The sequence below is a fragment of the Dermacentor andersoni genome, chromosome 7 (assembly GCF_023375885.2).
Source record: "Dermacentor andersoni chromosome 7, qqDerAnde1_hic_scaffold, whole genome shotgun sequence".
Taxonomy (NCBI): Eukaryota; Metazoa; Arthropoda; class Arachnida; order Ixodida; family Ixodidae; genus Dermacentor; species Dermacentor andersoni.
The window spans coordinates 11,092,853-11,228,886 of record NC_092820.1 but is presented as its reverse complement, the minus strand read 5'-3'; the positions used below and the strand labels follow the sequence as shown (position 1 = coordinate 11,228,886).

General features: G+C 46.2%; 5 long non-coding RNA genes and 1 pseudogene across 7 annotated transcripts; 4 read left to right on the top strand and 2 right to left on the bottom strand.

Moving 5' to 3' along the window:
- Window positions 1–28,689: 28,689 nt before the first annotated feature.
- Window positions 28,690–33,904, bottom strand: LOC129386010 (uncharacterized). The gene is made up of 3 exons (XR_008613492.2): window positions 33,739–33,904; window positions 32,235–32,391; window positions 28,690–28,788 (listed from the first exon to the last, which is right to left on the bottom strand). It is a non-coding gene; the product is annotated as an uncharacterized lncRNA (long non-coding RNA).
- A 115-nt stretch (window positions 33,905–34,019) lies between these two features.
- Window positions 34,020–42,995, top strand: LOC126535576 (uncharacterized). The gene is made up of 3 exons (XR_007600525.3): window positions 34,020–34,267; window positions 40,901–41,012; window positions 42,394–42,995. It is a non-coding gene; the product is annotated as an uncharacterized lncRNA (long non-coding RNA).
- Window positions 42,130–50,872, bottom strand: LOC140219380 (uncharacterized). 2 transcript variants are annotated; one of them, XR_011895605.1, is made up of 4 exons: window positions 50,766–50,872; window positions 49,137–49,292; window positions 46,687–46,823; window positions 42,130–42,330 (listed from the first exon to the last, which is right to left on the bottom strand). It is a non-coding gene; the product is annotated as an uncharacterized lncRNA (long non-coding RNA). The 2 variants fall into 2 exon arrangements; XR_011895604.1 differs by lacking the exon at window positions 49,137–49,292.
- Window positions 50,873–51,203: 331 nt separating this feature from the next.
- On the top strand, window positions 51,204–58,993 carry LOC129385987 (uncharacterized; annotated as a pseudogene).
- LOC129385969 (uncharacterized) lies at window positions 52,294–55,319 on the top strand. Of its 2 annotated transcripts, XR_008613443.1 has the most exons (3): window positions 52,294–52,365; window positions 52,997–53,059; window positions 55,088–55,319. It is a non-coding gene; the product is annotated as an uncharacterized lncRNA (long non-coding RNA). The 2 variants fall into 2 exon arrangements; XR_008613442.2 differs by lacking the exon at window positions 52,294–52,365 and having other exon boundaries at window positions 52,636–53,059.
- A 4,237-nt stretch (window positions 58,994–63,230) lies between the features above and the next one.
- On the top strand, window positions 63,231–94,014 carry LOC126535573 (uncharacterized). Its single transcript, XR_008613444.2, has 3 exons — window positions 63,231–63,422; window positions 63,493–63,539; window positions 93,913–94,014. It is a non-coding gene; the product is annotated as an uncharacterized lncRNA (long non-coding RNA).
- The last annotated feature ends 42,020 nt before the right edge of the window (window positions 94,015–136,034 follow it).

Below are 136,034 nucleotides of genomic sequence, written 5' to 3'. Positions count from 1 at the left end.
AGAAGACACATGTACTGTATGTGGTAAATCTGTAGAAACAATAGAACACCTCATACTAAAATATCGTATCCATCCCGATGCCTATGCGGGCACAGTCACGCTTCCTGAGGCTCTAGGGTTCAGAGGTAACAATAGTCATGTAAATAAATAGGCGGTCGAAATAGCAAAACGCGATTGCAGGATTCATGGCTCAAAAGCAGAGAGGTGACATAAGGTTAAAAGTGTAGGAAGACGTATTTAAATAAAATGGCGAATTTTAATGAGAGAGAGTGGTGCATCGCACGGCTCCCCAGACGATCCCACACAGTATCGACTGCAACGCACGGAAGTGACGCCACTAAAAGACAACGTCGCATGCATGTGTATTTCCGGTTTTTCAATGGACGCGTGGTTTGATAGGCAGTATTTCTGAATGGAATAAGTTGCCAGTTGAAGTTGTGAGTGCTCCTCGGGATGCATTTTTAAGACTAATCAATGATTTGTAATTGCGATCTTTTTCCAAACCAATGACTGCAGGCTGAATGAACTTTTTTTCTTGTACTGTTATTCATGTACTTTTTTCATGTACTTTTCTTTATCTTGATGCATTGCTCCTTTGTCATCCCTCCCTTTTGTGTGATTATATTCTCGTGCTAGTCACTTCATGTTGTACCCACTCCCCTGCTATCCCCGCAGGGGCGTCGGCGTCAGCAGACGTTTGGTGTGTTGCGACACCACGGACCCGAGCACACGAGGGTTGGACCCTCCCGCGTGTAGCCGTGCGCGGCTCAGCCGTGTCCGGGGAAAGGGGTATCCTGGGGGTTGAGCCGATGCCGGGTGTTTGGACCTTTAAGGCCCCCCGGCGGAGGCAACACACCTCTTTGGCCTCTGCTTCACGTAGACGGCACCCCCGGACTGACCCACCCGGGGGAAATCGGCAGTCGCCTTTTCCTGTCCTCCTCTCCAATCTTCGTCTTTCTCTCTCGCCTTTTTCATCTTTCCTGTCTTCTCATCATTTCTCCTCACTTCCTAGTTTCCCGGCGGCAAGGGTTAACCTTGTGTAGCTAGCCAGCCTTGGTTATGCTGTATTTGGTTATAGCAGCGATGTACGGCTGGCGTTGGCAGAGTTTCTCCAGCAGGAACTTCTGTCACGTCCCCCTGTTGGGCTCCATGGTGGGTGGTCGGCATCGCGGCCGAAAACCTAACTGTACCTATGGAAAACGCGTTTCCTAAGCTACCTGATCGCCCTCAGAAACGAGGGCGCACCGAAGAAGTATTTCAGTTTTTCGGACGCCAACTCCACAATTTTCCTCGTTTTCATGTGATCCACACAGAAAAACCAGCTAAACAAGTCCGAACAATCTCCCCCTTCCTTGTATCTAAGACCCTTACCGAAGTTTTTGGCCCTGGCTATAAGGCGTCGAGGATGGCTAGCGGTGACCTCCTCTTGGAGCTCCGCGATCTGAAACAATTTGAGAAACTGCCAAAACTAGTAACATTTGGGGAGACCCAAGTAGTAGTAACCCCGCACCGCACGATGAATACCACCCGCGGCGTTGTCTCGGACGATGATTTGCTGGAGCTCACTGAGGCTGAACTCTTGGAGGGCTTCAGTGAACAAAATGTCATAAATGTCAAAAGAATCAAGATAAGGCGCGAGGGTAAAGAAATTGCGACCAAGCACCTAATTCTCACTTTCAATTCAAGTGTCCTGCCCGAATCAATCGAGGCCGGGTACATCAAGCTCCGTGTAAGACCGTATGTGCCAAATCCCTTGAGATGTTTCAAATGCCAACGTTTTGGCCACAGCTCGCAGAGCTGCCGAGGCCGCCAAACATGTGCGAAATGCAGTGCCCTTGAACACGCAACTGAAGAATGTAAGAACTCTCTACACTGTGTAAACTGTGATGGGGATCACGCCGCGTACTCACGGTCGTGCCCCTCCTGGAAGAAGGAAAAAGAAATTGTAACCATAAAAGTAAAAGAGAATATAACGTTCAAAGAGGCACGAAGGCGGGTAGCATACCTGCCAAAGAAAAGCTTTGCCGAAGTGGCGCGCCAGGGGGCAGCGTCACAACGGCCTCCGGCGGCTGTCCGACCCAAAAGCAGTGAGTCGGCAGTCACGCCATCTGCCCCCGCGACGGTTGCAGCTAGCGCTGCTCCGTCAACCGAGGAGAAGGAACCATCGACCCCGAAGGAGGGCGCAGCCGAGGCTGCCTCAACTTCCGAGGTTCCTTCCTGCGCTGGCAACGGCCGGCGTAGCCAAATCCCTCTGGGAGCCCCATCGACCTCCGGGCTGGTGGGCGCAGGGGTCTTGCCCTCCAAGGCGGGACTCCCTCTGAAAGCTTCCCGCTCGCAAGAGCGCGTGTCCGGCGCCTCACAAGAGGCAATGGACACTACACCCATCCTCAAGGCGCAGCGCCTAAGGAGCGGCGAGGCTCCCTCGAACGCTCCAGAAAGAACAAAACCCCTGTTACAGGGCCTCGAAAGGGTTCTGTAATCTAAGGCATCCCGTCCGTTTCCGTAAACACAGCACCAATTTATTTTGAATATGGATACACAAATCATTCAATGGAACATTAGAGGTCTCCTTACAAACCTTGATGATTTGCAAGAACTCATCCACAAACATAATCCAAAAGTGCTGTGTTTACAGGAAACACATTTAAAATCCAGACACGCAAACTTTCTCCGTACGTATGTTACGTTTCGTAAAGATCGCGATGATGCCATCGCATCATCGGGTGGTGTTGCGATTCTCACACATAAAAGTATAGCATGTCAACCTTTACAGCTTCGAACGCCCCTTGAAGCAGTGGCGGTGCGAGTTGTTCTGCTAAACAAACTCATCACTATTTGCTCGCTCTATATACCCCCACATTACAAATTAACTAAACATGAATTTCAGTCCTTTATAGATGAATTGCCAGAACCCTATGTTGTTCTTGGCGACTTCAATGCGCACAGCTCCCTGTGGGGCGACTCTCGTATAGATGCGCGAGGTCGTCTTGTTGAACAGTTCCTCTTCTCTTCTGGTGCATGCCTGCTGAATAAGAAGGCACCCACATATTATTCTCTCGCCAACAGAACATTTTCATCAATTGACCTCAGCCTAGTTTCCCCGTGTATACTGCCTGAACTCGAATGGGAAGTTATGAACAATCCTTACGGGAGCGACCACTTCCCCATACTGATAAGAACATCTAAAGAAAACGAATGTCCTCCACAAGCTCCTAGGTGGAAGATAGACACAGCCGACTGGGAGAAATTTCGAACTCTCACTAACATCTCATGGGCCGACATGTCTTCTCTAGAAATTGATGCTGCTGTAGAGTATCTTACATCAGTCATAATAGATGCCGCATCAAAATGCATATCCGAAGCGAGTGGTCTGGCATGCAAACGACGTGTACCGTGGTGGAACAGCGAATGTAGGATCGCCCGTAAGAATCAGAACAAGGCGTGGGGGTTGCTACGCGCTTCTCCCACTGCAGAGAATCTGATGAACTTTAAAAAAATAAAGTCCCAAGGCAGGCGAACCCGCCGACAGGCCAGAAGAGAAAGCTGGCACAAATTTTTATCGAGTATTAACTCGTTTAGGGATGAGGCCAAAGCCTGGAACAGACTTAATAGGATTAGAGGGCGGCAAACACATTCACTCCCCCTGGTGAACACACAGGGCGATACACTACAAGACCAGGCGGACTCACTTGGGGAGCATTTTGAGAACGTGTCAAGTTCAACAAATTATTCACAATCCTTTCTCAAACACAAACAAACAGAAGAATGCAAGATTCTAATCAGAAAATGTCATCAGAATGAACCATACAACCGTCCTTTTAGTATTGCAGAGTTGAGAGCTGCCTTGAACGCATGCAAGAGCTCTGCGCCAGGATCGGACAGAATAATGTATGAAATGATTAAAAACGTACACAGTGACACGCAAGTTACAATACTTGCACTTTTTAACACTATTTGGGCTGTGGGGTACCTTCCGACCGCATGGAAACAAGCCATTGTTGTCCCTGTTTTGAAACAAGGCAAAGACCCTTCCTCAGTGGCAAGTTACCGCCCGATAGCCCTCACAAGCTGCCTTTGTAAGGTATTTGAAAAGATGATTAATCGACGACTAATTCACTTCCTTGAACTGAAGAAAGTGCTAGATCCCTGTCAGTGTGGCTTTAGAGAAGGGCGGTCCACAACCGATCATCTTGTACGTATTGAAGGATATATTCGCGACGCTTTCGTCCACAAACAGTTTTTCCTATCAGTATTTCTGGATATGGAGAAGGCGTACGACACAACGTGGCGGTACGGAATCTTGCGAGACTTGTCGAGAATGGGCATCCATGGCAATATGCTAAAACTGATAGAAAGTTACCTGTCCAACCGTACCTTCCGCGTGAAAGTCGGGAATGTACTATCACGTCCATTTATACAGGAGACTGATGTACCCCAGGGAGGTGTGCTCAGCTGCACGCTCTTTATAGTTAAAATGAACACACTCCGCGCTTCATTACCACCAGCTATATTTTATTCCGTGTACGTAGGTGACATACAAATAGGTTTTAAATCATGTAACCTTGCAGTGTGCGAAAGACAAGTACAGCAGAGTTTGAACAAGATATCAAAGTGGGCAGACGAAAATGGATTTAATGTCAACCCCCACAAAAGTTCATGTGTTCTCTTTACAAGAAAGAGAGGCCTGGTTCCAGACCCGTGCATGGAGCTGGGTGGACAACAAATACCTGTCAACAAAGAACAGAAATTTCTAGGTGTAATACTTGACTCTAAGCTTACTTTCATCTCGCACATAAAATATCTCAAAACTAAATGTCTAAAAACTATGAACTTACTAAAGACGCTATCACACACAACATGGGGTAGCGACAGGAAATGTATAATGAATATTTATAAGAGCCTTATTCAATCTCGGTTAGACTATGGCGCCATAGTGTAGAGCTCTGCCGCCCCGAGTGCACTAAAGATGCTGGATCCCATCCACCACCTGGGTATCCGTCTGGCCACAGGCGCATTCAGAACTAGCCCCATTCAAAGCTTGTATGTAGAATCGAATCAGTGGCCACTCCATCTGCAAAGATCTTACATAAGCTGCACATACTTCCTTAAAGTGCACTCCAATAATGAACATCCATGTTTCAACACTGTTAACGATATGACCTGCAGTACACTTTTCCATAATGGCCCCTCTGTAAGAAAGCCTTTCTCGCTTCGAGTGAGGGAGCTTAGTGATGAGATACATGTCCCACTCCTCGAGCTTCGCCTAATGCATCCAACCAAGGTGTTACCACCTTGGGAGTGGCAGCTGATTGAATGTGACATATCCTTTTTAGAAGTAACAAAACACGCACCAGAGATAGAAATCCGAATGCATTTTCTTGAACTCCAGCACAAGCACTCCTGCGCAGAGTTCTACACAGACGCTTCGAAGTCAAATGCCGGGGTGTCTTATGCTGCCTTCGGCCCATCCTTCTCAGAATCTGGTGTACTGCATCCGGAAACAAGTATCTTTACGGCCGAGGCCTACGCAGTACTGTCTTCTGTAAATCACATAAGAAAATCGAAACTTCAAAAATCAGCGATATATACAGACTCCCTAAGCGTCGTGAAGGCCTTGATGTCACCCTATAGACACAAAAATCCAGTACTTAATAAACTATATTCCGTCTTGTGTAAAGCGTACATATCTAACCAGCATATCATTATATGCTGGGTGCCTGGCCATAGGAGCATCGAGGGCAACGTACTGGCGGACGAGATGACTACGTCTATAGCATCGCAAGCCGTTAACCCTACCGCTGAGGTGCCTGTCACAGATCTGAGGCCTTTCTTGCGAAGGCGGCTGCGTGCCCACTGGCAACGCATGTGGGACGCGGAAAAAGATAATAAGCTCCACCTAATAAAGCCACAGTTAGGACTCTGGCCTTCCGTAACAAAATCACGCCGGACAGATGTCCTATTCTGTCGTCTAAGAATAGGACACACATTTGGCACACATAACTTTTTACTCACCGCAAACGAGCCTCCAACCTGTGGTAGATGCGGGGAGAGGCTGACCGTCCTCCACGTCCTTCTGGAGTGTCGGGCAGCCGAATCTGAAAGAAAGAAACATTTTCCCTTAGCATACCGCCAGCACATCCCCCTTCATCCAGTAATGTTACTCGGCCCAGAACCGCTGTTTGACTCCAGCGCAGTCCTGGGCTTCCTGAAAGATGTTGTCTTGCATGTTCTTAGCCCCACATGTTCGTAGCGGGTCCTCTCTTCAGAGGATACCGCTGTGATAGCTCTTTCGTGTAGCACGCGCCTCTAGGCCCTTGTGTTTCAAGGGCTCTGGCGAGGCAGCAGTGCTCCAAGTAATTTTACTATCTTATACATTTTCCACTTTGCATCATTCTCCTACGATGGATTTTAATGGTCATAGTTTTCTTCATAAATCATCGCCATAATTTTATAGCACGTAGATTTTACGCAGTTTACAGCGACTATTTTTAGGCCACTTTACAGCCAAGTCACATCTTCCATAATAAATCAACATTAACACTTGTCATGGCGCTCTTTGGCCAAACCTGGCCCTTGCGCCACTAAACACAACACATCATCATCCCCTGCTATAATGCTTCGGCGCTGCAGGGTGTACTGTAAATAAGATTCCGTGTTTGCATGTGACATTCAGTACGCATCCCGTCAGCCGCGCTTGCGGGTCCTGCTTTTCTGCTGCCGCTGGTCCCATGGCCTGGTTCTGCTGCACCTTCGCAAGCCTTTAACATCATCCTTTTATATGCGCGAAAGCTGCTTTGCAGGGTTATTTTATATTTGCTAGCGTTATTTATATCTATTCTAATAAGTATTTTGATCGTATTTTGATTGTGTTTGTCACGTATTTGCCGATCTTGCTGTCCTTGTTCGTGACCGATTGCTTTATTCAACCCTAGCGCGGATTTCTCGGATTCGACATATATAGTGCTGTCTAGAAGGCAGCCTCCTTTCGTTTGTTAAAAAGCTCAGATTTATTCTCTCGCACTCTTTTTTTCTCTTCTATGTGTCATTTTAGATTACACTCCTTGCAACATGACACGTGTTTTGGTTGTCGGCGACTCGGTGGTGAAATACGCGGACCAGTATTTCCCATCGCAATTTAGTTTGTCAGTCAGTGTTGTCGCGCATAGAGTAGTAAGGATTGAGCATTTGCTGTCAATGATTGCTGACCAGCTAGCTGGTTTTCATCTCATTGTGCACGTTGGCACTAACAACACTCTTGACAATGTTGACAGTGTGCATGGACAAGTATCGCCAGCTCACTCAGGGGATCATTGAAAGAAATCCCATGGTGCATGTAGCTTTTTCTGCCATTCTTCCTCGGGGGCAGAATCAGTAGAGCTCATGGGAATCTCAGTCCTCTTGGTTGGATGACCTGAATGATAACTACATAAAGGTTAACACTGCCCTGATGCAGTACTACCACGAGTGCGGCTTCGCATTCCTGGGTGGTCTCGTGGACAACTGACCTAGTTGCCTGACCAGAGATGGTGTCCACCCGAGCCGCTTTGGTAACAAGGTGCTGGCAGACTTCCTGTACCAGGGGGCCTGCACCCTGTACATCCATCTGGAAAGAAGCCGCATCCAGCAGTCCTACAAAAAGAGCCAGGTACCTTCTTCATGAACCGGTTGGACTCGGCAGGCCAGCATCCCTGCCATCTCCGAGGCTGACTTTCTCCTGCTTTGTTTGCATATTTTCATCTCAAGCAGCAAGTGAACCTTCCACAGCACCAGCTCCTGCCTGGAAAGTCAGCGCTGCTCCCTTGCAGATGCACGGCACCAACCAGAACCCTTCAGGGTGCTGGATTTTCACTTGTTGGCGGTGTCCGCTGCAAGGGAAGCAAGGTTTGGTTCACCTGGGACAGCCTGCCTTCCCCCATTTTCAATGACACAAGTGTACCAAGCAGGGGAAAAGCCGAGGGGATATCTGCTGAGCCAATGATCCCTGGTCGAGGTGCAAGCACCACTTATGTCAGGAGAACTAGGAGAGCCACACAAAAGCGTGAGTGCTCCTGTTGTGTGCTCACCTGTGGGGGAAGGAGGCCACTGCTCGAGAAGCAGCTGTGCCAGAGGCTGTTGTGAACGTTCGGGAGGCCGGGAACAAAGTGTGTTTATTATCAGACAAGGGGCTGCTTAAATAAGGACAGGTACAAATATGAGCTAGCGCACTTCGTACAGTAAGGGGCCGTGTTAACGTGACAGTGCGCATACTTATATCTTCCTTCTTTTCGAAGAGAAAAGAAAAAGGAAAAAAAATTAGAAATTCGCATGTCAGGGACCTAATTCTGTGGTCTCTCTGGCAGGGGGTAACGTTGTGGCGGTCTACGCAGACGGTAACTTCTACGAAGGAAGTCCTCAGGTTGTAGCTCCGCCATCTGGTTAGGCTGGGATACCGACTCCGCAGAAACTGTAACTTCAGGGTCCGACGTAGGTTGCATTTCTTTGGAACTGAGATGCTCCCTGGTGCGTCGCAGCTTTTGTCCACTGTCTGTAAGTAGGGTGTACGACCGAGATGTGCCTGCAGGACCTACAACCATAGCTGGCGACCAGGTTCTGCGTACGGTGTCGTACACCGATACTGGAAACTCGCTGCGAAGATGGGGTAGACGCTTGGCCGTCCGGTTGTAGAAGACCCGCTGCTTTTCTCTTATTTCCTGGAGGCGATTGCGAACGGCTTTTGGTGGCACAGTCTGCGGTTCGAGTTGCTGGGGGAGAACCGGCAACTGCGTCCTTGTTTGGCGGCCCATCAACCTTTCAACGGGCGACTACATTTGCTCGTTCCTTGGCATGTTTCGCCACTCCAGCAGGGCGCTGTGAAATTCCAGGGTTGCGAAAGGACACTTCGTTAGCAGTTTTTTCGTCTCTTGCACTGCACGCTCCGCCATGCCGTTACCACGAGGATAGTACAGGCTTGAAGTTACGTGGGCGATTTCGAGCTTCGCAGCAAAAAAGCGGAAGCACGCGCTGTTGAAAGGTGGGCCGCTATTACTGCACAGCTTTGCCGGGATTCCATGAGTCGCGAAGACGAGCATGCGAGCATTGTTTACCGCTGTCGCTGTTGTCTGACGTAGCTTTTGAACCTCGAAAAAGAACGAGTAGAAATCCACGAGGATTAGGTAGGACTGGTCATCGTGGTGGAAAATATCAAGCCATACTACTTGCCATGGCAGACCTGGTATCTCGTGGCTCAGCATAGGCAGTCTAGTGTTCCTGCGCTTGTACTTTTCGCACGCTGCGCATGACTTAGCTAGAGCCGAGATGTCTGCGTTCATGCCGGGCCAGAATATTACTTCTCTGGCTCTCATCTTCATTTTTTCTTCGCCTCCATGTGCGGTGTGTAGCAAGCGCCGAATTTCCGGTCGCTTGGCAGGTGGAATGACTATTTTGTTGGTTCTGAGTAGCAGGCCTTCCTCAACATGCAGCTCATTGCGGTAACACCAGTATGGACGCAGTCCATGCGGCACATGGTTCTTCGTTTCCGGCCATTCTGTGCTCGAGTATCGGCGCAGTTCAGCCATACTGGCGTCTTTGTTAGTTTCGTGCCGAATACTCTCGAGCTGCTGGTCAGACACAGGAAGCGAAGAAACAACGCTGACTCGAAAGTGTTCTGTCTCGTCGGCTAGTTCCGTAGCACTCGGGAAGCGAGAAAGCGCATCAGCTATAAACAACTACTTTCCTGGTTTGAATGTTACCTTGATTGGGAATCTTTGCAAAACAACCCTCATGCGCTGCAATGGTAGCGGGCATTCACAAAGTGGCTTCTTGAATGCAGATTCCAGAGGCCTGTGATCCGACTCGACGGTAACCTCTGACTGCCCGAAAAGATAATCTTGAAATTTCGTGCAACCATGAACAATTGGTAATGTTTCCTTCTCGATCTGCGCGTACGTAGCGCTGCGTTAGCGAACGGGATGAGTAGGCAAATGGCTGCCCATCCTGTAGAAGAACGGCTCCTACGCCAAGCTGACTGGCGTCTACTGACAAGATCAATGGTTTTTCTTGGTTAAAATAGGCAAGGACAGGCGCCTTTGTGAGTGTCGCTCGAAGCGGACGAAAGCTGTTGCTAGTCTGTCCACACCCACGCCACGTCCTTTTTCAACGGCTCGCGAAGCGGCGCTGACAACGTGGATATGTTAGGGACAATCACGCCGAGGAAAACTTGCAGTTCCTTACGGTTTTGTGGTGGCGGGACTTGCATAATGTCTTCGACTCTGCTCGGGTCCAGGCACAGCCCCTCTGGAGTCAGAATGTGGCCCATGTAGCGGACTCTGGGCTAGAGGAAATTGCACTTCTTATTCAGTGCTTCAGGTTGTGTTCTCTACACCAGTACAGCAAAGCTACTAAATTTCTGTCGTGTTGCTCTGGCGACTGTCCCCAAACCAATATGTCGTCCATAACGATGGCAACGCCCCTCAAGCGCTCTAGTACCTGGTGCATCACCCACTGAAAAATTTCCGGCGCGGAAGTGATGCCGAACGGCATGCGCAGGAATCTGTATCGCCCGTAGGGCGTGCTCATAGTGCATAAGCGGGAGCTCGGCTCGTCCAACTTAATGTGCCAGAATCCTGACGATGCATTCAGAGTAGAAAAGAATTTCGCTCCATGCAGCCGTGGTAGGATATCTTCTAACGTCGGCATGTGGTAGTGCTCTCTCAGAACTGCCTTATTTAAGCCGTATAAGCTCAAGCATATGCGTACTTTTTCTTTCTTTACTACCGCAACCATGTGACTAGACCAGGAAGTCGGTTCTGTTACCTTAGTAATGACGCCGTCGTGCTTCATCCGGTCCAGCTCAGCTCGGACGCGCTCCTGAAGGGCGATGGCGATTCGCTGCGCTGGCTTGACGACGCCTCGAGCTTCAGGTGTCAGCTCCATGTGGTAGGCTACATCTTTGATTTCTCCCAGCCCCTGGAAAACATCTCGAAATCTTTCTACTATTTCCTTAGTTTCCAAGGCGTCCACGGTGTTTATGCGGCCAATCAGCCCTAAGCATTCAGCCACTTTGCCACTCAGTGCAACAGGAACAGCTTGTTTCACGATAAAGAATAGCGCCGTGGTAGACTGCGCGCTGTACTGGCGACCTGAAGCTCGATCTTTTTCGTCGCCTTTTCTATGTGCCCGAAAAACGACCGTAGCTTAGAGCAGCAGTCTTGTGCTAGCTTCGTAGTTATGTTTCCGAGTGTCACTTCGGGCATGACGCAACAGTTGGCTCCGGTATCAATTTTGCAGTTTATGGCGGAACCTGCGATGTCGACAGTCGCTGACCAGCGGTCGTGGCCATGAATTGCATTGACTTCGAGGGTTTGAAGCAAATAGTCCTCGTCCTCTGCCATTTCGACCTGTTTTATCTTGCACGCTTGGCCCCTCGATCTCGTTTCTGGTTGACGCCACCCACGTGCGAAGTGGTTTCGGCCGCCACACTTGTTACAGCGCTTGCCTTGCGCAGGGCACTTGCTTTTCCGTGTGTGTAAGAGCAGTTTGAGTAAATTCTGAGGCTAACTTCTGATTTCACAGCATGTACGGTGGCCTCATCGGTTGCGCTTACTTCTGCCTCCCTGATCTCGCTAAAGTGCTCCTTCGCTTGTTTCCTTGCTCGGCATATTTCCACTGTTTTGGCATACGACGGATTTTCAGAAGTTCCTGCTGCAGGTCCTTGTCTGTAACTCATAGAATTATTCGACTGCGCAGTAATCTGTCCTCTAGCTCTACGAATTCGCACAAGCGAGCAAGAGTTCGGATATCGATCAGCCACTCGTTAAAAGATTCGCCCTCACGTTGATCTCGGAAGCCGAAACGAAACTCGTTGAACGTTAAGTTCTTCGCTGGTTTGTAGTGGGCCTCAAATTTTTCAATCAGCTTATCGAGGTCTTGCTTTTCGTCCTCATTTGCGAATTTGAAGGTATAGAACACCAGCCTTGCTCCTTCACCAATTGTCACAAGAAGTGTTGGTGCCTGAACTTCTTTAGGCTGCTTCCTTAGTCCGGTCACCGTAGAAAACAGTAAACTCACTTTTCCAGATAATCCAGTTCTGGTAAGTGTCACCCGTGCTTTCCGATGACTTTGGCGGTGGTAGAACCGTCGATGCCATACTTTTTTCCCTGGAGTGTACTAGGGGTGCAGCTGGACGAGGGTGCGGGGAAGAACAGCGCGGTGAGCGCGGCTTGTGAAACGCGTCGCCACCCCACTTCTGACACCATGTGAACGGTCGGCAGGTAGCGAACAAAGTGTGTTTATTATCAGACAAGGGGCTGCTTATACAAGGACACGTACAAGTATGAGCATGCGCACTTCGTACCGTAAGGGCACGTGTTAAAGGGACACAAAAGGTTACTACGAAGTTAAGTTAAAGTGATAAAGCAATGCTCTAGAACGTCTAAGGCGACAATATAATCGCGAACAGAGCTTTAGTAACCGAGAAATTGAGGCAAATGCATGACACGATTTGAGACGCCCCAGCGACATTCTGGTACTTGCCCAATGACGAAGGCACACCTCATTATAATTTAGGTCGCTAGTACTGAACTACTCGTATTAAAAATATCATTTCAGGTTATATCAGGTTATAAGACGGAAGAAAATGCTTCTTGTCGATTCGAAGAAAAAAATAATATTTTGACGTTACCCTTCAGTAGGGGCGAAAGTTTCGTTTTCGCTCGACTCTGCGCGCTCGACTCTGCGCCGCGCGCGCTTTGGAGTTTAAGTTGTTTCGTTATCGCGTCGTGCTGCGCTGGTTGTGCAGGCTCGCGAGCTTGGCCAAGGGCTGTTGCAGCGGCGAATCCAACGTTACTTTTCACTGTGTGCCAATGAGTGAACCTCTCCGTTCGAAGTGGTTAAGTGCCGTACCTCTGCCACAGCGCGTTGGCAAAGAGCTGAAAAATCGCATAGTGTGCTCGCTGCACTTTCGTCCAGAGTTTTACGAGTTCAACGTCGACTTACTGAAGTCGTGTGGAGTGCCTTTCAAAGCAATGCTTTCCCGTAGCGCTGTTCCGTCGGTCTTGCCTGCATTCTCCGAAGCGCAAGAACTGCAGGTCGAAAACGGGGCACAGTGCGGAATTTAGTTGTCGTGAAGGAAGAGCTGCAAATGTGCGAATATGTACAGCCATGACATACAGTTCCGTCGTAGTAGTACGCAACGACGCCGGCAGCGCGAGCCCTCAGCGGCAGGTCACGTTCATCAGTGCTTAAATCGCTGAAGTCGAGCCCAGCATCGCGAGCCAATGTGTCGTTGTCAGGGTCGTCCATCAATTGCAACGAGCGTCATAGTTGGCGCCATAAAATAAAGAACCAGCTTATCGTCGCGCGCTTTCCCATCCGCTAGCCCCAATAGTTCACGAGCACATCGAAATTGGATTTCACCGCTCTTTCTGCGCACGCGCGAGGAGCAGTGGTTGCGGCGTGCGTCTATTTGTCGTACAAAAATCCCTCACGTGACCTAATCCTAGGTGCCTAGGGACAGCATCGTTTAGGGATTTTTGAGAAGGCGCGATGCTTGCGCCGAGCCGCCAAGCGGAGCCGTGGCGTGTTCGACCTCGGCGTGATCGTTCTCTGGACCGCGCGTTCATGGCGCGTTGTTCAACATTGCTCATGTGATTGTGCGTGCGTTGCTTGTGTGTTGGTTGTAGGTTCTGTGTTACTTGGCGGAAAGCCGTGAGTAGTGGCGGTGCGGCAGTGCGTCTTTCGCCTCGGTGAGTTCTGGCAGTACAGAATCTGCGTTGTGTGACCCGTCCTTTCTTGAGAACCCGGCGGTGGTGGCAATTGAAATATCGAAGTGGCCTAGCGCCTCGGCAGCAAACTTCTGCGAACCGCGATGTGGCGTCGCCATGTCCGACTTTGCTTAACGGACATCGATGGATGTGCTGCTCGCTGCAAGTCATGTAAATGCAACTGCGTCGACCGCCCACTGTTCAGCGCTGAATGTGTGTTTGGTGTGCTGTGCTTGAAACGAGTGGTGCAGCCGTGCAGCGGAGGAGCAGAGTGGCTTAGGGGCTCCGTTTGCGCGTTCACAGACATGTGCTCTCGTCTTGGTCTCATTAGCGGCTGTCGCGGGATTGTGGTTTGCTAGCTCCTTGCCTAGTATGAAGTTTACGACGCTAACACACAGCATGTTCACGTTTTTCGGCGCTATATGTTATCTGCATTACGGCCGAGTTGAAAACGAGACGTATGTCTGTGTTATTTGCGTTTTGTGTGTTGTAAATTACTTCCTAATGTGGAAGTTCTGGGAGTCTTATTACGCAAGGAGTGCGAACGTAAACATAAACACGTGTGTCTGAAATTTTGAATTACCCATAATACCCTTTACGACTGATAAGTGGGCTACACGGCCTGTGTGAATCAGCTACCGTACGTTGCGACGCTCTTCCGTGCGGTAGACGGATGCATGGTGTGCGTTTATTTCTGTACTGTTGTAAAAACCATTTGTTTATTCACTCAACACAAATGTACGGCTTCTTCGCCGCAGTACATTTTAGTTAGGCGGTGATGCATACTAAAAGTGGGAGGGGCCGCTATCAGCCAGCATAGTATGTCCACTTAGGCGACCTGAGAGGCGGCATGTGAGCGAGTGTATAATTAAAGAACTCTTATTATGTCCAGTGACAGTGGCCCCTTTTCACTTTTAGTATGCTTCACCGCAGTACATCGCTTAGGCTTCACCGCGAAATATTAGTGTTTTGCGAGAAAGATAATCGTAAAAAGCCTGATTAGGCAACGTGTCTTTTGTAGCTTGCTACACCGCAATACAGGGGTGTGAATAAGCATCGTGCAGTAAAGCATACTGAGAGTGGAAAGGGCACATAGGTTTACACTGTGCTCATTATTTTGAATTGTGACATAATTTGCAAGTGCATCTGTACTCGCGGTAAGCTTCATTGACAATTCTTTGTACATTACAAATTCATATTGCAGGGAAGCTTACTAAAGCTCATTCGCCATTATGGTACATGTTATTCACCTTCAATGCAGGAGCACAATGCGGATTCTTGCCCCTGCTTTTGGCTGGACTGCACATGCTCTTAGAGAATTGATTCATTTCATTGATTCGTTCTTTGATTAAGCGCGAGACCTAGCAATGGGTAGCCCAAATACAGATTTGAGAAAACCAAAACTAATTCAGCAGTAAGGAGCTAAAGGGTTGTTTTGGTGTAGACCAGTGGCCAAGTCCGGATATGAAAGAGGAGGAAGAAAAGCCGAGTCTTTCCACTTCAACACTGGGAGGCACAACTCCTACAAATAATTACGACTCTTACTTATTTGACTTTTTTAAGGAGATTACCGACTTGCATTGGCAAGTGTTTACTTCAACAAACACTGCATTAAGCAAGCTTCCCGTGCATATTTCACCAGCTACTGCATCATTGTTTCACATTATGAGTGAAACTGCAATTTTCCTTATGCCACAACTTGCCCAATATTGTGTTTTGCAGTAGGATGTTAGCAGTGATATTAAGGCACTTAAATACTTATGAATAGCAGTAGCGAGAAAAAAAATAAAAGTAAGAAAGCAGTGGCTTTTTGTGTGTAGACTATGCATACACCTGGTGTTCTTATGGTCATTTTTGCCCTATCTGCTAAACCATTCTAAACAAGAAAAGTTTATACACAATTATTTTATACACAGACTACAACTAAACCACAGGTATCGTTGGTAAGCAAAGTATACTTATTCGGTGACATTTTCTGCAGCCCTGCTATTGGGCTTTCCTTCCTTCCTTTTCAGCTGTGCAGGTTCATTAAGAAGTGATGAGACAGTTTGACAATTTTAATCGTTGAAAGACTTCGCAAAACCTTCTTCGGGTTTTTCTTATTTTCAGAATCTGCACATTGCATTTTAAGGCGTGTTTTCTGTGTTTGTTGCTTTTTCTTTATGGGTAGGGCATGTCAACATTTTTTACACCATGTCAAGTATGTGGTGCCATAGATTGTTCTTAGACGGAGTCTTGCCCTTTCATTCTGTACAATATGATGTCGGTTTTTTGTGTCCAAGGCTGTTTTACATTTGAGTGTGATTGTAGCATTTTGCTGTTTTGCCTCTGTCACCCAAGCTTGAAAGATTGCTACCCACTGGTGGTGGCATGACACATGTGACATTTGCAATATATGGCCACCATAAATATAATAAATAGAAGTTAATTCAAGAATAGTGCCTTTGCATGGTGGTGCAGCCATAAATTGTGGCTATAAGGTACCTGCGGTGCAGGTATCACTGCTTGTGCAGAATAAAGTGCAACTCTACTACTTTCAAACATCATTGTTATCTGCATTTGTATAGCTCCAGTTCTTGAGAACAACACACACCTGGTGGGAGAGTAGCTTGCATCTGCAGTTGGGGCCAATGAATAGCCAAATTTCTGCCTGTTTTCATGTTATTAGCATGTTAGTAAAGGCAGTCGTTTTTATAGTGACCTGTTTGTCCACTGTAGAAGCTGCTGCAGGGTGTCAGGATCTTGTACACATCTTCAGCTTTGCAGGGGACACAGCATCTGGCACATAGTTTGTCACAGGCCATGTCTTTGGGGCAAGTTGAGTTGACCCACTTGCAGAGGGAGAACCAAGCTTGTTGGATATGATGATGATGTAAACCGCCTGTACACTCAGTGCCCTTCTTTCATTTTGTGTGACATATGTGGTTATAGCAACCCTTGTTTTATGCACTTCTTGTCCGGCAGCAGTCTTTTGCATTTGAAACACTCGGCATAGCTTTCAGCAGATTGGACAGGAATAACACTGAAAAACCAGCAGATGTTAATCATTGCACTTATCATGCGAAGCTTCGTACAGTATGATGAGGGCGTAAATAAATGAGGGTGTTCCTCAAGGCCTTGTAGCATACGTCACGAGTTTGGAGCAACATGATGTATAGCACTTTTTTGATCGCATGCTATAGGTTTAGCAGGTGTGGCCATGGTTGAAGTGCAGTGCAAGGTCAAGAAAACAGATATCTATGAGCAGCATCCTGGTAAAGGAGACTCTGGGAAAACTAGTGGGAAGCCTGTTGAACATATGGTTGACCCACTTGCTGGCTCCATCAGCCAAAGTATGATAAAGAGAAGTCATCAACACATCAGAAGGTTTTTACATATAAACACTGTGCTAAGGTCATAACATGCCAACAAGTCTTAGTGCGCAGGCTGTGCACGACCAACCACATATGCCTTCTGTGCGGACATTGCTTATTGCATTGCTTATTGTAACTAACCAGGATGGAGTGGACAAAAAAAGAACAGCAGCTCCATTAATTTGGTTTCACTGGTATCGACAGTGTTTTGTAAGTGTACATTGCCATACTCCCCAATGCCTTCTTGGGTGACATTAGCAAGGACCAGCTTGAGGCAAGGGGTAATAGACGTCTTTACAAGCTAAAAATGCATGCATGGAGAGCACATTGTGTCCAAAAAGTAGGCACTTCACAGGGGCACTGGAGAAGGAACAGATTATTAACAGTGGACAAAGACAAGCTACTAACACTAAACACTCTTGCCATGTAATGACCTCTGAAACAATCCCTCTTAAAGAGGAAATCATCTTTGTGTACCGTAAAGAGGGCAGATGGGCAAAGCCCCTTCAGCAATGCTGCCAGCTTCAAAAGCCCACTTTGCACGTCCTGAATACTTCCTTCTTACGACTTTGCTTGGTGCAAGCATTCTACTGTCCAAAAGCTGTCATTGAGAGCACTGTTGATTTGGTGGCAATATAGTTCAGAAGCAATTGCAACAAACCCTTCCTAGTCGGCCTGGATGCTCACGGTGCTTATGAAGCAGCACCACGAGGCAAGCAAGGTGAACGGATGCGTCCAAGCCCTTGTTCCTTTATCGCACTGTTCTGTTAGTAAAAACCATGAGACTTGAACCAACATGCTCAAGTTCGGCACTCACGTGGTTACTGCAGAGGATCTATAAAAAGCACAAAAACAGAAAACTCAAGGGAAGGGATAAAGCACCATTTAACACTTAGTATTGCTGCAGCCCGCCCCCTTCTTTTATTTTGTCTGGTCATGCTACATCCTTTTACTATAGATAGGCATGAACTTGGGCGATGTCCCCAATCAGTGTCCAATTTTTATATATACACTATGTACTGGTTCAAAGAGGCTTGAAACACTGCAATGGAAGCTTTTAGTAGAAAAGGTGCCTGGAAGAAAAAAAAAAGATGTGCTGCAACCATCTCGGCAACATCTTGTCCCCTTAATAAAAATTGTGCTTCCATATCAACTTGAGCCCTCCAGTTTACAGTAAAGTACCAGTGCACTTATGAACAACTAATCAATTCTCAAAGAGCATGTGCAGTCGAGCCAAATCGTGGGCATGAAACCACATTGTGCTCCTCCATTGAAGGTGAATAATGTTACAAAATGGTGAATGTGCTTTAGTAAGCTACCCTGCAATATGAATTTGTAATGTACAAAGAATTGTCAATGAAGCTTACCACAAGTACAGATGCGTTTGCAAATTATGTCACAATTGAAAATAATGAGCACAGTGTAAACCTATGTGCCCTTTCCACTCTTAGTATGCTTTACTGCACGACTCTTATTTACACCCCTGTATTGCGGTGTAGCAAGCTACGAAAGAAACGTTGCATAATAAGGCTTTTTACGATTATCTTTCTCGCAAAACACGTAATATTTCGCGGTGAAGCGTACTAAAAGTGAAAAGGGGCCACTGTCACTGGACATAATAAGAGTTCTTTAATTATACACTCGCGCACCCGCCGCCTCTCAGGTCGCCTAAGTGGACATACTATGCTGGCTGATAACAGCCCCCTCCCACTTTTAGTATACTTCACCGCCTAACTAAAATGTACTGCGGCGAAGAAGCCGTACATTTGTATTCAGTCAATAAACAAATGGTTTTTACAACAGTACAGAAATAAACGCACACCATGCATCCGTCTACCGCACGGAAGAGCGTCGCAACGTACGGTAGCGGATTCACACAGGCCGTGTAGCCCACTTATCAGTCGTAAAGGGTATTATGGGTAATTCAAAATTTCAGACACACGTGTTTATGTTTACGTTCGCACTCCTTGCGTAATAAGACTCCCAGAACTTTCACAGCACAAAACAATTTACAACACATAAACACAAAGAACACAGGCATATGTATTGCTTTGAACTCGGCCGTCATGCAAATGACATAGCGCGGGAAAACGTGAACATGCTGTGTTAGCGTCGTAAACTTCATACGTAAACTTCATACTAGGCAAGGAGCTAGCACAACACAATCCCGCGACAGCCGCTAATGAGACCAAGATGGGAGCACATGTCTGTGAACGCGCAAGCGGAGCCCCTAAGCCACTCTGCTCCTCCGCTGCACGGCTGCACCACTCGTTTCAAGCACAGCACACCAAACACACATTCAGCGCTGAACAGTGGGCGGTCGACGCATTTACATGACTTGCAGCGAGCAGCACAGCACACCCCTCGATGTCCGTTAAGCAAAGTCGGACACGGCGACGCCACATCGCGGTTCGCAGAACTTTGCTGCCGTAGCGCTAGGCCACTTCGATATTTCAATTGTCACCACCGCCGGGTTCTCAAGAAAGGACGGGTCACACAACGCAGATTCTGTACTGCCAGAACTCACCGAGGCGAAAGACGCACTGCCGCACCGCCACTACTCACGGCTTTCCGCCAAGTAACACACAACCTACAACCAACACACAAGCAACGCACGTACAATCACATGAGCAATTTTCAACAACGCGCGGTTGAGAGAACGATCACGCTGAGGTCGAACACGCCAAGGCGTCGCTCGGCGCCAGCATCGCGCCTTCTCAAAAATCCCTAAACGATGCTGTCCCTAGGCACCTAGGATCAGGTCACGTGAGGGATTTTTGTACGACAAATAGACGCACGCGTGGTTGCGAGAGAGAAATGTGGGGACTTTAGGTGCTCAAAATTTCTCGTCGTTTAGGTACTATGGGGAAGAAAACCGTTTGCTCCGTTTGTCCCTAGCCGAGCTTGCAGCACAGAATCGACAGGATGCGTGGCCGGCAAGGCGAAAAAGCCGCGTCCGAGGTGAGTTTGTTGCTATTTTGTTAAGACGGTAGCATATTAAATTTTATAGTCGCAAGAGGATACGTTTGGAAGTGAGGTGTCTTCTCGGATGACTTTAGTGGCAAAGCATTACGTCGTGCCGATGCATTGTTCATTAGTGTCGTTGATCAAGGTCAGCATACCACACACTTCAGGGGAATCGCGGGAACGAAAACAGTTTATGAATTAACTGCCGTGCCGATGCACTAGTTCTTAATGTAACTGAGAATACAGCACACTTGGAGGTTCGTGGGAATGGAAATCTTGTACTCTGTATGTGTAAGTACTAAAACTTGCGTCGCCATGCAATCTGAGCCGTAGTTCGTTGTGAGAGCTGTACAGCCACACTGGCAAAACACTACCCCTGCGGATGAATACGGAAGAAATGTATGCTAAAGAAAAATGATCGTCATGAAAGTTCATAGCAGTAGACCTTTGTGAAAGCTGTACAGTAACACTGATATTGGCTAGTTAATAATCCCGGCTGTTACACTGTCTAGCTCATATAAGGGCGCTCTATGTGAGCAAAACAAGGGCTCAGGTCGCTACAACCGCATGCGAAATAGCTCTGAATGCCTGCCAGTACACTTGTTCGGCGTCTCCGTGCTTGTACTGCGACAGGAGACGTGACGGCAAGTGGGCACGTATATCACAGTGGCCGCTTTCCACTATTGGTATACTTTGCCGCAATACAATGCGCATGCTTCTTTGCGCGACACTGTTGCCCTGCAGCGAAGCTGGCTTTAGGCAAACGGCATTATGCAACGCTCGAGCCATGTTGTCTGTCACTGCGGATAGAAAACGCATACACGTTCAAGCTATTTGAGCTGCATCATTTTGTCGATGTTTAACCCTCTGTACTAAATGAAGAGGATAACGTACGCCTGTGTGGGTGATTTAAAACATTGATAAAAAGCCTGGTAACATGTGCAGTCAGTAAAAAAAAATGCAATTCAGTGATGACCCTCTGGAGGTGGATCCGCACCTATATAAGCACAGCCGGCTCATCAGTCACAAAGTAGGAGCTGAAGAGAAATTTTTAATGCTCATTACACGACATTGACAGCGATTCATTTGTGGTCAGCCAGTGACAAACGCATCGCACGATACAGTGAGACTTCGTTTAATCTGCAATGCTTATGTGGCGAACAGGAGAGCAAAAGGTGAAAACAATGTTTTCATAGAAGGCAAGTCATCCATGTAGTGAAATTGCATTTATCGTTGGTGTAGTGTTGATGCACTTTCTGAAGTCCAACATTTAATGCAGCTTAGTTTCCGTTGGTGCAAGTGTTTCTACTTGAAACATCCAAAATATGATTTATCAAATCAGGTTGCCGTCTTGTAATTTTTGAAATTTTCCTCTGGTCTTAAGTCTTTTCTGAATCTGAAAGAGCTGGCTGATTGTACATTTAATCTCGAGATAGTTCACACACTTCCAGCAGCACAGGTTACCACACTTTGTTGAGTGCAGATGAGCACTGCAAATTCAATCATTTTGATGAGGCACCGATCTAATGCCGCTCACGCTTGCCACAACACTTTTTCAACTTGTACTGTACTTGTTTCTTCCACCTTCCATTTACAGCACCAGGGCTAAGGCACAACAGCAAAAACATTTCTAGCGGAAAATGCTTGCTCCTTGGCATCTGATCTCCCCATTCATTTGCTACTTTCTTCAAATTTTTCTTTTTATTTGATGCTCTTGCCTTCACACACTGTCAGACTTCTCCTTCATGCGTTTCCTTAATACTCCTTCTGTCTGCTTCTTGCTCGACATACCGTGCATGCCTTCAGTCATGTCCAATTGATCGATGCAGTCTTGTCCTTTTGTCTCTCTCCTCCAGACCTGCAGCTTTCGACCACTCCCCAGCATTATTTTGCTTCTTTTTGTGATAGTGCCTGGCTATCTGTTGCTGATGCCACACATTCACTTTGCAATGGTTTATTAGACCACATACATAAATTAGTAGCTGTATAAAACCTCGACCCTCCAGCACTACCACAAAATTCATGCAGAAGTGGAAACACAGATTACACTTCATTCCTCACCACAGCTTACTATGTCTGCATCAAAGCTTGATATTACCTACACGTCTGCACTGTCTTTGTGTCTTCCTTTGTAGCTGTAGGTCACTGCATGAGCAGAAAAAGATTTTGTTACTTAAATGTTCATGTGTTTAAGTAGGCAATGTAGTGTACTTGATTTTCACAATGCTTAACTCAATTGGAGGTGTGCCTGCACTATAACATGCACCAACTGAACAGCATATTCAAGCAAGAAAATTGCTAGCCTATCACAGTTAGGTTGAGTCATTTGAATGAAAGTTGGGACAGTTTTTGTATGGGATGGCTGATGGCATTCAGGCTCATCATGTCAACCTCAAAGTGGAAGCAAAAACGCAGTACATGTATAAAAGATGAGCAGTTTTATTGGATTGTGGTGCCTTACATGCACCTCACTTCAAGCACAATGATGTCGTTGCGTGTCACCTGTGTCGATATGAAGCCACTGCAGCTGGTGAGCAATGTGCTTGCAGATGGCACTGGCTACATTCCTTTGGAAAGGCATCCTCATGTTGCACAATGTAGTGAAGATGAAGGCTTTTAAATTAATGTGTACTTTATTTTTATTTACTTCGCACCTACTGTTGCCAACACAAATAATGTCTCCTGGTAAGCAGAATGCCTGTGAACATTGCAAGGCACAGTGTCAGACAACCGTTCATAATCTTCAGCATAATACTGTAGAAGGCGGCCTTCTGGTTTGTATACATGAAAGCACCAGGAAAGCAAGCTAGATAGACTAAAGACTAGCTGACTTGACAGCTCTGTACAGCCTGTACTGCTTACAGAAAGCAAGTAACACTGGTTATGGGACCTATAGCAGCGGCATGCAAATAGAGGTTTGTATTGCCTGTAGTACGTATACATAGCCTTTCTTTGAAAAATATGTTTGGTCACTTTTCACTAACTTTACCTAGTCAGGACATGCATTATCACTTAAACTGCTTGGTCTTCAAATAAAACGAGCATTTTCTGCATAGTAACTTTTACTTACATGAAATATGTGGTGGTGTTGACCTGTAGAAGTGTACAGAATAGAATACATAAAGTCTTGAAGCACTTAAGCAGAATTTATAAACAGTGCTAAATTTAGGTGGACTGACAAACTGGACTGTACAACACAGATAATATAGGGCACTTGCAAGACAGTTTCTTGATGGCCTAGTTCCTAGAAGGTATTTAGAACGAAAACAGCGTCAACTGATTGGAAAAGGAAAGGGGACTGACACAGTGCTCACTTATGACTCAAGGTTTTCGTGTGTGTGTGCAGTAATATATACGAGGTGGGTTCAAAAAGAGACCGAACTTTTGAAATAGCATGCCAATCAGCAGAGGGAGCGCGCTGCGGCTACTGAGCGCATGTAGCGGCAGGTTTAGACAACAAACTGCCATTTGCCGCATTTCGCTCTGACCGTTAGTTGGCGAGCTACAGCCGCTGAAGTGAGCACATGAACAAGCTGCTCTTCGGATTGGTGCCAAAGTGACAATGAAGGAATTGGAAGAACAGTGTGTGTGTGTGAAGTTCTGCTACAAACTTGGGAAAACATTCAGAGACATTTCAGTTGCTTAGCCAAGCATACGGGGAGGACTATATGAGTAGCACGCAGTGCTAAGATTGGTTCTAGCGTTTTGAAGAGGGAAGAATGTTGGTCGGTGACGATCCCAAGCCTGGACAACCTTCCACATCCACAGATGATGACCACATCGAGAGAGTTCGAACTGTGATTCATGGAAATGGTTGTTTGACTGTTCGAGAAGTCGCTGATGAAGTGGGTATCAGCATAGGATCATGTCATGAAATTTTGAGTGACAAACTTGGGATGCGTAGTGTCAGTGCAAAATTTGTGCCACGTTTGTTGTCTGGTGCACAGAAGCAGACCCATGTTAAAATCAGCCAGGAAATGCTTGCCGCTGCCAATGACGATGAAAACTTTCTTAAGAACATCATAAGAGGCGATGAGACATGGGCTTATGCCTACAATGTTGAAACGAAAGTGCAGTCGTCGCAGTGGGTGGCCAAAGGTTCTCCTCATCCAAAAAAAAGCACGCATGAGTCGGTCAAAAATGAAGGTGATGTTGGTTGTGTTTTTTGACTGCAAAGGCATTGCCCATCAGGAATTTGTGCCACATGGTTAGATGGTAAACAAATAAGTTTGCCAGGGAACCCTAGCATGTTTGAGAGATTCTGTGTGCAGTAAGAGGCCTGAATTGTGGGAAAATCAGGCTTGAATGTTGCATCATGACAATGCCCTGGCTCACATGTCGCTCCTTGTTCGCAGCTACTTAGCGAAACACCACACTCCTTTTGTGCCCCACCCACCATATTCTCCGGACCTAGACCCTTTCCAAATCGTAGAGGAGATCCAGGACAATGCGAGAACAGACCTGCATGCCATTCCAGAAATTGCATTCCAGGAGGCTTTCCAAAAATGGAAGAAAAGATGGCAAGAGTGTATTGCCAGTAGAGGGGACTACTTTGAAGGGGACAGTACTTAAGATGTTGTACCATATGCAGCAAAGCTGTTATAGCAAAAGTTCGGTTTCTTTTTCAACACACCTCGTATGCACGGAAAGGATGAGGTTCAAGGCAGGTACAAGAACACACAATGTGAGGTCGAATGTAGAGTTTAATGTCCAAACCACAGCAGTAAGCTGGTAACCTTTAAATGGTAAGCAGAACAGTAATGCTACGGGAACTGTCATGCCCTTCATAATTGTAACAACTGTCGGAATGTTGAAGTGTCTTTTCAATGTCCCATTAATTTCCACTATTCTGATTCTAAATGGGCAAATGCACCTCCATTCGTTTACCATAATACATGTCAAGAGATCAACCCCACTAATGCGAGTTCTTTCTAGGTAGCTGAAGCAAAATTGCATTTCGTTCAGTCAGTATTGATGCAAGTTTTCAAACACACCTATCATGAAATAGCTCAGTTGTCCATCTTGAGCAAGACAGTTATTAGCTGGTATAATGTCAGAATTTGTTTATCATTTACTGGTAGACCTGCTGATGATAATGTAAGCAGAATGCTGCTGAGACCAATGAGAAAGTGTGAAAAAGAAAATAATTATTACATTGTTCCAGCCATCATTCCCTAAGGTGTCCACCCTGCCCCATCGTAAGCAATCACTTCACATCCCAGCATGCATATCTTGTGCATTTCTTTATTTCACTCTTTCTCTATTGTGTAGGACTGGCCATATTAGCTTAAAGCACTAGAAATCAATAACAATGACATCAGCATTGCCGCTGAGGAAAGACTGCAGTTAAAGAAAACAGAACAAGATCATACAAGGAAAGTAAGGAACACACACGAGCACCTATTCACAACTGGAAGTTTATTGGTGAAAAAGCAGGTACAACCCAAATTGATAAGGGAAAAAAATGTTCACGGAAAAACTGTACATGTGTAACAGAACCTTGTCGGTGCATAAAGAAAAAAAGACTAAATGTTAACCTCATCACCCAAAGGGTCCCTGAAACTATTTTAGTTGTGTGTTACCTACACGTACACAGTATCTCTTCTCGAATGGTTTCTCAAAAAAGCTTCATGTCACCATGCTATATAAAGAGCTGCAAATGGTTAAAAATTACCCTCTTCTAAAGCCTTTCCTCTCCAATGTCACTTTTATTCTATGTGGCCTTGGCTATGTCCTGCCTCATTGGACACGACATTGTACAGTGACAGTAGTGTTGGCTACTTGCAGTTTACTTGAACCTAGTGTGTCCCTGTGTCACTTAGAGATGCAGCTTTTTTTTGTTATTGTGGTGATGATGGCCTCAAAACGAAGTTTACATAGAGCGCTTATGTTTTGTACAGTGTGCAGTCGCGGTAACTTACTCTCTGCACTCACCTGCAGTACAAGAATATAGGTGCAATAGGTACAGTGCAAGTTTCTGCCACCACATGTACCCCTCTGCTGCTTTGCTTTGGTTGCTGTCGTCACTGTGCTATTGTTAAACATTATTGCATTCTTTTTCGCTCTTTGCCTGCACATCTACAGCCTGGCACATCTATAGCAAAGCCCTGCTTTTTTGGAGAAACTCTCTAATTCATACCTTCCCTACCACACACATACAAATGTACTATCGACCCAAAAAGTTAACGAATGAAGGGATCTCACAAAAAGCTGAATATCTCCGCAGCCTCAAAACGAAGCCTGGTATTCCCATTTCCAGCCTTTACTAGTATATGCGAACATTGTGATGTACGGTTTTACTGGCTACTTTTAAAGGCTGTTCGGATATTTAGCGTTTTCTGAGATCCCGTGGTCCGTAAACTTTTTTAGTCGATAGTATGTGTGTAGACAACAGTGGCAGACAATCTGCTATCTCAGGCAAGTCTACCACTGGACTCAAGAAACATCTACATGTCTTACATTAGTGTGTTTACTTTTACAGGTACATCAATTACTATGCCTTCATATCCTACTAAAAATAAGCTTAATGAGGAGGCTTGCTTTGTGTATTCTTAATGATGTGATGTGGGAAGCCAATACACTTCATGAAAAAAGATCACTTGTTCGTTCTACTAGAGGTGGCTCAAAACCTCGGGAGTGGTGCCTCTGTGACATCTAGCAATGGTGATGTTTAATACCTAATAATTACGCAATTGATGCAGAATACCTAAATTTTATTTCATCATTCATCATTAGTACAGAAGGAGGTCCCGAAGTTACAAAAACTGTCAGTGGGACCTATTAGTAGTTTAACAATATAGTAATTAATACATTATGGCAACATAGCAGTGATACACATCAGAATACATGAAGTTAATGAAGCAAGTAATCAAATACAAGGAAGGTGCTTACAAATACAAGCAAATGAAATAGATGCTGCGTATAAATAAATAAAAATGTAGTAATTAGCATGTTATGGAAACATAGGGATGATACATATCAAAGAACACAAGGTTAATGTACGAGATAATTAGAAACAAAAATATGCTTACAATATGCAAAGTACAAGTGAAATATATACTGTGCGACAAAAAACTTCAAATTTCTAAAAATAAGGAAGGAAAAAATAAAGACAATGGGATATGGAGAATAAAAGCGATACATTAGGCAAATACAGAAGCACTGGAAGTGGTAAAATAAATTTGTATATAATATATGTTCATAGTAATGAGTCTGTAGCCAGTAGTGTCGATAGTAAATATTTCTTCATATCTCTCTTGAATGTCAATGTTGCGCGGCAGGCTTTAAATGAGGTGGTTTAATTTAGTGTTTAATCGCCATAAAAGAGCAGTAAACATTGACAATTAGTGTTTATTTGAGGAAGGAAAGAATTGTTAGAGGAATATCTCGTATTGTTAGTGTTGGTAAGAGCAGATATATTAAATGCTGAACCCTTGATCATCACCAGTAGGTGCGCTACTGATGGTGCACTTGCACAAAACTCAAAATAATTTCAGAGCCCTGGAAACGAAGCTTTTTTTTTCCCTACTCGTCAGGTGTTTCACAATCTGCACTGATGGCGTTCTTCTCGAGTATGGCTGGAGTACGTATTTGTGCTGTGCAAATGTTCAAAATGTCAAATGTAAATCAAATAGTTGTTGACCATTTGACTTGTATTCAATTGGAGAACACGCAATTAGAAGTGATCAAATCTTCCTTTCTGTCAATAATTACACATACTGGAATCTTTAGGGAGAAAGTCAGGTGCATGTGGTGACCATTCTCAAAGGGAACTGCAGTTCCTGAGCGGACATATACAGCAGGTAGTTTTTTGCTTTGCTTAGTAATTTCTAGTCGCGCAGTAAGGATGCCTCACCTTTAGGCAGCCAACGGATTTGTTTTCTCAATTGAGGCTGTAAAAATTATCATTTGGACAATGTGAACATGTGATGTCATCTTGGTGCGGCAGATACTATCACCTTTCAGTCACTCTCATTTACAAACTTATCAGTTGGCCAGAAGCCTGGTTTGACTGGCATTACATGTGTCAAACAATCTAAAGAACATCTCTTCTAAAGCTTTCCGCGGTTTCTTTTCCACCTCTCGAGTTTCAAAACCCGCCATAATGCCTTTGGAATTGTGTGCTGCTAATCCCAAGGGCGCGGAATCAAATTCCGACTGCAGCAGCTGCATTTCCACGGGGAAGAAATGCAAGAACACCTGTTTACCATGCATTGAGTGCACATTGAAGAATTCCAGGTGGTCAAAATTAATCCGGAGTCCCCCACTATGGTGCGTCTCATAATCATGTCGTGGTTTTGCACATAAGACCCCAGACTCACCTCTTGTGTTCCCTGTAAGTAGCATTGGTTACACGCATTTAAGGCCATACTGCTCCACTCAAGGCCCATATGTAGTAGGGGTTTTCATATTCTGATATTTCTGGATAGAATTAAATATGGATACTTGACGAAACTGACCTATTGATTATTGAATAACAAATATGTTCACATTTCAGAGAAGTGTGGAGTATTTTTGAAAAAAGAAAGAAACTTTACATAGCAAGGGTGGACTTTTAACATTGTTGGTACAACATTTTTTTAGTGCTTAGCGTAGACAAGACAAGACAGACGAGAGAAGAGACACACAATTGGTACTTTCAACGATTTATTGGAAGTTGGATCACGGGTTTATACATGCAAGCATTTGCTAGCATTCTTGATAAACCTGGCCAGATTGATGTTATATTCCTGTATTGCCGACAGAAAAGCATTTGAGCTTGTTTGACACTCTAAACTAATTGAGAAGCTCGAAATCACAAATCTTTTGCCATACTTAATTGGCTGAATCTCTGCATACTTAACTAAGCACAAACAATTCGTCAGCATAAGCGATTGCCCTTCCCATGAAGTGCCAGTTACTTCCAGTGTTCCTCAAAGCAGCATGCTTGGCCTCTTATCATATTTAATATATATTAATGATATAGAAGTAGTCAGTCACCCCTTTTAAATAAAGTTGTTTGCTGATGATTGTTTTTTATTTAATGAAATACATTTCTGTGAGCCCAAACTTCTGTTATTTCAATCTCAAAATTGGCCTTCGTCAGGTAATTCGAACCTCACTGGTCAGATTCGCCCAAATACAGCTGTGTTATGCGCTGAAGCATATGCAACTTACTGTGGTGAAGCATACCAAGAATGGAAAAGGGCCACTGTCACAGGACATAGCACGTGTTCCTTGATTATACAGTCATGCAGTCTTCTGTCACAGTAGGAGCACCTAGCCACCTAATAAGCATACTGGCAGCCATTCAGAGCTGCTTCTTACGTTTCAGTGGTGATTTGAGTCCTTTTTTCACCTTCCATGCATGTCTCGTATATGAGACCATTAATGAAGCCTAGTACATGTTCTTTAAGTAAATGTGCCATGCACAGAGAAGTGGAAAACAATCGTGTTTTGGGAAAGCTAGCAAAAAGGAAGGCAGTAAGTTGAAAAAACTGCGATAAGCCGAGGAGATGTTAAAAGCCAACAAAAGAGGGTGAATATATCAAACTCTGAAGGCCTGCCCATACACCTATTAGGCGTCTTGGTGCTCATACTGTGACTGGAGACTGCACATGTGCATGTACGTAAATTAGGGAACACGTGCTGTCTTGCAACAATGGCACCTTTCCCTGCTTCGTATGGTTCTATGCATAACATGCCTGTATTGCAGTGAAGCTAACATTAAGAAAAATAGTAAACTGGGCGAGTTGGTAGCTGTTGATCGTTGCAGGTGTAGTGCTAAACTGAAATGCGACCAAAGTTAATTTTAATAGCAAATACTGCAAAGTGAAGCAATGGCATGTTTCAATGTTTTTTATACCTTTTGTTTAATTCGACCAGTCTCAATGGTCCCGTCAGGATCGAATTAACGGGCATGCCTCATTATCAGAACTGGTTTTGGCAAGTAAAACCCCAGAAAGATGATCAAATTAATGGAAGTCGACTGTATATATGGCTCATGAGTAGAGCCACACTGTCTAAAACAGGTACAACAAGAAAACACCAAGAAACCTAAATGATCCATTGCAAATGCAGTCAACTTTCATGGCATGCGCAAATAATCTAACTTTCTCACGGACAATGGTAGTGATAGTTTGCTGATACATTGGTCAGCGGCCGAGAGGATTTGCCCAGTTTATACTATTAATGTTACACACTTATGCTTATCCCTGTATATAACAGCGGTGTCATTTAGAAGAGGGCGACATGGACATGTATTGCAATGCAAAGCAAGAAAATCGTCACCTGATACACTATATTTCTGTGCTCTCTTAAGTGCTCATTAATGCATCTTCCGGTTTGGGCTATGTAGCATCTACCGCATGACAGTGGAATATGATAGACCACTCCTACAGCGCATCCGACGAACTCATCTTTGCGATTCTACCACAAACCGGCTTTTTCGTCCTTATTGGGTTAGTGGTTTTACACAAGGTGCTTAGCTTATTTGGAGCTGAAAAAACACCCGAACGTTACCTTGGCTTCCTATCTTTTTCAGGCTATGTGATATCTGGTGCATATACGGAATCACAGCGGTTTTCACCTGGTCACAGCTGCTAGCTCTTGCATTTGCACGGAGGCATCGTCTCGAACGTTCCTGTTTCAGCAGCCTTTCTGCCACCGACACCAACACGTGGTTAGGATAACCAGCCTCCTTAAGACTTGCAGCCTGTTGCTGGAAACTGGTTTTCATTAGGACGTTCTTGAAACACGTTAGTTACGAAGGGTGTAAGATTGGGTTTGTTGATAAATTATGCTTCAAAGTCAGGTTAACAGCGCAAAGCCACCAGAAGGGATAGAAGAGAGAACGGAGCGCTGACCTGTTTATTTTCTTTTCAGAAAGCATCGCTATTTATACAGTTACACAATAGCCCACCAACCATACTTAGAATGCCACGACGAAGCCACACAAAATTCAACATGGTGATAGCCCGAGGTGTCTGATCTCCTTGTCAGTGAGAGCGATAGAGGGGTGCTGATGCAACCATCCTTTAAACATAGAATTTCTCCCACTTTGATTATCTCACGTGTAACACGGTCTCCGTGTTTTGCAACGATAAAACATTTTTTGAATTTCGGCCTACATCCACATGCGCAGTAGTGGGCAGAAAGCCATCCCTATTAGTTAGTTATGCCCCTCTTCACCAAATTCAAATGGGCTGAATGAAATTGCAGAAGGGGTTTCTTAGCTCATGGACTGTAAGCCCAGCAAGTCCTACTATCAGTAAAGATGAACTGAAAGTCAAGAAACTGAAACGTATTGCACTTCAAAAGTCACTTCAAGAGGTCTCAAACACTCGCAAGAAATCTTAGACATCAGGACATTTTTCTAGAAAACTATTACTAGGGAAATCCAGAAACACTAAAAAATTGTGGACAAATCTAAAAGCTCGCTGAAAAACTGTTACTCCCGTGAGGTGGTCATATATGTGCCTATCTAATTGTGCTAAATACAGGTTGCTAAAGACGGGAGCCAGACACAACCCTATGCAAATGCCTTTCTTCTGCAGATTCAGCCTATTGTTCCACTGTGCGAAGGTTGACGACATGTAAAAACACCATAATTCTAAATACCCTTCTACTGAAACAACCTGCTTCCTGTGAAAACCTTACAGCGCCATATTTGTCAATACAATCCTCGACATATTGGATAAGGTCATTGAGCAGGATAGAATAATATAATTCTTTGACCTTAGCTGAGAAGGCCTTGAAGCCCTTTTTGCCGTGAAACCTAACAAAATCAAGGATTCGTCAGAACCTTTTACAAGAAACTGGTCATCAATCTCTTTAACGTTCAGCTTTGAAACCAGGTACAGGGCAGCTTGCTTCTGCCAGGTACCCCTTTCGGAAATTATGACCCGAAAAGGAACATCCTCCTTGTGCACTTACTAAAAATTACATCTCTGAGCTTTTCCTTAGTTTATCGAGATTCAACTTTCTGTAAATTTCACTTGGTTTTGCTGCTACTTTCATAAGTGATACATCCTTGCGCTCATTGAACACTGCAGAAATTGCTTGACTGGCTTTTTCCAAGAAACATTTAAAGGAAAAAACTGCAAAACCACCCTCTTTGTCAGCTGGTATGACACAATGAATTACTCTTCAGGTAAGACTACACATTTTACAGGTAACTTAGAAGGTTGGGGATTACATCATAACAGGGCATCTAAACCTTCCGAGTTCATCCTCACACCATCTTCTTGCGGGGCTCTTCTGGACACTTTACTTATGACGGACAGGGAAGTTCCGGTTTAGTCCAGCTGGTAGCTTGGGCAAATTTTGGACCGAGGCCAAGAACTTTGCACACACTGTTGGGAAGGATGAAACCTTCAGAAACGTAGACATCACTTGTTGCTTTCTGTCAATCCTTGTTCACGTGAGCCCGTAGTAGTCTTATTTGAGGTTGTGAAAGGAACTTGGTGACCTGATCAGCTAAGTGCAGGTGCCTCCACAGAAGATTCCTTGCAACGTACAGCTCATACTGATCAAACGTCTGCACGCTGAGATAATCTCTGTGGAGACACGCCTGCTGAAGTCGTTTAGCACATACAATCTTCAAAATTCTTTTTCCGTGACCGACATCCGAATGGTGCGAAACCAGTAAACAACGATTTTATATCTTGTGGAAGCTTCTTGTTATGAATACAGAACCTTAGGACACACGTGCTGCTAGCAGCCGTGGCAATGAGGGCAACAGTATGCCCAGAATCCCGAGGAACATATTGAAAAAAGCCTGTTGTACTAGAAATGAAATCGACAAGGGTGGCAATATGGGCTTGTTGGTCGGTCATCATGGAATGGTATCTGGGTAGTGCAGCAAAACACGGACACAATAAACGAAAGCTAGAACTACCTGTGAGGACATATGTATGCACAAGTGCATGGTTGAATAAACTCTCAGGTGTTTAATTTGTTTTCTTCTGTTGCTACTTTTTCTTGCATTTTGGTTGCTACATATATTGTAATTCCCGCAAAAAGCATCAGCTGGTAGTCAGCACTGTATTTTGCTATGCAATTTGTATTTTGTTATGCAATCTTAGCATCTCAGCGCGCGCCTGAAGGCGACATTGTTGCCTAGGCAAACTATCGCCGAAGTGGAACGTTTCAGAATACGTCCCCAAGTATGTGCACAAATACTTCACTGAAAAACATTTCAGGCGTATCTTTGCTTTGTTTTTACTCAAATTTCGCAGCAACACAGCATTTCTTTACTCCAAGTTATTTATGAATCACTAGATGTCATTATCTACGTCGTTCATACGTACTTTAGGCAGTCAAAACGGCACACCCACCTGCGAGCTTCTCCGATACCGACGTGTCTGTTATAAGGCGATGATATATATATTATTCTGGACAAATCGGGCGAAGCCAACATGCTAAGCATATAATGAACGATGAGTACCAACTAATGGTATCTTGTTTTGAAATCGAACTAGAACTGAAGCAAACGAAAACGCAGGTTAAGATTACGGTAGATTACGGTAGAGATTACGGTTACGGTAGTACTCATGTAGTGATTTCAATACCACTTTTCATCAGGCCTATAAGAAAGTGGCGGTCAGATGCAGCTGTATACCGATAAAGCATGTAGTTAAATTACAAATATTGCCCTTGCAACGAAGGTCGGCGCAAGCTGGCTGAGAGGGTTTGCTTACCTCCAGAGATGGCGCGTATACAAAGACACACACGCATCGATGCAGGACTTTCTAGAGGCTCCACAAATACTCACAGCATCTATTCAATGACATTGCGTTATGCATAACGGCACACGAAAGCTTCGAGACTCAGCTGCGTTAGTTAAGCCAACTTCGAAAAGTAAACAGGAAGCTGCCATGGCACTTTTTGCAGGAAGCAGGTGGCGCTTCGTGCATCAGAAACCGAAACAGAAACTAGCAAAGCCTATCTTTTTTTTTTTTTGTAAGTGTTAATCTCGTTCTCAGCGCTCGGAAGTTATTCTATTAGTTTGTTGCAGGGCGTCAGTGTCATTGAAAGATTCAGTCCCAGTTTAAATGGTTTTAATTCTTCAAACAGTTTGTATTTTTTGCACCGCCAGTACACAGAAGCGTTTTATAACGATCTTTATTGATAAATCGATATGTGGCCATTGTTTATTGCGTTTTGAAGAGCACTCGCTTCGTCTTTCCAACAAGACGCGTAGGTTCGGCGCTCCGATTTGCATTTAAGGTGACCTTTTTATAGCCTTGCTTTATACATTTACGCGCTGTAGATGCGTTGTGACGCCTTTCAGTAGTTTGCGACGACGCAGAGTATAACAGCGGAGTCTGGCTGTTTACCTTTAACATGATAAATGAAGCAAAACCTCGGTAGTGCATCGTAAATTTTTTCTAAACGCAATGCAGGCATCACTCGTACCGTTAAAGCATGACTGTTAAGAAGCATTTGTAGTAGCTCATTTGTCACTACGTTGGAGCGACAATATTGCTCATCTGCCGCTTTACCTTTCTTTACTGCTCCGTATTTTTGTGTATCCGGATATTTTAATTTTATGCAAACCACCCCTTCCGTGTGAAAAAGAAAGGAATTTAAGGAAAGGAAGATGCAACAGTTGCAAGTAAGGTGCAACAGTTGTGCGAAATAAATAGTGCTTTACCAACATCTGTAGTGACCTGGTGATCGTGCGCCTTGGGCGAATTCATTTTGTGTAAAAATGTGTTCCGGCTACTTAAAAAGTAAGCGTGACGTGGCATCAACTGCTATCTCTCTTGTTGAATGAATTTTTGACAATACGTCATTGTCATGGTGCCGAGGCAAAACACAACTGAAAGTCACCTTGCAACCAAAACGTTGCCTTTCAACATACGACAGGAACACATAAACAAAACATTAGTGTATGCTTCAGTATACCTTATTTTTACAGCTATATTGAGCTATAAAGCATAGGTAGTTGTGAAAATGAGAGGCAGCTGTGATGGATATAGAAGAGCATAGTATGCTTGCAATATCTAGAAATTTTTTAAGGATGAAATTTCAGTACTTGAAAACAGTGCATAAAAGTAGAGCACTGCATGGACACTTTTCCCTGGCCTGACCCGAGCCAGTACCATGCACTGGTCCACCCTTGTCTAGCTCGGCTAGGTTTGTCCAGTTAGCCCTTGAGCCTCAGTGTAGCATGATCCACCTCTCTTTTATGAAGATGCCAACTGCACACATATTTGCTAGATACAAATCTTGCTAAGCTGTTTTCCACTTGCGTTGTTGCCGACAAGTGGAAAACAAAAAAAAATTGATTTTTGGCACCAGTGAATAATTTGCCGCCTTGTATTACTTTAGCTGTGGTCATAGTAATGCAAGCACAAAAAAAATTTAGAAAATTCCTCAGAGCAATGAAATTAACTGACATGGAAGGAAATAAATTATGGATATACATTCACCAATTATGTTGCACGTTAAGGTGCAGTCCAACCGACTAATGGTTTCCATTTAATTTCTTTATTCATTGTTCAAGCAAGTTGAATGAAGTTCTGTAATTCATTGCATAATTACATCAGCATGAATGAATTCTTGATTGAAAGCTTTCTTCAATAAATACTTGAAGGGGGGCTGCTGCGAAATTTCTCATTGGTAAAGGGGATTTGGAAAACAGAAAAAAATGTAATGTCTCACCACAATGTCGATGGGATCGGTGGATGAACAGGCGACCAGAGTGCGGTGGCTCCGGTTTGAAGAGGGAAGGCAGGCGGCGGAAGATGGTGGTGGCGTTCTGGCCAGGCAGCTGGGCGTAGAACTCGGGCCCATAGCCCGACTGCTCTCGTTCTGCCCACGGGTGCAGAAACTCGCCGGTTTCGAGCAGCAGTTCACGATCGGGTAGAGTGGCAAAGCCCAGGCACGGGTTGGCAGGAGGTCCCGGTTGGGTAAGTCCTGGTGCCTCGGGTCCGCAACCTGCCAACTGTCTTGAACTCCCGGTCCGGTGGCCGACCTTCTCTTGGCGTCGCTTCTTGAAACTCTCCCTTCTTCTGCCAGCACACCTCGCTTTTCTGCCGCTCTGGTCGATTTGTCCTTTCCTGATTGGCCCCTGGAAGCTCCGTGTTTTCTTCTGATTGGATGCCTTTTCCTTTTATTTTTTTCATCTTGTGCTGCGTGCTCACGTGCTGGATGCTCTTCAACGTTGTCTTCCATCCAGTACAGAATTCGCCTCTGCGCGCACACTCTTTCTCGTCTGCTTCTTGTCTCTCTCCATCTTCCACACCGTGTCACGCACTACACACCACACTATATAGTACAGACATTCATATTATTACAATCTCATCGAGAGATGCTCAAAAGGCAAGCCGCCGCGAGGAAGAGATGAAGTGTGTCTGGGCTTATGGCGTGAGCGAGTGTCGGGCTGGCTTTCTGGCTCCAGTGTAAATAGCCTCTTTCATCTGTGTATTTCGTCTGTGTCTGTGCAACATTCTAGTGGAGGTTAGCGATCCCCGTCCTCGTCATGGCACTCCGAAGTGGTCAGTACATCGAGCTTGTCACCATACCTCCCGGTGACGAGACCGCATCTGCAACGGCTTCAGCTTGTCCGACTGCTCTTATCGTCATGGTTGCCCAACATCGTGACCCTGGTCTCTTCTGTGGCCTGGAGGGACAGGACGTTGATGAATGGCTCAAGCTCTAGGAATGCGCCAGTGCTAATAACAGGTGGAATCCAACAATTATGCTTGCTAATGTAATCTTTTATCTCGGCGGCACCCCACGCGTGTGACTCCAAACGCATGACGAGATAACGAGCTGGGACAGTTTCAAAGTAAAGCTACGAGAGCTGTTCAGCGACCCCTTTGGGCGCAAGGTTGCCGCGAGAAAGGCTTTTGCGCCTCGTGTCCAGACACCTACAGAGCCATACATTTGATACATCCTAGACGTCTTGGCTCTTTGCCACAAAGCCCACGATACTATGTCTGAAGCAGATAAGGTGGCTAAAAGGCATCGCCGACGACGCTTTCAATTTTCTTGTTTTCGGCGACGTCTTTCCTATCGGCGCCATGATAAATAAATGCCGTCGCCTTGAACAAGCTAAGAGCCGCCGTATCACACACCACATCACGCAGCTACCCAACACTGCTGCTACGTCGACATGTGAGGGTCGAGCACATCAGACGACCACCTGTGATGACCTAACCCGTATTGTTTGCCGCCAGCTCGAGGCCACCTGTTGGCCAGCCTTCTCCGCGACACCTTCCAACCCGCCAGCAACCACAATTGCCAGGATTCAGGCCCTCGTCAGACAGGAATTTGAGAACATGGGTCTGAACTCTGTGTTCAACGACTCAACCCAGCGTTCCCCCGTTCTCTAGCGGCCCTCCTCGTCCCCGGCATTCCTTTTCTGCCACATATCGCAACTCGTCCAAATGGCGTACCCCTGATGACAAGCCGATCTGCTTCCACTGCTGTCGCATCGACCACATCGCTCGTCACTGCCGCAACCAATGGCCACCACCTCCTCGGCCATACACCTCCGCTTATTCCTGCACCTTTGGACCTACTGTTCCCTATGCCACCCGCCTAGAACCCACTGCCGCTGTTGCCCCACCTCCGAACCTTCGCTACAGCCACTCGCCCTCACCTCAACGCCATCAGTCTTGTTCGCGCCAGGCCCGTCGCTTCTCCTCCCCGCCTATTGCCTCCTGGATGCAGCCAAAAAACTAGGCATTACAGCTTCTGGAGGTGAAGCTGTGTTGTCGACCCTGCCCTCAAATTCTCTGCTCATGTTACCTATGAACCAAAACTTTCTTGACGTTGACGGGTATCCTGTGTTAGGTTCGACCAGCGGGGGCTGGCGATCTTCGAGGAAGGGACCGAGGGAAAGGCGCCACCAGGTCTGCTGTGACGACTCGCTTTGAAAGGGCGACCAGACATCAGTCCCCAGCCCATCGGCGCCACCACGGCTGTGGCGGCGACTGGTTTTGTTAGGAGGACAATGCGCCGCGTCCCCAATGGAAGTGCGCCGAGATGGCTAGACACAGTGGGCGGAGCAAGTATTGTTAGCGTGTACACCGTCAAGGTCTGCTTGGAGCAGGGGAGCTCCTGGAAGATATTTTGCGGTGCCGTCTCATGCAGCTTAAAACCCGTTTGACGCGTCAGTCAATAGACAGATGCGGCGGCCACTGACTGCACGGTCAACTTTGGGATAAAGAGGCGCCTGCTCGGGTCAAGCACAGTGTCTGCGAAAACAGTCTCACCTTGGTGTGGTCAGTGCAACCTGTGCAGAAGTGAGTGCGTAAACCCTCCCCCTCAAAGGCGGGTTGGTTACGATGACTTTGGACGCTCCGAATTGGTCGGCGAACTGTAGTTTTCCCTCACCTAGGTATTTCGGGAGGACAGTGTATTTAAGGAGCCGTTGGCGGCTCCTCAGGGTGCATTCCTTTTTCAGTCATGTTAGACTGATGAACTGTAACATTCTCATGCAGATACTGTAAATAAATCCCAGATTCCTCGTTCTTGATGAGAACAAGTCTCTCCCTTCAACAACGTCCTCAGTGTGGATAAGTTCGATGACCGCATGGGCCAGCTACCATCTATTTCATGCCCGACTCCAACCATTACACCTGTCACTGCACTCATCGATGCAGGAGCACATCTTTCTATTATGAGTGCTGCCTTCCGACGACGACTGAAAAAGCACTTCACCCCAGCGTCGGCACGCGTTGGTCGCGTTGCGGATGGCGGTACTGTGCCTATCATCAGCATATGTACGGCATGTGTGAGCGTCGCCGGCTGCCACACTCCTGTCCTCTTCACCGTGATTGCTCATTGCCCCATGACCTAATTCTCGGACTCGATTTTCTCTCTGCGCATTCTGCTCTTATTGACTGCTCTGCCAGTACCCTTTGCCTTGAGTTGCCTATTCTCGTAGAACCTTCTAACGCACCCCAGTGCCGCTTACGCCCCACCTGCTTTATTTGCCTGCCACCGAAGTCAATAGCCTATATTGAACTGTTGTGTTGCCCACCTGTTCCTGATGGCGAGTACCTCATCACTCCGCTGCCCAACATTCCACTACAGTATGACATCACCGTGCCTCACAGCATTCTGACTGTTACTGCCAACTGTACTCGCATGCCTATCTTTAACTTTGGATTGGGAAAGCAAATCCTACTGCAACGTATTTGCCTTGTCAACGTTGATTGTCTCGGCGACCATCACGTAGCAGCTTTATCAACCGATGGTTCTTCTGAGCTTAGCAGGCCCCTCGCACCAGCCTCGGGCACCGATGCCAACATAAAGAAAATGGTTGCGGTGGACCTATTCTCTGCACAGGCTGACAACCTTTGCCAAGTATATCGTCCTACCGAGATATTTTTTACTTCAAACGATCGCCCTTTAGGCCAGACGCTCGCGGTCCAGCATCGGATTTCTACTGGCGATGCTACGCCTATTCACCGATGACCGTATCAAGTTTCTGCATCGGAACACCGAGTAATTCTAAGTGAAGTGAACAAAATGCTAGATAAAAACATCATTAAGCTTTCTTCGAGTCCCTGGCCGTCGCCTGTGGTTTTGGTTAAGAAGGGCGGCACGTGGAGCTTCTGTGTGGACTACCGTCATCTGAACAAAATTACTAAGAAGGACGTCTACCCGCTCCCAAATATAGACGATACCCTTCACTGCCTCCACGGTTCCAGCTATTTCTCTTCTGTTGATCTTCGTTTTGGATACTGGCAGATTGCTGTTGGCGATACGGACAGAAAAAATATGCTCATTCAGCTTAGTAAGTTTAAAAAAGTAGGGTACGCTGTTCACTCCATAGAGAAATGTTTTGCGTTCCTGGTTCATTGGCCTTGAGACGAAATTGCCCTCGCTGTACAGAACTATGACATGGTTGAACTTCAAAAGTTCCTCCCATGAGAATGCAAAGAAGCTCTCCAGTAGGACGGGTGCACTTGTCCAATGTGGCTATCACTAATATTACCCACAGTCAAGATTCTATGGCACATATGTTTCTTTGATTAACAAGGCCAACGTAAAAGCAAGATGTGTGTTTTTACACCATAGATAAGCAGCACATAAGCTCCACCTTAAATGTGATTGTTCACCTAAATCTGCCTGCATTTGGAAAGTTAGTGCAAACCTTAAAATTAAATTAGATTGTGGGGTTTTACGTGCCAAAACCACTTTCTGATTATGAGGCATGCCGTAGTGGAGGACTTTCGAAATTTCGACCACCTGGGGTTCTTTAACGTGCACCTAAATCTGAGTACACGGGTGTTTTCGCATTTCGCCCCCATCGAAATGCGGCCGCCGTGGCCGGGATTCGATCCCACTACCTCGTGCTCAGCAGCTTAACACTATAGCCACTGAGCAACCACGGCGGGTAGTGCGAACCTTCTGTGCTGTTGGCACCCAATTTCAAAGTGTTTGCCCAGCCCTGTGCACTGTAACTTGATGGTTCCAAATTGCTGGTTTTTAGGCCCCCGCCCAACTGGTTTGTTGAAATAGATGTTAAAACGAATGACAGCTACAGTTGCCTGGACACTTATGAGATTCCACTGTAATTTCAGTGGTGTTCACGGCAACAACAGATTTGGTGAAGTGAGGGACAGGCGGAGTGTTAAAGAGGACTGTGAAATCCATCAAACAGTTGTGTTGAGCTAACAATGTGGACCGATTGTATAAGGCGAGCAAGCTGCCAAGAATTGCTAAGCTTGATGTGCAGACTTCATTTCTTAGGCAAATAAACTGTGCAATGTCTTGTTTTATTATTGATGACTGCTCTGCCAGTCTGCCTGAGTTGTCATTTTTTTGTATTTATCATAAAGCAGGCACTTTCATGTTTTTGTAGTTGTGTGATACAGAGTCATTTGTTTCTTACAGCTGTCATCTTCTCGGAAGCAGGCGCTCATGCTTGGAGACCTGCAGAGCACGAACTGCAGCATGTATGCCGAAATAAACAGCTATTGCCTATTTAAAATAGAACCAATGTAAGGCAAAGCCCCTTTTTTGCTGTACTGTGCTTGCGAATTGCAAAGCAATGATAAGACACAATGTAGAAAGAAACATTTTCTTTTATTTGGCGGACATTAGAGTGGCATCAAAAAAAAAAAGACTATTGAGCAGCCCCAAGTCAGTCACTACACTAAGTAGCTCCACTGCAATTCACATGACCTAGGAATCCCAGCCATACAACCAAATGATTATTCGTACAAGTGACGATCAAGATCATTCTTCACTTGAATGCCACGGAGCGCTGTTCAGTAACAGCAGTCAGTTTGTGTCCCTGCAAGCAAGAATATTAATTCGTGTTTTGGTTATTGGTGACATAACAAAATTTATAGTTTTCTGGCCCATCAGATGTTTGAATCAGAAATAACTTCTCCAAAGACGTACACCTTGTCACCGGTACATGCAGGATGATTTGCGGTGGCCAGAGACTTTTGAGTGGGACTTCGGTATCAATGGAGGTATAATGTGTGTGCATGCTTCAGTACAAGGGAGATTGGAGGCAGCATCAAGGCAACCTATAGGCACTGTATGAAAAATCTTGAAAGCTATGCTATTTGCTAATGCTCTTCTGCCCTCTGCACTTGATAGAATACTTTCCAGGTTTAATTTCAATCAGAAAAGAAATTTTGTATTTTCTGATGCTACCTTGACATGCAAACAAGTTTTTGTCATGTAGGAGGAGGAGGGGAGGGTTAGGTTAAACTACAACACAATTTATAAGTTTTTCAGCGTCCTATTTCATGTTTGGTACACTTTCTTTAATTTGGCTTGCTGACCTGGCAGTCGCATAGTCTTGGGCCAGGGATGACTGGATGGGAGAAGACAATGAGGGATACTGTTCATTGTTTAATATACGCTTGTGTACTATAATATGTAAAAATAAAGAAACGAGTGATATTTTTATGCTTCAAGCATTTTGCAGAGTGAAGTAAAGTTATAACAATTTTTTTTTCTCTCTAAGAGATGAGAGAAGATGGTGTTGCTTCCTCATGATGTTGCTGGGATACCCTAGTACCTAGCTCATAACTCTTTAGTGCAGTGAAGATCACCAGGTAGAAACCACATCAATTTGTAAGAGTTATGAATCTTCAGCATGAAAGTAAATTAGTGCTTTATTTTATTGGATACGTTCCCCTTTTGGAAAGTTCTGTGAACAAAATGAAAATTTGCAAAAGGAACAAATAAGAATTTGGAACAAGCATGCTATCAACACAACTAATGCAGAAGCAGAATTTAGTCACACTACATACCAATAAGGACAGTGTAGGTGTGAGAACGTTGCTGATACTTTCCTTTTCCACCTATGACAAAGGAAAAAGTATACTTCAGTAATTCAGATGAGAACACAATTCTTGTTACACCAGGTGTGGCGAGCCCGGGAGACAGCAAGAGCCACAGAAGTCCTGGACTAAGGGCGCCTCCCACACAAGCAGAAAGACACCCGCTTTTCCTTTATTTTTTTTTATAAATGTTTTTCCTTCTCCTACTTATAATGTTCTTTAATACAATGGTTTACCTGACATGGAGGCAGTTTTATCTCTGGAGCTCCTATCTGAATACATGGGAAAAGAGAAATAGTTTTTCTCTGAAGCCAGCAACGGAATTCGATGAGGTTGGTTACATGTAAAAAAAAAAAAGCTGAAATGTAGCGACTGTTCTAGGGGGCAATTTTTTGTGGCAGGAAATTTTGAAAATTGTGAAATTAAAAAGACTTCCGTATGAAGTTTACAACTTGATACAAAAGCTATGAAATTGTAAACTTCGTGCTTATATTTTTTAAGCTTACTGACTCTCAGCAATTTTTCCTAAATATTCAAGGTCCTAAATCAAAATTATGCAGCCTAGAATGACTAAATTTTATCTTTTTCTCTCAAATGCAACAAATTTCATTGCAATTATTCCAGTAGTTGTCTCAAAAGCATTTCTGCATTTTACATGTATTTGAATAAAGAGATTAGAGTTGGCACTGAACTAAAGCATCCTCCTCAAGGTATGCACATCATTTCTGGCCGTGAGGCCAGTTATCAGTCGACACTCTACACTATAAAAGAGAATTGCCTTTTTTTACACTTTTCCAGAAATTCCAACTTAGTAGCATGCTTGCAGCTAGGAAGAAGGAAATTTGACAATTTTTAGTTTATGTGCAGAATTAATGCATTTGTATGTCACTGAATTTTGGCCTTCATGAGCATTCATATCCTTGAATTTTCTTTCAATGTTGAATCGAACATTTTGTACAATACCTGAAGCAGCCATCAGGCCACTAAGCAACGTAAGGGCAAATAAGAACTTCATGTGGAAGCACTTAAAAGGGCTGTTCAATTCACCTGCACAACTGTCAACCAGTTAACGGAGGTTCACGAGAAGTTCAGAAATTGTGCAGCTTGTTTCTGCGGTGCAGGCACAGCGCAACACTCGAAACGAATGCCAAGGTGCAGATGCGGTGCAGGCGTTATGTTATGCCTGATTAATGTGCACAGAGTGCGTACATTTGAAAGATCGTGAACTACAAGTATTATCAGCTTGTGGGCCTAACTACAAACCACACCTGTACACACATCAGACATGCGTAAGCGGGCTTTTAATGGCGCTTGCGCCCATGTGCTGGACTGTCTGCTGCACTGATGCGTCGCACCTGTACGCCTGCACCAAGTCGGCACCGACAGCGGAGTAGGTGCAGCAAAATGAACCAGCCCTGCACCTTTTGAAATGAACGGAGTGGTTCAGCAGGCGCCATTGCTGCACCACTGGAACGAATGGCAGGGTGCAACACCTCGTGAACTGGTTCAGGCGGTGCAGGCGAATCGAACGCACCAAAAGTAAAGCACATTCAGGGGCGCTATAACATAAAATGATTTCAAACTGTTTTGATTCCAATCTCCTGACATCAAATTAACGTAACCACCGGCGCAAGCATCGGGCAGTGACCTGCAGCGTGGTCTGAACAACCCAATCAAACACTCTCCTCGTTTATAGGAGGTCACCTTTGTTCACTTTCAAAACCAATAACATTGCCTACACTCAGTGGTTTTTCTTATCTAATTGGCTGACAAGAGGCGAGGAGTACGGTTTAGTGGAGGGGGTTTCGATGGGGCCGAGCCAGCACAGTGAAAACAGATAACCGCATGAAAAGGGTGGCGCTGGCTTCTCCGATTGGTCTGCTTCACCTTACTTAGCTTGCGGTGGCTGGTTGAAAATCGCGGCGGCTTGCAACAGAAGGATGAGAATGCCGCTAAAATGGATCCTCAGCAAAAAAGAGTTGGCAGAGTGATGCTGTATACATGCCGCAAGGGCTCGATAACGTTTTACTGCCATGCAAAAATGTTTATCATGTGCAAATAAATACATGCTGACCGGCAGGTGCGAGTAGCGAGGGCCTGAGCGATCAGCGGGCAGCCATCTTCTATTCCTTTCAGAACAGGGCAGTCTCTGGCTATGCAGAAAAATTTTCAGTTTTGTTCGGCATGTTAATGCTTTTTTTTTCGCGTACACGTCACTTTGATGCAGTGAGCTTTTGCGGTTTTGTGAGGTTGCGTGACAGCCAGGCGAGGTGGGTATTGCCCAAAAACATTGAACCAATAGCAGAGGGCTAATGGTGAAAAGGCGTTGAATCAGGAATAATTATTTTTCTTTTGTGCGGTTTAATCATTCATAATCATTGTGTACATGTATATCAGATGGAGAGCCATCACGGTTTTCGTGACATCGCGTGACAGATGGGTGAAGTTTGGAGTGGCCTGAAAGAGTTTAGACCAATCGTGGTGGGCTGATTGCAGAATTGGAATAGAAAAGTTTGGAATCATTTTATGTCATAGCACCCCAGGATTCTACAGGGGGCCATAGAATGTAGACTTCCATGCAAAGATGGCCAACCTCACAAGGTTCACACGGATGGCGTAATGAAGTCAACCTAAGCTGATCTCAACCTCCCAAAGTGATGCGACATTGGTTGGCTGTTAAAATTTTTTAGCTATGGCAATGGCAACCTCATGGACAAATTTGAGGTTGAGTGAGGTCGAATGCTCGGTGAGGTTATATTTCACAGCAGCGGATGTGCACCTTTCCACCTCATGAATAAATATGTGGAAAGGTTTATGATTTTACTGATATGAAGGGGTAATTATTTAATACAATAGCCCCAGGCAGGAATCTGGAAGTGGGCTTCACCCCAAGCCACCTGAGGTTTTGTTTTCAGTTTGCATAGACAGCTCTCATCACATATGAACCATAGGTGTACATTTCTTTTGCTGTACTTCAGATGTGTGACACCAACGCAGTTGAATATCTTGCATCGGCCTGTATCCTCTGACCTTACTTTTAAAAGACAGTGAGTCACATCCCAAACTTCTTCCTCGTCAAGTATTCCTGCTCTAAACTAACAAATTACAGTTGCTGCCTCTCATTCAGTGTTGGCCAAAGACACCTAGCCAGAATCTTGGTACTGAATAATGAAACTACGCAAGACAAACATTCTTTTTCTGGTATGGTGCCTGTAGGCAACAATCGTCAATAAAGGGTTAATGAGAAACAAATTAAAAACTGAAATACAGTAGAACCTCGTTGATACGATCTTCACAGGAACTGGAAAATAAAGTGTACCATAGGAAAATCGTATTATCCAACATATTATCCAACCAAATCGGATTTTCGGGAAAAGAAAAAAAAACTTAACATTTCGAAAAACGTATTAAGCAGTATCGTATCGAGGTTCCACTGTATAAAAAGAAACGACACTGAAGCTTGTCACAATTTTTTCTAGAGTTTAGAAGTCTAGGGCCTTGATTTAACGCAAGAAATGAATAGTAAAAAATATCATGTAAGTACCGCTTTAAAGTTCAACATCTTGATACGCATTTCTGCACATTGAGACGTAATATTTACCGAAGCCATAAGACTCTTAACAAAGCATGTTTCAAAGTCTTGCAGGCAAACCAAACATTTACAGTGGTGCACCTTCAAATGGTGCAGTCAATTCTATGGACCTAATGCTTGCATCTTGCACACCTGCTCAAGCCAGAGGCAGGAAACTAGGACAACCTCAAAAACACTTCAATTATCTCTTTCTGAAAGAGAGAAGTGTGTTTTATCCAGCAATTCTTGACATAGCCAGACTGGTCTAAAGGTAAATTGACAACTATGTTCCTCACGAAGGCCTGATTCACACAGGTGTTATCGGCCCCATCACGGTACACGCGTCTGTCAGGACAGAACATTTCCTTGCCGATTTCTCCGCAGAAACAAGACGCTATCGACATTTGCTGATGCTCTAAACATCATCAGTATCCTATGTTAGAGGAGAAAATGGTGTGAAAACCCTCTATTTTCACAGATACAGGTTCCGTAACATTTGGTGCCGAGACATGACAGGATGGTTCAAATGTGTGAACCAGAATTAACTTACAATGGCACTTGAACATAAGATAAGTTGGAGAAACATTGCTGTAAACAGATGGCAACACAGGTGAAAAGTTTTAGATAATGATGCCAAAGGACAGACACCATTGCTTGTAATGCTTCAGTAGAAGCACAAGGTGAGATTTTCAAGATCATAAGCTGGAATCTAAACCACGCAAGGCAAGCAAAGCCCACCTGCCAACTGTGTTCACAGCAGCCTACACATATTGTCAACCCACGTGACGTTTCTGTGGCCAACATACCATGGCAGTTGCGCCAGGATGACTGTGGACGCAGATGGCAACGTGCCCAAAGCATTCTCGCCTTGAGCTAGCATTGCAGATGCAGCCAAGGAGCGCCTGCTGCATAAATCAGTCTTGTGTCTGGAAGCGTCCACAACCTCCATGAAAGTGTTACAGAGGAAAAGAGATGCACCAAATATGTTTACTGAATATTTACAAAAGCTGTAGCAGCTGACAAGATAGTAGTTAGCACGCAAAATCCAAGAGTGTTCCCTTTTTCATCAGCCTTTTAAAATATGCTCTCTAGATCACTAGACTATCTAAAGCAGGAACAATCGATCGATCCTCTTCAAAAAAAGACAATACAGCACTGACATGGATACTCACATGAATGAGCCCACTTCATGTGTCGACCACTCAAATCTGTTTTAAACACAGGCCTATTTCCAAAGCTCCAACTGCAGTGCACTTGCTTTTATGAGATATGTAAATTAATTTGGGCTAGTTGATGGGTCTTAAACGAATGCACAGTGCAAAACAAAATATATATGGAAGTGACAATGTGGACAGAACAGTCTTCCAACTGTTTCTATTAGATCATAACCTCCCTATATCGAAGCAACATATAGGGAACTGACAGTTAAAGTGAAAAAAGTGCCAGTCCTGATTACACTCCCTTAGGCATTCACCTATTTTTCAATGATATCCCATTCATGCAGTGCGTGCACAAGAGACAATTTAAATATGACAAGCCTTTGGTGTAACTTAGAATGATCAGGGGTTCCCTGCAGTGCGATTAGGTGACAAGTTTGGTTCAGTACATATTGATTGGTTTCATTGCATGGTATTTATATAATTGGTATTTTTACAAAATATTTCGCCTACTGCCTAATGTGAAATTTGAGTGCAGCTCTATACATGTTTCCATTTCGCAATATATTGGCTAGCATGGACAATCTGTCTCGTGTGGCACTTTCGCAAACAAAGCGAAGTGTGGCACGACTGCGTTGCTAATTGGAAGACCACGAGAGCAGCACATGGGTGATGCGTGGGCGCAATTCACAGCAGCTGCCGCCGACAGACCTCTGGTCATGCAGCGCTTTGTTTCCATACAGATGATGCGCACTAGCGTGGTATAAAGGCATCCAAGATTTTCCTTCCTAGGAAACATCTAATGAAGCAATAGCTCCTAAGAAGGCCACTATCCAAAATAATCAAGAAAGGAATAGAGAAAAATGTCACAGAAAATCACATCAAACTAGGTCGGAGCATCAAAAATTGACCAACATTCTAGGCCTTGCCCTTGGAAAAAGTCTTGCAGCAAGGTTAATTGAGCACAAATGATATGCAGGTATTCTATGGAGTGATGTCTAGCCTCGAACACTGAGCTCTGCTCTTCTGCAGGACCTTGGTGATGCACATTTTAAATGCCATTCTTCTGGCTACTATGGTTTCCAGGAAAATTGGTCATCCTTAAGAGGACAGGACACCACCATAGTACATTTTCAGGCATATTACTTGCACTAGCATACAAAACAATTAAGGCCTACTGACAATGAACAATTGCGGCAGGACACAATAGCAATGACAGTATTTGGCAGGATGTTTAGACAACAGACTAAAAAGAGTGGACTGGAGGTGAAACCAGTTCTTTTGGTGAAGTATTTAGCTCGGCTTTAAACAGTGCATTGCTTGCATATAGGGTAACATACTTGTCATGTGCAATTTTGTAACAGTGTACTTATGATGGAAAATTCTGATCAAAACCACACAGTGGCATGGTGAGGCAAGTGGACAACACAGTGGTTTTAAAGCATTGTTTCGTGCTGAGTACTAAGTAGCAAGTTCGGTATTCCCACACAGCAGCCAGGTTAATCAGAACAAAAATGGGAATAAAATGTCAAACCAAGTGACAAAGCATGAAGCAAGACCTATAAAGTTTCAAAGTTCTTTGAGTCGTGTGTGCACCTTGTTGGCAAATGTGTGAACTTTCGACGCAGAAAAAATGTCATTGGAAACAACTTGTCAAAGATAATCACTTGTTTATCAACAAAGCGAGATTTTATCACACAAAAGTTCAAAAAAGCCTGCTTAAAAAATGAAAAACACCAGTAATTTTGACCTTCTCTTACATTGTACACCCTGTGATTAAACTGTCTATGGCATCTCTAGCATGTCATGCGGACCAACACCTAGACAAGAGACAATGCCAGCAACTGCTGCAGAATAGGCGAAAGCAGAGAAAACAGTGATGGCACGAAACAGGCTGTAGCATTACAAAAAGAAAATGCACAAGTTTGATGACAAATGATAAAAAAAATACAATTCAGAGCCCTTCCACTATGTGAAGATGGAAGACCAGCTGAAGCTGTACTTGTTGACAAGTATATTGAGTTATATATGGTTAATTGCTATATTGATTAAATAAAGAAACATACACACAACTTTGTTATCTTTGATATTCTATTTACTTTGTCACCATGGTAACCATTGCTTTGTGGTCACTGTGATATACTGCAATTGGTCGCCGATGCTTTCGTGCCCACTCCTGCTTCTGTTTGCAAAGGTGATCCTCACGGGCACGCTGTTCTTCATTGGTCACAGAGCAGCTATCCGACATTACGGATCTGCAGACAAGACGGGTCTGGCTATAGCAGCTGCCCGTTGCCTTCACGCTGATGCTCACACCGGTGCTCTTAACATGCACATCTTTCTTCTTCAGTACGGACTAGACGCGTCCTGGCCATAGCAGGACCAAAGTAAAACTGCTGATAACGTCGCTAAGCAATGTCGACTTCACAAGAAAACGAGGCACAGACATTGGTGGGTACACAATGACATTTTATTATTCTGCCATCCACTCTAGAGCCACTGAGCACTGCTGGCGCACAGCAGGCTACTGTGGATTCAATTTTGTCGACGAAACTTTTTTCTACACACCCTGTCGATGCATGCACTATTGGTCGTGGTCAGAACCTAGCCGTATACAGCTTCGCTGTAAAAATAGCAGGGGAAACGGAAGCAGACACGTTGAATGCCTCACTAAGGAATGCAGCAAGCAAAAAGATGCAGTTTCTGCAGCACAAGCCATGACCTTCTACAGCTTGTGGCAACAAAATGCAGCACAAGCAGATTGCTCAATCACTTCGCAGTTGTTCTAGCCTTGTGAACTGGAGCAACTGGCTTTCCTGTCCAGGAAGCACGGGCAACGACACTGCACACATGTTGGTAATATCAAGCTTTGATGCAGACATAGTAATGTGGTGAGGAATGAAGTGTAATCTTTGTTTCCACTTCTGCATGAATTTTGTGGAAGTGCTGGAGGGTCAAGGTTTTATACAGCTATTAATTTATGCATGTGGTCTAATAAACCATTGCAAAGTGAATGTGTGGCATCAGCAACAGATAGCCAGGCACTATCACGAAAAGAAGCAAAATAATGCTAGTGTACTGGCAGGCATTCAGAGCTATTTCGCATGCGGTTGTAGCGGTCTGAGCCCTTGTTTCGCCCACATAGAGCGCCCCGTATATGAGCTAGACATCGTAACAGCCGGGATTATTAATTACCCTTGCGCACAAGCACCTCAGAAACGCTACGAATCTGCACCACATAACCAATATCAGTGTTCCTGTACAGCTTTCACAAAGGTCTACTGCTATGAAATTGCATGACGGCCATTTTTCTTTAGCATACATTTCTTCCGTATTCATCCGCAGGGCGTGGTGTTTTGCCAGTGTGGCTGTACAGTTCTCACAACGATCTACGGCTCAGATTGCATGGCGACGCAAGTTTTAGTACTTACACATACAGAGTACAAGATTTCCATCCCCACGAACCTCCAAGTGTGACGTATTCTCAGTTACATTAAGAACTAATGCATCGGCACGGCAGTTAATTCATAAACTGTTTCCGTTCCCGCGATTCCCCTAAAGTGTGTGGTATGCTGACCTTGATCAACGATACTAATGAACAATGCAGCGGCACGACGTAATGCTTTGCCACTAAAGTCATCCGAGAAGACACCTCACTTCCAAACGTATCCCCTTGCGACTATAAAATTCAATATGCTACCGTCGCAACCAAATAGCAACAAACTCACCTCGGACGCGGCTTTTTCGTCTTGCCGCCCACGCATCCTGTCGATTCTGTGCTGCAAGCTCGGCTAGGGACAAACAGAGCTAACAGCTTTCTTCCCCGTAGTACCTAGGCGAAGAGAAATTTTCAGCACCAAAAGTCCCCATATTTCTCCCTCGCAACTACTGCTCCTCGCGCGTGCGCGGAAAGAGCGGTGAAATCCATTTTCGATGTGCTCGTCAATAGTTCCGCTTTCGCGCTGCTGTCGGCTCTGTCTTGGCTCTGTTTCTGTCCGCGCGTTTGCGTTTTGCACAGAAAAGCCGTAGCGCTGTCTGCGGGCGCCGTTTTACTCACCGACGGCGCAACGTCACTGTAATGTCTGCTGCCGGCGCGGGAGTTATCTCTGTTCAAGATAAGAAGACTGGACTCGGATAAAACTCAAAGGAACGTTTATTCACGCACGATGGAAGCCATGCTGCCCGTCTTCCCGCCATTCGACCCGTACTCGGACCCGACGTCGGGTCGGAGTACGGGCGTCGCTCGCCCAGCGGTGGACGAAATGGCAAGCCCGTTTTGACAACTTTCTACTAGCAGCAAACATACAGAATGCAGCCCGCAAACGCGCTATGCTGCTACACTACGCAGGAGACGCGGTGCACGGCATTTTTCTGACGCTTCCGGATAGAGGCACGGACTATGAAACGGCAGTCGCGAAGCTGCCCACGAAACACAGAACCTCTTAAAAACTTCTTGAAACGGCTACAAACGGCTATAGACGTCTTGGTCTATGACAAGACTGAAAATAGAATTTCTTCTAAACATAACCTCCGCACTTGGAATATGCTAGTATATATTCTATCTGCGGCAAAACCCACTACTGGTGTCACTAGAGTGTGTTTTGGTAAACACATTCAGAATGTCTAACTCAAGAACTTTTCTAGATCTTGTTGTCTAAAAGTGCATAAAATGCCAAACGACGCGTTAAAAGTGCGGTTACCGTCGGCCGTCGGCGTTAGCGAATAAAAGACGCCACAGACAAATCGAACTCGTTGGAAGCAACATACGTTAATTGGCTTTGATATTAAATAATTTCACATCAGAACTTCAACAGTCAAGGGCGTGTTATTGTTTTCCATACGGGGCGCGCACACGACGCCAGGAAGCCATTCTATGCTCGCGCAGCAGCGAAACGCCGGCGTTAGGGTGCCTAGAAGCCACCCTACCGGCGTTGCGCGGCGGTGTCACAGAGCCACCGCGCTGCGATCACTTCGGCGACACGATCCAAATTTGTCGAACATCTCATTCTGTGCTGGAAACACTGGGAGACAGGAAGTTTGAAAGAACGGCCACCGGCCACTGCCGCCCCCAATGTCTCGGTCGTGGGTTCGTTATGCCACTTGTGCGTCATTCTAAGCCGTTCTGTACATTTATACTGGATATTAATTGGAGTCATTTAGCTGTGCTGATTCTGCTTGCCGTTTGTTTTGCATCAGTGCTTCGTGACATCGGCTGTATTGCGTGTTTTCGCCGACGGCTTACGACCACAATGGCCTGATCTGCGTTCGCCGCCTTCGTGTCTCGGTGCGTCTTTGTATACGTCGCACGTTCGGACAACACTTTTTCCGGTAAGTGAAATACATTGCACTTCGTTTTTCGTCAACAATGTGAATATTTTTAGGTGTTACCCGCGACAATTCTTGATATATGGGCTCTTCTGCCCTGCGAGTTTTCGTCATTACTTTTATACGAGGGTTCTTGTGTTTAGCCGTTCAGCACTACCGCGCTCCACGACTTTCGCAACACCAGTCAGAACTTTGCCCTGCTTGTTAGTCTTTGTGGTTAACGTAGCACGAACCAACCGAAAGGAGTGCATCCGAAGACGACGCGCTGGCTGTAATGCTGAACCAGAGTGAACTCGCCCTATTTTGTGTCCTTTTGTTCTTGCGTGTGCGCGCGTGTGTGTCAGTGACTGTGCAGTTTGTAGCGTTCCCACTTTATAGCAAAACAAAAATATAACTGCAATGTTTACTTCATCTATACAATTCCAAATTAAATCGTCTGCTGATGTACAAATTTCACTTGTGTTCTAAATAAGCAGCAAAACCTTTAACCTAGTAGGTGCTTCATCTGGGAGTGAAAACACGACAGCTTGGCATTTATTAATGAATGACTGTGACTGGGTCACCTTATTTGTAATTGCAAATCTGCCTTTCAACTGACTTGATGCTATCTTATTTTGTTCCTTTCACTCTATAGACGGCTGGACATCCTTCTTGTACCTTGGCGCTAGCTGGATGACGGGACCTCATCATGATCAGTGTAAGCCAATGTACTGTGCCCTCTCTGGTCCTCCCAGTGCTTTTTATATGGGTTAAGGCCAGGTAGCGCTTCGTGGTAAAATAGCTAGTTGGTGTCTCACAAACGGGCATTTTTTTTTGCACTGGTCCATTATAAACTGCCACTATTATAACCAATTTCTCAGTGCCAGTGTACATACGCAGTTCTAGTAATAATTAGTTTCCCTAAGCCTTACAAGATGTACCTGTAAATAGTCATTGCTATGTAAGAACTCAAAAATTACGTCTGCTGTGTCATACAAGTATACCATACATAAGTAAAAATTTGCTACAACAGTGTACATTACTCCTTGCTTCCCTAATGCACAAATGTATTCAAGCCAGTATTTGATTAGTTTGGTATTCTAAATGTTTTCTGTGTGATTTAGTTTCTTTACGGGAATTTACTGTACAGCATCAGCAAGCAGTCTAATTTAAGATTTATGTGTGCTGTAAAAGGTGTGCTTTGCCGCTAGAATTAATAAAACATGCGCCGAGGCTTCCATACAAGGACAAACTTCAATTTCGCTCTACCACTATCAGCACTTGGCTGGCGCTTGCAAAATGAATCACATCAGGTAGCTTGTGCCAGACTGTTTTTAACCTTATTGTGAGGAGATCACAAAGTGATGTGTGGAGGCGCCTGCGTCTGAGATGTAGATTGCGCTGCAACATATGTGCATGTAGAACAGGCATGATGCTGAGGGTTCCAGCAGTTTGCTGAGGTGCTTTTAAAATGTTTTGATAACTGCAATTTTACCTGTGCTGTTTTTTATCACCTATTTCAATAATATCATTGGAGGTGTTATCAGAATTTAGCAATCTATTTGCCCTAGCCCATTAGCCTGCCACATTTGCCTTTTCACTAGGTGGGAAATTATTCAGCATGGACCATTACTTGAATACACCATTTTGTGTGCAGTGGCTTCTCAATTGCGAGTTAACATAGATTCTCAGAATTACCTGAGGCTATAGATGCACTGATGAATTTGCTACCTATATGAATAACTTTGCACTTTCTTGCGCAAACAGCATGTTAACACTTCCAAGACAGTGGGCAATGTTATCGTTTGATCACATCATGAGATACTTTCAATTTTGTATGACGCATCATCCAAGGTGTTGCATCATTTGTGTGAGGTATTGCCCTAATCGAATTAGGGTCACATGAAAATATATCAACAAAAGTGATTGATCCAGCTAGGAGTGTTGCTTTGGAACAATACTTTATCACCAGTCCTCCTTTGCACGCTACCTGCTTACTGTGTACTGTGTCATGTTTAAGCTTGAAAGAAAGGCAACAGCTAGGCAGCGCAAAATGCCAAACTTGCTTTTAGTTCAACAATTTAAAACGCTATTTAACTTTTTAATTAAGTTAGTACATCATTTACCTGCAGAGTGAATTACTGTTTTAAACTGATTATATTTTGCAGGAAGCTTCTCAGAATTGTGTGACAGGTTAAGTGGCTTTTTAGCCATAAAACACCATAAAATAATTTAAAGGCTGACTCTGCTATGCAACTTAATGACTATATGCCAGGAACAAGGTCTCCGAGATGTGGCGCTGGCTGACACTCCCAGGGTTCTACTAGAACACATAAATACCCGAGAAAGTGGACGGGAAAACGACGCCGCTGTAGCTCAATCGGTAGAGCATAGCACGTGAAATGCGAAGTTTGTGGGTTCGGTTACCACCTGCGGCAAGGTGTTTTTTCATCCACTTTAGTTTTCATTAATTTATCGTTTCTTAATTTCATTTATTAAGCACAAGTAATTTCCCCTATGTTGTCCTTGGTGTCAGTGTTTGTTGGCTTCTTATGATAGGAAATATACTAGTCATTTTAAACATCATCGCATACATACCTTAAGATACCCGTAATTTAAGAGAAAGGAGTGCTTAAATTTATTTTCATTGTGAGCCAAACTTCTTACTTAGCACATATTACTAATTGAAGTTCCAATTTCAATATTCCCATTTCCTCCCTCACCTTTTTTTCCCTCTTCTGTGCAGGTATTGCTTGCCTATGTCTACAAGAACCGTCACGCGTGGCCTGTGACAGCAAGCTTTTGTGGGCAGCAAGTGCTCTCCTACGAAGGCTGGCCTACTCTGGCAGCGGCGGCAATCATCTTCAAGATTTATCCATGATCACCTTTGCTGCTATTTGTCACTCTTGTTGATTACACTTTCTGCATCTTTTCTAATTTATTAGGTAATAAAGTATGAGTATGTGACATGGTGTGAAGTTGATGTCTTGCTGCATTTTCGCGTGCAATCATCTTTTATGCATGAAAAGTTCATCATACAGTTTATGAAAAAAAATAACAGCATATTATGATTTATCTTTCAGTTCTGGTAACATGTAATGTACAAGGAATTCACTAATGGATGGTATGCCGAAGAACGGGCCATTATTTCTGCGTGATGCTGTGCAAGCATGTGGCGTTACTTACAAGAAGCACCCACAAAGTAAGTTACAATTTACTTTTAAATGAAGCATTGACATCAGAAAAAGTATATTTATATTGCTAGTTGGAGTGGTTCGCAGAGTGTTTTTCCAGATGTGTACTATCCATTATTTTTTAACTCATTGCAGCAGTGTTCTGTTTCGTATACTGGTGTAAGGCTATTGTTCCCGCTGTAGCTGAAACCAGGATGTAATTTTTGCCTGAACTGCAGCATCACTGACAAAATTTTTCTTTACTAGAAGCTATTTCAATTTGGTGGAGACCCAGCAGGGCGAAGTTTTGTCAATAATGACTTGTTTCACGCAGAGATGTTCTTGTTTAGGTCAATGGGTGAACATCGGAATGATATCAGCATACAATACAGATCTTGTTTTATTTGCAAAATAATTCTGACAGGCGGCATTCAATTGATTGGTCTAATTAAAAAGCACTAATTGACCAATGAGACTGTACTACACCATTCCCATGGTTCACATCTGGAAAAACTACCTGTGCATCACTCTATCTGACAATATAAACTTTTTTTTTCTGATGTCCATGCCTCGTTTAAAATAAATTGTAACTGTGGGCAAACGTCGTGTTACTGTAACAGCTGCCGCAAAAATTTGAGGGAATGTCTAAAAAGTCTTCAGTTGTTCTTGTCAAGCTGTCCATTAGCCAACTTTTAGCGTAACGTTAGCAGGGCTTACTGAAGTACTTCTAGACGTCCATGGCTACAAAATGTCTTGATCAAGACGGCTACTAGGCTTTTGAATTAGCCGTTCAAGACATCTTTTAGACATCAACTAGCGGCTTGCGTGTTTCGTGGGTGAACGCACATTTCGCACCAAGAAAGAACGCTGTCTATGAAGGGCATGTTTTTCGTCAAGCAAAGCAAAGCTCCGAAGAAACAGTGGACCAATTTTAAGTCAGAGTTTCAAGTTGGCTGCGACATGCGAGTTTGCGAACGAAGAACAACAAATCGTATCGCAAATGATAGAAGGCACCAATTCAGTTAAGCTGCGCCACAGTGCACTACGAGAGCCGACGTCACGCTGGAGAAACTCATGGAAATACACAGCAGCCTCGAAACAGCAGAATTTCAAGCAACCAGCATGGAATGCCGCGAGCGCGTCGAACTTGTCCAGAAAGTCACAAAGAAGAAGCTGTGGCGTCGCAATGCGTCTTCGAGCATCCAGTCAGAACACAAGCTGTCGAGCAATCGTCCAGAGAACAAGCAAGCTGCGAAGTGCAGCTGTTGTGGAGGAGCGTGGCCTCACAAAGGAGGAAAATTGAGCTGTCCAGCATGGGGAGCTACATGCCACAAGTGTCAAAAGAAAAACCATTTCGCCAAGTTCTGCAGACAAACACCCACTGTACACTCCATTGACGTCACGGGCACCCCCGCAAGCACACAACAGGACACAACCCACGAAACACAGAACGTCTTAAAAACTTCTTGAAACGGCTACAAACGGCTATAGACGTCATGGTCTATGATAAGACTGAAAATAGAATTTCTTCTAAACATGACCTCAGCACTTGGAATATGCTGGTATGTATTCTATCTGCGGCAAAACCCACTACTGGTGTCACTAGATTCTATTTTGGTAAACACATTCAGAATGTCTAACTCAAGAACTTTTCTAGATCTTTTTTCTAGAAGTGCATAAAATGCCAAACTACTTGTTAAAAGTGCGGTTGCCGTCGGCGTTAGCGAATAAAAGACGCCAGAGACAAATCGAACTCGATCGTTGGAAGCAACATAAGTTAATTGGCTTTAATCTTAAATAATTTCACACCAGAACTTCAACAATCAAGGGCGTGTTATTGTTTTCCATACGGGGCACGCACACGACGCCTGGAAACCATTCTCTGCTCGCGCAGCAGGTATACTTACAGCAGCAGAAGCGAAATGCCGGTGTTGCACAGCGGTGTCACAAAGCCACCGCGCTGCGATCACTTCGGCGGCACGCTCCAAATTTGTCAGAAATTTCATTCCGTGCTGGAAACACTGGGAGGCAGGAAGTTTGAAAAAACGGCACCCGCAATGTCTCGATCGTGGGTTCGTTATGCCAGTTGTGCGTCATTCTAAGCCGTTCTGTACATTTATACTGGATATTAACTGGAGTTATTTAGCTGTGCTGATGCTGTTTGCCGTGTGTTTTGCATCAGTGCTTCGTGACATCGGCTGTATTACGTGTTTTCGCCGACGGCTTACTACCACAATGGCGGGGTCTGCGTTCGCCGCCTTCGTGTCTCGGTGTGCCTTTGTACGTCGCACGTTCGGATAACACTTTCTCCGCTAAGTGAAATACGTTGCACTTCGTTTTTCGTCAACACTGAATATTTTTAGGTGTTACCCGCCACAATTCTTGATGAATGGGCTCTTCTGCCCTGCGAGTCGCATAACTCTTGGTGCATAACTCTTGGTGAAAGAGTTATGCGACGCGTCTCCGTTTCCGAACAGAGTATTGCGAGCAGCGTAATCGTCAGGAGACTGCCTATGCAAATCAAGGCGATCCAACCCTTTTCTAACGTTGTAGCCAGAGCGCGCAGCGATATATCCTGCACCAAGAGTTATGCGACGCGTCTCCGTTTCCGAGCAGTGTATTGCGAGCAGCGTAATCGTCAGGAAACTGCCTGTTGCAAATCAAGGCGATCCAACCCTTTTCTAACGTTGTAGCGAGAGAGCGCAGCGATATATCGCGTCCCAAGTGGTATGCGACGCGTGTCAGTTTCAGAAAAGTCTTTATTGCGAGCAGCGTAATCGTCAGGACACTGCCTATGCAAATCAAGGCGATCCAACCCTTTTTTAACGTTGTAGCTAGAGCGCGCAGCGATATATCGTTATGCGACGCGTTTCAGTTTCAGATCCAGCGAAAGCCTCGTCCCGCGCGGACCAGCCAAAGCGTGTGCAGCGAAAGAAAGCGCTTCGTACCGTCGGAGAACAGGGCCCACAACAAGCAAGCGATTCGAAAGCGCGCGGGTTATGCAGCAGCTTTCCGGTACTGTCGGGAGCTGGGAGCCTGCGCGCGTGTGATCTGGTAACTCTGTGCGCTTCGAAAATGGCGTGTTGCATTCGCTACATTTGACAGTGTTTTTTCCCGTGAAATTTGGCAGGCAGTCTGGCAACATTGACCCGCAAAGCTGGCAACAGGTTTAAACCACACCAGTCAGAACTCTGCCGCCCCATCCGTGAAAGGAGTGCGCATCGGTTGGTGGCAGAGAACAGACTGCATTTATTTTCTACAAAAGACGCATCTTCCTAGGGGCAAACTCTCGGTCCCTGTCCGGTAGCCGAGACGCTGAGGGCGACGGAGGATTCTCAGAACTCGACTCGGGATGGGGTCATGCTGGTGCTTCGTCCAGCCGAGGAGCGATGGTGCGTCGCCTGTCTACAACACGAGCTTTCGCTAGCACACCTACAAAAAGTGCGCCATCGCGCCGTACACAACCGAGCACAGAGTGACGTATGTTGTCGCAACATTATGCGGTAGCAATAAAAAAAATATAAAAGCAGCACAGGTAAGACGACTGCAAAGTGTTCCAAAGGTGGGTCACCACGTCAATGCCACACATGCAGCACAGAATGTGGCAGCATAGTGGCAGTGCAAGAGTCGCGTTTTCATCATGACGCGGAAGCTTCAACCTACATCAACCTTCAACCTACGCAAGCTTCAACCTACTACGTGCGGCGCTGTGCCAGCGCCGCTGATTTGCTTTTGCTTGTGTGGCTTTTTTTTTATTTTCCAAACCGCCGCCGCGAACAGTGGCGCTAGTGCTCACCCCCACCCACGACCTACTGAACTCCAGACCTGCACCAGCTCCCTCCTCCAGCACGCCTGGTCTAGTTCGCCCCTTTTGCCGCTAGGGAAAGAACGTATGAGCAGAGTGGCGCTAGTTATAACCTGTTCGCTGTCGTCTGCTTCAGCGATCTGTTCAGCGCTTGTCTTGCCATTTCGGCAGGGACAAAGCACTTGTATAGGCGGTAAATGAATAAATTCACAAATATACAAAAGAAAACATATTTGCGAATGCTTTGCGTTTGAATAGTGAAACTAGAAGAGGAGGAGCGGTGCAAGAAATGTAAACAACGAGCATAGGTGGCAGCTGCAATGCTAGATCGACGGCATAAATGTCTCTTTCCTAGCCTCCGTAAGAGACTGGAAAAATTGTTTAAAAAGATTCATAGGATAATATAGCTTTTTTTAGTTGATTACAGATAGCCTAGTCGGCCTAGTGTCGTAGATGACACTAGGATTTACTGCTGTGTGCCGTAGTGAAAGGCAGATGATCTGGTAAAAGTATAGTAAAAGTATTCACGAGTAAGTCCTCCGCCCGAGATGTGCAATAGCTTGATCGATTCTGTTTCAAGGAAAGGTGAGCATATCTAGTTTTTATTGTCGTTGGATGTCTAGCTCAGTAGAAAGCTTGCAAAAAATTAAGCGATCCCAGTGCTTTAAAACGTGCTGCACTGCAAGCCTTAAATCGTGTCACGGAACTCTTTTCAAACTGTAAAGCTAGCTTTTCTCCGTGGTACGGCGGAAATATCACGGTTGTGGTTAAGATACGTACGCAGTGAAGCTGTGTGCACAATTCACTTTTTGAACTCACGACGCATTCATGGACAACTTTCAAGAGTAAAAACGAGTGGTAATCGTTCTGTCGTCGAACATTACGGTGGTTTCAAGTTTCTAAAGAGCGCAAAAGCGAATTTTACAACGTGTACAATGAAACTGTTGCGTACGTTGCGAACTCTATACACAATGTGGTTTACAATAATCTGCTTGAAAAAGGCAATAAGAGCGGCTATTTGACGCTATTTTAGAGAGCAGCGGACTACACGCTCCGACATTTTTTAGGTTCGGGCAGTCAACTTTTGGAGCCAAGTGACCGATCAAAGTCTTGTGAAATCACTGTCACTATGTTAGCAAAAATCATCAACTAGACAAGCAATTCGTCACGCAGCTGCCGTACTAATTACAACGCCGCACAGCCGCCCACCGCGTAGCAGACGAACAGGTTATAAAAGCGCCACCTACGGCCGTCGGTTGAACGAAAGTGGGCGCAAGGTGCTCCCATAGAAGCCGGATATCTGTGCAGGTCTGGAGTTCCAGTAGGTCGTGCCCCCACCCATATAGTTTCTCACTACATTACCTAGAGGGAAATCTGGCGCTGCTGCGCTGTGGTATGTAGAGGGACCTTAGTGGTATGCATGGGCAATGCTCTGGCATAAGGTCCCTCTATAATTTCCAAGGTAGCGCCATCTGCCGCGCGTGCCACCTAGGAAGTTCCTGTAGCAGACGGCGCCCACGCTAAACCGCGGCGCCGCGGCATTCGTGAAGTGAAAAAATATCTGCATACGCGCGGAAATAAAACCTTCTGGTGTCTGACTGTGGCGAAAAACGAAAGAAAGACCCGAACTGCTAAATTTAGTCCTTTAATTTCATATAAGTGCTCCAAGAAAATAGCTCAAGAGAGCGTAATTAGGGCTTGATCGCCTCGATTCCGTGTGTTTACATTTCGTTCGTTTGCGCTCAATCGCCGCGCGAGCCTTGGTGATTGCTTACGCTTAATCCCGTATGCTCTGTGAAATCTTTTGCATGTAAGTGTGCTGCGTACACATAGCGGTTGCATTGAACGAAGAAGTCGTGTAAAAATGAAGGCTTACAGTCGCTTGGACCGGAAAACTTTCGACATAACGTCGCTCAAACGTGCGATTCTCAAAGCGCGCGACCCTCACGGCAACTAAACAACATCCTGTGTGTTTGTGGAAACGAGTGCGCCAACAGTCTTCTTGTCGCTGAGTGTGTCTGTCGTGTAGCGATTACACGACGACTGCTGTGTCTTGTGGTTCAATGCTACGAGCCAGTGCAACTGTCGTGACATGATGAAGAGGTGGTATGGATCGTGTCAGCGTGTCTCCTCGATCGTGTTCGGGCTGCCAGCGCGATCTGATCTCGCGGCACACCAACATCGAGCGTAGTGTGTGCGCGTGTGTGAATGTGGTTGACTGTTCTCGTGAACCGTGCGACGTCGCCGCGTAAACTCGAATCATGACGCGCATTGTGTTGTTTATCCATTTTCGCCTCCGTGCACCGCTAAATCCCCGTAAGAATTAGAGGGCCCTTATACGAAACGCACGCGGATTGACCCAGCTATTACTGCACTGTGTTTTGCTGGCAATCCGCGTATCGCTTGTGGCGTTTTTCTTATGTTCATTTGCAGTTGTGTGTTTTTCATCAGTAAAATGGCATTGCCGATTATTGAAACATCTTCGAGTGTAAGGGAAACTTGGAAGGAACGAGCTCGCAGCTGTGTGTAATGTACTTTGATATACTGTATTACGCTTTATTATTTGACGGCCAGTAGCTGTGGCTATGCAGTATTCGTTTTTAAAAACATAGTAATGCAGGCACTTAGCAATATATTTATTCACATATGCAATGCACAAAATACGATTAGGATATTGGAAATTACATTTTGGACATGTTGTAAAGCGCAGTTAACAACGCGCGCACAAACACAGGAAAGTGTAAAAGTAGAATTCGCTGCTGAATTTTATTTTTTATCGCACGTAACGCACTGCGGATATTTGTCAGCGAGTTAATGCGTTTCTGCCCCACTATTTACTTGCATGCTAGGTCATACTGCACTTGCTAAGTCAACGGGCTCGTAATGCACTAAAATCAGTAATCTCCACAAACTTCGGCCGTCAACATTCATGCGCGCGAATGAAATAATACTGCAGCTCTGCACACACAGGTGTATACTTTCTCTCGCACCTTCGTATCGCTCTACGTTACTTTCCTCGCATAGTCGTGCAGTTACCGACGGTTCAGTCTTTCCGTCCATTTCTATACATCCAGAATAACCTTCTGGTTAGGTTTTGTTTGCTGCGCGGGATGCAAAATAACTTCTTGTCGTCTTCCGTCTGATCTCGGCACCCATCCGCACAGCAACAAGGCATTTCGGTCCTTCGCATCCTAGGTCATGCCGATCTATTCAGCGGGCTCACAGCGAACTAAAATAAATACTCTCCACAAACTTTGGCCCTCAACATTCATGCACGCGAGTGAAATACTATCACCGCTCGACACACGCGCGTGTATACTTTCTATGGCACCTTTGTATCGTTGTATGTTACTTGCCTCGCATAGTCGTGCTGTTACCGACAGTTCAAAGTCCGTCCGTGCAATTCTGTGTAACCATACTTTTCGTCTGGTTAGGTTCTGGTTGCCGCGCGCGATGCAAAATAACTTCTTGCCATCCTTCGTCCGGTTTCGGCACCCAACCGCACAGCAACAATGCATTTCGGACCTCCCGAAACGAAATTATCGCAGCGATGTGCAAAGCACAACAGGCGAAACGCGCGCTCTTCGCCCGGCGCGCAGGAACTTTCATGGCGGCAAAGGGGCGGAGCAAGGTCACATGTCACCGGTCAGCCTATCGCAGGCGTTGTCGGCTGGATCAAAGCCTGGCGGTACTTTTAAATGATTGAGGGACTTTACTCTGGCATACTGATGCATGTTGCCAGTTGCTGGTTACCTATTTGGACAGCCAGAGGGCGCATGCGAACCGCACCGCAAATCGCCCTTTTCCCTCTAGGTGAGAAACTCTATGGCATCTTGAGAATGTTTGGCCATTTTGGTGGGTCCATCTGCCAACCATGAGCTTGTTTATCCATTATTATGATGACCATTATCGACGGCAGCGTGCCTCCTCGTTCAGCTGTTCTGTGACGTGCCTCTCCAGCGTGCGGTCTTCTTGCTTCAACGAGGATGGGTGACAATAAATGCAATTTTATTGTTGCAAAGAAAGGTCGGCGTTGCCGGTTGCGGCCGCTGTCCGGATCGCACTACTGCGGTGAGCACGTAGTGCTGTCACCGGCGGAAAACGTGAGCACCTCTTGTTGCGATGACTGCGGTGAGCGCCATATGCATAGGTCGTTTCCCTCTCTGCTTGCAGGGCGAGCAGGGCCACGATCGGATCGCATGTCCCCTGGATTCGACACAGTGAGTTTAACTTGTGTTGCATAAGTGAAGCGCTCTTATGCTGGCTCTGCATTACTTGTCATGTGAATCGTGCGCCGGTCGTAAGGTTTAGAGTTTGCTGTAATAGAGTGGTCTAACGCTGTATTGTCAGTCGCGCAATGTTGGACAAATACCGCAGATATCTCGCAAAGCTCTTACGTAACCCTGTTTGGGGGCTAACGGCGCTCTCTCGCTGTGGCGCCGCGTGTGGAAAAATTTTGCGATGGCGCTGCGAGCGAAATGATAGGGGTGGAGACGCACTTCGCGGCATATTCAACGTAATTTCGCTGCGTGTCCCGAGACCGGTTGCGCGCGCACGCTCTTATAATAGTGCTTTATTTCCACTGCAAATTTTGATTGACACACTTTTGCCACGTATAAATCTGGCATGTGTTATACAACACGGCGTCTTCAATTTTGCTGTCGTTGTCTAGTGCGTCGTCTGCTAGCGAGCACACGTTCGTTGCGCGGACGCTGGCGGACGCCCAGTTTTTCATGCAAAACGTCTGTGCAGTAAAATTTTACGGTTTTACTTACATTGCTGCGCACGCGACTCTTGTCGGCCGGTACTAATTGCAGCTTTAGCCAGGTGAACTGCTGTTTTTAACATTGTTTTCTAAATGTAACACGTAATTTTTGCCACAGAGGCCGCCTATCTGCAACATGAAGCTACGTAAGAAAACGTTATTGATATCGTGTCATTTGACGTGCGTTTATTGTTGGTGGAATATTGATCAGGGACAATGTTCAAATAAAACAATAGTATAGCGGAATAAAATAGGTTCATTAACTGCGCGGCGCGAAGAGATGCAAATGACCAATGTACTTCTAGGTAAGTCTGAGGGTACATAGACATATATCTCCACGACATATATGCAAGAGAAAATTTATAAAATATTCTAAATACATTGATTGAAAAAGTGAGAACTCCCGTCCGGAATAAGCGTGTTTCTTTTAAAATCTGCACCAGCACTGGGTGACCCAATAGACTTTCAAAGAAAAGGAATCAAGGCAATTATTGGACGTTAATATGAACAAGTGTTAAGGCTAAGATATTCCCTATGTACTCGGACTAAATCGGGGAGACTGGGAAGTCTTTACCAAAGTAATCTCCGTGACTTGTCTGACGATCTCCTGCAACATGCCAGCAGGCGAAATGAAGTAGAAACATATAGTCTAATCGAATGCTATTTGTTATTCAGATCATATTTGACTTCAGAATTCACTATTAAAAATGATTGAATAGCCATTTGCATTTGAATGTAAGGAATAACAGCACGTCTGAAGCCTCGAAGGTGAGGGGCCGATGCAAGTGAGGACTCTTATTCTGAATGATTATGCTGCTGAAGAGTCATGGCTGTTGTGCCGAGGTGCACTAATTCCTGCGAGAACACACGAGTGCTAATCAGTTATGGTGAACAAATTCCTAGCTGTCATTCAACATAAACGCCCCATTTTGGAATGGCCTGTACATCTCCAAACTTGATTCCGACAAGGAAAACATTATTTTGACAGTCCCATTTAAACTGGGTGCCCAATGTAGTGCCACACTTATCTTCTTCAACGAACACAGCAGATCTAGAAATATGTTTACGTGTATGTGAGGCATTTTGTTCCTTTAAATGCTTCAGTATTATTCTTATGATAGTGCACTGGATAACTGAAAGCAGCCTTTTATATTGTAGAAGCTCCTTAGTTGAGTGGACGTACTGTTGGGAATGGCATTGCATTGAAGGTATGAAATATAAGCGTAACATGTTTTTTAACAGAATAATTTCTTTCATTTACACCCCTAGAAAAAAAAACAAAGGACGCAGCTATACCTTCTTCCTTTTTCTTGTTCTTTTCTAATTGAACAAATTCTAGTGTTTTACGTCCTGTGATATGCTTATGAGGCCCCCTGTTCAGTTCTCACCACCTGGGGTTCTTTAACATGTACCTAAACAGAATTGCAAATCGAATTCCGCGAGCTGGTTTGGACCCGTGAGCTCGAGTTTAGCAGCGCAGCGTCATATCCACGTAACAGCGAAGGTGTGAAGGGCTACTTTCCCCACTATTGCGTCCGTGTGCAGAAAAAATGCTGAAGATAGTACAATGCCAGGTCGACCCACGGCGGAGGTGACGCAGGCATTAAGCACTCCCTATACGTGGGCCGATCCTGAAGATGGTGCAATACCGGGCCAACCGGCAGTGGAGGTGCAGTTTGGCATTGAGGGGCCCACATACGCAGCTTCGCTGGTCATCCTTCGCAGAGTGGAAAGACACTGAGTTTTGTTGTTGTTGTTAAACATGGACTGGACATAAAATTTCGCACGGCTTACAGGCCAAAGATTAGCATATATAATCGCTACCTAAAACTGTTTTCGGCTCCCGAGTGCCATCCACAATAAAAAAACCCGTCCCAATTACTTTGCGTTCTGTTACGCAAGAAAGACGCAAACATGAATGGTATGTTGCACTGCAGTTCTTTTATCTTTTTCTATCAAAGTACTTCCGGTAAATCTGAGCACAGGGCGCCGGATGGGGGCAATATGATTTACTTGTTTGAAGTGGCAAGCAGGACGTTTATACGTTTTTTCTGGCGGTGCTTTGCAAGACCTACTGATGAAAAACTATATGCATGTCATATCCAATTATAAACACCATTTGGGCGGTCTGATAGCAAACAGTAGCGCGCGAAGCAGTACAAACGACCCCACCGAGCAGAATCACCAGCAGTTTCCAACTGTGCGGCCTTGATGCGGCCCTATTCAGTTCGATCACACTGCCGCCATAGTATCTTTCGTCGTCGCGCGCCTCACCGCAGAGCATGTGCTGCCCCAGCCGCTCGTCCCACTCAACCGTATTCTAGTGCACTCTGACCAGTACCTAATATCACTGACATAGCACTGTTTCGGATCCGGATAGATGTTGCACCAGCTACTTGAAAGAGAAGCCTGGCGATAAGCATGTTGGCCAATTTGGTTTCGCAAGCATCTGACGGCTTTATGCAAGTGCAAAATTTCCGTAAAATGTATGGAGGAAGAAGACATGGTAAAATTGGTGAGTGTGTCCTAGAGAACGGAGGGGTAAAACAAAGATAAATTGGTTCTCATCCTCTTTCTCGATAAAAAAAGTTGCTAACGTTACAAGGAGACCTAGCATGCATGTGCCACATGCTTGGCCAATGCGCTATGTGGAACAAACAAAATATGTCTATAAACCAACACTAACCACTTCTTGACCGTCACGCTGACGCCCGCATCAATGCGAACTGCACCGCGAGAACAGTGCAGCACGGACTGGTCGCAGATGGCTTTCTAGATATAAGAGACCTTTAGCATGTCCGGTATTCGGGCAAGCGCGGGCGGTTTTCCGGTTTAGCGGGGGCGTCAACGTGAGCGGCCAGATTGGTGGCGCCAGCTGGTGGCGCAAAGCTCAACCACACAAACACAGAGCTATGTACTATATTCTGCTTAGCTGCTGGCGTAAATTTTCGACAGTGGCGTAATCGTGTTCACAATTACGCCGCTGCCAAAAATTTGCACGGGTGGCGAAGCAGGATATGGTGAGTTACTGCAGTTTTAGCTATGCGTTTGTCTGGTTGAGCTCTACAACACCAGGCGGCTTCACCGCTCACGTTTACGCCCCGACCACCCGGTAATCCGCCCAAACCGCTCCCGTTTACCGGAATAGCGTACAAGCTAAAAGTCTCTATAGTGACCCGCCACGCGGCTGCCCGGAGTAACCCCCCACCCCTGCACACTTCGCCCGCCCAAAGCTTTGTGTGCGAAGGAAGGCGGTGCGCGCCCTCCACACTCTCTGCCATTGCGTGCGCTAGATGGAGCTGGGATGGGCCTGACGGTCTGCCCAGGCGGCACTGTGGAAGCGCCGGTCACCGGAGCCCTTTATGCCACGCTTTTAGGTTTAGGGTAGTACGAAACGCGATGCCCTGCTGGTGAATGCATGGCTCCGTGTTATATCTGCCGTGGTGGGGATTTTGGAGAATTTCTTGCATGGGAGGCTTTGTAGCATGCCTTCCGTTGCCAGGAAACAAAGCTCTGCAGAATGCATGCACTGCGCACGAAAAGTCGCAGACACTGTTTTGGTGCACTGTCACTTTCATGCGTCTGCAGTTCAAGTCGCGCGATGCCGAGCTGCAACGGCAGACTGCTGCAATATGTGCCTATTCGCTTGAGAATCTGCACCAACTCAGAACTGTTGCCTAGTAACAATGAATTAGTTTTCGAATGAAACTAGTATAATAATGCGCTGGTGTTAGCATCGTAACTCAGCTTGAGTGGCTTTGGTATGTTTTCGAATGAAACTAGTATAATAATGCACTGGCGTTAGCACCGTAACTCAGCTTGAGTGGCTTTGGTATGTGTCGCGGTGCAACAAAAATAGGAGACGAGAACACATATAACAAAAACAGCTTGTTTTAGTAGTCAAGCCTAGAAGTGACTTCATCTTCTAATCTCCGCTAGGCCAATGCACGAGACGAAGCCTACTAAAGCTCCTATCGTTGTCTTTCTCGTGGACATAGAAGAGACATGGCATTTGCCTCCCTCTAAAAAGAAGCATCGCCCCAATACTAGAGGAGGTCACTGGTGTGAAGTTCCTCGCACAATCACTCGCTGACATACAGTTTCACGCGTACTAGTACATGCACTTCAGGCCGGTATTGGCCGCGCCTCATGCAATAGGGGCTATCTGGGGCTACCTCGTAGGTGACATCTTTTAGGTGTCATAGAACTCGATACGGTCCGAAGTACAGTGCAGTCCACTTATAACGGTACCACATATAACGATATATCGGTTATAACGATGGGTCGACATGAGAGTGTCATTTTATGCATTAGGTCTATGGGGAAAAAAAACCATTTATAACGATATGTTATTCACCGCATATGGGATATAATGATAAAAATTTTGCCCTCTGGACGGCGTTTTCCGCGCCAAATAATCGTCAAATTTGTGTTGCTTAGTTCCTTCAAACGAACGATGTCGAGACGAGGTGATGTTTACCTCCGCAAGTTTGTATCTGCCGCCATTACCGCGCAGCGCGTCCCGCCCCGCCCGCGCACCGGAGAATACCTGAGTTGGCGCAGCGCGCCACAAGATGGCACTAGCTGCTTCGTGCGCGTAGGCCACAGTCACTCCGAGAGAGAGAAAAAGAAAAAAATAAGGCGACAAGCAAAGCAGCGCGGTGGCACCCGTCGCCCCGTCCCTCACTCAGTCTCTCTCTCAGCGGGCGCGATAGCAGGCTGAAGCCACCTAGGCAGCGTGCAACCAACGGTGCAACCCAGTTCGAAGATGGCGCCGACAAAGTGCAAAGCTGTGTTGCTTGACACGAAGATCGATATTTTGCAGGACTCTCGACGCGGCTTCAAGGTGAGCACCCTCGTGAGGAAGTATGAGCTCGCCCAGTCGACGATATCAACCATCTTGAAAACAACTGCTTCAAAAAGCATCAGGACGAACTTGCCCAACCCACTGAACCCCCACGGTGGAAGCTGCTGAAATAACCGAGCTCTGGGAGTGGGAGCTCGTTCCTACGGGTTACACAGGTGGTGCAACGATGGAGGAGTTTCTGACTGCAGACAGTGCTGCCTCGTTCTGCAATGAGGTCACTGACGAGGCGATCGCCGAAGGTGTGCTGTCTCGACAGATGGCAAAGTTGTGCGACGGTGCCAACGGCAGCAGCGACAGTGATGAGATTGACAGTGGCTGCTTCACCCCGACCTCGATGTCCACGCAGAGTGCACTGTCGTCGATTTGACTCCTTAATTGATTTTATGCATGCTAAAGGATTGCCGCCAGTGTTCGCGCAGCAGCTGGAATCCATGCACACACACCGCGGTTGTGAAGCTGAAGCTGCCACAAAAAAGCAAGTGCAGATTTCGGACTATTTCCGCGCGCCTAACGCTTGGCATGATCATTGGCGCTAGAAATAAAGTTTGTTTTTCACAGCCTACTTTCTACATCATCCATTCTTTAGAGCAAGTGGCGAACTCGAGTTCGGAGCTGCAAAGGTACGTTCAGTGTTTTTTCTTTTAATAACTGCAGTCCAAATATAGCGATCATATTTTTCGTTTTTCTCGATATCGTTATAAGTGGACTGCACTGTATCGCCTTAATAGCTTCTCGCAGTCCCCATCTTCGTATGGGCGTTCGAACCCGCACTCTGTTGCTGGTTTCGTAGGTTGCTGGTCTATGGTGAGCATTGTAGCAGCCTGCGTCGTAGTCCTGCTGTTTACAGATTTTATGCGTGCGAGCTGTCTAGCTTCTTCGACACATTGTGTAATGGCATCTGCATCTGTGTCAGCACCATCGCATTCGTGTGGGAGCATTGCATACAACATTGTCCGTACTTCTCCATGAACAAGGCTGAACAGAGTCATCCATGTTGTTTCTTGTTTAGCAGTAGTGTACGCAAAAGTTATATAAGGCAAGATCTCGTCCCAATTTTTGTGTTCGACATCCACATACATGGAAAGCATTTCTTCAAGAGTTGGTTAGGCGCTCTGCGAGACCGTTGGTTTGTGGATGGTAGGCTGTTGTCCTGCGGTGAGTTGTTCCACTGAGCATCAGGACATTATATAAAAGCACTGCCGTAAATGCAGTTCCTCTGTCTGTGATTACAGTGGTTGGTGCACTGTAATCTCAACACAACATTCTCTATGAAAAATCATGCCACCTCTGCTGCTGTGCCTTGCAGGAGAGCCTTCGTTTTGGTGTAGTGAGTCAGATAATCAGTCGCAACAATAATCCAGCGGTTTCCTGCACTAGACGAAGGAAGTGGGCCCAAGAGGTCCATTCCGATCTGGTGAAATGGTGTGCATGGGATCTGAATGGGTTGTAGCATGCTGGCTAGTTTTGTTGGGGTTGACTTGTGCCTCTGGCAGCCGAGGCAAGTCCGTACTTGATGTTTCACGGCCATGGTAAGTCCTGGCCAGTAGCACCTTTGTCCTACTCTGTTCAATGTCCGCGTGTAGCCTATGTGGCCAGAAGTGACCTCGTTGTGACCTACTTGGAGTACTTCAGTGCAAAGTGGTGTAGGAACAACCAGCAAATAGTTGCATCCAATGGGTGAAAAGTTCCTTTTGTAGAGAACATAGTTGCGTAAACAAAACAATGACAATCCTCCTAAAAAATTCTAGGGGCCTTGGAAGTTCGTCCGTCTGAAAAATTGATAAGTGCGAACAACTCGGGGTCATCACGTTGTAGGTGTGTAGCGGCGGTCGTATCAAGAACACCGAGGAATGGCGTTTCATCTTCATGGGATGAAGCAGTTGACTCTACCAATAGAGTCGACAGGCAACCAGCATTGGTATGTCTTTTCCCCGACTTGAAGATGACTGTCATGTCGAACTTTTGCAGCCTGAGGCTCCGTCGCCCTGGTTGCCCGGAAGAATCTTTCAGGTTTGTCAAGTAGCGTAATGAATGATGATCACCGATTACATTGAAAGGGTGGCCGTACAGATATGGGCGAAATTTCATACTCGCCCGTACCATGGCAAGACTGCCTTTTTCATTATATCTTCCAGTTATTTTCTTAAAGATTGGGGTGCAACCACACATGTTACAATGGGCAGCCAGATTACTGTACGGGTTTCCTTTTAGTGAAGTGGCATGCTCGTGCAGGCGATCATTAATGCACATCCCCGTTTGTCCAATATAGCAACGTTTATAAATGAGCGGGATTTTATAGACAACCTGCGTTGTACAGTCAATGAAGCTGCGAACATGATTCTTATAGCAACCTTTTTTGCAACAGTATCCACCCTGCTGACTATTTTGCACAACCCACTCAGTTTATTAGGGGCATTGCACACAACCCTCACTCCTGCCTAAGCCACAATTTTCATAATGCTATTGGAAAAACGGTATACCTAAGGAACGGCAATTCTAGATTTCGAAGGCTGTTTCGAACTTCACAGCTTCTTTTACGGCGTTCTTTAACTATTTTATGTTTGTTTTATATTTATGTTCTGTGTTTGCGAGCTGCTCTCAAGCGTTTGGGCGAGAATTCTGTTGAACAGAGCTTTTCAGCACAAGTTAACTGACTAACATCAGCAGGCTACCCAACCAGCGTGTTGTGCAGCGTTGCTGGTGACCTGGTAAAAGAGTTGAAGAATGGCGGAAAACAGACTATGCAGTCACAGCCTTCGAAATCTAGACTTGCCGTCATCCCTTATGTAGCAAGCATGTTACACCCCCTCGGGCATAATCTTCGTTGGCCTGCCAGGCTCGGTGGCCTGCAAAGCTCAGTTAGGCAACATTGGTCATCATCATCATTATCAGCCTGGGGCCGTATTCTGTAGCGGTGTAGCGGTTCAGTCTGGCTGTTACGTCTGGATTACGTCACTCGGAGAAAGAGTGGAACGGGGCGGCGTGAGGGGAACCAATCAATGAGCGGCGGTCTGCCGCAAGATCACGTCATCATTTTTGTTTGTACTTGGGGGACGGTATAGCAATTGAAGGATGTTGCTGGTTTGATAAAAAAACATTGGTTTGTATAGAACACTTGCAAATATAATTTTCAGTAATAAATGTGAGCTTGCGGCGCAGACGGCTACTGGGAGTTGTAATTTTATTTGTGTTGTTTTCCTATTTAGTCGCTAGGTGGCGTACCATATGTTATGCAAACAACTTGCCTCGCTTTGTTTACGTTTTGGACTTGTTCGCACGCCAAAACCGAAACGATGTCGTTGCACAAGGACAGGCAGCTGGGTCCTGTTTCAGCGAGGCAGCGCGAAATACTGGTTTCATTTCTCGAGGAGCACCCCTACCTAGCAAAGGTGTCGTGTGTGCTGGGCCAGCAGCTGACGGCGGCTTTCTGTTGCGCCGTGGATGGGAATCTAACCCATCCTTTTTCTTTGCCCACAACCGTAATGGCCTTGGCGACAGCTGTAATGATCCGGCTGACCGAAGGCTGCGACAGTGCAATCACTTGTTCATTCCCAACGCACTGTTGAAAGCTCCCGGTGGCAAAAAACCGCTGCGCGCACTGCACTTTCATCGTAGTGTCGACACCACGAAATATTTGAGGTCCGAGATGTTCTTCCAGTGCATCGCAAAGACGTCGCACTATGTCTTTGGAAAGCCTAAAATGCCTTCGAAACTCTTCTTCGGCCATGCCGAATGCGTCCCGTCGTTGCCTCTCGTCGCGTCATTGTCTTTCGGCGCTCGCCAGCAGCACAACCAAAGGAGCCGCCATAGCTGTCTCTGTCTCGTCTCGTCTAGGTGCCGGCTTGTCAGCTGGCGCGAGACTAGCCGGCAGCCACGGTTGCCCTAGCAACTCTCGACATCATGCTCGCCACCGCGCGCGACCCTCGAGCGAAGCACTTCTCCGCGGTTCCTCTCGTCGCAGGGAACCGGTTCCTTTCCAGATAATTGACAACATGTGTGACGTCAGCAAAATTTGTCGTCCCGCCCACCAGGGATGACGACAACGAAGCGCCGACTAATGGCAACAGCCAGACCGAACCGGTTCCAAAGCGAACCGCTACAGAATACGGCCCCTGGTTGCGCCCACTGCAGGGCAAAGGCCTCTCCCATACTTCTCCAACAACCCCGGTCATGTATTAATTGTGGCCATGTCGTCCCTGCAAACTTCTTAATCTCATCCGCCCACCTAATTTTCTGCTGCCCCCTGCTACGCTTCCCTTCCCTTGGAATCCAGTCCGTAACCTTTAATGACCATCGGTTGTCTTCCCTCCTCATTACATGTCCTGCCCATGCCCATTTCTTTTTCTTGATTTCAACTAAGATGTCATTAACTCGCGTTTGTTCCCTCACCCAATCTGCTCTTTTCTTATCCCTTAACATTACACCCAAGATTCTTCTTTCCATAACTCGTTACGTCGTCCTCAATTTAAGTAGAACCCTTTTCGTAAGCCTCCAGGTTTGTGCCCTGTACGTGAGTACTGGTAAGACACAGCTATTATGCACTTTTCTCTTGAGAGATAATGGCAACCTGCTGTTCATGATCTCAGAATGCCTGCCAAATGCACCCCAGCCCATTCTTATTCTTCTGATTATTTCAGTCTCATGATCCGGATCCACAGTCACTACCTGTCCTAAGTAGATGTATTCCCTTACCACTTCCAGTGCCTCACTACCTATCGTAAACTGCTGTTCTCTTCCGAGACTGTTAAACGTTACTTTAGTTTTCTGCAGGTTAATTTTTAGACCCACCCTTCGGCTTTGCCTCTCCAGGTCAGTGAGCATGCATTGCAGTTGGTCCCCTGAGTTACTAAGCAAGGCAATATCATCAGCGAATCGCAAGTTACTAAGGTATTCTCCATTAACTCTTATCCACAATTCGTCCCAATCCAGGTCGCTGAATACCTCCTCTAAACACGCTGTGAATAGCATTGGAGAGATCGTATGTTTCTTTATTCAGAGTTTCCCTCAGCTGCTGCCCCGAGACGCCACTGAATCTGCTGAAGAAGCGTTAGATGCTCTCGAAGCTGAATTTGCCACACTACAGGCGTGCAGTCTTCCAGAGGACATTCTTAATGAAGAAAGGTGGGACATGCAGTGGTCTGTGGTTGGAAAAATGAAAAACGCTGATGGAAAACATGTTTCACCGAGTTGCTAAGGCAACTGGAAGTTTAAACAGTGATGCAACCCCCCCGTTGGTGCGAATAAAGTCTCCCGATTTTTTATCTCACCAGGTTGGCAGGTATGCTCATGTATAAAAACCAATGCGCCTGACCGGCAGATGAGATTTTCGACAATCGCCTACTGGTGTTCGCCGCTGTCGTTGTACCTTTGAGTGTAACCTATATTTGAGGGCATAGGTTTGCCCAATAAGACACTAGTTTCATCACTCACAGTTTCGTTGCTTTCTTCACCGTCAGTACCACGTGACATCTGGTGGAGGTGCGGTGGCTATCACAGCAGTGCCGCTCACGACCTGAAATAGTCCACGTTGTGCGACTTAAGCCATTCTAGCAGCGCTAACAAACTTTGTGACTTTGCATAGCTGAACTTTGGACCTTCTTTTTTTTGGACTATATTACTCTGGACTGTGTTTCTTTGTTTTGTTATTTTTGTTTAATGAGTGTGCTTTTGTATTTCGCTCACCTGTTATGTTTGTAGCATCGGGACGATGCTTCTTTGAGAGGGGGGCATTGACACGTGGACTTGTTTATTTGTTTGGGTTAGTGCTTTTCACTGTCTAACAAATGTTATCGCTCAGAGCGGGACGCACCCGCATGTATTGGAAGTTTCTTGAATGTTATAGATGGTTCTGTTGTCACCGATGCTTGTGTAATCTGATTGCATGTGCAATGTGAATTCTGTAGAACTTTCTGGAAAACTCGCAGGCAACACCGATTACACTGGAACCTTCGATTACTCAGGTATAAAAACTGACGCGCTTGACCTGCAGATGAGATTTTCGACAACCGCCGACTGTGTTTGCCGCTGTCATTGTTTCTTGAGTGTAGCCTGTTTTTGAGGGCACAGGTTCGCCCAATAAAATGCTAGTTTCATCACTCACAGTTTCGCTACTTTCTTCACTGTCACTACCACATGACTGTATAATCTTTGACAGAGGTGTTCTGTTACTTTGAACTATGTTTTGTCCTAAATCATTTTTAACATGCAGAGAAGGGCATTAAAGTACTATTATCTTTTGATAAAGTTAAAATATGTGGGAAATCATTTTGCTGGGATGAGAATATGAATGCTACTGTTAGATAGGCAATGACGGTCCGTTTGCAATGGCATAACTCAAGTTTGCCAGAATGAGAGGGGAAGGCGACTCACCAATAGACATGTCTACACTGCCACTGCTGTATATGTAGGTTTTGCCATAGCTTTTTTCTGTGACGACGAACGTCAGCAACAAATCAGGATAGAGATATTTTTAAGTAACGCAATGGTGCACTGACATCGCTGATAGCCTGCTTGGTGCCTGCTGTTCTTCGGGAGTGACGTCATTGCTTGGCAGCTTAGAAAAGGTGCAGCTTGGCTTCATCTGCTTCTGGGGGCCCTGGTCAGCGGGCAACATATGATAACTCGTTGTTATAACAAAGCCAGCGGGATGGCGAAAAGATTTGTTATAAGCAGTAATGTGGTATAAGCGGTAAGGTATATAAGGTGTATGAGTGTATAAGGTGTATATATAAGGTAAGGTGCAAAAAAAGGGCAGTGAGCTTTGGCTGTTTCAAGTTCTTACCAGACGCGAGCAACCCCTGCTATAATTTGACCGAGCATTGCACGAGGCCGCGGTCGCCGCCCATGCATTCAACCTTATTTTGCAGCAGCAGGTGTACATACTCCAGCGTCTGCACCAAAGTTGGCACTTCATGGGGCTCTTTGTCCGCCGCTCTTCGTATTCGTCAGGGCCACTAACACTGTCAGTTAGCATCTCCGCATCCATTGCTGTGGCGACCATTAGAGCAGCAGTGTCAATCAACATGACTATCTTGATGTCGCCTTCTAGCTCTTGGCCAGCAATTTTATAAACAGCCTCGCACCGATCGCTGCAAGTCCGCCCATCATCAGGCTAGTCATCGTCAGTGTCGCTGAAGACTCGGGAAAAACCAGCATGTGCAAAGCAGTTGGCGACCTTCGACGGTGCAAGTTCTTTCCATGAAAAGTTCAGCAAATGGATCGCACCCAGCAAATCAATGTTGTACCTCTTGCTGGCGTCATACGCTGTGAACATGCGCTGAAAAAGAGCCTTGCGGTACAGCTTCCAGGTGGTCTCAACGCCCTGATCCATCAGTTGCTGTACCGTGGGTGTTTGTAGACAAAATTCCACAGCGATCACCTTGAGGTTGTTGATCTTGCCGTGGCTCGGACAATTGTCAGTTATGAAAAGCACTTGTCGATTCTTTGCATCGAACCGTCTAACCAGAAGGCGCGTATAGTCTTCAAAAGTAGGAGCAGTCTCCCATGCTCGCTTGTTACTTCTGTAGATGTGTTCTTTGGCAATAGTTGCATTTCGCTTCCCCAGTATCAACAAGGGAAGCTTGTCCTCGCCTGTTGCATTGTCACCACACAGTACCGTGACACACACCTTGCTCTGGTTTTCTTCGGATGAGGATGCAGCAGCGGTAGTGAATATGCGATTCGGTAGCATCTTGTCGAAAAATGCAGCCTCATCTAGCTTGTAGATGTCTTTGTCTTCATACTTTTCAAGTAGAGCTTGGAGCCGATGTTGGCACCATGCGTTTAGTGTCGCGGTACACGGCTGTGCTTTCATCAACGATCGACTTCGAGCTCACGGCGTGTCGTTTCTTGAACCCCTCAAGCCAGCCATTACTGCACTTGAAATCTTTATGGCCTATTTGAGGGCAGAGCTTCGGCTTTTGCAGTAAGTGCAGGTCCATGTACGGGGAGATTTGCACTCCTGGCTTTCTTCAGCCACTGTAAAAGTGCGCCTTCCACTTCGGGGTATTTCGAATCATGATTCCTTTTTCTCTTCATCAAAAAGCTCTTTTCAAAGCCATCCAGCACAGCTCCTTTTTTTTCCGATACAGTTGATAAAGTAGACGGCAGTATGCCGAATTCCTTTGCAATGTCAGTTTTCTGCCAGCTGCCTTTTTCCACTTTTATCAGCAGAATTTCCTGCTCCAAATTCAGACACTTTTGCCCGGAGACTGGCGGAGCCATTTATCAAAATCAGAATCAGTTTATTGAAAGCAAAAAATGGGGATAATTACATGATAAGTATATACAGATGGAGGTCCCGTAGTTAGAAACTGAAATGGGACCTTCTCACTGTAGACCACTAAAGCATACGTGAGGCACGCCTAACGAAGCACTCTGAATAACACACAATCACATGGCCTGCAGCACGGATCTAAACGCATGCGCCGAAGTGACTGAATGCGGCGGGCGACGCCGAAGGCAAATGCTTGAAAATGTTGTCAGGGCATCTCGCTTTCCTTATCGGTGCACACTGGTGATGGCGATGGTTACAATGGTGGGCTTGCCATCGGCTTCATGCGTGGCGGAAGAAAGGCAATCGGAATTGTGGAGACCAAGAAGCAGGAACCGTGGAAGGGCACCCATTGGTAGAAGATTGTGCTTGGGAGGGCAGGTCGGAACAGGGCAGACTTCAAAATTAGCACCGAGGGGGTGAGGAGTTGACATGAATTCGAGTGAGAGGAGTGACTGGCGTCCGAACAGCTTGCTGACTGGAGAGCGAATGAGTAGGGGAAGGCGGTGGGCTGCTTTTATGGTGGGGGGGGGGGGGTGGGGATGGGGAGGCTGCGGAGGTCTATGAGAGTATCGCACTGAAGCACTCCGTAAATGCCGTGGCTCAAGTCTGAGGTTGTGTTTTTTGTGCTCAAAAACAATTAGCCACTCGTGGGTACGCAGCACAATCGTTAAAACTGAACGGTATTGTAGTAGGGGCTTTGCATGATCACTGGGCAGTTTTTTTAGAGGTGTGCAGCCATGAAGCTTGCAAAATGATTTTTTCGGTGCACCGTTGTCAACGACACTGTGCTAATTCTACGGTCCGAGTGTTGCTTTCATGCATCGTCACACTCTCACCATCGACAAATGTCTAGGAACAAAATTCAGTTACCCTACGACGTATTTAGACTATTTGTCTAACGTCAGATAACACGAATTGAGCATGACAGGCTCAAGAAAATCGCTGGGGAAACACCAGCTTGCGTTTACCCGCCATGTTGACAGCCAGACTCATCGCCAGCGATGCTAGGATTTTTCGTGTTTTTGGGAAGTTATCAGTCGATTTCCACCGTGAAAAGTGCAATGAAGCTAGGGGCAGTGTGTTATTGTGACGATGGCTGATTATGGCGAGCGGTGAGCAAATTTCTAGACTGCTTTCCCCAAAGTCATCTACCTGAATTGTTAATGTAGCTCCTCATGTCGGACATGGCATTTATAATAAGAGGGACACTTCTTTTGTGTTTCTGGCACGTTGCAGCACCACAATCGCTCTTTAGAGGTGTAAAACTTTGCTCATCGAGTGCACCCCATGAAATGTTAGGGTGCAAGTCTGCCCGCAGTCTTTCTCTCCACTTTTTGGCATCCAAAAGACTGCGGTTTTCTGGCATCAAAAAGTGTCAGAAAAAATTTGTGTGTCACGGGGTAAAACAGCGATGCAATTGTGACCAAGATTAACGGTTTGTGTGCGCCGCACCATGGAATTTGATAGCGTCCATTCGCTCCACAGTAAACAGCTGGGAGCACTCAGCACTCGCTTGGTACCCGTTACTAGGCGGTCATTGGCAGTAGGTATGGTGATTTTGCAACCTGTTCTGTGCCTGCTAGAGACTAATTCATCAGCAGTATTAATTTTACATTGCATGTGCAAAAGGGGTCGCTGCCGCTTGGTGACGGCGATGCGTCCGCTTGCCACTTCGCTCGACGTGGGTGAAGCTCTTTGTGCGCTTCGAGTACTGTGGCTTAAAGTGCATGCATTTGGGTCAGGACTGGAAGAAATTTTGAATAAAGCGTTATTTTGAATAATGTGATTTGTTACAACGAGGGATTACTGCATGTAAATTGCCACAGCTGTACTTACAGGTTCTGGTGTGGCTTTTTGCTGTGATGACGAGCATCGGCTACAAATTGGGACAGATATTTCAAGGTGACTCAACGTTTCAGTAACACCGTGGATAGCCTGCTTGATGCTCACCATTTTTCAGGAGTGACGTCATCGCTTGGCAGTTTACAAAAGGCACAGCTCAGCTTCACCTATTGCATAGGGCATGGAACCTGGTCAACGAACAACATATCTAAACAGCCACTGCTTTAATTCCAGGTTCTGGTGAGGCTTCTTGCCATAATGACATGGACACAAAATCTGATTAAGGAGCAACGTATCAAAACTGCTACTGCCATATTTTCAGTTTCTGCTGTGGCTTTTTGCCTTGATGGTGAGCTTCGGCAATAAATTAGAACAAATATTTAAAAGTGACTCAATGTTGCAATGACACTGCGGATAGCCTGGTTGATGCCTCCATTCTTCAGGAGTGATGTCATTGCTTGGGAGCTTAGAAAAGGCGCAGCGCAGCTTCACTCGCTTCAGAGGGCACAGCAACCACTGCTGTATTTGCAAATCAGTCCCTTGTATAATATTGGTACTTGTGTATCATTTGTTTTTTCGGTTGCTATTGTCACAAACTAAAACATATACAAAGGTACCTCCCACTGCAGTACACGCCCTCCTCTTTTGGAACATCATTTGTGTGTTGTTGCTGATTCTCTAGTGAGAGTCCTCTGGGAAATTATGTTAAAAAGGTAAAAGTTGGCACTTGTCCCATCTGTTTCTTTTCTGCATCTTTGTTTTGCCATGTGCTGCTACCATGAGTAATCAGATGACATGCACACGCATATGCGATTATGTAAAATGTATGATGACTCATGTGTAAATACACGACGCGCTTGATCTGTGGATCAAATTATGCCTATCAACAATCGTGCTTGCCGCTTCCTTATGCTCAGAGTGTTACTATTTTGTGAACTTAGCCCGAAGTGTGAAGACAGCTCCTTCACCTCAGACCATGAAGGCTCCAAAACTTGCCCCTGGCTCACGGACTTCTAGCCACTGAGCAGTCATACTTGAACAGTCCAGGGAGCCACTTACCTTTCATGATAATCGTTGGATGACCCAGAAACCTGGCTCAGGATTTCAGAAAGGGCATCAACCTTCAGCAGCTGGAACTCTGAGAACAAGTTGCACCATATATGCTTCTTGGAAGATGCCACGAGAACTTGGTTCGAGAACTGGGAGTCCACTGTAACAGCGTAGGATCTGTTTCGCAGTAACTTTCTAAAGGCCTTCATGAGTGTCGTCTGAAGAGAAAGGGCCAAAGTTCTACTATAAGACCAAGTGCTGATGCTTAACAAGAACATTGCCATTTTTATGGAAGAGATGATTAATCTTTTTCACCATGCTGGGACTTGGAAATCTCTGAGAAGAGAAGCATTTGCCTCCTGACGCGTGGTATAAGCAAGAACATTTTGCTGGAATGATGCAGAACCCGCCAAAGACTACTGAACAGCTTCTTTCTGAGGCCACCAACATCGAGAAGATGCCGCAGATGCAGAACATGCAATACAACCACCGTAGACTCATGACACACCGCACCAAATTTCAATCACTAAGCACTGATGACCTGTGTGAGACCATCAGAGCAGCCATGTGGGAGGAGCTGCATTTCCCTTCATCAGAGCCTCAAATGACCTATATTACTGATATCATCCTGGCAGAGCTTCAACAGTGACTGCATAGAGGATTGCTTTGATATAAGATCTTCATGGGATGTCACTAGATTTCTGCATAAAAATTGGTAGACTGGCTCAGTCTTTTCAGTATGCAAGGCCAGTTTTGTTCAATTCCAGACAAAGAACTCTTAGCTGCTGTTAGGAATTGTATAGAGATACGCCGAGTGATAGTTTTCCAGAACACAACCTGTATATCTCTTCTATAATATTATCTCCAGGCAACAGTTCTCTCTTTTTAATAAAGGTGTTTATTTGCTACTTATTGGCATATGTATCGGGTAGTGCATTGCACCTTTCTAGCGTAGTACTTTATTGCAGTAGCAATCATATGGTCACTCCAAGTGCATTTCTACAGTCGGCGTTGCCGTGGTGTTCTGTGTGAAGTCCAAGTGCGATAACACCATGGCTGGAGCACCAACATGCAGAGACCCTAGATGAAGGAAGGGGCTGGACATAGCATGTACCTAAAGCACAGAGCTGCTGTGACTACTGCACTAATGCATTTTGTTACACTATTAAAACCCACTTGTAATAACGTTTTGATTGGCTGCTATAGGGTACCTATGTGGCATAAACCAAATCTGCCGTGATGAAGTAACCTTCTGCTACTTTGCTAACAAAAGAGGGTGGTTCCACAAAAGTCAACGTGGGTCTGAAAATTCATATTTTAGATTCCATATTATATTTTATGCACATATCTCTCGGTAGCACAATAGTATGACTTCTTTGGCAAATGGATAATTTAGAAGAAAAATATATCAAAGTTCTTTAGTGTGGAGCCGCTATACAGTGCAGTCCACTTATAACGATATATCGGTTATAACGATTGGTCGACATGAGAGGGTCATTTTATGCATTAGATCTATGGGGAAAAAAACCATTAATAACGATAGGTTATCCACCGCATATCGGATATAAAGATCAAAATTTTGCCGTCTGGACGGCGTTTTTGGTGCCAAATAATCGTAACATTTGCATTGCTTAGTTCCCTGAAACGAACGATGTCGAGACGAGGCGCCTTTACCTCCGTAAGTTCGTATCTGCCGCCATTACCGCGCAGCGCATCCTGCCCGCCCGTGCACCGGAGAGTACCTGAGTAGGCACAGCGCGCCACACGATGGCGCTAGCTGCTTCATGCGCATCGGCCACAGTCGCTCCGAAAGAGAGAGAAAGAACAAAAAAAGTGACAAGCAAAGCGATGCTGTGGTGTCCGTCCCACACTCAGTCTCTCTAGCGATAGCAGGCTGACGCCACCGAAGAAGCGTGCAACCAACGGCACAACCCAGTGACCCAGTTCGAAGATGGCGCCGACAAAGCGCAAACTGTGTCACTTGACATGAAGATGGATATTTTGCAGGACTCTGAACACGGCTTCAAGGTGAGTGGCTTGTGAAGAAGTATGAGCTCGCCCAGTCGACGATATCAACCATCTTGAAAACCGGGAGCACCGCGATTGTGAAGGCAGGAGCTATCAGCGGCCATGCCGATCAGCGGAAAAGGGTTAGAGACCCTTTGTACGCCAATGTTGAAGAGGTGCTTTACCAGTGGTTCATCACAACCCGCGCGCATAATGCGCCTATTAGTGGGCCAATACTTGCCACCCAAGCGAAAAACTTCGCTTTTCTTCTGGGACGCCCAAATTTTGAGCCTGGGGGAGGCTGAATTCAGTGCTTTAAAGAGCGGCACGGAATCGTTCACAAAAACGTGGTAGGGGAAGCGGCGTCTTTGGACACACAGGCAAAGCAGCAGTCGCTGCAGACAAAGCTGCCCGGCGTGCTGGAGCGCTATGCAGAGGACATATATAATTGCGACGAAACTGCTGTTTTTTCAAATGTTGCCGTCGAAGACTCACGCTCTTAAAGGAGATCGATGCCCCCTGCGGGAAGCATTTGATACTTGGGGTGACCGTGTTGCTGTGCGTTAGCATGGACGGGAGCCATTGTCTCAAGCCTTTCATGATCGGGCGATCAAAGAAGCCAACATGCTTTAAGAATCAGCACATCCCAGTCCGCTATCGCAGCAATAAGAAGGCGTGGATGACCCGCGACCTGTTCGAAGAATGGCTACTCGAGTTCGACAGTATAATTGAAGGCCAAGGAAGTAAAGTAGTGTTGCTACTTGACAACTGTAGTGCACACAGCGTTAACCCGAAGCTAACATCTGTCGAATTGATGTTTCTGCCTCCGAATACTACGGCAGGCCTGCAGCTGTTGGACGCCGGCGTGATTACCAACTTTAAAGTCCTGTATTGGCGGCGCATGCTGGAGGGGCTAATCTTTAGCCATTGACCGCGCAGCTCCTGGCACGTCGGGTCATGCAGACGGGCCCCCTGACCTGAAGATCAGCCTTTTGAAAGCCATGCGCTTCGTTTATGATGCATGGTATGAAGTAAAGCAGTTAACGATATACAATTGCTTCAAGAAGGCGGGCTTTGTGCGTCAGGACGAACTTCCCCAACCCACTGAGACCAACACGGTGGAAGCCGCTGACATAACCGAGCTCTGGGAGCTCGTTCCTACTGGTGACACAGGTGGTGCGTCGATGGAGGAGTTTTTGACTGCAGACAGTGCTGCCTCGTTCTGTGATGAGGTCACCGACGGGGCGATCGGCGAAGATGTGCTGTCTCGACAGATGGCAAAGTTGTGCGATGGTGGCGACAGCAGCAGCGACAGTGACAACGAGATTGACAGTGGCTCCTTGACCCTGACCTCGATGTCCATGCAAAGTGTACTGTTGTCGATCGACTCCTTAATTGATTTTATGCATGCTAAAGGATTGCTGCCAGTGTTTGCGCAGCAGTGGGAATCCATGCACACCGCGGTTGTGAAGCTGCCGCAAAAGCAAGTGCAGATTTCGGACTATTTCGGCGCGCCTAACCCTTGACACAGTCATTGGCGCTAGAAATGAAGTTTGTTTTCTACATCATCTATTCTTTAGAGCAAGTAGCGAATTCGAGTTCGGAGCTGCAAAGGTAGGTTCTGCGTTTTTTATTGTTTTAAGTAACTGCAGCCTAGATATAGCGATCATCGGTTATAACGATCACATTTTTCGTCTTTCTTGATATCGTTATAAGTGGACTGCACTGCATTCATGCAACCGGGCATACTCACTAATTTCCAACAATGTGAAATACGAAAAAATACGTCTACAAAAAATGCATTCTTTTTGGGTAAGGTGTTGAGGGTTAATCCAGAAAGAAGGTTCCCATCAATTTTAGAAATAGACAACATTGTTTATTCTCAGAAATTTACATCATTGGAAAGATGAAACTTTGCTCTATTTTTCTACATAATCGCCATATTGTTCACAGCATTTTTGTAGACGGTGCTCCAATTTCTGTATCCCAATGTCATAGAACTCCGCCGCCAACCAGTCGAGGAATCGTTTTACCTATTCTTTGACTTCGTCGCTCCGGACGCATTAGCCACTCAAATGTTCCTTTAACTTGGGGAACAAGTGATAATCACTAGGCGCGAGGTCTGGACTGTACGGTGGGTGGGGCATGACAGTCCACCCAAAGTTTGTCAAAAGTTCCTGGGTTTGATGGGAGACAGAGTTTGGTTGGGCATTGTCGTGAAGCAGCGTTACATCGGCTGCCAGTCGTCCTTGCCAGCGATTCTGGATAGCTTGCCTGAGTTTTCTTAGTGTTCCACAATAATTGTCTTGAGTTGATTGTTGTACCACATTTCATGAAATCGATCAGCAGTATCCCCTTATGATCCCTAAAAACACTGGCCATGACTTTGCCAGCAGAAATAGTTTGTTTGAACTTCTTTGCGACTGGTGACTCTGGGTGACACCACTGGATTTTTGTTTTTCTGGAGTAAAATGAAACACCCACATTTCATCTCCCGTAACAATAGAGTCCAACAATCCTTCCTTCTTGACACTTTTGAAGAAACTGGTGAGCACAGTCAAGGTGGTTCTCCTTGTGGTCTGATGTCAATAGTTGTGGTACCCATCGAGCACAACACTTGTGATACCCCAATTTTTCAGTCAAAGCTCTTTCCACTGTATCGTAAGGACTCCCAGGAATCTGAGCAACAAGTTCACGGACGGTGATCCTCCTGTTTTTAAGCACTTCGCGTCGGACCATCTTGATAACTGCCTCTGAAATTGACGGTCTTCCACTCCGTTCTTCATTGTGGACTTCCTTCCGACCGGCACTAAACTCCCTGCACCACTTTCGAACGTGTTGAACGGACATGCACTTGTCGCCATACACCTCTGTCAACTGTCGATGAATATCCACGGGTGGAGTCCCTTTGGCGTGCAAAAAGTGAATTACGGAACGAATCTCGTACTTGGCAGGATCAACAATGGGAACCTCTATATCGGACGGGTGCTGAGGCAAGAATGAGTGGCGCAATGAAGCACGGCTGGGGGGAATCGCGAGTGGTGAAACAGCCACGCGCAGCAGTGTTGCCTGATTTTTCCTCGCACCTTCCCGTGTGGCTGGATCTCTTTGGGAACCATATTTCTGGACCAACCCTCGTATATTACGTATAACACAGTTTACGTAATGTAAGAATGTTCACTCGTATTGCATACAAGTTTACAGAATTTAGTGACTGCAAACTTAAATAGGACATGCGTGTAGTCAGTGTGGGGAAACAAAGAAGCGAGTCTCACTTGCTTGGTCGAAAGAACATTGTATACAAGTTGACACAATATATGATCACTGAAATTAAAGACAATGCGAACATCCATGTATCTGCCTCAAATAACAAGGATGTGTCATTCGCTCTGAGCCAAGGCCAAGAATGATGCTCCTTGACCGTAGTTGACTTGGTGGTGCGCACGTTGCATGTTTGTGCTGCGGGAATGTTCAAATAAATCCACCCTTTAAAGGATACTATCTGACCTAAGTGTCATAGAAGATGCATTTTTAGCGTAAGGAGCCAAATTCATATGACGGTCATTTACTGTAGTTGACTTGGAGGTGTGCGTACTGCACGTTTATGCTGCATGACTCATGCATCACATATTATCTTGCCTCTGTCATAAGGCATGGTCAAGCCTTTGCTGTGCTGTTTCTTTTTTACAAAGCAGTAAAAACTGTTATCACATCAAAGTGTGAAACGAATGTTTTCAAGCAAACCAAGACAGTAGATATATTTTGAGACATAGTCCTTAAAGTGTAGCAAGGGTTGTGTACTCGAATGATTCCCTTCATTCAAGTTTTCAAGAAAATACTGTCATGCTGGATGTTTCATCTGTTTGGAAGCATTCCTATGATTGCCGTATTCAAGCTGGGAAGTATTTGATCCTATCCTGTGGTTAATCTTGAATGGACCTACCTATTGGACTACACTTTCATGAGTTACATACTCTGACAAAATCTCCTGGGCGAGGCTAAGGGTATCTTGTTGCGCGCCAGCGATCTAAGTACGTTTTAACATTTTCCTGTTGTAGCACTGGTCTTTGCACTTCCTGGCACAACTTAGGAGAAGGAAATTCGAATAGATTAGAGGCATGTTTGCAACATGCAGTCGAGTTCTTGGTTGACGACTATGGAGCAGCATAGCCGGAGAAGCACCTGTAGCCATATGTGGAAAAAATCTGTAGATTGCCAAGTATTCTAACACTGCGGACCTAAGGTCTCGTCGTTCCAACATAGCAATCTGTATGAATTCTTTGAGGACACGGTTGAATGTTTCTCCCTGGCCGTTTGCCTGCGGAGAAAAGTGAAGAAAGGTAATGCTTGATGCCTCTTTCTTTCAGGAAGTTTTCAAACTCAGTGGAAATAAATTGTGGTCCATTGTCGGACACGATGGCATCAGGAAACCCTCTTCTACTGAATAGAGAAATGAGACAGTGGATGCTAGCTTCAGATGTGACTGAAAGCATGAAGACAACTTCAGACCACTTAGAATGATAGTCAACTATGACTAAGGCACGACGTGCATAGTATGGAGCACAATCTATATATGCAGATAATATTTTTAAAAAAGCAACTACTGTATCGCTATGGTGCAGAAAATGCTTTTTTGTCGGGGGTAATGCAATACAAATACCTGGGCTTGTACATAACAAAGGATCTTTCCTGGTCAAAGCACCTTGACACAGTAATAGCAAACTGCCACCGCAAGTTGTTTTCGCTAAAGTGCGTATTAAAATTCGTGACGCCAACAGTGTGCCTATATTGCCTTACAGAACACTGGTCTGCCCCGTTTTAGAATATGCTGTAATTATACGAGACCCATTCACTAAAAGCAATATTGGAAAGCTGGAATGTTTACAGTAGAAAGCAGTTCGATTCATCTACTATACTTCAATTACTGACTTCTTATTTTGGAGCGGCTTGCCTTCTATAACTGATAGAAATCGTGTATGTCGTTTAAAATTCCTTTTCCAGCTAATAAATGATCACTATAACATCGACACGTCTCATCTTCTCATCTATATGACAGATTACACTACCAGATACAGACACTCGCTAGCTGTAACTCCATTTACTACACATGTCAGCTGCTTCAAGTATTCGTTTTTTCGTAGAACCATAGTAGACTGGAATGAGCTGGTCGATAAAACTGTAACACAGGACTCATTATCACTTTTCGAGACGTATCTTTTATGAAAAGCAAGCTGAGCTTGCTGAGAGTGTTTTGATGTCGCTGTTTAAATGTAGGCTTTGAAAATTGCTGAACTCAGTTGCTTCTTTTTTTTTCTTGTTGGTTATTTTTTTAGCACTTGTGTGAAGGAACTTGAGTGCAGTTCCCCGTTGTTTTGTATTTGTTCTGTACTTATTTGTGTGCCACGCTGCTAAGATCTTGTATAAGATCGCAGTATCCATAAATAAATAAATATGTAAATAAATATATAAATATATAAATAATCCAAAGGACCTATTAGGTCTGTGGCTAATTTTTCCCAGGATTGAAAAGGCCATTCCACAGGTTGAAGTGGAGCAAAAGAAGATTTGGCAGATTTATCTGCTTGTTCACAAACAAGGCAGTTTCTCAAGTTTCTCAACCTGTCTATGTGAGACCACCAGTAGGTGCCTCACAGTCAGCTTTGTTTTCGTGATGCCCAAATGACCTTCATAAGCAAAGGACAGGAGCTTCTGACACAAGAAATCTGGAGGAATGATACATTCTCTTCGGAGAAGAAGATTATCTACGTAGGATAATTTGGACTGTAGGGATGCATATGCCTGTAATTCTGGTAGCAGATCAGCAGCATTTCTCCACCCATTGCCTATTTTATCTTTTAAGCTTGACAAACTGAAGTGGGAGGCAAGGCACTAGGGCAACCAGTAGGCATGCTCTCCCAAGTAACAAAGGACCTAATAAAGAAACGACAAAGAATGAAAGTGTCGAACTCGAGAGATAAGATAGAATTTACCCACCATGGTTGCTTAGTGGCTATGGTGTTGGGCTGCTAAGCACGAGGTCGCGGGATCAAATGCTGACCACGGCGGCCGCATTTTGATGGGGACAAAATGCAAAAATGCCTGTGTACTTAGATCAAGGTGCACGTTAAAGAGCCCCAGGTGGTCTAACTTTTTGGAGTTCCATACTACGGTGTGCCTCATATACAGAAAGTGGTTCTGGCATGTAAAACCCCATAATCTAATCCAAGGTAGAACATGTGGAACTGTCAAAACTGATCAACCAGGCCAAAATAGGGGATATTCGAAATTATAACATGAGAACGACTGAAGAAGTGGTAAAAAATGGACGCAGCCTGAAATCAGCGAGAAGGAAACTTGGCATAGGACAAACCAAGATTTATGCACTGGCAACACTGGACTTTAGCCAATCAAGGGAATAGGCTGGCTCCAGGAAGAGATACTCTACAATGAATCACATCCATGTCATTAATCAGTTAATCGAGAAATCCGCAGATTACAATTAGCCTCTGTACATGGCTTTCATAGATTACGAAAAGGCAGTTGATTCAGTAGAGATACCAGCAGTCATAAAGACATTATGTAATCAGGGAGTACAGACCGCTTATGCAAATATCTTCGAAAATATCTATAGAGATTCCACAGCTACCTTAATTCTACACAAGTAGGAAGGTACCTATAAAGAAAGGGGTCAGACCAGGAGACACAATGTCTCCAATGCTCTTCACTGCATGCTTGGAAGAAGTATTTGAGCGATTAAACTGGGAAGGCTTAGGAGTAAGGATCGATGGCGAATATCTCTGCAACCATCGGTTTGCCAATGATATTGTTCTATTCAGCAATACTGCAGACGACTTGCAACAAATGATTGAGGACTTTATCAGAGAGAGTGTAAGAGTAGGGTGAAGATTAATATGCAGAAGACAAAGACAATGATAAATAGCGGGGCAAAGGAACAAGAGTTGAGGACCGCCAGTCAGCCTATAGAGTCTGTGAAGGAGTACATTTACCTAGGTCAATTAATCACAGGGAACCCTGATCAAGAGAAGGAAATTCACAGAAGAATAAAAATGGCTAGGAGTGCATATGGCAGACATTGTCAGCTCCTGATTGGACACCTACCATTATCATTGAAAAGCAAGGCGTACAATCAGTGCATTTTACCAGTGCCGACATATGGGGCAGAGACTTGGAGACTGACAAAGGAGCTTGAGAACAAGTTAAGGACTGTGCAAAGAGCGATGGAACGAAGAATGCTAGGCGGGATGTTAAGAGACGGAAAGAGAGTGGTTTAGATCAGAGAGGGAAAGGGTATAGCTGATATTCTAATTGGCATTAAGAGAAAAGAATGGAGCTGGGCAGGTAATGTAATGTGCAGGTTGGATAACTGTTGGACTATTAGGGCTACAAAACGGGTACCAAGAGAAGGGAAGCGCAGTCGAAGACGGCAGAAGACTAGGTAGAGTGATGAAATTAGGAAATTCGTGGACACTAGTTGGAATCGGTTGGTGCAAAAGTGGGCGGAATTGGAGACCGCAGGGAGGGGCCTTCGTCCTGCAGTGGACATGAAATAGACTTATGATGATAAAACTGGATCAGCGAGTGTAGCTGTTTAAAGCGCTTCTTTTGTATTGCATACTGAAACCGATGAGACTATCTCGTCATCTAATGTTGGTTCAGATTCAGAAGGAACAGGAAGGTGAGAAAGTTCATCGGCTATGACATTATGGTCGCCCTTGCAGTACTCTGTCAAAACTATATTAATGTGGTCGAGCGCTCCATTGAGAAATTATTAGAGGATGCTGTCCAGAAAGCTGTTGCCAGAATGGTATTGAGGGGGTGTTTACCGCTCTTAACAAGTTGGGAAGGTTGTGGAAAAAAAAGTCAACGATAGCCGGCAAAAGCCTGGACTGTGTAGTAAGAGACATACCGCCAAGCCCGTAGACTGCTATAGTAATGTAGTTTATGCCATTGCCACCTCTTGCGGCTGCACTTACATAGGGAAAATAGGGCACTGCCGTGAGCATGTGTACTGTGTAAAGGGTAAGACTAGTAGTATTCTAGCTGTCCATTATGCAAAGTGTGGCTCTACATGCTGCCTAAAAGACACGTGTGCTGAGACGATACAGTGAGCATATGGGGAATCTTTGAGGCCTTTTCAATTTGTGAGTTAGGAGCCATATGCATAGGTGCCCTTTCTATAGCTCTTTGCGATAAGGAACTCAAGTTTCTTAGAAGTTAATCACTTTTGATTGTGTACATATTGTGTATTGTACATTTGCATAGTTTTATGTTTGATGCATGCGCAGCAAGAATTGATTGACGATGACTCGCTTTCCCTTTCATCCTTTCTCTCTTTCAGCCCGTTGCAAATAGTATATATTTGTGTGGGCTTCAATGAAGATGTTGTTGGCAGTCAGCGCTGGTCCTGTGCTCTTCCTTGACCGTGTGTTTTTCTGGCGCTGTTTAAAATGAATGACCTTGATCTGTGATGCAGAAGGTGATCCTTGCAGATGTGTTGCGGTATTTGACCACTGCAGAGAACTGTCTTGCTTTTAATATTTCTTGCTGTGAATAGTTCTTGAGTCGGTGGCTCAGAGCAGAAAAATGAAAAGCTTGAGAATGCTCCTTGTACAAGCCAATGCTCATTGGGGAAACTGTAGCTCTTGTGTTGACAAACAATTTGAGTGGCGTGTTGGCCACAAACACTTCGGCGTGAATAATTGCTGGGCAGAGACTTGGTGCTTGTATCGTCAGCATGGAAAAGACTGTTGACTTTGTTTCAGCAGACTAAGAAATGAGCTGAGCTCTTGCAAGAGACCATTGATGTGCATGGTTTCGGGACCTTCTCTTGTGCGTGTCCATTTATTTGGCGTCTTTATATATTATAATGGCACATAATGTCCCACTTTCTTGCATGCGCAGTATGTGATATACTTGGCCGGACAGCTTGGATCGGATGCTACGTGGTGCGTTGATCCACAGCGGTAGTAAACGACTGTAGTGTCTTGACTTGCTTTTTGAAATCCTAGCTGAGCACCATTTTGGCAGAGTTCCCTAGTTCGTGACTTGTCAATCGCCATCTCGTATCCATCAGGTTGGGGGAAGAAGCTTGGCGACGACTGCCATCTTGAGTACACGAGGAAGGGATGCGACTGTTGGCAAGGCCATTTTGCCGCTTACAAGAAACGCAGCGCTGAATTTACTGAAGAGCCATTAAATACTTGAATTCCCTTGTGTACTTGTTTGACACTTGGCCCAATTTCTTCTGCTTTATTGAGCGTCAATAATGGTTCCTCATAAAGAAGCCTCTCACGGATTCTTGTAGACATGACTCTGTGTACAATTTGGTCGCGTAGCGACTCGTGCCAAGCGCCGAATGTGCAGGCTGGAGCCAAGCAATCTAATGAAGTCACGAAGTCTTGGAAGGACTTTCCCAGTAGCTGCTTTCACTCTCTGAAGATAATTCGATGGACGAGACTGTTAGTGCTGTGTTTGTAGGGCTTGTCCAGCACACGGATAATCTACCGGAAATGTAAGGTGACGGGGTCTGCTTGCGACATTAAGTTGTTGAAAAGGCATTGACCCTCGAAGCCTAAGTTCAACAGCAAAACAGCCTTCTTCCTCTCCTCTGGTAAAGCCGTGCCTCTGGTCGCCTGTAGAAAAGTATGAAACGACCGTTTCCCAGACAGCCAAAGTACAGCAGGTATACCTGGAACAAGAAGAAATGGCGATGGAGGGGGAGCGAACACCATCCTTGGAGTGGTGAACAAAGAAGGAGTAGTAGTGGTAGGCAGCATAGTCTCCATGCTGGCAGAAGAGTAGAGCAAAAACAGGAGGGAGAGCAACCAGTTGCACAAAGGTTTGCTTCATCGCCAGTTGTATTTCCAGGCTGTAGCGTTGCTTGACAGGGCGGCTGGAATGCAGGGGCTACGAAGTAAGGCCAACGGCTGGGGGTGCGGAGCACCGCAATTAAAAAAAAGAGGACTTGCATGAGGACCAAACGCAGACACACTTTTGTCGCAGACAGATTTATGTTAAAAGGTGGGAAGGAGAACATGCCGTAATATATTTTCATGGTTGGGCGCTGCGGGATGCTAGCGGTCAAAACAATCTGAAATTGAAAGTGACGATATAACACCCACCTCGCAATGATTTTGTACGGTAGTGTGTTTAGCATTGAATCTATGTAGCGACACGAATTATTGCCACTGTCAAAACAAGTTATGTATGAGGCGTGTACTGCAATGGGACTCCTCTTTTGCACTTCCCTAAGAACACTTGGTAGCATCTAGCGGTGTTGCTCCGAAGCCTGCACATGGCCTCTGAAATGCATGGCGCGCTGTTGCATTCGAATGCTTAGAAACATGCCATGCGGCACCAGACTTCTCTCTCACGCTTGTTTTTGGACATGCTGGGCGATCTAGTGGCGCTACCGAGCAGTCGATGCGTTGCCTTTGAGATTAAAAGTATGGCACTCCAGTGCCAGCGAATGCTGAAAATTGTTTCCTCACTTGCTGCACACTCAGTGGCACGTACATCATTATCATCATCATCATCATCATCATCCTATTTTAAGTCCACTGCAAGACTAAGGCCTTTCCCTGCAATCTCCAATTACCCCTGTCCTGCGCCAACCGATTCCAACTAGCGCCCGCGAAACTCATAGCCAATTTCATAGCCCCACCTCGTCTTCTGCTGTCCCCGACTGCGCTTCCTTTCTCTTGGTATCCATTCGCTAACCCTAATCGTCCACTGGTCATCTAACCTGCACATGACTTACCTAGCTCCTTTCTTTCTCTTAATGTCAATTAGAATATCGGCGATACCCATTTGCTCTCTGATAAAAACCACTCTCTTTCGGTCTCTTAACGTTACGCCTAGCATTCTTTGTTCCATCGCTCTTTGCGCAGTCCTTAACTTGTTCTCAAGCTTCTTTGTCAGTCTCCAAGTTTCTGCCCCATATGTCAGCACGGTAAAATTCACTGATTGTACATTCTTCAATGATAATGGTAAGCTTCCGGTCAGGAGCTGACAATCTCTGCTCCAGTGGCACATACACAGTGACCCAAGTTCGCAAGAGGTTTATTGAAGAGTGGCACAAACGCAGTGCATTCATGCCACAGCTCACTAAAGCGTTGGTGTGAAAGACATTCATTGAAAAGGCCTATACCCAGTACATGTGTGTCGCAGCCTGCTAAAGTGTCGGATTGCTTCCCTTGATAAACACCTGTCACATGGATTCAATTCTGCCCGGCATTGGAGGAATTTAAAGGATCTTTTTTGTCATTGTAGAGTGGCATGCACCTACTGGCACAAATTGGCATCAAACAGGTTCATTGGAGACCTTCACAGATGGATTGGCACATACTCAGGGCTCCAAGTCATCATTTCATTTCAAAGAGTTTCATTGAAGAGCAGTAATTATACAGACCCACATCTAATGTGACACATGTCACATTAACATTAACACATTAACATGGCGGGAAAGAGGTTCATTGAATGTACAGTTTGTTGCATACTAAGCGACCCAATTTGGTCGAACGGTTGGTTTCGAACGCCGTTCTCTCCACAAAGCGGCCCGATATTCTAAGTATTCAATCATAGACTACACAGTGACCCAGGCTGGTGGGAAAATGGTTAGATACAAACATACATAGATACTCATAGATACATAGTTAGCCCTAGGAAAGTCTGTGATGTACCGTAAGTATGCTAACGGAATAAAAGGGCAATCTGTCCTGCTTGCGCTCTTGCCATGTACCCATGCTTCTGTTGTCTCCTTTTCAGCACCTACTCATCAGCCCTACTCGACAAGCACCTGAAGAAATGCAATGCTATGAAGAAGGAATCTCAAGTAAGGATGTTTTGTTTGATGCAAACCTGGATGCAGCTTTGTTCGTACATAATATTATTGAAGATTTATTTGGTTTGTACTGCTAGCCTTATGACTCTCTGAGTAGGCATGCATGGCATAAACTAGTTTAGTTGAAATAAAACGTACACAATCAAACATGTGATTTGTGCCACACAGATAAGTCTTTCGTCACCACGAACTGTTGATCAGTAATTGGCAATATATAAACGAAGCAGCACTAAACCTTGATCTCCTGATAAACAGTGTAGTTATCGCCGATTCTTTGCAACATTGCGTGGCAGCAGTGCATGGTGCAGTGTTCTCGTTGACTCGGGCTGTGTTGATGGGGATGCTTGAGTGGCCATTGTTCCCATGGTAGAAGGACATAGATGGTCATTTTATATTGTTGAAACAGGCTTAATGCATGTGGTGCTGCACAGACAGTTGCGTAACAAGAGTGCCACCGTAATTCATCATATATCGCACAGGTGTACACTCCTTGCCATGCTTTTCTTCAGTACTAGAGAACACTTGTGAAGCGTAAGCCACAGGGTGGCAGTCTTAATCGTGTTGCTTAAATAGTGCTGCGCCATTGGCAAAACTGGACACCTCTGCCAATGCCTTCAGGAATTTCGCTGATTTGAAAACCGCCATAACAGGCGCTGCTAGTTTGACCATATCGATTTAGATTGTTTCATTCCTGGTCACGTTGGTCTTCTCACAAAAAGGCGTTAACCTGTTTTATCAGTGATCTCAAGGCCTCAGTTTTGAATGGTAGATTCGGCAACAACTTACCCAAGTAGTTTACCGTCCCTGATACCTTTGAACTTCTCACTTGCTGGATGGATGGGGAATGGTAACCCATTTGCTTCCGTGGCTGGCACTCAGCCGCGCAGGCTAGAAGAGGCCAAAGTGCAGGTGACCTGCACTGTACGTGCTGCCTTTAGAGTGGATGTTTTGAAAAGTTTTTTCATAGGTGGCAGCACACTGCAGGCTATTTTCTACTTGTTTTGGGTTGTGCACACTAGATAGACATACTTGTCCACACTTTCAGCAGAAGTTGATAGGAAAACAATGGAAAGCTTCCCACTCACCAGACTCCACTCTGTTGTAGCCGTTGCAACCACTGTACAAGGCTCGAAGAAAAGCACACACGCTTCCATGGTGCAGCAAAACACTTTGAGGCTGTGCTTAGTTTTCAAGGGATAAGTCAAAGTCCAAGAGGAGTTCAGAGTGTGAAAAACACCAACGCACTTCGTGGTTCTTACACATTTAAAAATGTTTAATAAATGCTTTATAGTTTTTTTTATTGCATTTGATGCGGAAGTCTTTTGTCAACAACATAAACGAGACATTCTGCAAATCCCATGTCTGTTGTAAATTTTATTGGGGGCGAGCTCCACCACTGGGAAAGCTCGGGCCACCGTCGGCGTGACGTGGCATGAGGTGGCATAACGGATGACCTGGACACAGCGGCCATGTCGGCTGCTTTGGAAGTGCTGAAGCAAGCTGAGAATGAAAGTTTAAAGTCCCACCTGTGCTGCGGTTCTGATCAAATGGCGAGGTTTTACTGCCTTGGGTGTCAGCTTGACAACATTTGAAAGTACTATAACAAGTAGTGGCTGCCTTTGGAGGTATGCAGCATGGTAGGCTACTGCTCGGTGCCACAGTGCCGGACGTACGCAACCGAGCCCGGTGTCAGCCTTATTCACATGTAGCCACAGTACAAGCAGCTGTGTGAAGCTTGGCTCGTGAAACTTAGAACCGGCAGACAGCCATCACCTACAACTCGGGTATGCAGCAAGCACAGACAGGAGGAAGATTTCTGCTATGGCACTGGGACTGCAAAGTTCAGTGAGTAGCAGAACACGCGCACTGACATGCTCGCCCGTGCCCGTTGCCCAGCTAATGCCATGACGGTTTGGTCTATGAACTTGTTGATGCTAGATACTGGCAAGTTCACTGGAACAGAAAGGGAGTGGTATAAAAAAAGGCATGGCATATGGTCATGTTTGTGTTATGAAATAATGCATTGGATTACGAAAAAGAAGCAGAGGGAACTCGCACGTTGAGAAGACCAATAAACATACAGTGCAACGCAACTTGAGAAATAATATTGAAATGTCCGCGAATTTAGAAGACAAAACAAGATTGAATCATTGCAACGGCACATCACAGTCGCCGTAGGCATCGAAGTCTATATAACAAAATTATTTTTGAACAGTTCTGATAGTGTGCACGCAACAATGGTTGCTACTGTACTGTCAAATGCTCATATGCTGTGGCCTAAAGCTCACGGCACGTTGCGAAAACGCGCTCACAGTGAAAGCAAAACATTGTGCGTGGACATGCATGCAAAGGCGCAGTCGGTTGCTGCGAACCCATCCGATCACTGCATTGAGGCTTCATTCTGTTATGCTCCATTCGGTTATGCAGACAGCTCAATATAAGAACATATTTCAAATAGTTTACTCTCAGCATTTGCCTACCTTTCACACTAGAAGCCGGTTCGGTAGACTCCATTGCGGTGACTGTGCGCAGTGGCGTTCACTGTACGCATTTGTAAAGAGATAGTGTCTGTAAACGATTCTGTGCTTTCAGTTTGCCCAAGATTATTATATTGACAGTAAAAAATTTCTCTTGTTTTGAGAGTACTTACATAAATGTCCAGGAGGGCTGCCGCGTGGTGTTTTTATTGAGTGCTGCAAGCGAAACCTATGAGGAGCGCGCCGCAGTGATCCCTCATACTACGCAAGGAAGGCGCTTGCAACAGATGACGACTCCGTAAGTCCTCGCTCCCAATAGTGATTTTCTTACAGTTTGGAACATGCTGAAGGAAGTAGGAAATATTCAGTTGAACACCAGGCACGGTGGAGCGCCATAAAGGCAGAAAAAATGGGGTTAACGATACAGCTAATTAGACCATTTAGAAAGATTGGATGCGCTTTGTAGATGATCACAAGAAAGAAGATGGGACACGCGCAAACTAACAACTGACCAGTGTGTTCAATGGGGCTGGTTGGTTCATCTTTAGAAAACCTCATCACATGTGCTGGAGCTACTCGCCTGGCTCAAAGAAAGGGCTTCTCCCATTTTTTCGTCTGCTCACTCCAAACTCGTAAAACGAGGCATCGCTAAGGCATGTTTGTGAGCTGCTCTGAAGTGCTCGTGCGAGCACTTTGTTGAACAGAGCTTTTCAGCTTAAGTCAACAGACTAACATCAGCAGGCTACCCGACCAGCGTGTTGTGCAGTGTTGCTGGTGACCTTGTTAAAGAGTTAAAGAACTGATGCATGCTTGTCCCTTCTTTTTTATATAATATGCCTCTCGAAGTCCTCGTGCTTTTTCCTTACTGCACTTGCACAGGATCTTAACCTGGTTGAGCAGAGGCCTGCATTTATGACATGCTTTACAGTAGGAAGGCACGTTTCCTAGAATATATGATTAGCTGAGCCATGCCATTGGGTTTTTTCTGATTTTGTGTTTTTTCTCCTCCTACCTGCTGCTGATACCCTGATGTGCCTGCGCTGGCATGAACTGATATTTGAGTGTTTCCCTCGAATAAACCTCAGTTGTTAGTTTGTGCCTGTCCCGTCTTCTTTCTTGTGATTGTCTACAAAGCGCATCCAAGCTTTCCAAATACAATGAACGAACTTGCCCAACAATGCATCCTGCTAATTAGACCATGGCTAGGTGTAATACTGTCATTGCTTATGCAGTTGCCAACGTATCTCACTTCATTGGTGGTGAACACACATTTCTCCGTATTTAGGGTTAGCTCTGCATTCCTTGCCGCTTCCATCGCAGCGCAGAGACCGTCATCATGTTGCCCTTTAGTCACTTCCCAGGCAAAAACATCATCAATATTGACATGGGTTCCTGGTAAAGCTGTTCGAATAGGAAAATTTTGAGTGCGAAGTGAATTTGAAGATTAAAAAGTGAGTGCGAATTGAATATTTTTTTAATATTTTGTGAATCGAATTGAATAATTTTCTATTATTTTGCAAATATTTTCCAAATACTGCCAACTTAAAATTATAGATGAAAAGTTCTGGGAAACATGGCTGGAAAAACATACACAATTTTTCACAAAATGTACTTTCACATAGTTCACAGAAAAAAGGACAGTCCCAGTGTAGCAGTTCTGCTGAATGAATGGTTGTGTGGTGCCAAGAAAACAACTGGCATTTATTCATTAGATCCCAACCAACTTGCCCAGCAAAGGTGTGCCAGTTGTTTTCTCGGCACCACACAAGTTGGCTGGACTGTGTCTGCGCATAAGCCGCATTGACAACAAGTCAGGATGCCAGAAAAAGCACACTAGACAGTACGTGAAATGTGTGATGGGTGTTATATAAGAAATACCGCTAAAATGTGGGAAATCCTACGTTGGACAAACGGGGAGATGTGTTAATGACCGGGCCCGGGAGCATGAATTGCCTGTAGTCAACAAAGGTAATGCGCATTTACCTGCGCATTGCACAGTTTGCCTGGAAGGAACATGCCAGCCACTACTGCGCGAGATAAAGATACTTGCCAGGAGTGGTGATACGTTAGCAAGAGAACTTTTGGAGGCATATCACATAAAAGAGTGAGTCACGAGTTGTATTAGTGACACGTCTGTTTTTCTATTCGAAAACGAGTTGCAATTGTTAAAAACGTAACTGTAATCGCTCTAGGCAACACTGATGTACGCATGCGCATTTGTTCATTCTCCCTGCCCTGCTGCAAGAATAAAATCAGTTGAAGTTCAGCGCTCAATCTGTTGTTTCGTACTCTTCCTTCCCAAGTCTTTATTTTCCTTTTTTGGCGCAACAATGTATTCATAATTATGCTTGTTGCTGCACGAAATAAACTTGAAAAAGTGGGTTCTGAGAAAATCAGTAAAGAAGAATTGAAACACCTGTAGCACTCATACAAAAAAGAAACATCTAGAATAGCTAAAATTTACGTAATTCGTAGCTTGTCTCCTCCCGATTCTGTCAAATCCTGTCCATGGAGCTCCTCATTTATTATTCTAGGTTTTGACGCAACAAAACCTCATCGGGATGCCTTCATATTGAGCGTATTGCTGGAAAAAGTTCCTCCGTGTAGAGGCCAAGATATATTGTAACTGCTTTCAACATGTCAAGTTTGTCTTTCTGGACATTAATGAAATGACATGCCGTCAGATAATACAAGCTTGAGAATCGCAGAGTTTTAATAGGTGTCTCGTTGCCCTTTGCCAAGTTGTACTATTGAAGCACTTATTCGAAATATGGGGCAGCTCATTTGCATAATATAAGAAATACGTATATACACAGGTTATTTTCACAATATATACACTTCGTCACCACAAAAAGAAATACCAGTTTTCAACTTGCTATGATGTTTGGCAGAGAAAGACATTCAATTTGTTCTGTGAGGCACGCAACAATTGCTGTGGCATATTATTTTATTGCACAACACTGGATACAGTAGCGAACCATCATTAAAACTTGGAAGAAATTAATAGTACAATACATGTGATCAGGCACATAGCATTTTATTGCACTTTCTTAATTCGAGCCTTTTCTTTAATTGCACAAAAGCTACTGCACTGAAATAATATACTAGTACATACTTAAAAAAGCACAAGTTTATACTACAATAATAATCAATCAATAAAATGTTTATTATAGTGCCCAGCAACAGCTAGAGAGCTTTTGTACTGGTGCATTTAAAGAACAAGATGCGAGACAAGATGTACAGAAAACATGAATGTGGCAGACAAAAAAATGCAAGTTGAGAAATAAATAGGAAAAAACAAACGAGAAAGAGTAAAAGGGAGTTAATCATACATGATTATTTACAGATGCACAAAACACAGGAAATAAACTCTGAAGTATGTCATACAGGCACAGTTCTTATTATGTGTTTTGGAGTCGAGTCATATATAGCAGTCTTGCAACAAGGCCCGGCAAAGAATGTGGAATGCTGCCTGGTATACTGTTGCGGGACGAACAAATGCATGTGATGAAAAGCTTTGAGGAATGTATAATGTCATGGACCACCTTGTAGAGGAACGAAAGGTCTGATTAAGTCTTGAATGTAGAGGTGCGAGTTGAGGTATATTTGAGAAGGCTCAACTGTTGTCACCAGAATGGGAAAAGTGGTACTTGAAGATAGATATCAATTTATTCTGAACGTGTTCAATAAGGTCAGAATTAGGTCTGCACTACTCAAATATTATTGCGCAACAAGAAAGGCATGGATGTAAGAGAAGACACACCAAGCGTTGCACACCCTCCTACAGAGGCATACTCTAGCAGTGAAAGCACACAGCAACTACAATTTCAGAAACAAGTGAGCTGAAATCATGGAATATACAGCATGCAATTCCAGGAGTGTGAAGGGCATGTTGCGTAATTATCTGGGTGAAGAGAAGCTTAGGATTTTGTCGAAGTACACACCAAGATGTTTCATATTATCTACCCTGGGCTGTGGAGCATCCCATAGGGTGTATGAAAATTGCACATGGTGTGTTTTCCGCATATAACTTAATGTCATAGTATTGAAGCATTTAAGTGTACCTTATTGTTTCTGCAACAGTTTGAGAGTGAAAAAATGTCTTTTTGGAGGTCGATGCAGTGGTGAACGCTGTTCACAGTCTCAAATAGTTTTAAGTTGTCGGCACACAAAGTCATGCTGTTCATTTATTAAAATGTTCTTAGCACTAACAGAAAGCAAGAGATCCAATACCGATTCAAACACTTTGGACGCACTGCAGAGGATAGATATAGGCTGGCAGTTAGGAACTGCACAGCTAGCACCCAATTTGTACACGAGCAATGTCCATGCTACCTTCCAAGTGCTAGAAAACCTACTAGGCTTTAGGGAACTATTGAAGGTGCTTGTAAGAACAGGGAACAAGTATGCTTCCATACTTCTTAACCCTTTCAGACGCCATTTTATCCTGTTGATTGAAAACTTGCTTTCACCGCATCTCTTGCATCTGCAGAATCATACAATGTGTACAGCTGCAGAAAAGATTAAGAATTTTCAATTGTCTAGCGAGTTTTGTCCAGTTTACAAAATTTCAACTCCATCCAAAAAAAGGAACATCAAATATGAGAACATATACTATTTCGTGTTTTGAAGAGCTTGAAAAGCACTTATCCAGCCATTTGAATATTATTCCTGGTGCATGGCATTGTGAAAAACAATGAAAGAAGTGAGCCCACTACATACAACATACTGACGCAGTGTAAAAACACCCAGCCATCTACATTCCCACTCATTTTGCTAAAACATTCTCCATATTATTCAAAATTGCAGCACAGTTCTAATAGTAAGTGTTTTTCAAAATGCATGGAACACATTTTGAATATCTTTACTTTCAGTAGTGCTTTTGCTTTTGATGCATTATCCTGTTATGCCCAATTTTGTAGACAGTGTCTCAAAGGGTTAAGCACTGCAGAGGAAATACCATCAGCACCACAAGAAAGGGAAGGTTTAAGGTGCTTCATGCACTTGAAAACAAGGTTGTCATTGACTGATAGCTTACACACCGTGCCAGACTGAGAAACAAGGTTACTTGAAGCATATTTCACACTATATAGCGAACAGAAATGTTCTGCAAAGGCATCAGCAGTGTTCTAGACATCACAATTGTTATCGAGAAGACACACATCTTTGGCGCTCTTTTTAGAAAAGTGAGAGCGCCGAAGCTCCTGAAATATTTTGAATTATGTGTCATACTGCAACACAATCAATGTGGTCGTAGTGATAATTCCAATAATAATAATAATAATAATAATAATAATAATAATAATAATAATAATAATAATAATAATAATCTTATGGTTACATGACACTCTGGACTAAAAAAGGTTGATGCCTGCACGCTACAGCGTCAGATAGCTAGCCATCTAGAGCAGGAATTTGCAAGGTGCAGAAGACACCCCCTTCCATTCCGCGTGTGCACACACACACACACCTACACACACACTTGCTAAATCACACAGCACAGCACACAGTCGACGGATGCACAACACAGGAGTGTCAATTCAGTCCGGTTGCAAGGAAGGGGAAGCCAAATGGCTAGGGGGTGGAGTGAAAGCTCTGTCTGCTAGATATAATCACAGAGTTGTGATGTCGGGCCATACAGGTGCGATGGGATGCAGGCCTTGCTGACCACTTCTTCAGACGAACTGAAGAAGAAACATGAATGCTGTCCAGAGAGCCATCAAGCATCCTGCAGAATAGACAGACTAGTGCAGTGTTGCACTGGTATTGCAGGTTGTGCCACTTGAGGGCTTTGAGGCAATCCTCGTAGGCTGGCATGAGCTTACGACAACCAAAAAGGCAGGAGTAGAGGTTGCTTGTTGCCTGGCACTGAACAAGCTCAAATTTGTCAGCAATGTGTGTTTGGTACAGGGGCTATACTGATGAGCAGTACTGAAGTCAGGGCAGAATGATACAAGTGCAGTGTGCTCGGAAAACCTCAGGTCATCAGGGATGGGAGACACGGGACACAAACCCAAGAATGGGCCGATGCTTAGATACAGTGCTGGGCACATATGCGGAAAAGTTGAGAGAAGAGCTGAATGTTACACCCAGAATGGAAACGGCCCGAACTGTTTTTACAGAGGTGCCTCCGAGGAAGTAGGTTGGACACGCAGCAGTTTTCGAGAGCACGCTACAGACGAGAGCGAATATAGTGACCGGATACGCCAGGAGGGTTCGACTAACGTGCTCGCCACAAAAATCCGAACTCCTAGTTATCAGACACAGACCTAAGAAAAATGATCCCCTGGCACAATTGGATGTTAGGGTTGATGGTACAAAAGTTCCAGAAGTACAAACCTTGAGAATCCTGGGAATGCACATTCAAAACAATGGGAAAAACACAACTACACTAAACAAACTAGTCGCATGCGTTGGACAAACCAACAGGCTCATAAGACGAATAGCTAACAAACACCAGGGAATGAAAGAAACAGATTTGAGGAAGGTAGTGCAGGCTTTCGCGCTCAGCCGTATATTATATTCTCTCCCCTATCTCAAACTTCAGGCAGTGGAAAAGAACAAGGTTGAATGCCTCATAAGACAATCATACAAAGCCCTTCATCTCCCTAAGTATACATCAACAGAAAGGCTGCTAATGTTAGGCATACACAACACTCTTCCCGATCTAGTTGAGGCGTACAGAATCGCACAGTACGACAGGCTAACAAAAACACCCACAGGAGGACACATTCTAAGGACCTTGGATATCAGGCAAGAATGCATAGGGATGGATGCCGTGCAAATGCCTAGAGACATACACAAGTATCTGAGAATAGATCCAATCCCGAAAAACATGCATCCCGAACAACACGCAGAAAGGAGGAAGGCGAGAGCCAAAGCCCTCCACAGGCAATATTCAAACCATAAGGAGGCAGTCTGTACGGATGTTGCAGAGCTCTGTGATCACGATGCCTTTTCGATAGGCGTCGTTGGCATGGACCTAAAACCAATCTCAGCCGCCTCTGTGCAGAGCAAAAAGGCATATAAGGTGGAGGAAGCGGCCATCACCCTAGCCATTATAAGCACTGAAGCCAACACAATTTTTAGCGACTCGAAGACAGCCATTCGAAACTTTGCAAAAGGGAGGGTCCACAAACCCGCCAAAAAAATCCTAGAACCGCAAAATTTAAATGCCAGACCCATTAGAATCATATGTGTTCCGGCCCACACGTCGCATCCTGGGAACGAGGCGGCCCACAACTTAGCATGAGGTTTCATCAACTGGGCAGTGGACGAGCTGGTCCTGAGTTCGGCCAGAGAAACCTTGACCACCTACCATGAGATAATATTATATTACAGAAACAACAGAAGGACGCTCCCGCCACCAGACAAAAGCCTTAATAAACATCAACAAGTGGTCTGGCGGAAGCTATAAGCTAACACCTTCCCCAACCCCTATATACTCCAAGGCCTACCCAGGAGTCTACACCCCCGAATGTAAGCTCTGCAGGGTCACAAAGGCAGATTTAAAACACATTTTATTCGACTGCGACAATGTAAAACCGAAAAGAGAATGGCAACTCTCTAACGAGAAAGAGTAGGAGGATGCGGTGTCCAGCTCGGACCCTGCGGTTCAACTGCAGGCCATCAGCTGGGCTTTCGAAGTTGCCGGCAGACAGGGCCTCACGACCATAACAGGTGGCACTAAAGGAACTGATCGGACGGCCACCTCATGCACCCTGGAAGCCCATTAAAGTGGTTACCACCACCACCTGTTATTGTAAGCCCAGTCGTTCACCTTAATGCAATGTATTTATTTCAATCACATACGCTGTGCATTGGCATATTGACACGTGTACTTATCTTTATCGGGCAACTACGTTTCGCCGCTTAACTGTAATCACACAGCGAGGGACGCGCCTGCATGTATCCGACGTTTCTGGAAAGTTATCGACGCTTCTATCCGCGTGTCTGTTGTCGCCGAACCTTGTGTTATCAGATTTCATCGCGTGACACGAATGGTGTCGAACTTTGTGGAAGACACGCGGGTCCCATCAGTTAATCTGGAACATTCGACGACTGATCTATAAAAGCCGACGCGCTTGACCCGCTAATCAGATTTTCGACGATCGCCGAGCGTGTTCGCCGCTATCGTTGCGCTATAAGTGTAGCCTGTTTTGTGGGCACAGGTTCGCCCAATAAAAGTTAGTTTTCTTGTTCACAGTATTGCTACTGTGTTCTTTCTTCAACGTCACCACCACGTGACATCTGGTGGAGGTGCTTGCGCGTTCATGTACCGAACGCCCCCGCAAAGCCGCGATCCAAGCCCGAAGCCCGAGGACAAAACCGACACCGCCCAAGACCAGCGTGCTAGCCGCAGACTGCAAGGCCTGCCCCCAGAGCACGGACTTCTACCTGAGGCGACAAAGAAGATCGTGGTCAAGACAACCTCAATGGCTGCCCCAGCGTCCCCCGTTATCCTACAACAACCCCGGGACCCACCGACCTTCCATGGAGCAGCGACTGAAGACCCGGAATCTTGGCTGGAGACCTACGAGCGAATCGCGACATTCAACAACTGGGACTCCGACGACAAGCTGCGGCATGTCTACTTCGCCTTAGAAGACGCCGCCAGAACGTGGTTTGAGAACAGGGAGTCGACCTTGACTACGTGGGACCTGTTCCGTAGCGGCTTCCTGTGCACCTTTACAAGTGTCGTGCGCAAGGAAAGGGCCGAAGCTATGCTGGACGCCCGAGTGCAGCTACCAAACGAGAACGTTGCCATCTTTACGGAAGAAGTGACCCGTCTGTTCCGCCACGCCGACCCGGATATGGCCGAGGAAAAGAAAGTTCGCCTACTCATGCGTGGTGTGAAGGAGGAACTTTTCGCCGGGATGGTAAGAAGCCCACCGAAGACCGTCGAAGAGTTTCTTCGTGAGGCGACGAACATCGAGAAGACACTCGAAATGCGGAACCGGCAATTCAACCGCCGTACAAGCTCTACCCCCTACGCAGGAATTCAATCACTGGCCACGGACGATCTGCGCGAGACCATCAGGGCCATTGTGCGCGAAGAACTGCGCAAGGTCTTGCCTTCGTCGCAGCCTCAAGTGGCTTCGATCGCCGACATCGTAAAAGAAGAGGTGCACCGATCGCTTGGAGTTCCTGAGGTGCAACCAGAACCACCGCAGCCTCAGCCGCAAGCGATGAGCTACGCCGCCGTCGCCCGCCGTCAAGGTCCCTTTCCACTACCGCGCCAGGGCCCCGTAACGCCGCAATTCCGTCGACCACCACTGCCGCCGCCAGCACGCCCACCCGTCGCCCAGCGCAGCTACCCGAGGAAGACTGACGTTTGGCGCGCTCCTGACCACCGCCCGCTCTGCTACCACTGCGGAGAGGCAGGTCACGTCTACCGACGATGCCCATACCGAGAGATGGGACTGCGAGGTTTCGCCGTTAACGCGCCGCGTCCACAGCTTGGAGAGCGCCCACGTGACATCGCCGACTACCTCGCCGCTACTCAATGGAGCTCTCGACGACCGTCGCGTTCGCCATCACCAGGCCGCTACCTGTCGCCGCAGCGCCGGCCATACAGTGGCCCAGCCCGGGGCCGGTCAGCGAGCCCATATCCGGAAAACTAAAAGCAGCAACCGATGGAGGTGCGGTTGCTGTTCGTCGAACTGACGAAGATCCTCCGCCGCCGACGAAAGCGCCGAAGAAACCATCTCGACGACATAATGACAACGCGCCGCCGTCCCGAGGAAGTCAGGAAGCCAAGACCGCACCGACGAAAGACGACTTCACGACGCGACGTACTAGCTTCAATTCAACACGACGCAGCCGTGATCCGACGCCAAGACCCAACTGCAACGCAAGACAAAGAACCACCGACCTCGACGTGCTTCTCGACGGCCACGCAGTTACCGCCTTAGTGGACACAGGGGCTGATTACTCCGTCATGAGTGGACACATCGCCGCCCAGTTGAAGAAGGTTAAGACTGCGTGGCAAGGCCCTCAAATCCGCACCGCAGGAGGACACCTCATCACGCCGACAGGAATGTGCACGGCAAGAATTACCATTCACGACCGGACTTACCCTGTCACCTTCGTTATCCTCCAACAGTGTTCACGAGACGTCATTCTCGGTATGGACTTCCTGGACCAACACGGCGCAATCATCAACCTGAAGTCGAAGTCAATAACGCTGTCGGAAGATAAAGCGATACCGCCGGAGAGCCCTCGTAGTCACCACGCCTTGAATGTGCTCGAAGACCAAGTGAGCATCCCGCCCCGCTCCAGCATTGTTATTTCGGTCGGCACCGAAATACCCGCTGACGTAGAAGGCGTCATCGAAGGCGACCAACGTCTACTGCTAGACCGTGAAATTTGCGTCGCAAGAGGGATCGCTCGACTGCATGGAGGGAAAACTGAAGTGTTGCCGACAAACTTCAGCCAGGAGTTCAAGCACCTCAACAAGGGCACGACGATCGCGTACATCGAGGAAATTCTGGAAACAAGTAATGCGTTTGTCCTCTCGGATTCCGCCGCATCTACCCCGACGACCATGGTTCCCGAACCAGACTACGACATTAATCCAAGTCTCCCAGTGATTAAGCAACAGCAGCTCAGAAGTCTGCTCCGACGATACAAAAGCTGCTTTTCGACGACATCGAGGATTCGACAAACACCAGTCGCCAAGCATCGCATAATCACCGAGGAGTACGCTCGACCACTCCGCCAAAGCCCTTACCGAGTTTCGCCGCGAGAACGCGAAGCTATAAGAGAACAAGTCGACGAAATGCTGCGCGACGACATCATCCAGCCGTCGAAAAGCCCATGGGCATCCCCTGTTGTCCTGGTGAAGAAAAAGGACGGAACCCTACGTTTCTGCGTCGATTATCGTCGTCTGAACAAGATCACGAAGAAGGACGTATACCCCTTTCCACGGATAGACGACGCATTGGATCGGCTCTGCAACGCTAAGTACTTCTCCTCGATGGACCTCAAGTCTGGCTATTGGCAAATAGAAGTCGACGAAAGAGATCGCGAAAAGACCGCCTTCATCACCCCAGACGGCCTCTACGTGTTCAAGGTTATGCCATTTGGACTGTGCTCGGCGCCTGCAACGTTCCAGCGCGTGATGGACACGGTTTTAGCGGGATTGAAATGGCAGACCTGTCTCGTTTACTTGGATGACGTCGTTGTATTCGCCGGAAATTTCGACGATCACCTTAGGCGGCTTGCCACAGTACTAGAGGCCATCAAGTCATCAGGGCTCACTCTGAAGCCAGAAAAATGCCGCTTCGCTTACGACGAGCTTCTGTTCCTAGGCCACGTCATCAGTAAATCCGGAGTACGCCCCGACCCCCAGAAAACAGCTGCCATCGCAAAGTTCCCGCAGCCCACCGACAAGAAGGCAGTGCGTAGATTCCTTGGCATGTGTGCCTACTACAGGCGCTTTGTCAAGGACTTTTCACGCATCGCCGAGCCGTTGACACGTCTAACTAAATGTGATGTTGAGTTGAAGTGGGAAACGCCGCAGGCCGACGCATTTGAAGAACTCAAACGACGCATGCAGTCACCGCCGGTACTTGCGCACTTCGACGAGTACGCCGATACAGAAATCCATACTGACGCCAGTAGCCTAGGCCTCGGTGCCGTTCTAGTCCAGAGGAGAAACGGAGTCGAACAGGTGATAGCTTACGCTAGCCGGTCGCTGTCAAAAGCGGAAGGCAACTATTCTACAACCGAAAAGGAATGCCTCGCCATCGTTTGGGCTACAGCTAAATTTCGCCCTTATCTTTATGGCAGGCCATTCAAAGTCGTCAGTGACCATCACGCGTTGTGTTGGCTAGCGAGTATAAAGGATCCTTCAGGACGACTGGCACGGTGGAGCCTCAGACTACAAGAATACGACATCACTGTAACCTACAAGTCAGGACGAAAACACTCCGATGCCGATTGCCTATCACGCGCCCCCATTGACCCGCCGCCGCAAGATGACGAAGATGACGCCTTCCTTGGCATGATAAGCGCGGAAGACTTCGCTGAACAGCAACGGGCAGACCCGGAGCTAAAAGGCCTGGTGGAATATTTGGAAGGGCACACCGACGTTGTCCCCAGGGCATTTAAGCGCGGATTATCTTCCTTCACGCTTCAAAACAATCTCCTCGTGAAGAAGAACTTTTCACCAGTCCGCGCCAACTACCTTCTTGTTGTCCCGTCAGGACTTCGTCCAGAAGTATTGCACGCCCTACATGACGATCCGACCGCTGGACACCTCGGTTTTTCCCGGACACTATCGAGGATACAAGAAAAGTATTATTGGCCGCGCCTGACCGCCGACGTCGCCCGTTATGTCAGAACATGCCGAGACTGTCAGCGACGCAAGACACCGCCGACAAGGCCAGCCGGATTACTACAGCCAATCGAGCCTCCCTGCCGACCATTCCAGCAGATCGGGATGGACTTGCTGGGACCCTTTCCGACGTCAACAACCGGAAATAAGTGGATCGTCGTGGCGACAGACTACCTCACCCGCTTCGCTGAAACTAAAGCACTGCCGAAAGGTAGCGCAGCCGAAGTGGCGAAATTCTTTGTGGAAAACATCCTGCTTCGACATGGCGCCCCAGAAGTCCTCATCACCGACAGAGGAACGGCCTTTACAGCAGAGCTCACCCAAGCCATTCTGAAATACAGTCAGACAAGGCACAGGAGAACCACGGCCTACCACCCGCAGACGAATGGTCTTACGGAGCGGCTGAATAAGACCCTCGCCGACATGCTAGCGATGTACGTCGACGTCGAACACAAGACCTGGGATGCCGTCCTGCCGTACGTAACATTCGCTTACAACACGGCGGTGCAAGAAACAACACAGATCACGCCGTTTAAGCTGGTTTACGGCAGGAACCCGACGACGACGCTCGACGCCATGCTGCCCCACGTCACTGACGAAGAGAATGTTGACGTCGCTAGCTATCTCCAGCGAGCCGAAGAAGCCCGACAGCTCGCCCGCCTACGGATCAAGACCCAGCAGCGTACCGACAGCCGACACTACAACCTCCGACGACGCTTCGTCGAGTACCAGCCCGGCGACCGTGTTTGGGTATGGACCCCGATACGCCGGCGAGGACTCAGTGAGAAGCTGCTGCGACGCTATTTCGGACCCTACAAGGTCATCCGACGTATTGGCGCACTAGACTATGAGGTCGTGCCAGACGGCATTTCGCACTCGCAGCGGCGCCGCGCACGATCTGAAGTGGTCCACGTGGTGCGCCTTAAGCCATTTTACGGACGCTGATGAACTTCCTTAGTTTGTTGTTTTCTTTGCTACGAGTGCTTTTCTTTGTTACTTTCGTTTGTTAGCAGCATCGGGTCGATGCTTTTTAAGAGGGGGGTAATGACACGTGTACTTATCTTTATCGGGCAACTACGTTTCGCCGCTTAACTGTAATCACACAGCGAGGGACGCGCCTGCATGTATCCGACGTTTCTGGAAAGTTATCGACGCTTCTATCCGCGTGTCTGTTGTCGCCGAACCTTGTGTTATCAGATTTCATCGCGTGACACGAATGGTGTCGAACTTTGTGGAAGACACGCGGGTCCCATCAGTTAATCTGGAACATTCGACGACTGATCTATAAAAGCCGACGCGCTTGACCCGCTAATCAGATTTTCGACGATCGCCGAGCGTGTTCGCCGCTATCGTTGCGCTATAAGTGTAGCCTGTTTTGTGGGCACAGGTTCGCCCAATAAAAGTTAGTTTTCTTGTTCACAGTATTGCTACTGTGTTCTTTCTTCAACGTCACCACCTCGTGACAATATAGTGGTTGTTGCGCAAGTATTAGCTTGTTAATCAAACACATTGCGCGCAGATGCTTTAGTAACTTGGTTTTGAGTAGATCTTTGACTACAATTTATAGTATCGCAGCAAGGAACATTTTAGTAGAAACAGAAGGGGTTTGAGCAGTTTAAGCATACTGACTGCACAAAGCACTGATGGCACCTTTTCACCTTCCCCACAATGCACTCGCACCATCTACACTTTCCATAAACAAAAAGTGAGATAAAAAATCAATTACAGTTTCATTGACTCAGTACTTGCTGCTTCTGAAGCAGGCATCGAAGCAATCCTGGTATACGCTGCTACCTGCATGGGTCTTGCATGATGCAAGTCCTTCTATGCACTGCACACGTTGCAAACATGATTTCTTTTTGCATTGCTGAAGTATAAGGATACACTGACTCAAACATGACTGCGCTGTCACGTATGCTTCAGTGCGTCAGTGTTCTTGAGTGCTGCATGAGCGATTTATCTGCAACTAGCCCAAAAGACGGATGTACTTGAAAGAAGTGAATGAAGGAGCACAGTGAACTTGTGCTGAACTGGATTCACATGCCGAATAGAAGAGCGCAGTGTCAGCTGAAACAGGCGGCACGGCTGATAATGTAAGTACTTCCCATAGTTCGGCTACTAGTGTCTTTTGCTTTCGGAAGTTATCTTTGCCACTGGAAAGAGCGCAGAGCTTGCCCGTTAAACTTGAGTCACCCGACACCACACGAAACACACTGCGGTTGACCACCCCAAGTTCCACATGGTTCATTCACCACATCACACATCACACGACGTCAGGAGTCCCATATTTTAAATCACTGCAGCACCAAACGGACCTGAAAGTTCATTTCCTTCGACAGAGTTTCTCAGCTGGGTTCGTTCATTCGCCAGTTACGAACTCGACGGATGCGCTGGGCCTACGCGTAACGTAAACAACATCGGCGATAAGTGAGTGCTGATTGTCCAGACTTCGGAGCTCGTAAGCATGTCTCCATTCGTTTTGAGCACAACAAAATACACATACAACAAGCACAGATGTTGCGGCAATCGTGATTCGGTTGGCTGTTCTAGCACATGATCGTACCGAGCTCGGTGGAACCCAGCGGGCAGGTTGGATTAGTCGTCATCATTCGAAGTCTCTTCAAATCCACGTCGCGCTGCCACAACCCACGGTCGTCGGTCGGTCGGTCGGTCGTGTCGTTGTCGGCCTACTATTACAACACTGTCTTTCAGGAACACTGTCGCGTGCGTCATGCGTCCAAAGAACTCGCACGATCGTTGGTGCCGGCGCCTTCGCATGGGCGGCCATCATAGGCATAGCAGCTGGAGGATTCGCACCCTCCGATTGTTTGACGCTTGCGACGCGTCACAGCCTCTCATTGGTGCACGCCGGTGCAGCGTCGCCTCGCGTCGGCAAACTTCTAGTATCGGCAGTAGACGTAATCGCTGCGCGTCGTCACACTTCACCATGTTCCCGACCGATGCTTTTGACGCTTCGGCGCGTGCCGAAGCTTTCCGACGCGTGCTAGTGGTGGGGCATAATGCGCACAGGCGTGAAGACGAAAGTACGTCGCGTGACGTCGCGCGCTCGAAGAGCCAACCCACATAGTGAAAGTTGAGAAAACGAAAGTTCGGTTGCGCAGCATTGCACGCGAGGCTCTTTAGCACGAGCGTGCACAGGCATTGGTGTTCACATGTTACTCCGGCTACTCTGGTCGCGCAATGCTTCGCTCCGAACTCTTATGCCCCAACCACTGGCATGCATCGGAAAGCTTCGGCACGTACTGAAGCGTCAAAAACGTCAAAAGTGTTGGTCGGGAACACGGCGAAGCATGATGACGCGCAGCGATTATGTCTTCTGCCGATGCTAGAAGTTTGCTGACGCTGCTCCAGCGTGCACCAATGAGAGGCTGCGACGGGTCGCAGGCATCAACCAATCTGAGGCTGCGGAGCCTCCGGCTGCTATGCCTATGATGGATGCACGACGTGCACGACAGTGTTCCTGAAAGACAGTGTTGTAATAGTAGGCTGGCAATGACACGACCGACCGACGGACCGACGATCGTGGATTGTGGCAGCGCGACGTGGATCCGAAGCGACTTCGAACGACGCCGACTAATCCAACCTGCCCACTGGGTTCCCGGCGGAACCCAGTGGGCAGGTTGTATGTGTATTTTGTTGTGCTGAAAATGAATGGAGACATGTTTACGAGCTCCGAAGTTTGGACAATCAGCACTCGCCTATCGCCGATGTTGTTTACGTTATGCGTAGGCCTAGCGCGTCCATCGAGTTCGTAACTGGCGAGTGAACGAACCCAGCTGAGAAACTTTGTCGAAGAAAATGAATTTTCAGGTCCGTTTGGTGCTGCAGTGATTTAAAATATGGCACTCCTGGCGTCGTGTGATGTGTGATGTGGTGAATGAACCGTGTGGAAGTTGGGTTGGTCAACCGCGGCATGTTTCGTGTGGTGTCGGGTGACTCAAGTTTAATGGGCAAGCCCTGCGCTGTTTCCAGTGGTAAAGATAACTTCCGAAAGCGAAAGACACTAGTAGCTGAGCTATGGGAAGTACTTACATAATCAGCCGTGCCGCCTGTTTCAGCTGACACTGCGCTCTTCTATCCAGTACAAGTTCACTACTCATTCACTCACTTCTTTCAAGTGCATCCGTCTTTTGGGCTAGTTGGGGATAAATTGCTCGTGTAGCAATCAAGAACACTGACCCACTGAAACATACGTGAAAACGCAGTCATGTTTGAGTCAGTGTGTCCTTATACTTGAGCACTGCAAAAAGAAATAATCTGTTTGCAACGTGTGCCCTGTGTGCAGTGCATAGCAGGACCTGCTTCATGCAAGACCTACGCATGTAGCAGCGTATACCACGATTGCTTCGATGCCCGCTTCAGAAGCAGCAAGTACTGAGTCAATGAAACTGTAACTGATTTTTTATCTCACTTTTTGTTTATGGAAAGTGTAGATGGTGTGAGTGCACTGTGGGGAAGGTGAAAAGGTGTCATCAGTGTTTTGTGCAGTCGGTGTGCTTAAATTGCTGGAATCCCTTCAGCTTCTACTACAATGTTTCTTGCTGCGATACTATAAATTGTAGTCAGGACAAAGGTCTACTCAAAACCAAGTTACTAATGCATCTGTGCAGAATGTGTTTGATTAACAAGGTAATACTTTCACAACAACATTATGACGATGCACAGCATATGTGCTTACAATAAGTACATTCCGTAAAGGTGAAAGACTGGGCCTACAATATCAAACTATGTTGTAGCACCGTAAAAAGTGCTGCCATGCGTATCAGCCACAACGAAACTGCTGCACGTCCAACCTTCTTCCTTGGAGGCACCTCTATAAAGACTGTTTGGGCCCTTCCCATTCTGGGTGTAACATTTAGCTCTTCTCTCAACTTTTCCTCATATGTCACCAGCACTGTATGCAAGCACCGGCCCATTCTTGGGTTTGTGTCTCGTGTCTTCCTTCCCTGATGACCTAAGGTTTTCCGAGCACTGTTCACTTCTATCATTGTGTCACGACATGAGTACTGCTCATCAGTATAGTTCCCGTACCAAACTAGCGACACTAACAAACTTAAGCTTGTTCAGCGCCGGACAATACGCACCCTTTACTCCCGTCGTTTCGGTTGTCGCAAGCTCATGCCAGCCTACGAGGACTGCCTCAAACCTCTCAAGTAGCACATTCTGCAATACCAGCGCAACATTGCACTAGTCTATACTGCAGGGTGCTTGAGAACTCTCTGGACAGCACTAATCTTTCTTCAGTTCGTCTGAACAAGTGGTCAGCAGAGCCTGAGCCCTCATCGCACCTCTATGGCCCGACACCACAACTCGATGATTATATCTGGCATACAGAGCTTTCTCTCCACCCCCCTGGCCATTTGGATTCTCCTTCCTTGGAACCAGACTGAATTGGCACTCCTGTGTGTTGTGCACCTCTCGAATGTGTGTGTGTGTGCCGTACTGTGTTATTGAGCAAGTGCGTGTGCATGTGGAGGGGAAGGAAGTGTCTTCTGCATCCTGCAAATTCCTGCTCTAGATGGCTGGTTATCGATGCCCTAACATATAGGCATCAGCCTTTTTTTTTAGTCTAGAATGCCAAGTTACCACTAAGATAATAATAATAATAATAATAATAATAACAATAATAATAATGTTATTAGAATCATCACTACGACCACATTGATTGTGTTGAAGCCGGCGTGACACATAATTCAAATATTTCTTGAGCTTTGTGGGCTCTCTCTTCTAAAAAGAGTGCCAAAGATGTACGTCTTCTTCATGAAAATAGTGGTGTCCTTGAACACTGCTGATGCCTTTGCAGAACATTTCTGTTTGCTATATGGTGTGAAATATGCTTCAAGTAACCTTCCTTCTCAGTCTGGCACAGTGTACCCTATCAGTCAATGAAAACCTTGTTTCGAAGTATATGAAGTGCCTTAAACTTTCCCTTTCTTGTGGTGTTGATGGTATTTCCTCTGCAGAGCTTAAGACATATGGAAGCATACTTGTTCCCTGTTCTCACAAGCATCTTCAATAGTTCCCTAAAGTCTAGTACCTTTTCTAGCACTCGAAAGGTAGCATGGACATTGCCCATGCACAAATCAGGTGCTAGATGTGCACTTACTAACTGCCAACCATATCTATCCTCTGCAGTGCATCAGGTGTTTGAATCGATATTGGATTCTTCGCTTTCTGTTGGGGTGCAATGAGAAAATCCAATTCTGACCTCATTGAACGCATCCAGAATAAATTGATATCTATCTTAAAGCACCACTTTTGCCATTCTGGCGACCACAGTTGAGCCTTCTCAAATATACTTCAACTCACACCTCTAGGTTCAAGACTTAATTAACCACACCTTTTGTTCCTGTATAAGGTGGTCCATAACATTATACATTCCCTAAACTTCTTGATCAGATGCATTTGTTCGTGCCGCAACAGTATACCAGGTAGCATTCCACATTCGTTGCCTGGCCTTGTTGCAAGATTGTGCTATATAAGATTTGACTCCAAAACATACTTCAGAGTTCATTTCCTGTGTTTTGTGTATCTCTAGATAATCATGTAAGATTTAACTCCCTTTTACTTTTCCTCGTTTCCTTTTTTCCCTATTTGTTTCTCTATTTTGCTTTTTTTGTCTACTACATTCATGTTTTCTGTACATTTTGTCTCGCATAGTGCTCGTTAAGTGCACCAGTACAAAGGCTCTCTAGTTGTTCCTGGGCACTGCAATAAAAATTTGAATGATTGATTATTATTGTAGTATAAAATCATGCTTTTTAAGTATGTACTAGTATACTATTTCAGTGCAGTAGCTTTTGTGCAATTAAAAAAAGGGCATGAATTAAGAAAGTGCAATAATAATATACTTTGTGTCTGATCATATGCATTGTGCTATTAATTTATTCTGAGTTTTAGTAATGGCTCGCTACTATATGCAGTGTTGTACAATAAAATAATATGCCACAGCAATTATTGCGTGCCTTGCAGAACAAATTGAATATATCTTTCTCAGTCAAAACACCATAGCAGGCTGAAAACAATAAACTGCAATTTTTTTTTGTGGTGATGAAGTGTATAAATTGGGGAAAATAACCTGTTTATATATTTCTTATATTATGCAAAGGAGCTGCTCCAATACGTTCGAATAAGCGCCTCAATAGTACGACTTGGCAAAGGGCAACGAAGGAACCCTATTAAAACCCTCCAATTCTCAAGCTTGTATTATCTGACGATATGTCATTTCAATAATGCAAAGAAAGACAAACTTGACATGTGGAAACCAGTTACAATAGAACATCGCCCTTGCACTGTGAAAGTGTTTTGTAACAATACATTCAATGTGAAGGCCTCCGGATGCGGTGTTGATGCATCAAAACAACTTAGAATAATAGGGGTGCTCCATGGGCTAGATGTGACAGAATCAAGAATCGGGGGGAGACAAGCTACGAATTACACACATTTTAGCTAGTCTAGTTTTCTTTTTTTTGTGAGTGCTACAGGTGTTTCGATTCTTTTTTGCTGATTTTCTCAGAACCCACCTTTTCACGTTTCTTTCATGCACCAATAAGCATAATTATATTGACGCGGATGTTTTATCTGTATCCAGTTACCGTATTTTACCGGCTAAAAGATGTTAAACGTTATCGCTCGGTGCAGGATGCGCCTGAACGTATCGGAAGTTTCGCGAACGTTATCGATGGTTCCGTCTATTGTCGACGAACCTTGTTAATCTGATTGCATACGCGACACGAATCGTGTAGTAGTTTCTGGAAGGTGCGCGGGCACCAGCGAATAGGCTGTAACTTTCGACGACTGATGTATGGAAACCGACGCGCTTGACCCGCAGATGAGATTTTCGACGATTGCCGACATTGCTCGCCGCTATCGTTGAGAGTGAGTCGGCACTATTTATTTATCGTCGCTACTACGTGGCAATATTTCCAACACAGATTTTTTGAATGATAATTTGCACGCCTAATTCTTGCATAGCTGTGCAATAAGCTACCAAAAATTGAAATTGTACACTAGTTTTTGATATGATATGGCATCGTCGTGCAGGTGTTTGCAAAGCGATCTTGCAGACAGACGACGCGCGAGCGCTGATGTCGATATTTTGTGCACTATTGTAACTTCAAAAATAAAAACAAATTGTTGCCACAGGCGTATATTCATTATTCAAAGATGTTTTTTTATATCTAAAAGCGCATACAGATAGCTTATTGTTTCAAGCTTAGTTTACCGCAGGCTGTTTTAGGCCGGACTTTGACGTATAAAGAGAGAATAGTCCAGCAACAATGCGCCGCAGCCAAGGAGCGAGCTTCGGCGCGCGTCAGAGCTTCTGTCCAGTGGTTGCGTGTCCTCTTCCTCCGACCAACGCGAAGCGAAGCGTTTACTTGTCGGCGCGCGCCGAAGCTTGCCGACGTGTGCCAGTGGTTGGGGCATTAGGGCTAACGCGCATAGGCCTGAAGACGAAAGTATGTCGCGTGACCGCGTGGACATGAAGAGGCAATCCGCACAGTCAAAGTCGAGAAAACGAAAGCACGATGGCAGATCGTTTCGCGCGAGGCTCTGTAGCACTAGCGCGCACAAAGGCGGTCGCGCTGAACTCTGGTTACTCTTGAAAGAGCGTAGGTTTGGGCATGTTGGTATTCCATAACTTTTAGGTTTTTAGCGCACAAAAAGGGACGAGAGACAGAGGTACGACGCGGACACACTGACGAGAGACAGGTATGACGTGGACACACCGCTATGTGTCTGCGTCGTACCTCTGTCTCTTGTCCCTTTTTGTGCGCTAAAAACCTAAAAGTTCTGGTTACTCTGTTCTCACGACTCTTCACGGGACTCTTGGGCTAGCGCGCACAGGCGTGAAGACGAAAGTATGTCGCGTGATGGCGTGCACTCGTTGAGCTATCCTGCACAGTCAGAGGCGAGAAAACGAAAGTACGTTCGCATAACATTTTTGCGGGAGACTTCGTGAAGCTAGCGCGCACAGCCAAAGGCGCGAAGACCAAAGTACGTCGCGTGACGTCGTGCACTCGAAGAGCCAACCCACAGAGTCAAAGTCGAGAACACGAAAGCGCGATGGCACAGCGTTTCACGTGAGGGTCTGCATTACTAGCGCGCACAGACATTGGCGTTCGCGCAGAACTCCGGCTATTCCGTTCGCACAACACTTCGCTCGGAACTCTTAGGGCTAACGCGCATAGGCCTGAAGACGAAAGTACGTCACGTGACGTCGTGCACTCGAAGAGCCAACCCACACAGTCAACGTTGAGAAAAGGAAAGCACGATGACAGCGTTTCGTGCGAGGCTCTGTGGCACTAGCGCGCACAGACATAGGCGTTCGCTCGGAACTCCGGCTTGTCTGTTCGCACAATGCTTCGCGAGGGACTTTTATGGCTAACCCGGACAGGCGTGAAGACCAAAGTGCGTCGCGTGATGGCGCGCACTCGTTGAGCTAATCCGCACAGTCAGAGGCGAGAAAACGTAAGTATGTTCGCATAACGTTTTTGCGCGACCTCATGAAGCTAGCGCGCACAGCCAAAGGCGTGAAGACCAAAGTACGTCGCGTGACGGCGTGCACTTGTAGAGCTAACCCGCACAGTCAAAGTCGAGAAAAGGAAAGCACGATGGCACAGTGTTTCGCGAGAGGCTCTGTAGCTCTAGTGCACACAGACATAGGCGTTCGTGCAGAGCTCCGTCTACTCCTCTGCACAACGCTTCGCGAAGGACTCCTAGGGCTAACGCGCACAGGCGTGAAGACGAAAGTATGTCGCGTTATGCCGTGCACTCGTAGAGCCAACCTGCACAGTGAAATTCGACAAAACGAAAGCACGATGTCAGCGTTTCGTGCGAGCCCTAGCGCGCACATTCATAGGCTTTCGCGCGGTATTCCAGCTACTCCGTTCACACAGCGCTTCGCGAAGGACTCCTAGGGCTAACGCATGCAGGCATGAATACGAAAGTATGTCGCCTGACGGCGTGCACTCGTAGAGCCAACACGCACTGTCAAAGTCGAGAAAACGAAAGCACGATGGCACACCGTTTCGCGCAAGGCGCTGTATAGCACTAGCTCGCACAGACATAGGCGTTCGTGCGTTACCCCGGCGACTCCGTTCGCACAATGCTTATCGTGGGACTCTTAGGCCTAGCGCGCACAGGCGTGAAGACGGAAGTACGTGGCGTAACGGCGTGCACTCGTAGAACCAACCCGCATAGCCAAAGTCGAGAAAACGAAAGCACAATGGCACAGGGTTTAGCGCGAGGCTCTGTAGCACTAGCGCCCACATTCGTAGGCGTTCGGCTGAAATTCTGGCTACTCTGTTTGCACAACGCTTCGCGCGGGACTCTTAGGGCTAACGCAAACAGGCCTTAAGACCAAAGTACGTCGCCTGACTGCGTGTACTCGTAGAGCCAACCCGCACAGTCATAGTTGAGAAAACGAAAGCCCGATGGCACAGCGTTTTGTGCGAGGCTCTACTGCGCGCACAGGTAAAGGCGTTGGCGCGGGACTCTAAAGGCTAACACGCACAGGCGTGAAGACAAACGTACGTCGCGTGACGGTGTGCACTCGTTGAGCTAGCCGGCACAGTCGATAGCATGCTGGAAAAGCCGGACTCGTCGATGGATGGATGGATGGATGTTATGAGCATGCCCTTTGGAACGGGGCGGTGGGTTGCGCCACCAAGCTCTTGCTACTATGCTGCCTAATATCCTACCTAGGTTAACCAATGAAAAAAGAAAAAAAAAAAACACTATGAACTACCGCGTCCAAACTTTCTGATCCCCTATTGCGAATCGTGCTTTTGTACGTCTCCCTCTTTTGTCGTTTCCCTACTTTTCTTCCACCAATCCTCCAATCGCCTCTTACTAATGTCTATTGCGGACTTGTTTGCTTTACCACTGCTCCCGCTGAACCCAAGGGCTTCAAGGAGGCCAGTGGTGCCTAAATCGACCGCTGGGTAGACGTCTTCACATTCTAATAAAATATGCTCCGTCGTTTCTCTAGCTTTACCGCAGCAAGCACATGCTTCTTCTTCCTTCTTATATCTCGCTTTATAGGTGCGTGTTCTAAGGCATCCCGATCTCGCTTCGAAAAGTAATGAGCTTCCCTTTGAGTTATCATAAATGGTTTCCTTCCTGATTTCGTTTGTTCCTCTTAAGTAGTTACTCATGGCAGGTTTCTTTTCCATTGCCGCCACCCATGAGATTAATTCAGCCTCTCGGACTTTCCGCTTGACTTCCTTGTTGCTGTGTTGCCCACCCCACAGGCCGCATACTTGCTGGTAAGCTTCCTAGTTCTTTTCCTCCACTGTGAATCAATGTTTTGCCTGTACAGATACCTGAGCACTCTCCCGGCCCATTGACTTTCTTCCATATTCCTCAGCCGTTCTTCATACTCAATTTTACTGCGAGCTTCCCTCACTTCAAAACTAGTCCAGCCCATATCCCCCTGCACAGCTTCATTTGTACACTTCCCGTGAGCGCCCAATGTGAGGCGACCCACTGACCTTTGGTTCCCGTCGAGTCCTGATTGTACCGCTGATTTAAAGCAAACAACCGCATTTCCAAAAGTAAGTCCTGGAACCATTACCCCTTTCCACATACCTCGGAGGACTTCGTACCTATTGTATCCCCATAGCGCTCTGTGCTTCATTATGGCTGCATTTCTCTTCCCCTTGACTGTTATGGTTTTTTCCTGTGTTTCCATATATCCATTGCCTTCGTTTATCCATATACCAAGGTATTTATATTCTGTTACCCGAGGTATTTCTTGGCCCTGTATCTCCACTGTCTGTTCACTGTTTTCATTGAATACTATAACACCTGATTTTCTAACACTAAATTTCAAACCTAAATTGTTGCCTTCCTGTCCACAGATATTAGCCAGACGTTGCAAATCGCTTTGCTTGTTAGCGAGCAACACAATGTCGTCCGCATAAAATAAACCTGGGAGGTGCTGCTCTATTACTGTACCTGCCTGTTTGTATGAGAGATTAAACCCAATATTACTTCCTTCCAGCGCCCTCTCCATCCTCACCATGTACATCATAAACAGCAGCGGGGATAAAGGGCACCCTTGCCTCAGTCCCTTGTTGATATGAACTTTCTCCGCGCTCCTCATCCCTTCCCATTCAATGCAAACGGTATTTTCTAGGTAAATCTCTCTCAAAAGCTGTATACAATCGTTACCTAAGCCTTCCCCTTCCAGAATATCCCACAATATGTTGCGGTCTACGTTGTCGTAGGCTCCTGTAATGTCTAAAAAGGCCACATACAACGGTCTGCTTTCTGCTTTTGATATTTCAATACACTGAGTAAGAACAAACAAGTTATCGTCCAAACGCCTACCTATTCTGAAGCCATTCTGAAGCTCTCCCAAAATGCCATTATTCTCTGTCCATGCTTGAAGCTTCAATTTGATTGCCTGCATTGCTAGCCTGTATATTACCGATGTAATGGTCAACGGTCTATACGAGTGAATTCTGTCTTTCTCCCCCTTACCTTTATAAATTAAATTCATTCTACTTTGTCGCCAACTGTCTGGTATCCGTCTGTCCTTTAAAGTTTTTTTCACTGCTTTCACCAGAGCTTCCTTACTTTTTGGTCCTAGTTCATTTATCAGCTTAACGGGAACCTCGTCTAGCCCTGTGGCTGTGCGCTTAGGAATTTTCTCTTCCGCTTTCTTCCAGTTTAAATTGGTCAGCACCAGCTCCTTTTCCACTTGGGTCTCTTTCATGCTTTTTTCTTCCTCAAATACAACCTCGTCATTGCCTTGGAAATATTCGGCTGTTATTTTTCGGATGTAATTTATTGCCGCTTCTCCTTCCAGTCTGCTTTCATCTTCGTCTAGGATATGTTGTTGTATTGTTGTTGACTTCCTGCCTAATAATTTTATGTGGTTCCAAAATATTCTAAGTGCGGCCTTCTTTTTCTCACGTATTTCTGACAACCAACGTTCACTTTCACCTTTTAATTTTGCTTGCACCAGTATTTGAACCATAGACTTTTTCTCCCGGTATATTTCCCATGAGGAGACAGATGAGAACTACCGCCACCTGTAGTAAACAATGGTAAGTAGGTGAGGCTCGGCACAACCGAGCTTGCGGGGCTCGGTGCTAAGTGTGTGTAAAGTCACGGCCAGAGAGGCCGAACTGCTGCTGTGATAAAGGATCGCCCATTTCGCTTTGGCATGGTCTGGCGGCATTGCATTCTTTCATAGCTTGCCACCGTGTCTACACCACGGCCGCCGTGTCGCGTTCTTCGTGGCAAATGCGGCATGCGGTTCTTTCTCGTTTCCGGCGCTGTGTCAGAAAGGCTTTCGTTCGTCTGCGTTGTATGCATAGGCACTGCTTAGTTGCTGCTAATGACAAAATTAGGCAATTACCAGCCCTGCAGCTCTGCCACAATTACTTTGAGGGTATACATTAGGCATTTATAGTAAATTTAGCCCAGGTGAAATTATGTTGCAATTGGCCTTTAAATTCATCACCTAAACGAAGTTGCTCTCACTGCACATCTTTTATAACTTTTGTTAGTTCTTTAGCCATCCTTCTCCTCTCCTTCACTACAAATTTTTAGACACCGAAGAAGATTATTAACATACTTTGGCACACTCTAGGCAGCAGTAACAAACTCAAAGTCAGTAACTCAAGCAAAGTTTGGTACTTGCCTGCAGCAGAGAGGCAGAAACGCACTAATTAGCTGCTTGTAGTGGGTCGCCGCTACTGTCAAGTGTGGATGTGTCACAGCTCCTTTTGTAGCCAGTGGTTTGTGACGTCAGAGCCCACATTGCAGGTAATCATAGCTGCTGATAGCGTACTCCTTTAGCCAACAAGGGCGAGTCGACGCTCCTTCAGGCACGTGTGGCTCAGCTTGCCCTGGCGGTGGGTGCTACACAGTGCAGTCATTTTAGAGGGAATATGCAGCAGAGGGGAGAAACGCAATAATAGCTGCTTGCCGCTACTGCCAAGTGAGGCCGTTGGCGTGTCACAGCTCCTTTTGTTTCCAGTAGTTCATGACGTTAGAGCCTGCGCTGCAGATAATCGTAGCTGCTGATGGCATACCCCTTTAGCCGGCAAGGGCAAGTTGACGCTCTTTCAGCGCTCATTTGGAACTGGTGCTGGGTGCTGCATAGTTCAGTCAGCTTACAGGAAATCTGCAGCAGAGTGGTAGAAAGTAGCTGCTTGTGGTAAGTTGCTGTTACTTCCAAGGTTACTGTAATGCGTTGTGTACATTTTTACACATCTGGCCTTTGAAACCACTGCCATCTACGTGTGCCCTCAGGACCTTGGTTTGGAATTGCTTTTCACCTGGCGGACTCCCAATTGATAATAGAAGTAAACGAATGATTGAATGACCCACTGCCCTAAGGCAAACAGGACATAGAGACCGCCCTGGGAAAAGTGTGTGCCAGTGACTGGAAAGCATTGAGCAGACCCGGAACTCCGCGGTTTTGTGCAGTACTTGAAGGGCAATACCGACGTCCTTAGGGCATTCAATCGTGTGTTGTCTTCATTTTTTTCCAAAGCGATGTCTTCTGAGAGAACTTCTTCTAGTCTGTGCCAATTACTTTCTCATTATGCCTTCAACATGATGGACAAAGGTACTGTTTCATCAGTCTTGATTATGGAACGGCAGGACAGTTCGGGTTTTCCCGTATGTTTGTGAAAATTAGGACCATCTCCGAACTGACCAAGTACATTAACGATTGCTGGACCCGAGGATGCATCCCCGACCTGTGGAAAAAATGGTGCTCATCCCCAAACCAGGGAAACCCCCAGATCTGGCCAACCTTCGACCAATATCCCTTGCGTCGTGCGTCGGCAAGTTGATGGAGCACGCCTTCCTCACCCGGATCAACGCACACTTGGACGACGTGGAAGCGTATCCAGACACCATGCTCGGGTTTCGAGCTCATCTCCACGCAGGATGCAATGTTGCAAATCAAGCACCAGATGGACTTCTTCTTGGGCAAGTTGGTGCTTAGATTTCCTAGGTATACTTTGTGGCGCAAAATACATTTCTGGAAAAGGGACAGAAGAAAGGGAGACAGTGAAGCTTCACTGTCTCCCTTTCTTCTGTCCCTTTTCCAGAAATGTATTTTGCGCCACAAAGTATACCTAGGAAATCCAAGCACCAGATACTCGACAACAAGACAAGAGGTACCAGGGCCACTCTAGGATTAGACCTCAAGAAAGCCTTCAACAACGCAGCTCACGTAGCCATACTAAGCAGCATTGCCGCACTCAATCTAGGAAACCGAGCGTACAGCTATGTTCAGGATTTCCTCACAAACAGGAAAGTCTCCTTAACGCTGGGCAAACTCGCATCCGAAGACAGGAACATAGGCAGCGTCGGCACCCCGCAAGGCTCGGTCATCCCGCCGATGCTCTTTAATCTCATTGTGATCGCCCTCCCCGAGCGCCTCAACGCCATCGAGGGAGTGCATCACACAATATACGCGGACGACAATTACGATCTGGGTGTCTGAGGGAAGCGACGGAGAAATCGAACAGCGATTACAGACCGCGGTCGAGGTGGGGGAAGAGTACCTCGTCGGAACCGGTCTCGTCTGCTCGCCAGAAAAATCGGAACTCCTCCTTTACTGCCCGACGCTTAGGGGAACATCCCCCAAGGCTTACACCCAGCATGCTGCATACGGAGAAATTTGCATACGCACCAAAGACGGACAAGAAATACCCAGGGTGAAGCAGATTAAGGTGCTCGGACTCGTCATAGAATCGAACGGCAACAACGGAGAAACGGTCAGGCATTTGGAGACTAAGATCACGAGCACGATGAGGCTCATCAGAAGAATCACCAGCAGACATCAGTGTATGAGGGAAGCCAACGTCGTCAGGCTCATACACGCCTTTGTTATTAGCCACATTACCTATGTGGCCGCCTACCACAACTGGTATGCGGCCATATATGCCAAACTGAACACCCTCATTAGAAGAGCACACAAGATGGCCCTGGGCCTTCCAGACAGTACCAGCACGGAACTTATGCTACAGCTGGGCGTCCACAACACGCTTGAAGAGTTAATTGAGGCACACCAAATCTTGCAACTCGAGAGACTAGCGAAAACACGAACGGGTAGGAGCATCCTCGACAAACTCGGGATAAGTTATCACAAGCAGCACGGCGACAAGACATCCCTTCCAAGCGCGATCAGGGAATAGCTGCAGGTGGCTAATATACCCAAGAACATGAGCCCCGAATTCAATCAGGGTCGAAGAGAGAGTAAAGCCAAGGCTTTACTCCAAGCCTTCGGTAGGGACAAGGAAGCGCTGTACGTTGACGCTGCAGAATACGAGGATCGACGTGCTTTTGCAGTGGCCATCCTCAATACCGACAAACAATTGGTCAGTTCTTGTAGCATACGTGTCAAAAACCCCGAGGTAGCGGAAGAGGTGGTGATAGCCCTAGCCATCGTTAACCCCAGTTGCAGATACGTACTCAGTGACTCGCAGACGGCGGTCAGAAACTATGCACAAGGCAGAGTTTCGCCGAAGGCTGAGGCTATACTCAAAGCCAACGCGAACTATGTCACCTCCGAGGAGACGGAGGAATGACACATTATATGGTTCCCGACTCACACGTCCCCCGACACCCCCGTACCCAACGTCAACGAGGAAGTACACCGTGTAGCGCGAGGACTCACATTCCGCGCCCACGAAGAAGAATCCTCTCTTGGGGTTGGAAATCCAACGGAGGCATGGACAGAGAGGGACAGAATGACCAGGTACTGTGATATTACAAAATTTTAGCAAAAGTCAAGGCGTGTTTATCCGCCCCCTAACCCCAAACTCGACAGGGCCCAAGCGGTAGACTGGAGGCAGCTACAAACAAAGACCTTCCCTAACCCCGCCCATCTCAGGAGGGTATATCCGGACATCTACTCAGACGATAACTGCAAACTATGCGGCAGGGCTCACGCATCTCTTAGACACATTCTCTGGGAATGTGAGGTTATATGCAGAGAAAATGCAGTTTCCCCAGATAAAATTGTGGCGCGATGGACGGCCGCATTGCGCAGCTCAAACCTCGAGAATCAACTATGGGCCATCCAGCAAGCCCGTGAGGCGGAGAGGAGACAGGATGTCCGGACCTCCTCGGGAGTGGCCTAGGCCCAGGCCACGAATTTGCCGGATTGTCAATAAAGTTGTTACAACCAACCACACCTGATCAATGATGTCACCCATTATGTCAAGTCATGCCGGGACTGTCAGAGACGCATGACACCGCCGAGAAGGCCAGCATGATTGCCACAGGCAATCGAACTCCTTTGCTAACCATTCCAACCGATTGGGATAAACTCTTGTGGCCTTTTTCGACATCAACATCCAGGAATAACTACATTGTCATTAATACTGACTATCTCGGCTGAAAGAAAAGCCCTGTCCAATGGCACTGTGGCCAAAGCGGCAAAATTCTTTGACAAGAACATTTCGCTATGACATGGTACCCAAAAAGTTCCCTTTACCAACATAATGGCTTTTACATCAGTACTTGCTCAAGCCACCGTACAGTACCGCCAGACAATTCGCTAGAGGACACCTTCCTACCACTGTCAGACATCTGGTTTTGTGGAACATGCAAACAAGACCCTCGCTGCAATGTTAACAATGTACACTGAGTGCAAGAATTAACATGCCATCCTTCAGTACGTAACCCTTGCCTACAACATGACAGTACAGGAAACATCTCAGAGGACTCCCTTCAAGCTGGTTTACAGAAGGAACACCGTGACCACTTTTGATGCCATGCTGCCAAATGTTGCCGACAAAGACAAGCTTGACTTCATTTCTCTCCAGCTTGTCTAAGCTTGACAACTCGCCTGCCTACGCATCAATAACCTGTAAAGAATCATCAGCCGACCGATGCCACAATCTTGGACAGCACTGCAGAAGCACGGGGTTTCTCATTAGGAAAACAAAAGATGAGAGGAGTGAGGGAATAACTTGTGCTTTTCGGAATAAACGTGAAGGAACTGTGCTGTCTCTCTTGTCCCATAGACTTGTCCATCCCCTACAATGAAGCCTGCTCTTTTAACAGGAAGGCCTTTGCCGTTACATAGGTTTCATTGAATAATACACTGAGGTGGAGTTGGTGAAAAACTTGTGAAACACTATTTCAGACCATTCAAGGTACTCCAACGTCTTGGCACACTCGACTGTGAGGTTGAAGGTGTCGCGCAATAGCAGCAGCACCATGCACAACCTGATGTCCACGTAGAGTCAACCATTCTGTGTACGTTAATAAACTGTGGGACTTCATTCACTACTTCCTTTGTTATTTTTCTTTCTGCACATGCACTTTTTTTCACTTTCATACTCCGTTTGCAGCATTGAGAGGATTGTTTGTATGAAGGGGCCATTAAAATTGTGACGGTGTAGGATTTTGCACTGGTGTTTCATTAAATGCAACAACGAGTGCTCCAAACCGCAGTATCAGAAACCACTTCATCATCCGCTCTCGTGCTGCCAGCATATACCATCATCATAACCATCATCATCATCATTATCATCAGCCTGTTTCATGTCCACTGCAGGACGAAGGCCTCTCCCTGTGATCTCCAATTCACCCCTGTTCTGCACCAACCGATTCCAACTAGCGTCCGCGAATTTCCTAATTTCATCGCCCCACCTAGTATTCTGCCGCCCTCGACTGCGCTTCCCTTCTCTTGGTACCCATTCTGTAGCCCTAATGGTCCAACAGTTATCCAACCTGCACATTACATTACCTGCCCAGCTCCATTCTTTTCTCTTAATGTCAATTAGAATATCGACTATACCCGTTCGCTCTCTGATCCAAACCACTCTTTCTTCGTTAAGATCGGCCTGCAGCTATTTCAGCCCGCTGCACGTGTTCCAATCCAACCGGACGGGGCGCACTTCAGAGAACTGCGGATAACCAGCAGCCACGTGGCGCGGGGTCAGCTCAGGGGAGTTCTCGAGGGGAGGTAATTGGCGGAACCTCCCCATGAGCTTTTCGAGAAACCAGACAATGTGCTATCCGGCCGCGTCAACAGGGACGGCTCAGAGTTCTACGAAGCCCCTCTGACGTCGGCTCCGGACCACTGAAACCTGTGCGGCACTGAAACCTGTGCAACACGAGTATGTGAGCCCGCCTCCTTCAAAAGGGCGGGTCATCTACGGTGACGTCGAACGGTGACGTCGAACGATGACTGGACGAACGTTTCCGTTCGCTTGGAATCCAGGGGGGACCAAGAGCTTATAAGCAGCGTTTGCCGGCTGCTAGGGTGTGCTCGTTGTCGTGCTAGAAATGCACTAGTGAGCTGCGTGCTCGTTGTCATGCTCGAAATGTACTCGTGAGCTGAGTGCTCGTAAGCTGTTTGCTGTATGTTAGTCTTGCGGGCGCCATTTGGGAGTCACGCTAGACTGTCGATGTATGTCGTGTCGAAGATGTAAATAATGTAAATAAATCCTGTTCACCGAGTTTCTCTCTACGACCGTCAACTCCTTCAAATGGTGGCAGCGGCGAGATTGTCCGACGACTCCTACATCTGTTTGACAGCGGTGGGATCGTCCGACGACTCTAATATCTGGTGGCAGCAGTGGGATCGGCCTACGGCTCCTAAATCGGCCTACGGCTCCTAGATCGGCCTAGGACTCGGAGACAGCAACGGCAGCTGACGGACGTTGGCACATGGTGACCGACCGGTATCCTGATCAAGTTGGAGGCGACTTGGGATTGACCACCTCTTGCAACTGACTGGATACGGCGGAGAAGGACTGTTGATTTAGTGCTGCTTCAGTGGGTAAGCGTTTGGTTTTGGCTGTAAGATATACCAGGCTTCAATTTCGCTGTGTTTGTTGATTTGATTCGCTTGGGATCTTTTGCTTGTATCTTGATTTGCGTGGGTATCGCAGCAAGTATTGTGTGACAGCAGAGCCAAAGCTTAATGTAGCGACCATGGTCCTAATGTGTTTGACGGGAGCTGACCTGTTGTGGTTGTGTGAAGAGCTCATGGTAAACGTAGACGAGGACTTGACGGAATCAGAGATTCGTAAAACCATTCTAGAAAGTAGCAATGATTTGAAATGCGTCGAACAAATGGGTAAACAAATTCTAAGTAAAAGACAGGAACGGGAATCAATTAGGCAAAAGCGCCAAGAGCGTGAGCAAAAACGGCAACTGGTTGAAAAAGAAATGGCAGCAGTGAACAAAGAGATAAAAGATTTGCAGCAGTTAAAAGCACGAAGTCCACAGCGGCTTGAGAAATCTGTAGGCTGGACGCAGCGAAAGTGGGAAGTAGATAGCAGATTTTGCTCAAAAGCCGAGGAAAGTAGTAGTACCTGTGAGAGTAGCAGCACGTTCACAAGTGAACTCGAAGTGCTAGCAGCTAACGATGCCTTTGTGGTAACAGAGGCCGTTAAAGGCCAGAGTGAGAGCGACGAGGTGCTGTGCCAACAGAGGACTGCAGAGACAGCTAGGCCAGCTGCGAACAAATTGGCACAGTTACCGCGCGTGTGCGTTGCATCTCATGGTAGCGAGGTCGTTAGCGAGGTACAGAATACTATGGACTTGACAGACACGAGCACCCATGTCGAGTCAGATCTCCTTGCCGAAGAGAAGTGCCAGCTGGACGATGCAGTTGAGAGTAGTTCTCGGGATGGCGAGCTCCGTAGCTCACGAGAGAACAACTGCATTGTTCAGGGATCGGTGCGGCTCTCCGCCAGTCTAGATAGCCAAGAGAGGAATGATTTAGTTAAGGATCATTCAGACTGTGCGGGTAAGAGACCGATCCGGGCCGACGAGATGTGTAACGGCCAGCACGATGCGCCAGATGGCGACATGAAAGAGAGTTCGAGGAGAAAACACCGCAAAAAGAAGCGCCGAAAAGATCGGAATGCGGTGGCTAATGTAGCGAAGCCAAAGGCGGCGACAGGCGCGAAAAGGCAGGGCGCGGAGAAAAGAAAGGTGCGGTCGTCACGGACGACATCTGCGCATCAAGCACGTTTTAGCCACCGGTCAAAAGGAGACCGAGAAGCATGTTCTGCATGGACGCGGACAAAGGGCACGGGGCAGTTAAATTCCTCGTCGTTCCGTCGTTCTTTTCAAAGCTCAGCGTGTAGGGCGAGGGAGCGCAAGGTGGCAAGACGAGACCAGATGGGGAGTCGCGACGCGGTCAATCGAGTTCGTGAGGAAAAAGGGGCGCCAGGACGCAAATTGGCAGGACATTGTAAGGTCTTGGGGGAGCTGATAGTGAATCAGTCCTTTTGTTGTTCCTCGGTAGCCAGAGTAGCTTTCGGACCGCGACCACCTCGAGTATGGCTCAAATAGTATGAGTCAGTTGTAAACGTTTGAAAAAGAGAGGCGAAGAGAGCTTCCGTAGAAGGGAAAAAAAAATGCTGTTTTGTTTTATTTTTGAGCATTTGGAAAATATCGGATTTAAGGCTACAGTTTCTGTCAGTATGTAAGGCATGAGCTTTGTTTGTGTTTTCTTTAAGAAGCTCCGAGAGCTGAAAGACGCGTTTTAATAAACCTGTAGTTTAGCGAGTTGTTAGTTAATGAGTAAATCGGCTTTTTTTGTGTGTGTAAGTAACCTGAGTGTCAAGGTTATCGTTGAGAGGCCTATGGTAACGCGCGGACTGTGTGGACTGTGTGGACTAAAGGAACAAATGTGAGTAAGCGTAATGAAACTGCGTAAGACGCAAGTACGCGTTCGGAATAGGGACCACAACGCTAGCGCGTTTGTGATGACGTACCTGTGGAGTTGGCCAGACGGTTCAGTGGCAACAGTACATGAGATAAGTACTCCACTGTGATAGGGTAAGAACAGGCTGCGCGTGAAGTTAGGCTGCTTAAGTTGTGGTCGGGTATTGGTAGTTGAGAGCCTTCGGTTCAGTTCTGCGTAAACCTTTACTCTTGTGTAGCACGACGGTCGGGTTTGGTCGAACTCAAGAGGAACGTGAATGCTCGCTTTGGCGGCACGAAATTTTGGGGCAAAATTTGGGGATTCCCAGTTGAGTTACTTGCACTGAAATTTTGATAGGAAGCCTGGTGGGTTAACAGCTGATTCCGGGCGTTTGAGCGCTGAGCGGTATTGTGTTGCCGGGTCGACTCTTCTGTGCCAGTTGTTGTGAGATGGTTGAAAGCATTCCAATTGCGCAGGGGTTGCAGAGAGCAAAGCCATCGTCTTGCTCGCCAGCCATTCTCTTCCTGCCCAGCGGTTACCAGGACTGGCCAGGCGAGATTTTCCGGGCCATGGAGGAGCTGTTAAGATCGGTCTGCACCTATTTCAGCCCGCTGCACGTGTTCCAATCCAACCGAACGGGGTGCACTTCAGAGAACTGCGGATAACCAGCAGCCACGTGGCGCGGGGTCAGCTCAGGGGAGTTCTCGAGGGGAGGTAATTGGCGGAACTTCCCCATGAGCTTTTCGAGAAACCAGACAATGTGCTATCCGGCCGCGTCAACCGGGACGGCTCAGAGTTCTACGAAGCCCCTCTGACGTCGGCTCCGGACCACTGAAACCTGTGCGGCATTGAAACCTGTGTAACACGAGTATGTGAGCCCGCCTCCTCCAAAAGGGCGGGTCATCTACGGTGACGTCGAACGGTGACGTCGAACGATGACTGGACGAACGTTCCCGTTCGCTTGGAATCCAGGGGGGGGGACCAAGTGCTTATAAGCAGCGTTTGCCGGCTGCTAGGGTGTGCTCGCTGTCGTGCTAGAAATGCAGTAGTGAGCTGCGTGCTCGTTGTCATGCTCGAAATGTACTCGTGAGCTGTGTGCTCGTAAGCTGTTTGCTGTATGTTAGTCTTGCGGGCGCCATTTTGGAGTCACGCTAGACTGTCGATGTATGTCTTCTCCAAGATGTAAATAATGTAAATAAATCGTGTTCACCAAGTTCCTCTCTACGACCGTCAACTCCTTCAAATGGTGGCAGCGGGGAGATCGTCCGACGACTCCTACATCTGTTTGACAGCGGTGGGATCGTCCGACGACTCAATACCGTCTCTTAACATTACGCCTAGCAATCTTCGTTCCATCGCTCTTTGCGCAGTCCTTAACTTGCTCTCAAGCTTTTTGTCAGTCTCCAAGTCTCTGCCCCATATGTCAGCACTGGCAAAATGCACTGATTGTAGACCTTCCTTTTCGATGATAATGGTAAGCTTCCAGTCAGGAGCTAGCAATGTCTGCCTTATGCGATCCAACCCATTTATTCTATGAATTTTCTTCTCACGACTAGGGTTCCCTATGATTAATCGACCTAGGTAAACATACTCCTTCACAGACTCTGAAGGCTGACTGGCGATCCTGAACTCTTGTTCCTTTGACTGGCTTTTCATCATTATCTTTGTCTTCTGCATATTAATCTTCAACGCCACTCTTACATTCTTCTTGTTAAGGTCCTCAATCATTTGTTGTAACTCGTCTGCAGTGTTGCTGAGGAGAACAATGTCATCGGCAAACCGAAGGTTGCTGAGATATCGCCGTCGATCTTTACTCCTCAGCCTTTCCAGTTTAATAGCTTGAATACTTCTTCCAAGCACGCATTGAATAGCATTGGAGAGATTGTCTCCCTGTCTGACCTCTTTCTCTATAGGTACATTCCTACTTTTCTTGCATAGAACTAAGGTGGCTGTGGAATCTCTGTAGATATTTTCTAGGGTATTTACATAAGCGGTCTGTACTCCTTGATTACGCAATGCCTTTATGACTGCTGGTATCTCTACTGAATCAAATGCCTTTTTGCAATCTATGAAAGCCATATAGAGAAGCTTATTGTCAAGAAAAGAAAGGCTTATCAAGAAAAAGAAATGGGCATGGGCAGGACATTTAATGAGGAGGGAAGATAACCGATGGTCATTAGGGGTACAGACTGGATTCCAAGGGAAGGGAAGCATAGCAGGGGGCTGCAGATAGTTAGGTGGGCGGATGAGATTAAGAAGTTTGCAGGGACGACACGGCCACAATTAGTACATGACCGGGGTTGTTGAAGTATGGGAGACGCCTTTGCCCTGCAGTAGGCGCAACCAGGCTGATGATGATTGTACTCTGCGGATTTCTCGATAATCTGATGAATGACATGGATGTGATCCACTGTAGAGTAGCCCTTCCTGAAGCCAGCCTGTTCCCTTGGCTGACTAAAGTACAGTGTTGCCCTTATCCTGTTGGAGATTATTTTGGTAAATATTTTATATAATACTGGGAGTAAGCTAGTAGGCCTATAATTTTTCAGTTCTTTAATGTCTCCCTTTTTCTGGATTAGTATAACGTTTGCATTCTTCCAGTTTTCTGGGATCCTTGCAGTTGATAGACATTTTGTATAGAGAGCCGCCAGTTTTTTAAGCATTATGTCTTCTCCATCTTTGATTAAATCGACTGCTATTCCATCTTCTCCTGCCGCTCTTCCTCGTTTCACGTCTTGCAAGGCCCTTCTGACCTCCTCGCTAGTTATAGGAGGAGTTTTTGTATCCTGTTCATTACTGTTTCTAATGAAGATATCCTGACTCCTCTGGGTATTGTACAGGTCAGTATAGAATGCTTCCACTTATTTTACTATATCTTCGAGATTGCTGATGATATTACCCTGCTTATCTTTCAGTGCATACATCTTGATTTGTCTTTTGCCAAGTTTCTTTCTCGGTGATTGCAGGCTGCGTCCATATTTTTACGGCTTCTTCAGTCTTTCTCACGTTATAGTTTCGAATCTCAATTATTTTCGCCTTGTTGGTCAATTTTGACTGTTCCGCTAATGCTATCTTATCTCTTGAGTTGGTCACTTTCATTTTTTGTCTTTTCTTTATTAGGTCCTTTGTTACTTGAGAATGCTTGTCTACTGGTTGCCTTGGTGCCTTGCCTCCGACTTTAATTGCTAACTCTGAAGTTAGCCTAGTTATGGTTTCTATCATGAGCTTTATGTCATCGTCTCTGTTCTAAGGCTGCAATTTTACTGTAACATACATCCCCAGCGGCTAAAGCGCCGTCCCAGTGCCGCCTAAGGTATATGGTGCTAGTCTGAGTGGTAGTTCTGTGTACAAGTTCTGTAGCTGGGACCGCAGACACAGTGGGGGCAACCACAAGGGAGACCTCGTATGTCCAGTCAGTCACTTGGCGTACCATGGAATAAGGTGCAACGTAACGGGGCAGCAGCTTTTCGCAGACGCCCACGTCACGAGAAGGCCGCCAGAGGAGGTCTAGTGAGCCAGGATCAAAGTGGGTACGTCAGTGGTGGTGATCTTAAAGCGTTTTATGAACAGTCTGAGGTGCTACAAGACGGTCACGGGCAATGCGGCGGGCAGTTTCGGCACGGGCAATGGCATTCAGGGCATAGGAGCAAGTCACGGATGAATCTGTTGGAACCAAGTAATCAAGTGGCAGGAGTGTGTTGCGGCCACACAAAACATGGAAAGGTGAATGAATAAACTGGATTGTTTATGGTGCAGAGTTATGAGCGAAAGTGACAACGGGCAGTGCAAAGTCCCAATCCCGATGATCTTCCGACATAGTGAGCATGTCAGTAAGCGTGCGGTTGAGGCGCTCGGTCAGTCCATTTGTTTGGGGTTGGTAAGCTGTCGTGAACTAACAATGAGTGGAGCAGGATTGTACAAGGTCATCAACGACTGCGAGGAAGCAACGGCCGCGATTCGTTAGGAGCTGATGAGGAGCACCATGTTGTAGAATAACATCTCGAAGGACAAAATCGGCGACATTGGTGGCACAGCTTGTGGGGAGAGCTCGCGTAATAGTGAAGCGAGTTGCGTACTTCATGGCGACTAATCCATCGATTACGAAGTGCTGGCACAGGCAAAAGTCCAAGTAGGTCCAAGCCAACACGGAAAACGGCTCATTGGGAATGTTGATTGGCTGGAGTAGGCCAGCTGAATGGCGAGGAGGGTCTCTTGCGGTGTTGAAAGCTTTCACAGGTTTCAATGTATCGTCGAATGGTAGATTGAAGAGCAAGCCAGAAGTGCTGACGGACACGGTCATAAGTACGAACGACACCTAAGTGGCCAGTGGTGGGGCATCGTGAAGCTGCATGAGCACGTGCAAGCGTAGGTGTTCTGGAACGACAAAAAGAAGTTCGGTGCTGTTGGGATCAATGTTGAACTTGTAAAACTATCTCTTAAAACAAAAAGCCGGAGTGGAGTCCGAAGGTTGTGCGGTTAGGCGATCAGCTATATCGTAAGACAGAGTCACGACGCTGCTTGACGGTGATGTTGAGAAAGTTCGTAATTGATAGAACACACGCATCAGTGTCGTCGTCGATGAGATCAGGTGGGCAAGCCGGATGTTAAGACAGGCAGTCGGTATCCTGCTGCAGTCGCTGTGATCTAAATGTCACAGGAAAGGAGTATTCCTGTAACCGTAATGCCCAGCGACTGGGGTATCCTGTAGGGTCTCCAGCGAAGATAGCTAACTTAGGGCATGGCGATCCGTAACAAGAGAGAAGTGTCGCCCGTAAAGGTAGGGGCGAGACTTCGCGATGGCCCACACGAGAGAGGTATTCGCGTTCGGTGATGGAGTAATTCTGCTCAGAACAAGAATGGAGTCGGCTAGCTTAGGCAATAATGCAGGACAAGCTATTCTGTCATTGGGCAAGAATAGCGCCGAATAGACCGACTACTCGCATCTGTACGAACTTCGGTTTCTGCGGCCTGATGAAAATGAGCCATAGGGCGCGGATTCATGAGTCTAGTAATAACTTAGGAAAAGGCAACAGCCTGATCAGGTCCCAACAAAAAAGAAACGCTCTTCTTGAGAAGACCAGTCAAGGGGCGGGCGATGTCTGCGAAGTTCTTGAAGCGCCTAAAGTGGGAACATAATCCTCTAAAGCTATGAAGATCGTTCGACAACTGTGGAAGCGAGAATTCTTTTGCAGCAGGGACCTTGTCCGGATCAGGCTGTATATCTGCAGCGCCGACGAGGTGGCTAAGGACTTTGATGTGACGGCGCCCGACATGGCATTTAGCAGAGTTGAGCTGTAGACTGGCTTTTCGGAAAATGGCAAAAACGGTGGATAGGCGATGGAAATGACTTTCGAAGTCAGGCGAATAAACAAAACGTCATCAAGGTAGCGAGGCATGCGAGGCACTTAAGACCTCGAAGAGAGTCCATCATGTATTCGAAGGTGACAGGGGCATTGCAGCGCCCAAACAGCATGACTTTAAATTTGTAGAGGCTATCAGGTGTGCGAAAGCTGTTTTCTCGCGATTCTGTTCGTCAACAGCAATTCGCCAGTA